This window comes from Cupressus sempervirens, chromosome 4 (genome assembly GCF_028749045.1).
Source record: "Cupressus sempervirens isolate cs-2001-9-10 chromosome 4, ASM2874904v1, whole genome shotgun sequence".
NCBI lineage: Eukaryota > Viridiplantae > Streptophyta > Pinopsida > Cupressales > Cupressaceae > Cupressus > Cupressus sempervirens.
This window is the reverse complement of record NC_143121.1, coordinates 680,787,222-680,931,400: the sequence shown is the minus strand read 5'-3', so window position 1 is coordinate 680,931,400 and position 144,179 is coordinate 680,787,222. Positions and strand designations below refer to the sequence as shown.

The window sequence follows — 144,179 nt, the reverse complement described above, 5'->3', positions numbered from 1 at the left end:
TACATATACATACATACATACATACTCATATACATACATACATACATACATGTATATATACAAAGAGATCTTTTTTAAGGTGCTAAGTGACTTGCCTCAAAATCTTGCACACAAATAATGCAAACTAGGAAAAATGGGTAGAGTCCACAAGAAATTTTAAAAAAACATATCATAGCAGTTATTTTTAGAAAGAAACAATCCATAACCTAGTTAAATGGGTCTAGTTGTTGATTAATTGAGTTGATTACAAATTTCTATAGAATTTTAATCAAATTAGAAACAATAAAATGAACAATCAATTGTTCCCAGCTAGCAGGATCAAATACAATTGATCCAGCTGCATACATATTCCATAATCTACTTACCAATAGGTGTTGCCAATGCATCTATGGTCATGCTATGTGTTGAGAAAGTTTTTTTTTTCCTAGTTAAGATCTCTCTATTTATATATAAATACATACATAGACATACACATATGTATGTAGATATACACACATATATACATATACATATGTGTGTGTATGTATATATATACATGTGTATATGTGTGTGTGTGCGTGCGTATGCATACATGCATATATGGAGATCACGACGGCACACAAACAAAATGCAATGATCACAAGGCCATGACAACAAAATCCTAGATCTCCACTAATCTCCACAATCCACAAGATCTCTTTGTGTATATATGTATACACACATACATGCATAGACACACACATGTGTGTGTATGTATGTATGTATATACATATATACATATGCATATGTATAAATATTTGTATACACACATACATATATACATACATACATATACATGTATTTATGTATATATAGAGAGATCTTTTTTAAGGTGCTTATTATATCTTAGCACAATAGAAAAATTGATCCAGTTACATAAATATTTCAAAGCCCAAATCATAAAACAATAAAACTCACTCAACCTGTGCTAAGTGACTTACCTCAAAATCTTGCACACAAATAATGAAAATTTAATGGGCAATGTGTGTGTGTGTGTGTGTGTGTGTGTAATGTATGTATGTAGAGGAAATATAATGCCCATTAACAATGAGATTAACTCTGCCCATTTTTCATAGTCTATATATATGCATACATACATATACATAAATACATATGCACATGCATATATACATACATATATACATACATATGCATCCTTTTCATGGTTTAGAGGTAATGTCATTGTGGTAGAGGCTTTTGCAAGGGAATGAGCCTCATGATTATGGCATTTACACAAAAGTAGAACTTACTTCTTCAACTCCTTACACTCAACTCTTCACTAAAGTTATTCTTCTAGTAGTGAGAATAGATGCTATAAATTCCTAGGGGCCAAGCGACTCTAAACCTATGTTACATTTTCTAGAGACATGGGAGGAGTCACTACTGGCTAAATTACTTCATAACATTATGGATGACATAGTGATGCCCAAATTAATAATAGCAATAGATACTTACTGATACAACCAACTGTATCATTAGAAATATCATATCTTCTCTTGCTACTGCAACTACCACGATCAAATGAATTGTGCTTGTTGCAAGCCTTTATCTGATTATAAATTTTCTTCCTTCTTCCTCTACTCGTAAACACAAGATCAGATAATTGTCTTTCAACAGTAGGAACCTCAACCATAGGTTTTTCTATCTTCAAATTGAAATTCTTAAAAATACTTAAGTTAACACTAGAACATTTGGGTCAAATTGTGATGGAAATTTGTGACGACAAGGTAATTTGTGGATTTTCATGTTTTTTTTAGGTGTCCTCAACATTGTTGTAATACTGACATTTGTGCCACAATTGTGATGCTCACATGAGTTTAAACAAAAAAACATGACATAAATCATTCCCCATTTGTTTTGATTGATTTTTTAGAGTTGCACGTGAAAGAGGGTGGATAGCTCTAAATGAGGGTGGAGAGCTTTAAATGTTGGTTAAGAGCTTTGAGCTTTGAATGTTGGTAAAGATTTCATTGGTGTACCCTTGTGATCACTGCATTTTGTTTATGTGCCCTTATGATCTCTGCATTTTTTTGTAGTGCCTTTTGTGAAGGTCAATGGAGATCTAGGATTTCATTGTTGTGCCCTTGTGATCACTGCATTTCATTTCCATGCCCTTGTGATCTCTACATTTTGTTGTCATGCCCTTGTGATCTTTGTGCCTTTGCTCTATGATTTTTTTGTCGTATCATCCCCCTGTGATCTTTGTGCCCTTGCTCTATGATTTTATTCAAGGGGAGAAGAGGTACCTATATAAAAAAAAAAAATTCCTTCTAAACATGTATCTCTTTATATTTCCCCCAGCAAGTGATTTGAGAATCTTCTCTTTATGTATATGTATGTGTATATACACATACACACACATATGTGTTTATGTATGTATATATATGCATATATACATATATGTGTGTGTATACATATACATACATACCTATACAAAGATCACGAGGGTACAATAATGAGATGCAGAAATCACAAAGGCACACAAACAAAATGTAGTGATCTAAGGGCTCGACAACAAAATCCTAGATCTCCACTAATCTCCACAATCCATAAGATCTCTCTGTATATATACATACATACATACATAGACACATATATATGTGTTTGTATGTATGTATATATATATATATATATGTACATACATACATTTATATGCATACATACATACATATATATGCACATATATATACATACATATATACATATATACATATATACATACATACATATACACATACATATATACATACATACATACATCTACATATGCAATTTTATCACCTTGCAAAACTGTATTTGATCCTGCTAGCTGGGAATAGTCGATTGTTCTTTTTATTGTACCCAATGTGATGACAGTTTTATAGGAATTTGTAATCAACACAGCTAATCAACAACTAGACCCCTTTAACTGGGTTATGGCTTGTTTCTTTCTAAAAATGTCTACTATGATATGTTTTTGTAAAATTTCTTGCGAACTCTACCCATTTTCCCTGGTCTGCATTATTTGGGTGTAGGATTTTGAGATAAGTCACTTAGTATGAGTTGAGTGAGTTTTATTGTTTTATTATTTGGTTGAGTGAGTTCTATTGTTTTATTATTTGGATGAGTGTTTTTTGTTGTTTTATATGTGTGTGTGTGTGTTTGTGTGTGTGTGTGTGTGTGTGTGTGTGTGTGTGTGTGTGTACACATACATATACATAAAAAGAAGCTTCTATATTCACTTGCTGAGGGAAATATAAAGAGATGTTGAAGGTGATTAGATTTCTTATAGATTTGACTATGAATGTCTTCGCTAGTTTTAGAACATAATTATTAGTAATCTCTACTCTTTATATTTGAAGTTACTGAACACCAAAGGGAAAGGCATTTATTGATTTTGATACCTCTCTTGGTTGTTCAGTTGGGTACAAGTATTATTTCAAAAGACACAGAACCAAAAAGCATGTCACAAGAGGACATGTCTCATGTCCACTTGATGCAAAGTACACAACTAGAAAGGTGTAAATGGGCTTTCCCACTCTAACTCCAAATCAACAAGTTACCAAATCCCCAACCTTCTCACAAGGTCATAACCAGTTCAAATCCTCCAAATGTTGAAGAAAACAAGACTACCAAATTCTTCAAGAACCCATGATTTAAGGATCAAATTCATCCAAATTATGCCTTCAAGATCTAATCCCCACAACTAGACCAACATGAGGAAAACAAAAAAATTGTTTGCTCCAATGGTTCCAAGGAATCAAATAGACCAAGGGCATCCACATAATAAAAAATACATCACTATTTTGATCCCCACACTCCCATAATGTATCAAACCCAAATTCACCTAGTACCCCTATTAGGCCTCCTTAAGAGGTTTTTGGTGTCTAACTTCCAAAAGTCCCAAATAAAACTTTAAAAATTAGGGTTCAAGATACCCTTTTCAAAGTTATATCCAATCCCAAAGTACCAAGACTCAATTCCACTCCAACGCTCCCTTTCCTTCACTAAGAAACGTAGTCCTAATTGGCCTTATTAGGATTGGTTTACTAAGCAACTATGGGAAAGTGGGGTCATGGAAATATACCCAACACTTAAGAATGTATATTCACCTTCCTCTAACTTCTTTGCAAACACTCATCCCTCCAACATGTCTCCTTCTCCTCTTATACTCCAAACAATATGCTCACAAGGTCAAATCCTCATAGGCACTTGACATAGGGTTGGTTAGGAAAAATAGAAAAACACATTTTCTAGTCTTGAAGCCCTTGAATCACTAAAAGGACACATCTAATTATCATTCCCCAAGAGGCCATTAAAAACCAACTATGGGAGTCGTAGCTATCGGCCCATCTTTGAAGCTTGCACAAAATTGTTGTCCTACAAACCCTCCTATGCAAAAAATGAAATAACTTGAACAAAACTCCACACAAAATGTTGAAACCAAAAGAAATGGAAAGGTAAGACAAAAATGTTCTTCAAAAAATCATTTGATCATGCCTACCAATCTATATAGTATGGAAAAAGTACAAGAAAACAGTAAAATTGCTTCAAAATTGAAAAATATCTTATTGTAACTTCTCCCAATTCATACAATCTGCCCTTTGTGACCTCACAAATGAGGTATTTATCCTTTCTAAAATCCAAACCAAAATCCACTATTTTTTGAATAGTTAGAACTCCTTTTCAACTAATTTGCATTTTTTAGCAACTTTTAAAATGTTGCAAATTAGCAATTTTGCACAAAAAGTCCAACTTTTGCAATTTTCACAATTTTTCAATTCTAGGACTTGGAAAAGGTTCCAACTTATTCAAAAACAACTAAAAACACCTAATCCTAGGCTATATTAACCAAAAACTTAAAAAGACCCAACTTTTCCCAACTAGCAACTTTGGCTTATAACTTGCCCAAAGTGACTTAGGCATACATGAAGGTATCTTTTCATTACAACCATGGATTTTTCATCCAAGACTTATTTGTCCTAGCCTGATTAGGTGAGAAACCAAAACATTCAACCAAAATCCACAATAGTGCCTTAGTGCTCTACACCACCACTCATGACATAACTATTGATATAGACAATTATTAACCTTATACTAATTAGTTTAGTCAACGGTTAACCAAACATGATTTATATTAAGTCATTGATCTGTATAAACATAAATGGATCATTTGCTCGATCCTATTATGACTTAATGTGAATGCATCCAATCACTGTCTAGATGTTATTATGTATGAGATCTTTACTCAATCATCAAGAGATAATATAATTTGTAAGTACATATTTTTGCATACTTAGTTTGGTATGAATAGTCTCAATTGAATGAAAGGATAATTTCTTGTGTGAATTCAAGACATGAATGTTAATTTAATTTATCACAAGTACTACACAAGTGTGTATGTATGCATGTAAATAATTTCACATAGTGAATTGATATACATACTATATGTACATATGCATACAATCAACATAATTAATTATCCTTAAATTTGATCAAAGATATTATATATCAACAAGAGATACATGTTTTGAAGGAAAATATATATATATATATTTACATAGGTAACTCTTCTCCCCTTGAAGAAAATCACAGAGCAAGGGCATGAAGATCACAAGGGAATGACACGATGATGAAATGCAGCAATCACAAGGGAACAACATCAAAACCCTAGATCATCACTGATCTCCACCAACATTCAAAGCTCTCCACCCTTGTTCGGAGCTCCCTAGCCTCTTTTGCACATAGCTCACCACAATCAATCAAAACAAATGGGGAATGATTAATGTCATTTTTTATTTTATTTTTATAATCCATAATCCATAATTCACAAGATCTCTCTCTCTCTATATATATACATACATATACACACAAATATATGTGTGTCTATATGTATATATTCACATATACATATGTATATATATGTATATACATACATATATATGCATGCATACATACATACATACATACATATATACGTACATATACACATTCATATATACATGCATACATATATTAATATATACATGAAAATAACAATGCACTTTCTAAGAGTTTACAATTTTTCAACAGAATTAATCTTTTACAAGAAAATGTACCCGAAGAGTTCTTAGCTCAGAAGAAAGAACATGGTGTTAAAATAGTACAGAAAGTGCTTGACATGAGAGGTCCACAAGTGAGGGTTTTGACCAATCTTGAAAACTTGAATGCTGAAATGAAAGCTATCGATGATCACCTATTCCAAAGTTACAACGCAATGTGAAGTTGATTTTAAATATGGTAGAGGTAGATATTCAAAAGTTTTATAATCAAAATTTAAGGCACGAGACAGAAGGAGAAGGAACATCTTTAGAAAGAGAAGGAGAAGGAGCAGCTTTAGAAAGAGATTGCACCGTACAAACAATAGCTAGGCAACAGAGGGTATTATGGGAGCCACTAGATAGAATCTAGGACACTGTTGTGGTAGGTACTATGAAATTGGAATCACTTACAAGTGTCTTTGAGAATTTATAGGCCAAAAATTGGGAGGACTACAAGTTGTGCAATTTGTCATGTATTGCATTTGCATTTTCTTATAAGAGTGTTTCAAGTATTGGCATAGTCTCTGTGTGATGATCCCATGTATCAATTTCTTATATCAATGTTTCAAGGTTGAGAACCACTTCAACATCCTTTGCATGGTTTAGAGGTAATTTCATTATGGTTGAGGCTTCTACAAGGTAATGAGCCTCATGATTATGGCATTTACACAGAAATAGAAATTGCTTCTTCAACTCCTTACACTTCACTGAAGTTATTCTTCTAGTAGTGAGAATAGCTACTACACATTCCTAGGAGCAAAGGGACCTGAAACTATGCTACATTTTCTGACATGGGATAAGTTACTACTTTCTTTAGTACTTCATAACATTCTGGATCATATAGTGATTTCCAAATTAACAACATCAGTAGATACTTGGGATCCTCGTAGGGAGAGTGTGATAATACATGCATGGTTACATCCTTGACATCCATTGTTCGACCATCATATGGATCCTTTATATCCAACCATTCATTATAAATTGGGGATTGTGCTTTATATCTAGCATGCAAGTGATGCATTGACATATGCAATTTTATCACCTTGGAAAATTGTATTTGATCCTGCTAGCTGGGAATAGCTAATTGTTTGTTTTATTGTACCTAATCTGATGACACTTCTATAGGAATTTGTAATCAACCTAGCTAATCAACAACTAGACCCATTTAATTGGGTTATGGAAATTTTCTTTCCAAAAATATATTCTATGTTTTTATTTTTTAATTTCTTGCAAATTATGCCCATTTTTCCTAGTTTGCATTATTTTTGTCTAGGATCTTGACGTAAGTAACTTAGCATGGGTTGAATGAGTTTTATTGTTTTATTATTTGGATTCTAGAATATTTATGGAGTTGGATCAATTGTTTTGTTCTTCCAAGATGTAATAAGCACCTCAAAAAAGGTCTCTAAGATATACATGTTTAGAAGGAAATAAAGAGATACCTATTTAGAAGGAAAAGAAAAGAACATTTGCATATCCCTTGAAGAAAATCACAAAGTAAGGGCATGGAATGGCAATAAAATTGTAAGAAAGGGCATGACACGGCAATGAAATTGTAGAGAAAGGGCATGGAGATCATAAGGACACGTCACAGAAACAAAATCGTAGAGAAAGGGCATGGCAATGGAATCACAAAGAAAGGGCATGGTAACAAAATGAAGAGATCACAAGAGCACAAAAATGAAATCATAGAGAAAGGGCATGACAACAAAATATAGAGATCAAAAGGGTATGACAATGTTCAGGGCTCTCCACCCTCATTTGGAGCTCTCCACCCTCTTTCATGCACAACTCTTCATAATCCAAACAAATGGGTAATGATTTATATCATGTCTTATTTTTTTTATTATACTCATGTGGGCATCACAATTGTGACACTAACATTGGTATTGCAATGACATCTAATGCAAGAGCATCTAGAGGTATAAGGGCAATCCTATGTCACCCAAAAAATGTACTTAGACTTAGTTTCTATTTAATGTCTTTTCATTTCTAGATACCCATTTGGGTCAAATAAAGGTTCCAACTCTCACAGTTCCACTATTAGTGTTCTGGGTTAGAGTTTTTAACCACCTTGGGATATGTGTAAATGCCAAAAAAAAGGAGTATGTAATTGAGCCATCATTTTGGTGAACTAGAAGCTATAAATTGGTTGAAAGATTTTAATTGTAATTTAGAGCATTCCATAAAAAGAATCAGGTCGAAAGGCCCCACAGTTTGAAAGTTATTGCAATTTTATGATTTTTGGAGACCTCCTAAGAATGCTTTGAAGTTAGGTTAGGGGCACTAAATGACCTCGAAAAAGGCCAAAAAATGGAGGACGAGCGAAGCTGGTCCATAGGGCTATAGAGCACTTCGAGAGCTTTTCAAAAATGTAAACGGTTTGTCAATCAGAGCTACAGTTCAAAAGTTATGCCTCCCGAAGTTCGGTTACCATTTCTGGATTCTTCTAATTTTATTCCAACTTCTAATGCGACTTCTAGAGCCTTCTATTTGGTCAGTGGATGCCAACTAGCACTTTCTAGAATGTATTCCTAATCCTTAACTCTCTGGGGTCTATTTAAGAACATTTCTGGCATTGTAAAAGGCAGTTCGAAGTGGAGTTTGAGAGGAGGTACTAAAAGGAGAAATTATCTCCAGATTTATACTATTGTAAGCCCTTAGGGCATGTCTTGAAGTCTATTTTCTCTGTACTGAATGTATTAGCTTATTTACAAAGTTAATAAAATTGTCCCTTTCCTGTTTGTGTCCATTCTGTGCTTGGGTCGTGTCCCCATCAAGTGGTATCAGAGCAGATTTTCCTGAGTGTGTAGACAAAGGGCCGACTATGAGGTAGTTTGCACCAGGACTGTGGTTGTAGGTTTGAGTTAAGAAGATGCCTCCACGAAGAGAGTGTGGAGGAAGGGCCAAAGCTATTAATCCTAAGGAGGTTAGAGCCCTCCAAAGGCAGGTACAAGCATTGCAGGAGGAGCTCCGTAGAGGAACAAATGTTGCTGCAGGCGACGAAAGTGAGGATGACAATGAAGAAGAAGAAATTGGACCAGAAGGGGAATTTGACAGGGAAGTTCTAAATTGTGAGGCCTCACCCCGACCCATCATAGCATAGTGATACATTACTCTCTCTTTTTTTATTCGCAACTCGAGATGTCGAGACATTATCTGATGCTTAGAACATATTTTATTATTTCATGTTGCGTGATGTTATTTCCAGATATATTTGATGATTGTCATTTAATGTTCATGTATATGTATGTTGATGAAATCAGTAGATGTAGGATTGAGATTTGATTTAAGATATTTCAAATGGTTAAGAATTATGAAGGGAGAAGAAACTTTATTAATGTATGTTTTAAATTATGAAAATTTCTGATACATATACGTTATATACATGTGATTTTACGGGACTACTGATGTGTGCAATGAGTGTGCAGATATTTAGTCGAGAAACCCTACAGAGGAACAAAACTGATCTCCATGTGCTAAAACTTGGAAACCCTATTGTTCGTAATTATGTTCTTTCAGTGTCGCTTGACACTCGTAAAATTTTTATGTGCTTTATTTGCTAGTTAGAGTTGTTAGAGGGACCTATTTTATTCCTAGATTTTATTTTGTCTCTAAACCTCTTTCCTAAGGCTTTTAACATGTTTTTATTCTAACCAAAGGGTATGGGTATGGGTTAGGGGTCTTTTCCAACCCCTAAGCCCCTAGCTTTGACTTTTGAGGGCACTCAAAAATCCCCTTTTTGCCTTTGTGCGAAAATTGCAAGTGGTTGTCATGAGTTATCTTACCCCACCTCCTTTTAGGGTTTAACCATGGTGTAGGTTGAGTTAGGAGTTTCTAGAGTGGCTAGTGGGTGGAAATAGTTATTGCTCCTTTTGGGTGGTTGAGTTGGAGGCTTATTTAGAGGCTTTCCTTGGTCTAGTGGTGGGGGTTACCAAATCTCTAGATTTTAGAGAAGATTTCTTGAAGCTTGAAGGAAGGAGAGATACTCTACTCAAATTGGTTCATTGCCATTACCTCTTTGTGAAGGTAGGAAACTCCCATCTCCCTTATTCAGTTTTTATGTTTTGTTTCATGTTCTTGTTACCTTGTTGTTGTTTTACTGTTGTATGGTTGTGGGTATGTTGGGAAGATTTGTAAACCTGGTTATTTTGGTTGTTTTCCTTTCTTGTTTATGTTTGCATTTTTGAGTTTCCTTGCATGGGTGTTTTGGTATTACTCACCCTAGGAGAGGGCAGAAGTGACCAATTTTGAGAGAGGTCTGTTTAGTTGGACTCCAACCTGTATAGAGTTTCTTCTCAGGATGAGAAGAGGGATAAAGGGTAGGGTATTATGGGCCCCTACCCATCAGCACAAACCTGGTATGAGTATGGCAAGCTTAAATAGAAGAACGGAAGTTCTTGGTTATTGGCCCCGATTGGGCATCTAAATTGATGTTGTGCTTGACTTCTCCAGTTGGAAGAATCCACCTCTCCCTAGTCTTGATTCATTGTGAATCCTATTGTGTAAACCACGTATGATTATGCATGCTTGATGTTCTTTTGGTTCTGCTTGGTTGTCACCCGATCAGATATTGGTTTCCTCCAGGGTTCTTGAAATGAGATTCAGAAAACATTACAAACTCCTTGATTATGATCATGAAGAAAATTGGATAAAATTGTTGTATTTGGGATTGATATCCTATGAAAGTTTTTTTTTTAAACCTTTTTGTAAATGGCAACGAAGCCAGGTTTTCTTCCTGATTCTTTCCCGGCTGAGCCTTTGAATCAGGTTGGTCAATAAAATTGGTGTTGGGTATATATTGCTTGTCATGAGATTTAGTTGTAAATCTTAATTTTAGATGGATGAATTTTAAAATTTGGATGGAATGGATGATGTTCAGTTTGGCATTATATCAAGTTGTTCATATATGTTGGAAATGGAAATTTATGTTCATTCATGTAAAAATAGTTTTATGATTATTGGATATTAATCAAACTTGCATTATTGAGTAAGTGGTTAAATCAATGTTTTAATTCTATTCCAATTTTATATATATATATATATATATATATATATATATATATATATATATATATATTCATGCATTGCTTGTAATCCTATACTTAGAAAATTTTCAAAACAAATGGCCAAGAGAGTAAGAAAACTCTCTACCTTTTGTATGACAAACCAAGTTTAAATCATTTTTACAACAGAGAATCTTTTAAAGATTCCATTTATATTCTGACTTAAAAATATATATTTAAATTAATCAGAATTATAAATAATTATATCAATGCAAAATTTAAACTTAAAACTTTGAAAACTAACCCAATATCTTCTCACCTAAATAACTTTTTGTCTTAAGTCCCCACCAATCTACCTTGGGCGTCACCCTTAAAAGCATTTTTTTTTATAAGTTTTGATTGGTGCTTAGACAAATTGTCATCATATGTGATGACGTGTCCCGTGTCCCATCCCACCTTCCTTCCTTTAGTGAGCGCTCAGCATGGGGGGGGTAGTATTAAAGTTTGTGTTTTATATTAAAGGAAACATAGCATTCAAAACTCTGACTTTATTCTTGATCCTTTGCCTTGTCTTAGCTGTGCCGCCCACCTTGCTAGGCCTTGCGTGCGTCAGTATGGGGCAGAGCACTGTCCCAAGGACAGTGCTTGGGAAGCGCTTGCCCAAGGGCTTGTAGGGTATAGAGTAGGGTGGGCTTAGGGAGGGCTTGTAGGGTATAGAGTAGGGTGGGCTTAGGGGGGAGATGTAGGGTTAGAGTACAGTGTTAGATAGAAGGTTAGTTTGTTTTTTAATTATTTTTTTTATAATTTTAGTTTGTTCATAGTATTATAGTTAGTTTAAAATGTAATATAGTTTTAAATTAAGTGTTATTAGTAGTTAGTTAAATCTATTTTGAATTGGGAGATAGTAGGGTTAGTAGGTTTGTAGGTTAGTATATTATTAAGTTTTGTTTAATTGTGGTTAGTTTGTTTAATAATGTTAGTTGTTAGATTAGTTGTAAATGTATTATTAAGTTATTGATATAATTTGCAGAAGTATAATGTAATTTGTAAATAAGTTACATTTTGATTAAAGTTATGGAATTAAGAATAGTTTGAAATTTATATATTTATTTAGTTTTTATTAAAGTCTATTTTAAAGTTAGTGAATTGTATTATTTAGTTGAGTTTAAATTTTAGTTAATTTTATTCATTATAGTTAGATTATATTAAGTTTAGTTAGTTTATATTAAATATAGTTAGATTATATTAAATTAAGTTAATTTTCAGATTTAAGATAAGTTAGTGGTTAGTTGTGGTATTGCTAACAGGATTTAACTGTGTGATTTGAGACAAATTCGTCGACCCATGTTTCATGAGTAGTAACTTAACAGGAATCCATCTCTCATGGGAATAAATGGATCACTTACCACTCATCGGATCTAGGTGATAGTGGATAGTGGTTAGTTGTTAGGATTTACTTAATTAATCTGTTTAGGTTGATATATTTCTAGTATAATGTTATAATTATGTTAGTTAACCTTAATTTAAATCGGTCTATTTTTGTTAGTATTTAAAGTTTAGATAAGAATTATTTTAGAGAATATTTAAATTTAGTTAGTAGAATTTATGAATGGTTTTGGAAATCTTATTAGCATTAATATGTAGTTAATTTAGATGTTTGTAACTATTAAGTTTAACAGGTATTATTAATGTAAAGTTTCTAAAAAAAAAATTGGTGTGTGTTTTTGCCCTCGTAGTTTGGGCATGACATAAATTAGGTAGAGGAAAGGCTTTTTAGGGCCATTACTGAGTTTGGAAAAAGACCTACAATTAATGTGGGTGTATTTTCAGGAAATCTGAAACCAAATGAGTTGATTGATTGGATCAATGAACTAGAAGAGTACTTTGAGTATGAGGATATCAAAGATCTAGATAGGGTTAAGTTTGCAAAGGCCAAAGTGAAAGGCCATGCCAAAATCTAGTGGCAAGAGGTTCAATTGGAAAGAAATAGAAGAGGAAAGGAGAAGATCACAAGGTGGGATCGTATGGTGGACAAATTGAAGAAGCAATTCATTCCTGTTGATTATGAGCTTGATTTGTTTAAAAAGATGCATGGGTTAAAGCAAGCAAGAAAATCAGACCAAGAATATACAGAGGAGTTTTACCGACTTCTAATTAGAGCAGGGCATGCAGAAGCAAATAAGGAGAAGGTTGCTCATTATATTAGTGGGTTGCGACCTAGCATCCAGGAGGAATTAAGTCTAGTAAGAATGACCAACATTGAAGAGGCATACCAATTTTCCCTACGAGTTGAAGAGAAGCTAAATAAAAGGTTTGAAGGGAGACAAAGAGGGTGTGGTTAAGGAGGAAGGGGTAGTGGTAGGTCATCTGGAGGCCGAAATGAAACCCAAAAGAAAAATGAAGATGTGGGTACTAGCAGGAACTAGAGGAATGAGGATTTAAACCACTCCCATGATCAAGACTTTGGCAATCAGAGAGGAAGAGGTAGAGGACGTGGACAAGGAAGAGGAGGCTTCCATGGTACCTATTTTCATTGCAATGAAGAAGGTCATCGTGCCTTTGAATGCCCTCAACGAAAAGGAAGGACAGATAGGAGAGCTGAGGGTCAAGCTAGGGTTGCTCATGTGGATAAGGATGGACAATCATCACATTCAGAGGATGCAGAAAGAGGAGAGACTTTAGTAAATGAAAGGGTCCTACTAAGTGGTGAGATTGAACCAGGACAAAAGAGGAGTTTATTCTATACCAAGTGCAAGTGTGAGGATAAATTTTGTGATGTGATCATTGATGGTGGTAGCACTGATAACTTGGTATCATATGAGATGGTCTCTAAGCTGAAGCTCAAGAGGGAGAAACACCCCCAACCCTATCGGATTGCTTGGGTGAAAGATGATCATAAGGTCTTGGTAAGTGAACAATGTTTAGTGAAATTCAGAATTGGGAGTTACCATGATGAAGTTCTCTGTGATGTTATTCCAATGGACGTTTGCCATCTATTGTTGGGTAGACCATGGCAGTTTGATAGGCATGTGGTACATGATGGTCATGTAAACACATACTCTCTAACAAAGGATGGAGTTCACCACAAACTAAAGCCCATGAAAAAGGAAGGCGAAAAAGTATGTAGTAGTGCTAGGATTTGTCTTCTTGAAGGAAGGAAGGTTTTGGATGGCATGAAACATCAGCGTATGTGCTATGCTTTGATTCCTAGGAAGGGTAAAGAAGGTAGTAGTGAAATACCACTTGAAGTTTCAGATTTACTAGGTGAGTTTGGAGATATCATCTCTAATAATGTTCCCGAAGGATTACCACCAGTAAGGCAAATCGGTCATCAGATAGATTTAATCCCTGGAGCTAGTATACCTAACAAGGCTGCTCATAGGATGACTCCTACTGAAACTGAGGAGCTAAATAGATAGGTTTAGGAACTATTGAGGAAGGGCTTGATTCGGGAGAGCCTGAGTCCCTGTGCAGTACCTATAGTACTAGCACCAAAGAAGGATGGAGAGTGGAGGATGTGTATAGACTCTCGAGCTATAAATAAGATAACCATCAAGTATCAGTTTCTTTTGCCAAGAATGGATGATCTTATGGACTGCTTGAGTGGAGCTTAGTACTTCACAAAGATAGATCTCAAGAATGGTTATCACCAGATACGGATACGAGAAGGAGATGAGTGGAAAACAGCCTTCAAGACCAAGGAGGGTCTTTATGAGTGGTTAGTCATGCCCTTTGGATTGACGAACGTCCCAAGCACCTTCATGCGGCTTATGAATGAGGTACTTAAGAAGTCCTTCTGAAAATTTGTTATTGTCTATTTGGATGATATTTTAATTTTCAGCAATACTTTGGAAGAACATTTATTGCATATTCGTAGTGTCCTTGAAAGGTTAAGGGAAGAGAAATTGTTAATTAATCTGAAGAAGTGTTTCTTTGTAAAAAGGCAGTTAGTCTACTTGGGGTTTGTTATATCACCTGAAAGTCTCAAAATGGATCCAGAGAAGGTAAAAGTCATCTTGGAATGGCCTACTCCAAGTCTGCTACTGAGGTAAGATCATTTCATGGTCTAGTTAGTTTTTATAGCAAGTTCATTAAGAATTTCAGTGGCATCTGCGCACCCCTGACTAACACAATAAGAGGGGATAGAAAAGAGTTCAAGTGGACTGCGGTAGCTGCTAGAAGTTTTGAATTGATGAAGAAGAAGATAACAGAACAACCTGTGTTGGCACTTCCAGATTTTAGAAAGGTGTTCCAAGTGGATTGTGATGCTAGTGGCAGCACTATTGGGGCTGTATTAAGCCAAGAAGGTAAGCCTATTGCATATTTTAGTGAGAAATTGAATGATGTGAAAAAGAAGTATTCTATTTAGGATCAAGAGTTCTATGCAATAGTTCAGGCCTTAAAGAAATGGAGGAATTATTTATTGCCAAAGGAATTTGTTTTATATACTGATCACCAAGCATTACAGTACCTAAATAGCCAAGGTAAATTGAATCAAAGGCATATGAAGTGGGTAGAGTTCTTGTACAGCTATACATTTGTGTTGAAGCATAGAAGTGGAAAATCTAACAAGGTTGCAGATGCACTAAGTAGGAGATAGTTGTTGCTTACAATAATGCAGGTTGAAGTAGTTGGGTTTGATGAACTCAAGAATCTGTACCTTGAGGATCTTGATTTTGCTGAAGCGTGGAAAGCTTGTGAAGAGCCTGTTGTTGTAATAGAACTAAGTGGTTGGACTATCTGATTCAGGATGGTATGTTATTCAAGGGCAATCAATGATGCATTCCAAGGAGATCCATGAGGGAAAATTTGATTAAGGAGAAACACAGTGGAGGGATGATAGGACATTTTGGTCAAGATAAGACCATTGCCATTCTTAGAGAACATTATTTTTGGCCTCAGATTTCACAGGATGTCAAGAAGTTTGTACAGAGTTGTCAGATTTGTCAAGTTGTTAAGGGATATAGTCACAATACTAGACTATATCAGCCATTGCATGTTCCATCAAAGCCATGGGTGGACATAAGTATGGATTTTGTTCTTGGATTTTCGAGGACACAAAGGGGTAATGACTCAATATTTGTGGTGGTTGATAGGTTCTCCAAAATGGCACATTTCATTCCATGCCACAAAACTCATGATGTTCTCCATATTGCAGACTTGTTTTTCAGAGAGGTGGTAAGACTACATGGTTTTCCAAGGAGTATAGTTTCTGATAGAGATACTAAATTTGTAGGGTATTTCTGGAGAACATCGTGGAAAAAGTTGAGAATAGACTTGAAATTTAGTTCCACACATCACCTACAGACTGACGGCCAAACAGAAGTGGTAAACAGCAGTCTAGGCAATTTGCTGAGATGTTTAGTTGGGGATAAGCCCAAGGGATGGGATTTGATTCTACCACAAGCAGAGTTTGCTTACAATAACTCTGTAAATAGGAGTACTGGTAGATCACCATTTCAAATTTTTTATGGAAGTAGCCCAAGGACTGCACCAGAATTGAGGAAGATAGAACAAGGGGAGAGGACAAGTGCTGAAGCTGAAGAATTTGCTGAACATATCAAGCATCTACATGAGGAGGTCCAAGCACACATTGTCAGGATGAATCAAGAGTATAAAGCTAGGGCTGATCAAAGGAGAAGACATAAGGAATTCCAAGTAGGGGATCTAGTCATGGTACACTTATGAAAAGAAATATTTCCAACCAGTACTTACAACAAGTTCAAAATGAAGAAATTTGGCCCCTGCAAAATTTTGAAGAAACATGACTTAGGAAATGCATATGAGGTGGAGTTGCCAGATGGTATTCACATTTCTCCTATTTTCAACATTGCAGACTTAGCAGAGTATCATGATGATGGTGTAGATGAGGAGTTGATGTTAGAGCCATGTCCAATTCCTGCTTCCAAGAAGGAGGAGATAGAAGACATTTTAGATCATCGTGTGGGCAGGAGTACCAAAAATAGGCAGTATGAAGAGTATTTTGTCAAGTGGAAAGGATGGTCGATCGAGGACTCAACTTGGATATCAGCAGATGAGGTTTCCCATTTGAGATTTCCTCTACCATTCATAAAGTGACAGGGTCACTTTTCAATCTACCCTAGGTGTGTTATGCAGGAGCATCCAGAGGTATAAGGGCAATCCTGTGTCACCCAAAAAATGTACTTAGACTTAGTTTCTGTTTCATGTGTTTTTATTTCTAGATACCCATTTGGGTCAAATAAAGGTTCCAACTCTCACAATTCCACTATTAGTGTTCTAGGTTAGAGTTTTTAACCACCTTGGGATACGTGTAAATGCCAAAAAAAAGAGTATGTAATTGAGCCATAATTTTGATGAACTAGAAGGTGTAAATTGGTTGGAAGATTGTAATTGTAATTTAGAGCATTCTAGAAAAAGAATCAGGTCAAAAGGCCCCACGGTTTGAAAGTTATTGCAATTTTTCAATTTTTGGAGACCTCCTAAGAATGCTTTGAAGTCAGGTTAGGGGCATTAAATGACCTCGAACAAGGCCAAAAAATGGGAGATGAGCAAAGCTGTCCATAGGGCTATAAAGCACTTCGAGAGCTTTTCAAAAATGTAAACGGTTCGTCAATCGGAGCTACGGCTCAAAAGTTATCCCTCCCGAAAGTTCAATTACCATTTTTGGATTCTTCTAATTTTGTTCTGACTTCTAATGTGACTTCTAGAGCCTTCTATTTGGTCGGTGGATGCCAACTAGCACTTTCTAGGATGTATTCCTAATCCTTAACCCTCCAGGGTCTATTTAAGAACATTACTGGCATTGTAAAAGGCAGTTCGAAGTGGAGTTTGAGAGGAGGTACTAAAAGGAGAAATTATCTCCAAATTTATACTATTGTAAGCCCTTAGGGCATGTTTTGAACTCTATTTTCTCTGTACTGAATGTATTAGCTTATTTACAAAGTTAATAAAATCGTCCCTTTCTTGTTTGTGTCCATTCTGTACTTGGGTCGTGTCCCCATCAACATCATGGACAATTGCAAAAAAAAATCACCACAAATTACACTATCATCGCAAATTGTCATCTCAATTTGACTCCAAATGTTGTAGTGTTAACTCATTCCTCAATAGGTCACTCTATGATCTCATATTTTCTATCTTCATGTCTTTTCTGTTCAGTTCCTTATTTGCAAGCATCAATTGATTCATCATGTCTAGCTGAGTCTTTGTAGGATTTTATCAATCAAATGATCTCTCTTCAAGTCTAATAGTCATTTGTCTTCTTCAGCCACCAATTTATCTTCTTCAACTCTCTGTTTTCTATTACTTCACATAGCCTTACTGACTAGATTTTATGTTCTCTTGTTAATCCTTTGACCTCTTCATTCATAATATTGTTCTTCTACAATAAATTTGCAATGGCTACATCACTTTCACTAGAATTTCCATCATCAATAAATATTTGTGTATCAACTTCTTTATAAAGGGTGTCATTATCTTGAATAGCCATATCATTTATCTTTCTTAGGGATTTCCTCAATTCCTCTCTTGCTACTTCAAGTTGTTGCAGTATGAGTTGGATGTCAATTACTTGATTTTCAACAACCTTTCCAAATTTGTAAGTCTCCATCTCCAAGATCTAAACTCTTAAGTTGTTAAACTTCTTTCAAGAGAACTATTATCTTATGCCAACTGTTCTAAGTCTTGTTGGGAAGCTAAGATACTGAGATGAGGCATGAATTAGGATCTATAAAACTTTTATCCTTCAAAAAAATTTGACTACATTCACCATATTAACCATCTCATATCTAGTTTATGCATAAAATAACTTGAAATGTCAAATGTTGAAATAAATCTAACTATGTATCACATCCATGAAATATAAACACATAACACAAAAGATTTTGGTAACCCAAAAACCCTCCAAGGTGAAGGTAAAACTAGGGTAGGGATAACACCCACAAATATTCACTACTGCAATAACAAAGTTAGCCTAGTAGGACTACAAATTTGATCACTTCTTATGATCTACCCTATGAGGGGTCTTCCCTATTAAAAGATTTACAAGATTGTTAGGTCTACCTTGATTAAAGGATTTAACACTTACAATAAAGTAAGGACTCTGTTAAGAGATTTACAAAGGTCTATTAAAACCACTATGTTAAGAGCTTTACCCTGATTCAATCTATCAAAAGTGATTTAGTACCTGATCCTTTGGTCTACACTTACAATTGTTGATTATGGATCTCCTCATTCCAATATTTGATCTGATCCCTTATCTAATATATCTTTACTCTATCCTACACTACTTCATTAGGTTGCTAAATTTGTTTCTTCACAACTTTTGCATGCACCCTCCAAAACCTAACTCCTTTATATAATACTTCACTTCCTTCATCTCATCTATCATATTGAAATAGGGTTTGGATCTACATATTTAAAGACATCTATAGAGTCTTCTATACATTTCCCTTTTTTTGATTTTATCTTATTGGTTTTCCTCCTTTCATAGGGACCGGTGATCCATGCCAAAATGCATAACAACCTCTATAACAAACTCTATGATCATTATATATTATTTACATGTCAGCTTGAAATGGTTTACCTCAAAGTTTGTTATCTATGTGTTACTTGATGCATACTATTTTTGATACTCGGTCGTAACTATTCTCCCTATTGTTGTTCGGCCTTAACTAACTTGGCTCCTTCTATATATCTCATCATCTATATGCTCAACATTTACTGAACTCATCTTGTATGGAAGTGCTCAGCGATCAAACACTCGTCTGACTCCTATAGAGCTTGGCATATACATGATTATTTGCAAGTCTTTACATGACTCGTCCTATATAGAGTAACTCATTCGCAATGATGACCGACTAACTATGCCTTATATATGACTAGTGCATACACAAAACAACTTAGAGATACCAACAGAGGAATGATGTGGAAAGAAACAAGAAATGTAAAGACTACAAGAATTTTGTATGTGTCTATGAAGAGGAACCTGATACTCTACCCAAGTTACAGCATAGTTACCAAGAACCAAATAAGGACACTTGAGTCACAGATTGTTATACCCAAGCACTAGACAATACAACCTGAGTAAGAAGTTGAACCTTTACCGAGTGAAGGAAATGGTGATAATCAAAGAACTAAACATGTATTGGCCAAATATGTGAGGAACAACCATTAACCTAAATAGATAATTAGAGGTAGAAGTGTAGGCGTGAAAACAAGATAAAACTTCAGAGAAGGTAGATGTTTAATAGTTGATTTTGAACCAAGAACAATAAAATTTTCATTGGATAATAAATGTTGGGTTAATGATATGAATGAGAAGACTGATAAAATTGAGAAGAACAATACCTAGACACTAGTACCGAGATCTGCTTATAAAATGTGACAAAACCAAGTAGATTTTATGAAACAGGCTAAATAAAAATGTAGTAAGGAACAAGGAAATATTGGTTTGTGAGGCTTATGCACAAGAAGAAGGAATTGACTATGGTGAATCTTTTACACCTGTGGCAAGATTGGAAGGATTAAGTACACTATTGGCATGTGTTATATACAAGAAGTTCAAAGTATATCAAATGGATGTCAACTATGTATTTTTAAATAGAATACTTGGAGAGGAAGTCTATATTGGATAGCATGAAGGATTTGTTGAACATAAAAATAAGAACATGGGATGCAAGTTGAACAAAGTATTGTATGGATTGGAACAAGGCCTTAGAACATGATATGAAAGATTATAGTCTTATTTGGATTGTTGGCAATATGGTTAAGTCAGTTTAGTATTTAGTTGATTTTGTGTTTTCATTTATGGTAACATATATTTTGGTATTTCATTGTGAGATCAGAGACAGAAAATTGTCTCTGTGTTAGATAGTTTGCATCAGCACAGAGATAGATTTTGTGAGTACAGATGACAAAGTTAGAGTTGACACATGCACAATTGAGGATAGATAGTTGACAATGTCATGATGACATGTGCTAGTGCGTAGATGTGTAAAAATAGTACAACAATAGTTATAGAGGATTTACTAGTACCAGTATTAGCAAGGCAGAACAGAGCACAACAGAAGATTGAGTATTATGGCTTGAATTATTTTGGTAACAAAATAATTACTTAACTATGTTGGGATAACATCATAGATGTTAACCTGATTTAGTAGATGCCAATTTTATAATTAGCCAAGCATGTGGAAGTATCAAAGCCAACAGGATAGATTTTTGCTAAAAGGTAAAGGTATAAGTAAATATCATAACTTGCAAAGTTGTGTGTGGTTGTAGATCATATGAAAACTTATGTGAAGATTTTTTTTTCCTATATGGAGCCTTGTATGATGCAAATTTTGATGTATGATCGGAGGAACTATGAAGTATAGCAATGAGACAATATTGTACGTATCTCTATTTTTATAAAGAAGATAAATTATATATTGCATGTTTGGGAAGTGGGCTCATCATGCATACATTGTATTTGTATCACCAACTCCTAACAGAGTTGAAGCAACTCCTAAAAGGGTTTAGGCGTTTAACAGGGCCTATTCTTCTAACAAGGACCAAGACACTATACTTAATAAAAGACTCCTAATAGGGTCAATATCCTTATTTGGATACTTTTGTTTAGTGTATCATTTTGTGGGGTACCATCCCCACCAAGGTTTTCCCTTGGCCAAGATTTCCCTAGTTAACAAAAATGGTGTTCTAAGTTCTCATTGTGTATGGTTATCTTTACTATTTAGCATTATTGGTTTACTTTCTTATGCATGGTTTAAATTAAGTAACAAAATCATGTTGTGGGAAAAAATAAATAGAATACTAATTCACACACACACACACACCCCCCCCAGTATTCCCTATTTCTAACAATTAGTATCAGAGCATAGTTACTTAGCGGAGGCCTAACAACTTGAGTAAGATCTCTATGGATATGGAAGAGTTATAGAAGAATCTTGAAGAAGCTCTTGAGAAGATTGATAGTCTAAATGATAGATATGAAGATGCTAAGGTATATATTAGACAGTTGAAAGATAAGATAGATCATCTTAGATCCAAGAAAGAGTCAGCACAACCTATCAAAGATAGTGATGAGATCTCGAGATTAAAGAAATAAAATAAAATTCTAAAGCATGAATTAGATATTACAAATCTAAAGTTGAGCCTAAAGGATGATGATAGCATGATAGATTACGATCTAAAATTTGAGATGGTAGACCCTAGAACCAATCTTGAGAAAGTCACATCTAAACTTGAAACTACTAAGTTGCAGCATGCAGAACTTGAAAAATACAATATCATTGGGAAAGGAGAATTGACACAAACTAAGCAACAACTTGAGAAGTTGTAAACTAGTAGTGAGAAACTTGATGAGAAAATGTCAATATAGAGACCTACTAATGATAAGATAGGACTTGGATATTTTCTTGATATGTCAGCTAAGAAAACTAAAACAAGAAAGTAATCAGATCCATTTGGTGAAACCCCTAAAACTTCTATGAATAATCATAATGAAGAAGAAGTACCTAAAGAAGATAAGCTACTCAATCTGAAGAATGTGTTGAGCCTAAGCAAACAGAGCAAGTTGAACCACCTAAAGAAGTGAGATATAAATTCAAAGGAAGATGTTTTACATGTAATGAAGTTGGAAACATGAAGAGAGATTGCACAAGTCATTTAAGAATGTTTTAAAAAATATTGTTATAATTGTCATGGTATTGGTCATAAAGAAGTTGATTGTAGGAAACCTAAATTTGATACTGAGAATAGGAATAGTAGAATTTTTAGAGGTACTAACCCTACAGGTAGTAATGAAAGAAGAAGATCTAGTGAAAGAACATCTAGAGAAAGAAGATCTAATGATGCAGAAAGACCTAATGGAATGAGGAACCATATTATATGTTATAAGTGTAACAACTTTGGACATATAGCCAAGAATTGCAAAGCACCAGGAAATCAGCATGAACCCAATCAAAGAAGAAGTACACCTATATGTCAGTTATGCAATAACTTTGGACACATAAAAGATTTTGTAGAGTGGACATGAGGAACTTTAATAGAAATCAAAACTTTAGAAGGAATAACAACGAGAATGTCAAAAGAAATGATAGTAGTAACAATAGTTAGAAAGATGAAATAAAAGAACATGCAAAAGAATTCAAGGAAGTATTTGTCAAAGAAAATGAGTTATCAAGCTCACATATAGTATTGGAAGAAGAATTTTTTGATGCACATGATGGAAGACTGAAGTTGGCTATTGTATGTGATTCATCCTATTTGAATTAAGCATTTCCCATAAAGACAGAGTATCAGTGGTTAGAACTAAAATCAGAGTTTGAATTAGAATTTATAAAGTTAGCAAGATGTAGAATACATAGTAAGGAGGCTATGGTTAAGTGCACATACATTTTCATAATCATAGGAAGTTTTACGAAAGAAATCAATCTTACTGGTAATCATAAACAATTTTTATGGATGAAGAAGATACACATTTAATGTGAAGTTAATTTTGAAGATATTTAAGGAATGTGAAATTGAGTAAGTGTACCATTTGATCATGTAAGGAGTTATAGAGCCTTTGAGAGAAAATTGGCAGTGAATTAAAGGCAAATTAAGAGTATTTGCAAGTGTGAAGTCCAGGAAGCCAAACAGAGAAAAACCAGGTATTTTACAATTTTTCAGTCAAATTTTCAAGCATTCAATATTAGCATAATGGAGATTCCTACAATATGCAATGTTAGTGAGAGTTCAAGGTACAAATTCAAAAGGCATCCATTTGTATCCTTAGTTGATGATCCTTTGGGATCATTTTCACAAATCTTGTCCAATGTGTTACATGTAGAAGATGTTTTGATTAAGTAAAAATAGGTTTTAAAGGACCCAAAACCTTTACAAAATAAAAAAAGTCTAGAGATAAACAAGAGATGTAAACATTAGAGAAAAGTAGCATAGGACAACATGAAACAAACCTCCAAAAAGAACAACTATGAGGTCACCCAAGATAGAGATGGAAAAGACAGCAAAAGAATAGTAAAAGAACAACAACCAACTAGCTAAGAAGTCTTTATCAGGTCAACAGCCTGATTCGCCAAAATATGCATATTATTAGCACCAGCCTTCACCTCATCCTTCTTACTGACATCCTCATTCTTCTTAGAATGAGCTCAGGTGCATTTGCTTGGTCCCTGAGTCTCTACCACCAGAGAGGAGTCCTACCCTTTGTCAATTTCATTGCTCTTCAAGAGGTTACCCACATTGTCTACCATCTGTTTGAACAGTTTTTCCAAATTGCCCAGTTTAGTATCCATTTTTGACACCTTCCCCTGAATTCCACTAATCTCTTTATCCATCACCCTTTTTTTGGCCTCGAGGAGTGGTATCATTTGCATGAGGTTTTTAACTTCTTCTACATTCCCAATAACCTCTGAAAGTTTGTCGATATGTTGGCCCAATGTATGCTCACCTCTGGCAGTTTTGGTTACTTGCTCCATTTCCTTGCCCAACAACTACATTTGTTTCTTAACGAAGCCAATCTCCTTCAAAATTGAACCAAGGTTACCATAAAGACCCTTGGATGACTCGAGCTCACCTTCAATATTATCATCCAAATCTAGAAGGTGCCCCTGTTCTCCAACATCCTCATTATTTGAGTCACCATTCTTTCTAGTTTGTAACCTTTCATCCTACCACCTTAAAGATTTTATTTTCCTTTCTAGCTAGTGAGCCAGAGGCTCATCATTAGAAGCAGGTGATACTCGATCATCTTGGAATCCCTTACTACCATTTCCTTTACCTCCACTCTTCTTATTATAGTAGTCTCTCACTAATTCCTCCATGAAGTCGCTCTCCTGATCAGAATCACCATACTCAAAAATCTTTTTCTTCATTTTAGAACTCCAACCAGAGTCCTTTTTCAAACTACCCAAACCCCCTTCAACTTCATCTTGGGTATCAGAATCATAACCCTTATCTGGGAGACTCCCATCCATATTTTAGTCTGCCCCTTTCAAACTGCCCCTTGGTTTGACAATCTTCTTAGACTTTAACACATTCATTATTAGGACCATAAGACCCTCATGGAAAACATGCTCACCATTTGGGTCTTTTTGAATAGCTTGAGTGGAAATACTAAGAGACTGCAATAAATAAAATGGAAAATTGATCCTAACATCATGCTGAAAGTGATTTGCCAACATGAAATGGTACCCATAAAACTTAGTGAATCTCATGTCTAAAGTTAGATATTCCATTATCACAAAAAGCACAATTGCCATAGTCAAGAAACATAGGCTCGGTTGAAATACGAAATACTTATTTTTACCAATTGACTTTTCTCTTGCTCTGTCTCCACAAAATCATCGATGGCCCTATCTAAGAGCTTCCTCTCTAGATAAAAATTAATCTTGTCCATGTCCAACCCTGTGGCTTTGCAATCACTTCTTCGGTAACATCCATTCGCTGGTTACCCACCATCACAAAGCCATCCTTCCAACATTTGATGAATTGGTGCATAATAGCTAGATTGTTACCTCTAAGCCTTTCCATGTACCCTGTGAAATTGCCTTGCCTTAAAATATCCCAAACCTCCATCTTGTTCCTCCACTCCAAACAGCTTGTCGGATCCACCCTTTTCCTTTTTCCTCCCATATTCACTTCACCAAATTCGCTAGTTTTCATTCTCTAAAATCCCCAAATCGCTCTGCAACTAAATGCCACACCACAAACGAAAAGAAATGGAAAAAACTACCCAAAATCCATGTGAAATGCTCGACTTTCCAAAAATCATAACCCACCACACTCTGAAAGAGTTCACCTCATAATTACAAACCACTGACACCATCATAATTAAAATATTTTTGCTTAGATCTCCATGTATCATACTTGATAAGTTGGCGGCCATCTGGAGGAAAGGACTCATAAAAATCCCAAATGATTTTATGATCACTGAAACAAGCCACATTTGCAGCCCAATCAATAGTACGGTTGGCTTCTCTAAAATTATGAGTTATAATGCATGTTTGAAAAGAATTTATAATGTTAATAGCCTTGAAGATAATATTTCCAATAGTCCACGATGGTTCAATAATTTTATTTAAACAATTAATAATGTTGAGGGAGTCACCTTCCATCCATATGTTCCTCAAATTCATACTTTTGGCATAGAGAAGACCATGAAGAGTAGAAGAGGCTTTTGCAGCATGATTAGTTTGATCCCCTATTGGAATAGTCATACATCCCACATAGTCACCATTAGAATTTCTAATAACAACTCCACATCCTGCTTTGCTCGGGTTCCCTTTCGAGGCCTTGTCAAAGTTTATCTTAAACCAATTCGTCAGAGGATAGTCCCATCTAGCATTATCCCTTGGATTAAGATCCTTAATATTCATTCCCAAACTCCTTATGTTCTAGCTATTAAGCACCCATTCTTTCCACTCATTACAAGGTTGTTGTCCAGAACCAATAATTTTAATATTTTCGGTCATAAGGACTTTAATTTTATAGAACACTTGATTAGGATTGGATTCCACACCTCTAAAGATCCTATTGTTGTGCTCCTTCCAAATGCCCCAACACAGATAAGGAGGAATGAAGTCCCACAATTTGACAATCAAAGCATTCTTAGAAGGAGCCATCCAACTAGTAAAGAACAATTGGATAGTAGCATGAAAAATCCAATCCACTTTCAGTAAGCTACAAACTTTATCCCAAAGCTTCTTGGTAAAGGGAAAATGCGACATGATATGATCCACTAATTCCCCATCATTCTTGCAAAGAACACATCGATTAACAATGATGAAACCTCTCTTCTTAAGATTATCAAGAGTCGGAATTTTATTCTACAGAAGAATCCAAAAGAAGATATTAACTTTGGGTGTCATGCCTTTCACCCAAGCCTTAGCCCATCAGGGTTCATCATCATCGTCGAAAGAATTAGCATAGGCAGAGGCAATAGAGTACATACCACAGGGGTCATTTTTCCATATCAGAACATCCTCTTCACGGTTTAAAAAGAACGCATTCAAACACTTGCCAAGCTCACCCAAGTTATAGTCCACACTATGAAGATCCACCCACATATCATCCTTCCAATAATCACCCACAAAAGTACCAAATTGATTCTTGCATTGCTCCATATACCTATTCCACCTTGGATCATCACAAAGAGGGTGGTCCAAGATCCAAATGTCTTCCCAAGAAAGAATTTTTCTACCATTTCCCACCTTCCATTTAACCCCTTTCCTTAAAATATATTTGAATTTCTGAGCATTCTTCCATATCAGAGAACCCCCTTGTTCTAAGTCACTATTAAGGAAATGATGAAAATCAAAGTGGTCCCTATTATATTTATCAACCCAAATATTCTTCCATTCCCCCTCTTCCTTGTGCCATCTCCATAAAAATTTAGCCAATAAGAATTCATTCATAGAAGAAATCCTTTGCAAGCCAAGCCCTCCCTTCCCCCGGGGCATGCAAACATTTTCCCAAGCAATTAGAGGGAGTCTTCTTTTAATCTCTGTTCCAATCCACAAGAAGTTCTTCTAAATTTTCTCAATAGCAAGAGCAAACTTTCTTGAATTTGAAAATACTCAAAGCATAAAGTGGAACACTTTGTAGGATAGACTTCAAAACAATAACCTTACCAGCCTGAATGAGGACAGAACCTTTCCAACGAGTAAGTTTCAAGTGGATTTTATCAATCAGTGAGTTCCAAAAGCTGTCAGGAGGGGCAACCAGCAAGTTTCAAGTGGATTTTATCAATCAGCGAGTTAGAAAGTGTTTTATAGTATAGAAGATGTTATAAGCTACATTAACTATAAATTTAAGAGTATTGGAGATGAAGAGATTCATAAATATTTAAACACAATTTGTAATGGAGATTTATCATTGAAACTTGAGTTCACGCATATGAGTGAGGTGAATCTAATCAAGTATATGTTCTACATGGAATTTAATAACCATGAATGGAGTAGGATTATTTTGAGTAGAGTTCATGAGGGAATGTTTTGGGTAGGTGATATGCATTTCATGATTGACAATGACCTAGTTCACAAGGTCACAAAACTAAGAAATGAGGTTCATAACCCTCTTAATGAAAAGAATGTTAAGAAGTTGGTTGAAGTTAATCCGAAGACCAAGTTTGATGGTAGAAATATGAGACTTGGCCTAGTCAAGGATACTAGAGTTAGAGTTTTGAGCAAGATAATTGGTTATAAGCTTAACCATGTTTCAAAGATAAACATTGTGCCAGAAAGATTTTTACATCCAGAATATTTGATGGTTGTTGAGAGGAAAAAGGTGAAAATGTGTGAAATAGTCAGACTACAGTTGTTGGACAACATAGAAAAACTTAAATAAATCTAAGAAAGGATTCTTTAGGTTTGAATCTTTATGGACCTACTTGTTTTTCCAAGCAACTAGACAGTTTCCTAGAATGAAAAATAGTGGTTGGGATACTGGTCAATGCACCATGAAGCTAATCACTCAGTGCTATAGACATGGAGCTAAAGGAATAAGAGATGAAGAAACTGGAAGAATGATGAGAAAAATTCAATAGAAAATGAAGCAAAGATTCAGAATTCTACCTGCTATAGTGTAGAAGTATAAAGACAAAAAAAAAAAATTATGTTAGAAACCTATACAACTTGTATAGAGGATGTAGAGCCTAGAGCGAAACTTATAGAACACATAAGTTATGAGATGAGTAAAGAACTCATAGAAAGTTATGCAAATATTAACCTTGAATCTGAGAAGAATACAGAATCTCCTCAATGGGGAACTTATGAGGATAAAAAGATGAGAGAAGTTCATATGGGACTTCATAGTAAGCAAGTTGAAAAGAATGTGGAGAAGAAAATACAAGATACTCTAAGGAATCTAGGATGACTAGATAGGAGTATAATGAGGCCATGGGTACTACCAAGAAAATGAAAGCCAATGGGCAAACCAAGATATTGGTAGCTACACCTCTTCTTGTAGCTAGACCCTCAAAAGGAATCACTGTAGCTAGACCATCACCACTAATTCCTAGTGTTATATAAACCTATTCTCAATAATGTTCTTGCATAAAATCAAAGAAAAATAGCATATATTCCAAATACTTTTGAGGAAGAAGTCTCTTTTAGTAGAAATTTGGGAACATCGTCCAAATATTTCAAGCTAGTTCGATATGGAACATTAAAAGGGGATGAAGAAATGATTAGTTGTTGGTGTCATGCTAGCTAAAAGATATTGATATGGTTCTCTTGATCGTTCCATGTGATTCGACTCATAAGAGATGGACGTCGAGATTTGTTGTTGCAAATTTATACATCTAGTCAAAATTGAGTGTTAAGACTCATGCCAAATTAATTTTGAAGAGGTGATGTCAACTGCAAGCTTTTAAATATAAGATTCTGGCCATCATTTTATACACTTGCAATCATTGAAGTTAATATTAATTCTAGTGCATATAAAGGAACTTGATTAAAATTATGTAAGAGATGAAGCATCGAGGATTAAAAAGGATAGTCAAGACAATAGGGCTCTCCTAATGAGAGGGAGTAGAGTGAGAAGAGATTTATATTCTAAGCTCAGATGGTAAGAAAGACAACTTCCATGATTGAGATTATGCATGCTTTCATGTCAGAGGGAGAAACTACAGGATTAGCTTCAATTAACTTCCTAGGATTTTAATCATATTGATTCAGAGGAAGTGGATCATATTGAATGTCTAACATTTACTAATGTCTATGGTATCTTTTGTTGTTGTTGAGGAGCATAAGGAACTACTAGACCATCATCTTTTAGAGTATCATCCAGTTGTACATAATCATTTTCTTTCTTCTAATGTTGTTGCAATAGATCTTTGTACAACACTCTCTCATTGAATATGACATCCATGTTTCTTACAATTATATGATTTTCAAAATCCCAAGGCCTATAACCAAACTCATCAATGTCATATCCAAGAAATATACATTTCTTAGATTTAGCTTTCAACTTGGTTCAGTTTTTAGAATCTATATGTGCAAACGCTTCACAACCAAAGGTTTTGAGAAAAGAATAACTCGCCTTCTTGTTAGTTCATGCTTCCTTTGGAATACCATAGCCTAAAGGAGTAGAGGGTCCTCTATTAATCAAATAGACAATGATATTGACAACCTTTTCCTATATGTTTAAGGGTGGCCCAACATGCAACCTCATACTTCTTGGACGATCCATGGTTGTCATGTTCGTGAGTTCAACCACTCCATTTTCTTGTATAGTCCTTGGAATAGTTTTCTACCTATGAATATCACTAGTGGAACAATAATCTTTAAATTCATTGCTACAATTCTCACCACCATTATCAAATGTGAGATATTTTAATCTTTTACCAATCTCATTTTCAACCAAGCATTTCTATTTCTTAAAAGTTATAAATACATCAAATTTATGTCTAAGGAAATAAACCCATATGTTTCTAGTTGCATCATAAATAAATGTAAGATAACAATGAGAGCCACCTAGGGAAGATACCTAAGCTAGTCCCCATACATCTTTATGCACAAGCTCTAATTTCTCATTTTTTTCCTTCCCACTCTTGACAAAACTTTCATTTGTTTTCCATATACACAACTTTCAGATAAATCCATATTGACACATTTTTTACCTCGTAAAACTTTCTGTAAATGAAATCATTTTGTACCTTTCCCACTCATGTGCCCAAGTCTGTGGTGTCATAATGTTGTTTCAGAATCTATAGCTATTGTTTGTTCTCCCTTCTCAACTGCAGCTATTATTTGTTCCCCCTTCTCAATTATAGCAATTGTTCTTGAACATTCATTTTTCTCTAAAACAATTACAGTAGAAGGAACAATATGATTTGTACAAAGATATAATGTGCCTACTTTCACAATTTTTTATACTACTAAGGAACCTTTTGAAACCTTCCAATTTTTCTCATTAAAAGTAATTGTACAACCCTTGTCACCTAGTTGCCCTGCTAAAATTAAACTCCTACTGAACCTTGGAACATGTCTTACCTCTTGTAGTAGCCAATGATTCCCAATCCGTGACTTAATCTTAATTTTCCCCTTTCCAACAATCTAACAGAGTGTATTATCTCCCAAATAAACTAACCCAAAATCCCCTCAACATAATCAAGAAAATAATCTCTACAGGGAGTAGCATGAAATGAAGCCCCTGAATCTAAAACCTATGAATCTTCAACATCTTTTACAAAAAGAAACAAAACATCCTCTTTAGATTTGTTAATTATCATATTTGTCTCCTTGTTCCCTTCTTGTTTGTCTCCTTCATTGTTCTTTCAAGTCCAACAATCTTTCTTCTCATGCCCTGGATTCCCACACCACCAACATTTTCTTAGTCCCCTAGATTGAGACCTTTTTCCCTTTGATTTTCCTCTTGATTTCCCATGATTTCTAGAATTATTTCCTCTCTTGTTCATTCTACCTTTTCTTTGTGCATTCAAGACACTTCCTGGTGTAGATCCACTTAAGTTTTTCTTATGAGTTTCCTCACTCAAGATCATGCCAATAACATCATCAAATTTTGGGGTATTAGCACAAAAAACATAATTACTCAGTCATTACTAAGTCATTCCAAATTTCAAGAAAAGAACACAAAATCAAGAGAGCCCTAATTTCTTCATCAAAATTGAAATTTATAGAGGATAATTCACTAGTAACCATATTAAACTCATTTAAAAGATCAGTAACATATCCATCTTTTGTCATCTTCATATTAAATAAACGCTTCATGAGAAATACCTTATTTGAAACGAGAGGCTTTTCATACAACTTTGTTAGGGTTTGAATCAACTCTTCAGTCATCTTTGCTTTAGTAATATTAAATGCCACCGATTGTGTCAGGCATAAATGAATACATCCAAGTGTCTTTCTGTCCAAAATATCCTAGTGCTCATGTGTCACAGCTACTAGTTTCTCTTATTTTCCTTGCAATGGTTGTCAGAAATCCTTCTAATAAAGATAGTCCTCCGTTTGCATTTTCCATAATTGAAAGTTATGCCCATTAAACTTCTCTACCTTCAGCTTACCCTCATCTATCATCACTCCCACTTAACTGTGAGACTCTCACTCAATCGTGAGTCCTTCCTGCTAAGTATAACTAAAAGCAACCTTAATCTGATACCACTTGTTAGGAGTAATGAGACAGAAGTGATAATTACATGCAAACATAACCAATATCAAAAAATAATAAATCACATAAAAGAGAACACAAGACATAGAGATTTAAATGGTTCACCCAATCACTGGGCTATGCCTACCAAACAATGAGTCCAATATTCTTATTATCTAGTGATTACAATCTATAATCTCTTACAGCTCAATACTGATGCAAGAAGCTATAATCTCATCATACATAATAAATCCTTAACCCTACACCATTTTATACAAGTTTTTTGCCACTTAAAAAATTAGGGCTAGAATAAGCCAACCAATAGAAAAATATAACTCCTAGCACCTTTTACAATAGTAAATTCATTTTTGGCTTCAGGGGTGCTACCACTAAACCTCGCCCTATATCACGACAATGAGCACACCTAGGGTCACTAACCCCAAGACCCTGCAAGGGGCACTGCCCTTTGACCCAGCCTAGGTTGTTCTCGCAAAGGAATGTTGCTGCTTGACCCCTAGAGCATGGGGGTGCTACCCCCAAACCCCCATAGTAAAATATGGGAGGAAACCTCACCAAATGAACTGGGGGGAAATTAACTTCCAAGTCTAATTAAGCTCCATTTAACAACAATAGCTTCTTTCTTTAGTATCATAACATCATATGGATTTATCCCAAGGCATGTTCTGTTCATTTGAGCCTTGTCCCTTGCAACACCTCCTAGTGGGTAAAAACACATATATGAGTATTTATGGGAAAGGATTCATTAAATATTTGAAATACAACCTTCAATTATGTATTGTATTCATCATTAACCACTCTTCTTTGTATCCATCAAATTGTGAAATCAAGTGGAGAAATTTTTTGAGTCCACACCCAGTACGGAGCTTCTCAATTTAGACTTCTGGAGTTGAGAAACTATTGTCAGGATTATTGATCACGTGTGTTGATTAATTGCATTTTCATATTTCACTTTCAATTAGATTATAATACCTTTGATTGGCATACACACTCATGCACCTGAATTGGAATACATTCTCAAAAGAACTTGTTGAACTATGTATGCTTCCATCCACTTTAGTTCTTGAAACTTGTGATGGGTCCCCATCTCCTATATACATGTCTTCTTTAGAGATTGCTTTAGATCAACAAGGTGTTACTAGTCTTTTAGTTTTAATTGTATGGGATGATTTTTGCAAGATGTTGCACTTTTATTTATGTAGTCACACATTGCAAATATTGAACAGTCTTAACAATATTCACTTCTTATAGTAGTTACAACACACTTGCAATCACCTTATCAATGTCTTTGGAGAGTGATCGTGAGTCTTCACAATTGTTTAGATTCATTTCACTAGATTGCATCTTGACATTCTTTTATTCAAACATGTAAACAATTCAAAAATCTTTAGAGGCAAACATAGTGAGGCTTTTAAACATTGTGACAAAAAAAAAGACAAAGGGGACTAAAAAGGCTAAAAGAGATGCACATATAAATGAAACGGGCCTTGCATTGGATATCACAGTTGACCTTTGTAAATCATGCCATGAAAGCTTTTTATTGTCTTAATCATCCTTGGACTTCAAACTATCCCTTGCAAATCTAGCTACTTACAAGTCTTTTTGGATCATTCTAGAGATGAATTGCACCAAAAAAACCATTCATCAAATCTCAACAAAGTATAAAGTCCTCAATACACCAAAGTGAAAAGCTTAATCTTATTGGCAAGCATACCCATTGTAATGTCCCCAATCAGATTGCTTGGTAATTTTAGGACAATGTTTATGTAACTCCAATTGAAATGAGTTCCTTGATACTATAATGTCCCTTTTGGAACTCACTCTTCAGTTTCTTTAAATTCTCATTTTGGGGTTTTGAGAAGATCACATGAATGATTTAAAATATACATTATTATACAAGAAAATATATCAAACTTGAATAATATATTTTTGACGCATACTTATTTCATATGCAAAAAAATAAGTATTAGTACTATAGGTGTCTTCTAATAAGTTGGCAACTTGTGATATACTATTGTTTATCCACTATTGTTTCTCTTTACCTTATTTACCATTTAATATTCACTTGATATGTCCTTATTACTTTATTACATAACCCTCTTTCTTATTTATCCATTTAATAGTCTTGACTTAGTTTGAATTATTTTGAGTTCCTTACCTTTAGAATATGCTATGTATTTTATGTTCTTAGCCTCTTATATTAATGGGTTGTTTTTGTACTCAAGCCATTTTTTTATCTCATATATATTGTTGCACTTTATCTACTTTATTATTTTGAGTTCTTATGTCCTTTATCTTATTTCTAAGCTTGTCTTGTCCTCCCATAAATGTATCTTTTAATACCCGGTGCCTTCTCTTTTTAAATATTCACCCCCCATTTATACCTCGAATGATAGAAGGGACTAATGTGATGTATAAGAGCCACGTCGGTCTGACCTTATTACTTTCCATCTAATTCAAAAGTATGACTGATTAGGTGTCATGTTTATTATTTTATTATTAAAGTAATATAATTTTACATTCTTATAAAATGGTATATAGTTTTTTTTAATTAGTTAATAGCATACATATATGCTACTAGATATAATAGATATATTTTAATCATTTATTTAAATATTTATTATGAATATTTTTATTTCAATTTCCTATTTAATGCATTTAGTTATAGATATTGTTTCTATTTCACAAATATATTGATTGGGTGCTTATTCTAATTATCATGATTTAATATTAAATTTCATTATTTAGAGGGGTATTACAGTCCTCCCTCCCAAAATTGCTTGTCCTCGAGCAATTATGATTTTCGATTTGTCAATAGATTTATTTAAGTTCAAATTTGATGTTAATATTAGTTAGATGTTATGAGTGAGTCACATTTGATTTGTTGTATGTTAATTAGAATGGTAAAAGAAAGATTGATGATTGGTTAATTAATCATTTCTTGTTCAATGAGTAGATGATCATAACAATGAATTGTATCTTGATTTATTGATTCATAATGTCAAGGTTTGTGAGTTGCCTAATTGATTATAAACATAATTTATTTGATTAATCTTCCAAGTTTCAACATCTTTTTTTGTAGTTATAATTATTCATTTAATGATCTCTTTGTAATCATTAGTGTTCATTGAATTGAAATAGATTCAAGTCCTTTTGTTTTTCTTATATGACCTCTTTAGGGTATGAAAATTTCAATGTTGTGGGGTGCTAGATACTCATCTACGAATAGGCTTCCTCAAGGTATTGGGACTACATGTTTGTACCCATCTTGGACTCTTTCCTCAAGGATTTTGGAATCATGTTTTTACCCATCTTATACTCTTTCCTCAAGGCATTTGAAACCATGTCCTCACCCATCATGGAATATTTTCTCAAGGCATTGGAACCCATGTCCTTACCTATCTTGGAATCTACCTAACTCGTGTGGATTTACTCCTCTCCCTTCTTGACAATAAAATACTTTATTCATGAACTCATATTCATCATTTATGTGATCATGTCTCCATGCTAAATTATCACCCATATTCAATAATTTGATCTTTTATTGATTGAAATTCTTATGATCATGTTTACCCAATAAGATGGCAAGATTGTGCTTTGATACCACTGTAATGTCCCCGATTAGATTGCTTGGTAATTTCAAGTCAATGTTTATGTAACTCCAATTGAAATGAGTTCATTGAATGATTTCATTTTGGAGTTTGGAGAAGATCATATGAATGATTTAAAATATACTTTTTTATACAAGAAAATATATCAAACTTGAATAATATATCTTTGACACATACTCATTTCATATGCAAAACAATATGTATTAATACTGTAAGTGTGTTCTAATAAGTTGGCAACTTATGATATACTATGTTTTATCAACTATTATTTATCTTTACCTTATTTACCATTTAATATTCACTTGAAATGTCCTTATTACTTTATTACATAACCCTCTTTCTTACTTACCCATTTAATGATCTTGACTTATTTTTAATTATTTGAGTTCCTTACCTTTAGAATATGGTATGTATTTTATTTTCTTAGCCTCTTATATTAATGGGCTATTTTTGCACTCAAGCTATCTTTTTATCTCATATATATTGCTGCACTTTATCTACTTTATTATTTTGAATTCTTATGTCCTTTATTTTATTTCTAAGCTTGTCTTATCCTCCCATAAATGTATCTTTTAATACCTGATGCCTTCTCTTTTTAAATATTCACCCCCCATTTGTACCCATTATCCTCCCATTATTGTATCTTTTAATACATGATGTCTTCTCTTTTTAGTTATTCACCCCCCATTTGTACCCCAAACTCCAAATGACATAAGGGACTAACGTGATGTATAAGAGCCATGTCGGTTTGACCAACCGATTAAGTGTCATGTTTATTATTTTATTATTAAAGTAATATAACTTTGCATTCTTATAAAATGGTATAGAATTTTTTTTTAATTAGTTAATAGCGTACATATATGCTACTAGAAATAATAGATATGTTTTAATCATTTATTTAAATATTTATATGACTATTTTTATTTCAATTTCCTATTTAATTCATTTAGTTATATATATTGTTTCTATTTCACAAATATATTGATTGGGTGCTTATTCTAATTATCATGATTTAATGTTAAATTTCATTTTTTTGAGGGGTATTACACCCATATTTTTTAAAATCTATGTGAAATATATTTATATGTATCAAATTTTAGAAATAAAATTAAAGATAGTAATTGCTATCTAGCATTGCCATTTAAACTTTGTTTTACTTATAAAGATAAATAAGTAGAATTAGAAATATCAACATAATTATCATAAAGAATTTTATTTGTAATAATTATATAACACTTAAGAGTCCCAAAAGCTATTTTCTAGACAACAAATCCGACTTCCTCGCCCATAATGAAATGGCACTACACCCATGAAATTCCACTTTCAAACTATATCATATATTTAAATTGTAGGTATAGTGAGTTAACTCGTGAATCATAATTGACATTACTAGTTTATATATTTCTAATTATACTTTGATTGCGGTTGGTTTCACTTATATAACCTTCTTTGCAAATTGGTTTGAAATGACACTCAATAGGAAGAAACCAAAAAGTATGGGCTCTCTTTTGCTTACAATAATGCAATGCTCTTCTAAGACTAGAATATGTTCAATACCACACCGCTAATTTTCTTCTAATGGATAACATTATCAATAGCTAAAGGCAGCTCTGTCAATTTGAAAAAGATATTTAGTATCTATCGTGGTATTCTTTAGACGGTGATAATATTATTATTTCAAATATACTGGAATTCTCGCATTGTATGGTTGTTCGTGATATGAGGAAAGGTTTTCAAAATTAAAGGTTAAGTTATTTAAGGGAAGGAAACTAAAATTTTAGCCTCGTGGTAATTAACGGAAGTCATAAATGTACCTTCCTAGTACAAACCTATTCTCTTGAATGGAAAAAGACAAGATAAAATAACATACACAAGAGACAGAAGACAATGGAATCATGTTGTAGAAGGTTTAATCCATGCACGTCCCAACACCTTGGCATGCAATGAACTTCTGTTTTCAATTTTGTTTTGCAATTGGTGCCAAAAGTTGTTACTTCTATGTTGCCATCTTTAAAATCCTAGAAAATTATTCAGCACAGATTTTCAAATCCCATGGTATTGAAGAAGTATGATTTGAAAGCAATCAGACCATTGACATATATGACAAAAGCCAGTCAGTGTTTTATTTAAATTTGCACCAGGTAGAAGCTTTAGTAATGCCGAGAAGCAGCAATGAAATGTTTGCTGAGTGCATGATATAGGTTTTATTTGAAAGTATCTAACAAAAAATCTTGTAAGGCACTACAAAATAACTCTTCACCTGCGGCCTTTCACAAATAGGACACTTCTTTTTGATCTTCTGTCTTTTAGCACAGTTCAAACACACATCCTTGTGGCCACAGTCCTCGTATAATGCTCGCAACACTTTAGGACCAAACTTTGTATGACATATAGCACAATCTTCAGCCTGAAAGAATCAACAGAAAACCACATGATTTATTTAATTTGACAAATTTCACTCAATAATACTTACTAAATGCAACTTTTAAGAAGAAACCCAACGTTCCAGAAAAGTTTCAAATTTCGATCAGTGCAAATTCTACCTCCAGCAACACTGCTGATATGCTAGACAATTTATTTGTTTCCTGTCTGGCATTTTCGAGTTCTTTCTCGAGCTCATTTTTCTCTTCAAGCGTTCTCTGTAGAAATTGTTGTTTTTCCTTCTGAACCTTTTCTTTGAACTGACATCATATGACAAATTGGAAATAGAAATTAGTCACTAACAGAATTAAATTTTATTGAAATTCCTAGATCTGACAGCATTAGTTACAAAACTTACCTCCAAGACTTGTTTATGGTGCTTTGCTTGCAGCTCTACTTTCTTTTCGTGTAATTTTTTCTCAAGCTGAGCATACTTCTTTTCCATTTTAGCTTGCAAGTCTTTTTCAAGTCTCTGTTCTCTCAAAACTATTTTTTGCCTAATCTCAGCTAGCTTTTGCCTGAAAAAAATGGAAAACTTAGTCTCATGAAATCATATAAAACAACAAATGATTGTTTTTCTTTCCACGAGTTTGGAAATGCATACTTTTGCTCGTTCTTTTCTTTCTCAATTCCTTCTTCCAGTTCATTTTCAGTCTTCATATATTCTTCAGTTTCCTTCTCAAAATGCATTTTATTTGCATACAGCTTAGCTCTAATTTCTGTCTCTCGCTGTTGATAACGAAGATATTTCTCTTTCATAAGCTTATCAAACTTTCTTCTGTTTTCCTCCATCTGCATTAACAATGTTATCAACCAAATGTAATTTCTATCTGACATTTTTCTTTCTTTTTTGAAAAATATCTATGCAATGAGATATACACATTATAACTTAATATTACAGTCACGTGAATAAAGTATACCCAAGACGAACCGAGGTTTCTTTGACTTTGATTTCTATTTCTCGATTAAATGCTCTCGAGTACCTGTTAATGTGTATATAATCAACTTTACCTTCCTTGAAAGAAGGTAATATGTAATAAGGGAATCTGTATTCTGAAAATTACCTTCAATTTATGACATCTTTCTGCTTCATCTTGCTGTTTCCTATAATGTTGAACTTCGTCATCTTTCTTCTTCAGTTCTTCTTCCACCCGATTAACTTCAAGCTTCTCAGACTCCAATGCTTGTTTTTTTTGTTCTCTTTCTTCCTCAAGCTCTTCAATGTCTCTGCACACTTTTTTAGTTTCCTGTATTTAATTTCAATCAGAATATTACCTCGATAAAACAAAGCAAAACCAACCAGATATTATAGCCATGTAGCTAGCTTTCCATCAGGAGCAATTTGGAAAGTTACAAAAAGAGAAAGTTGTACTGATATATATATATATATATATATAGAGAGAGAGAGAGAGAGGGTGGTCACGAAAGAAAAACATTTGGGACTGTTTGATAAAATTAATTATAAAGGGAAAATTTTATGCCAGAAAGGGGACATTTAATACAGTGTCTGGATGAAATCATTAGGCTCTTCCTTTACAAATTGTAATCTACAAAAAAAGCTGTATAGCAGATACCAGAACAGAAAACTTTAATGATTACTTTGTTTGCATTAATACAAAAATCATATATTACAAGCTTGGACAGTATCAACATCAGTGCAAATTTCTGATTTCCTGTGGATCAATTTATCAAACCACCATATGTGATAATGCATATTATTTGCAAATCAAGTTAGGCTATGGGAATCTAAGAATATCAAACAAAGAAGAAAACATGGACATGTAAATATTCACTTTAGTTCTCTGTCATACCAATTATACTCATATTCCCCCCAAAAGGATCAATCTTAAAAGTTTCAAATGTATATATGAGAAACCAACATGTACTAGAATGGAACAATATTTTCATTCTAAGCTGCCCACCCTGGTTCGGGCTCAGGTTTCGGTTCAACGGTTGGGTTCGCACATTCAAACAAAATGCTTTCTTGGGGTTGGGTTTGTTTTGCGTTCGGCCATACAAAAACATATAAAACATTAAGCCTAATATACATATTTTAATTTACAATAATATTTGTAAATTTTATAAAATATTATGATGAAATTATAAAAGAAAATCAATGTTATAATTTATAAATATCAAATTTAATATAATATAATATACATAAAATTAACATATAATAAAATATTAACAAAACTATATAATGTCCCCTTTCCAGGTCAGTCATGATTGATACCTTTAAATCAACTGTAATATTCATAATAGTCATTTCAATGGTATCAATTGTAATGTTCATAATAGTCATTTCAACTATCAAATGTTATAATTATTAGGATTTAGACATTATCCAAGTTGCCTAAACACCCTCTATGGACTCTCAAAGTTTGTAAGTCCATTTCACAAAAATTTACGGAACGCTGACCCTAACCTCTATTGGGATAAGATCCATTAGATTGCATTTATACAAGCCCTTCCTTGGTAATGCTCTATTCTTCTTAGCCAAATAGTAGGATTGATATGTAGATATATATTGTTGATTTTTCTATTATAGTTGATGTTACAATCTCATTATTGTAAATGATATTAATGTTAAGAGCAAAGCATTAATGTAATTTCATTTATTAAATTACCTTTACTCTCTTCTTAAGATTTCCCTTTATCCACTTGCATTTCCATTTAATAATTAATTAGTAATTACTAAATGTCATTTACCTCTTAGGGTTTCCCTTTTAGGTTTTTCAATCTCCTTCTATAAGGATTGATCATTTGTAAATATCTTTCATTCTTTTCAGTCTGATAATATAATCTGCATATTCTCAAAGCAAAACCCTTGCCTCTTCTTTGTCTTTTCTTATCTGTGACAAATTCTTGCAACCAAGTGTTCTTTGGGTTTTATGGATTTGTATTGCTCAAATCCTTCATGGTATCAAAGTTTGCCCTATTGTAGCTTGTTCTTATTTAGAAAAAAAGATGAATGAGAGTTTGACAAAACAGATCTGACTCTTTTTGAGTATTTTTTTGTGAAAAAAGGTGGGTCTTTGGAATTCGGAGTACTTTGAGGCCAAACAGACCTCACAGTTGGATTCTGAAGATGTCAAAACCCCTATTTTTATATAAAATTTGTCGATTTTGGACAACATTGACTGGGGAGGCAAAATAAATTGCATACTAGGGTTGTACAACCTCTAGCACACATATCGAGGCATGTGTACAATTTTTTTAACAAAATTTGAAAAACGGTGGCAAACACCGCTGAGGTTATCCTATCCACAGCGGCCACCGCTGGCGATCGGCTTCACCGCACGCGATCGCCATAACTACACAACGCCTTTGCAGGCTCTTGTCGTCATGGCCTAGCCTACCACCCGCTGCTTCTCCTCCACCCGTGCGCCACCACAAGGCCACCTCTGCCTCCCCCGCCTAGTCTGCAGTAATATGGGGGGGTGCGGGGGCTTAATTTTTAGCCCTTTTTCAATTTTTGAGGTTGTTTGAATTTTTTTCTTTGCTACAAAAGCCCTTTTGGTTTTTTTTCTCTAACTTGAGCATACGGAGGCATTTTTTGGATCCGAAAGAAGCATTGAAAAGCTGATTTAGAGACGAACATGATGGTGAAGGTATTTTTTGGATTTTTTTCCAGTTTACTACTTGTTTTTTCGCTCAAAGTCAAATGATGTCTTCTACCTTCGGGGGATGTAACTTGCTCATTTTTGTTCTGTTTTTCGATCCAAAAGAAGCATTCGAAAGCTCTTCCCAAGCACTTTCCAGATGCTCTGTCATTTCACCAGTATTTATTACCAGGTATTTGTGATACTCAACTAAGTTCTTTTTGCTCTATTCTTGTATACACATTCCTTCTGCAAGCTGGGATTCGGTTTTTTGCATTATGGGATTGTTTTTCCATTATTTTCTGTTACAATATCAGTATATCAGAAAACTTCAAAACACTTTCTTAAAACACTGGCTGAGACCTGTTCTTGTCTAATACTTCTAAACCCACATAGCTATCACACATGGAAATCTACTATGCAATGACTTCTCCTTTCAAAGGGTTTGTGGTCTTGTTTAGATACTATACAACCAATATTTCAGAGTCAATATCAAACTTTGCAGCACAGGAATAAGATGGATGAAGCCATGGGTCTGATTTCTTTGAGTGTTTTAGACAGCTTACATTTCATCTGATGAGTGTTCCACTCCTCAAGAAATGTGGGACAAGTTCAAGGACTTGTTTGGTACCATCAACAAGTTCAAAACACTTCAAATTGAGGCAGAGCTTACTTCACTTGTACAAGATGTTTTTCCCCTCTATTGAGGACTTTCTCGTGAGGTTCAAACAGTAGAGAACTTTGTTACAGGGATGCAGAAAAGGAAAAACGGATAAGGAGTGCATCTATTTGATTCTATCAAAGCTTCAATGAAACTTTCAAATTTTCTTTTCTATCTTCCATTCCACTATGGATGCTTTGGGTCCCAGATTTACCATGCCCACTTTTGAGGTTTTTTGTGATCGATTGACTAGAGAGCAATCAATGCTTACAAAGTTGGATACTATCACAGGTTCAAGGACACAACCATTAGTTGCTTAGACATTTACAGGGAAGCCAAAGCAAAAGCCAAAGCCCAAGACAGATTCAATAGGCAATGAGAGTTCCTCCAAGCCTAGTCCTATATCAGATGCTCGGAAACCCGCTCCGAAGGGTAAATCTTCTAAGTCAGGTGAGTCTTCCTCTAAGACTAAGAAGTATATAGGTGATCCTTGCAGTTTTTGTGGCAAGGAAGGACATCCAGTTTCCAAGTGTTGGAAACGTCTTTAGGCTTTAGAGAAGGCCATGCAACAACATAGTATTGCTTCTCCGAAGCCACCACCTCCTCCTTCAGGGAAAGGACATGCTCTTTTTGTACAAGCATTGTCTTCTACAGCTACTTAGATTCTTGATTCAAGTGCTTCCCACCATATGACACACTCACCTGATTTGGTTACCTCTCTTGCTCAAAGTGTTACTACACAATATGCAGTTGGTGACTTTTTACAGCTTTCAGTTTCAGATTCAAGAACTATCTCTTTAGAGGGTGGTTCACTACAATATGTTTTCTTGGTTCCGGCCATTTCTACGAACCTCCTCTGTCTTTCAGATTTGTCATTCTGGCTCTGGTAAGACAGTCGAGTTCTCACCACATGATGTGGTTATTCGAGATCTCCATGATCCTAACTTGGCTGTTGCTACTGGAAGTGTTGATCCTCAATCTCACTTATATCAATTTGATGGCTTTGAGAGCTCTGATTCTACATGTGTTTCTCTTATTGCTCATGCGGACACTATGAGCAAGCTTTGGCATGAGTTTTTTGGACATGTCAACTACAAATATCTACAACAGATGAGTACACAAGAGCTAGTGATTGGGCTACCTCAGATCTCTTGTAGTGACGGTGTTTGTCAAGGTTGTGCACTTGGCAAACATCATAGAGATCCATTTCCGGCAAGTAGATCCACACATGCTAAGGCACCATTGGAGTTGATACACAATGATCTTATGTCATTCCCCACTCCATTCTTTTCAGGTGCTCGATATGTTCTTAACTTCATAGATGACTTCTCGAGACGCACATGGATGTACTTTTTGAAGTACATGTCTGATGTTTTTGATTCATTTCAAATCTTTAAGACATTTACGGAGAAGCAGTCTAGTCTTTTGTCAGGTGTATACGCACTGACAATGGCGAGGAATATGTGAATTAGTCTTTCAGAGATTTTCGAACTGAGCATGGTTTATAGCATCAGTTCACAATTCCCCATATCCCTCAGCAAAATGGGATTGCAGAAAGAAAGAATAGGACATTACGAGAGATGGCCAATTGTATGATTCACTCTCGAGCTATGAGTTCTTCATTTTGGGCTAAGGCTAGTAATTGTGCCAACTATATTCAAAATCGGATGCCTCACAAGGCATTGAGATATTTGACTCCCGATTAGGCTTAGACTCATGTCAAGTTCGTTGTTTCTACATTCCGCATTTTTTGTAGTGAGGCTAGGGCATTTATTCCAGATGCTCAACGGAAAGCCATGGAGAAGAAGAGCCAACCACTCATCTTTGTTGGCTACTATGAGTATGTGAAGGCATACATGTTGTTTGATCCTGATTCTAGAGATGTCTTGTTTCAGCGAGACGTCCAGTTTGATGAGCATTATCCTCAGATGGAGCCTCCACACTAGCTTCTCCTTGACTACCTAGTACTTCCTCTACTCCTCCACAGGATTATTCATCCTCAGAAGATCTTGATATTGATCCACCTCCACCAATTATTTAGCGACTGCCCAAGCGAGCTCGTGCTATTGTTGATGCAACAAGACCTATAGCAAGTTATCCTTTAGATTCTCATCGCACTCGTGCTCAGACTTCTAGTACTGGACTATTGATTCATGCCATTTTAGATGATCCACAGAGTTTTTCACAGATGACAGGACACTTAGAGTGGGATAGGGCCATGGATGAAGAGTACTCTTCTTTGATGAAGAACCACACATGGGATCTTTGTCCTCTCCCGAAAGGAAGAAAGTTGGTCTGGTGTTGTTGAGTGCATCGTACCAAGTATGTTGCACATGGTTCTATTGACAAGTACAAGGCACATCTTGTTGCAAAGGGTTTTTCATAGGTTGAGAGTATTGATTACTCCAAGACCTTTGCTCCTGTTGCCAAGATGAATTCTATTTGCCTTGTACTCTCTTGCAGCTTCACAGGAATGGACAGTTTATCAGATGGACGTGAAGAGCATTTTTTTGTATGGAGACCTACATGAGGAGATCTAGATGGAGCAGCCTCATGGTTTTGTGCAGGACTCTTCTTTGGTATGCAGGCTTCAAAGGTCTTTATATGGTCTCAAACAAGCCCCTCATGCTTGGTATGAGAAGATGGATTCCTTCTTGCTTGCTTCACAGTTCACTCAATGTCATTCTGATCCTACAATTTACATTCAGCATCACAGGGCTGACTTATTGATACATGTGCTTTATGTAGATGATCTCATCATTACAAGTAGCTCATCCTCCATGATACAAAGTGTTCAACAAGCTTTGAAAGAGCAGTTTGAGATGACAGACCTTGGACTTCTGCACTATTTTTTGGGCCTACAGCTTGTTCAATCTTTGGATGGGATAGCCATAATCCAGCAAAAGTATGCTCTTGATATGCTTTAGAGATTCAGCATGCTTGATTGCAAGCCTGCTCCCACACCTTTTCAGTCGAGTGTTGTTTTATCTACCACTTGCACTACTCCTACAGTGGATTCCACTTTATACAAACAGTTTGTGGGTAGTTTGTTGTACCTGACACATACACGTCCTGATATTTCCTTTGCGGTTGGACTTTTCTCTCAATTCTCACATGATCCACATGAGAGTCATTAGCAAGGTTCCAAACTATCCTTTTAGGTACATTCGGAATACTACATGTTATGGCATTCACTACACATCAAGGGATCCTCACACTATTGGTTAGACAAGCTCAAATTGGGCTGGTGATATTGATGATCGCAAGTCTACTTCTGGAATTGTTTTCTATCTTGGTTCTGGTCCTATCACATGGTCTTGCAAGAAGTAGCATGCTCATGCATTATCATCTACAGAGGCAAAGTACAAGACAGTTGTGCTAGCTAGTCAGGAGGCTTTGTGGCTTTGTCAGTCGATGATAGAGTTTGGATTTCCTTCTAATAGTCCCACATTTCTTTGGTATGACAATCAAAGTGCTATACACATCTCACAACCCAGTTGAGCATCAACGAACCAAGCACATTGAGCTTCACACGCATTTCATCAAGCATCTAATTCAGGATGGCTCTCCAAGCTTGGAGTACATTCCCACTGCTAAGCAAGTTGCAGACATCTTCACTAAACCTTTTGCATCCCCGCGGTATCTTCAGTTGCGTTATATGCTTGGGGTGAAGGAAGTTGTCCTTGGGGGATCCCAGTGATGAGTCCTTCCTTCTTTTCTTGCTCTCTTTTTGGAGTAGGGTTTTTCCCACGTCGTTTTCCCTACTCCGTTTCATAGAGATTTATTTGTGATTGGGTACCTCATCAGGCCTTGTTGCCGGGACCCAAGTTTGTTTTCAGCATTGCACTTTCCTTGCTTTTTCATGCATTGTTGCTTATCTTAAGGGGGGTGTTAGAGTAAAGCATTAATTTCATTTCATTTATTAAATCACCTTTACTCCCGTCTTAAGATTTCCCTTTATGCACTTGCATTTCCATTTAATAATTAATCAGTAATTATTAAATGTCATTTACCTCTTAGGGTTTCCCTTTTAGGTTTTTCAATCTCCTTTTATTAGGATTTATCATTTGTAAATATCTTTCATTCTTTTCAGACTGATAATATGATTTGCATATTTTTAGAGCAAAACCCTCGCCTCTTCTTTGTCTTTTTTTCTTTGTGACAGGTTCTTGCATGCAGGTGTTCTTCAGGTTTTGTGGATTTGTATTGCTCAAATCCTTCAATTAATACTACAATAGTTCCAAGCTTATTGATATATGATCAATATTGATATATATAATTATGTATATCATACAGATATAATATATCTTAGAATAATATAAGATTATTTATTTCCTTCTCCTTTTCAAGAAATCTCATTCTATTTATATTCTCCTTTATAATCATAATCCATTTGAAAAATCACACCCCTTCATAATTACAATCCACATGAAAAGTCAAAACCTTTCATAGTTACAATCCTTTTGAAAAGTCACAACCCTTCATAATCATAAATCATAATCTTTCAAAAAGTCTCAATACTTTATTAATTACAACATTTTTGAGGAGTCACAACCATTCATAATTATGCTCCTTTCAAAGAGTCACATCCTTTCAATATCATTGATACCTTTTGAGAAAAGTCACTTCCTTATTTTCTTCACATTACTTTCCTCTTTTTGCTCCTTGATTTTCCTCTTGTTCCTTCTTTTTCTTTTTCTTTTTGAAATGAACTCTCCTCTCTTTTATATCTTTTTTTAAAAGAGTCACATCTCCTTATTACATATCTCTTGACTTTTCCTTAGATTTAGTTTACTTGTTGTATTTTATATAATAATATTTATTTATTTACTTTCTACAATATTATCTCTTGTAGTCAATTTTATTTATTTATTCATCTATTGTAATTTTATTATTTTTTATTTTTATTTATTTTTGATCTTATTTTATTGATAATAGATTATATTATTTATTAATACTAATTGCCATAAATGATTTTAGTATCATTATTTATTTAATTATGTTATCTTATTTAATTATTATTAAGATTCTATCTTAAAACGGGGACATGAAAAACTAATAGATAATATTATAGTATATAATAATATTCTAAAAACCTTAAATTGTTGTTAAAGGCAAATTGCTTGACCAGTTAGTGGCTGGGGGTAATGGATGATCTTTCACACATGCACTCTACGATGAAGATGCACAAAGAGTTGGTAATGTACTAATAATTGGCAATTAGTCTATGCTATTTCTAGACCCCACTATTAGTGTTGATTCCAGTTCCTAGCAGATCGAGCATGAGGAACCTGAAATAGTTGCCCTTGGAATAATTCTCAAAATGGGTTTTGAGTAGGTGCTCCACATTCTAGAATCAAAAGATTTATAGAAGGCAGTGTGAATTCGTTCCATTAGAGGACAAGGGATAAAATGTGTTCCATTGGTAGGTTAGAAAAAACAAATTCATGGCCAAAATACAAAAAAAGTTTCAAACTCTTCACATGTCTTCCTAGGCAATCAAGATCCGGGACACTACCTAGACCCAAGGAAACCAAGCCAAGACCCCGACTTTATTCAAACCAGACCAAGACCTGATGGGCCAAGGGGAAGGCCCCAATAACATAGCTTTCATTTTAATCACCATCGATATATAAACCAAAAAATAACCCATATTGATAATCAATCAAAGCCTAAAATAAAGAAAAAAGGAGAATCACTAATTTGTCCAACCAAACCTGCATGTTAAGGATTTTTTGACAGCACCTTGAACATTAATTTTGATCCGAAAGTAAGAAGGATCAGATAGCATTCTTCATCCAGCTCAAAGATCATGCACTTCAGGAAACATTTTCAAGTGGAACTAGAAAGCTTTTCCCTTTGAATGAAAGAATGACCAATCTCCCCTAGCTAGTACAAGAGTAAAAACTTGTTCAGCCTGACAATTGGAAGTTCTTCTGTGGCTGAAGCACACTCTTCCAGGTTGAAGAAGAAACGGACAATGGACAACTTCATCAATTCACATGAAAATCCAAACAACCAAAGGATGGAAAGAAAACGGCCATCATCCTTCGTCCACAAGATAGAGGAGGAAGGGATCATTGTTCCTTCCTTAGCATACTGACAGAAGTGACATCATTTCTTCTTCTGCATATAAAACTAGAAAGTGAGAATTGATGTATTGATCATCCTTTCCAACAAGCACAAAATTGAAAACGAGGAGAAGAAATAAGTGTCCCCTCTTACTCATGTTAAGACTTGAGATATCCAAAAATGAGATAAACAAGAACCAAAGAAAGGCCAGTCAACACTTCTCCCAACTAGATCAAGATTGTTGTCATCCCTCATCCCCTAAACATTTAAGTGTGGTGAAATTGTAATGTCCCCTTTCTAGGTCACATGAGATGAGCAGAGAATCAACCTATCACTTGACTTCATGTAGGTCAACGACATGGTTAGGGGACTAATTCTAAGGGTCGTGGATCTTTGCATGGGCTCTGTGAGCCGTTTTGGACCTTCAGACAATTGTTCCTACATTTTAGTAGTATCTCCTATTTTTTGGGGAGAACTCACAACTCATTGAATGACCATCCAGGGGATCACAGAGAAGAGCAGGATCCTTGTGAGCAGTTACAGGTCTTTGGATAAATGTTCCTATTTTTTAGGCAAGCCCTTACATTTTAGGAAAAACTGGCAGTTGGCCTGCAAGACTCAACTTATTCAATGATCACAATGCCTCAGTCAGAATTCAATTTGGAGCCCTGATTTGCAAATTATGAATTCTTCAAGAAACATTTTTATATTTTCTAAGTCCGGAATTCAATAAATTAACAAGTATTATTTTCATTTTATATCAAATAAACAATAATGTTACTTTATATTATTATAATAAAGTAACAAATTGGTGGCCCCCATTGTCCCATGATGCCCGGGACACGAGTTAAGTTGATTTCAGAAACAACTTAAATTTATTAACAAGGGAGTCTAAGGGGGTTGAGAGTGACAAAAGAAAAAAGAAAAATTTGATTAAAAAAAATGCAAAGGCAACCCCAAAAACGAATCAAGGTTTGAGGCCAATAAAGCTACATAATGGAGGCCACTTGGGGCATCACAAAATCAGTTTTACAATCAACTTTGTGAGAATTGAGCTCTGCAATTCATTTTAATAGCATAGCAACTATGAGGAATTAAACTCCTTCAAGACAGGTGAATTTCGAGGATATCCCAATTCACAGAATGGAGGGATTCAATAAGAATTCCTAATTTTGCTTCAAATCAGACTCGTTACAGCACTTTCAGAGAGTCTTTTGTAGATTGGAGAGGGTTTGGAGACCTTAGAGGGCAGTTGTACCATTATTTATAGCAGTTGTACATCTCCATAGCTGGCGGTATCACCTTGGAGGCACAGATGGTGCAAAAGTCACCAATCAACTGCAGTTAGGGTCTGAAAGTTGTGGGAAATCCATCTCTAGACACCAAAAAATGGTCCATGACTATGGCCCCCCTTTGCAATGCCTTCTATGTTGTGTGTTTGATCTTTAGCATTTACGGAGATTGTGTCATTCTTCATTGACTAACACTGAAATTTGCTTAATTAATTTCTAATATTTTTCCTTGATTTGCATCATAGCCTATTGATTTGACCTAATCAACCATGTTTGAAATCAATGAATTCTTACCAAAATCAATTCTTACCCTTGTCAATTTCATCAAAATTAACTAATTTTCCCTTCTTAGGGCTGCATAATTATTACTATACCCAAAAGCTAGTTTTCATAAATAAACATAATTTATTTATCTCTTTCACCTAAGTTTCACAATTAATTAATTGGCTAATTCATAATTTGTAGAGTTTTCTAATGTTACAAATCCCAATTTCTTATTTTCAAAGAAACGTGAATCGGAATCGGATCGGAATCGGCAAGGCCAAATCGAATCGTGAATCGGCAATGAATCGGCGATGAATCGGCAAATTTGAAAAAACCCTTTAAATTTAAAGATTTTAACAATTTAAAACTTATTTCATGCACCCTTTATTGAATATAACTTAAGCACACTATAACATCATCAAATAGAAGTTAAAACTTAACATACATAAACATGGAACATAAAATCCATCACATACGTAACTATGTTATCTAAAATGTAAATTGTAGACTAGCTGAAGTAAATAGAAATCAAATGATCATAATGATTTAAATCATAGAATGTATGTAAGATGATCCATAAGACATCAAATCATAAATTTATGTAAGAATCTAAGATGAAGATCAATGAAAGTTTGAAACATATGTCTATCAATGATTCAGTATCAATATCTGTAAACAAAATATAAAAACAAGGCTCCAGCTCAAGCCTCAGGCTCATAGTCATCATCATCCTCAACATCATCCTCAAGCTCGGCTACAGCCTCAGCCTCAGCCTCAGCCTCAGCCTCTGAGTATCCAGTTTTCCTAGTAGCAAGGCGTCTAATGTAGGTCCTAGAGGACTATCGAGCCATATCTCCCGCATATAAGATGGGCTCACGAATGTCGCTAGGGCCTGTGTCTGTGCGTGCACGTGTGCGTCTACCAATGCCTGAAGAACGTGCTCTAGCTGCCTCAGCCTCTATATCCACCTGGTCAATCCACGCACGGTCTTCCTCAGTGAAGATTGGATCTACAACCTCTATGAGCCACTCTGATTCTGGATCAATCTCCTTCAGAATGATCGGAGAGGAGTCAGTGCCCAAAATCTGTCTGATCCTAAGACGGAGGTTGTAATGAACGAAGACAAGATCATTCAACCTCTGCACTGTCAACCTGTTTCTCCTCTTCGAGTGGATGTGCTCGAACATGGACCAACTGCGCTCACATCCAGAAGCGCTGCTTGGCTGACTCAGAATACGAATGGCAATTTTTTGAAGTTTTGGGGTTGTGGCCCCAAACATTTGCCACCATCTATCTGAAATAAGGGAAAATAAAAATAATTAGTCTCATTTACAAATTACAAATTACAAGTTAACTCTAAAATTACATAATCAACTTTAAGTTTAGAATCTAGATTCATGAACATTGAATATATTATTTAATTTTTACCTGGCTGTATTGTTTCCAGAGCATCTATGGCTACCCTGCTAGAGAAAAGTGGCCCTTCTTTATTATTGAACTTATCAAGCTCAATAATTGCAGCATTGCTATCCTCATCAGTACTCAACCTCTGGATCACTGTATATAATCCGGTGAGAACCTCCTCATCCGCCTTGAAGTCAGGACGGAAACGAAATGCCGAATTCAAAAAGTAAGCTGCTGCATGGATGGGTCTGTGGAGCTAATTCTGCCATCTCCTATCAATGATGTCCCAAATAGGGGCATACTTCTCCTGCACTCCTGCATACTGAGCTCTAATGGCCTCCTTGGCCCTATCCATGCCCTCATATATGTAGCCCATAGAGGGCTTCTCTCCATCAGCAGTTCGTAGGAGAGATACAAGAGGCTCAGTGGCCTACATATAAAGTAAAACAAAAATTTCAGTCAAAACTTAAACATAGAATAATTCAATAATATAACTTAAGGTAAAACTAAATCATTAAACAGTTAGCATAGTAAACTGTAAAATATTAAATGTTAAATTGCAATAAAATTACCTTAAGGATTTCTCTAGCAAGTTTCCAAAAACCATCATCATCAAATATGCAATCCACCACATCTATCCCTGCAGTGGTCGTAGCATAGGAAGATGAAATCCACTCCCGCCCAACAAACATGCTCCTCAAATCATCCCTTGATGTCAACAAGGACTGCAAGGTGATGAAATTCGAGGCAAACCTCGTGATCCCTAGACGAGCTAACTCTTTGTCTCCTGTGTACTTCCTCATTGTGCTAAGGACAAATGAATGATTATAAATAAACTTGCATATGTTTTTTTCCCTTCCCACACATGACTTGACCCACTCAAGTTTGCCAATTTCCTCCAACATGAGGTCAAGGCAGTGTGCTGCACAAGGGGACCAAAATATGGTGGGGTGCCTCTCCATCAAAAGTTTGCCTACAACAATTTTAAGATAATTAGAAATTCAAATTTCAAACATGTTAGAACTTAAGAAACTTAGAAATTCTAAGTTAGAATTAGAAAAAGTTCAAAATTCAAATAAATTTATTTTCAAAACTTAAAAAGTTAAAAGTTTACCTGCAGCAACATAACTTGCTGCATTATCCGTCACCACTTGCACCACATGTTGTTCCCCCACCTCTGCTATAACTTCCTCAATAACCTCACATAAGTATGTGGCGTTTTTTACATGAGCAGAAGCATCAATGGATTTGAGGAACATGGTATATCCTACAAGTAACAAAACAACGAATTATAATTACTATTAGCAATCAACAAATCAAAATTTGAAATAGTCAATCACGATTCAAAATTATGTATGTAGGAAAGTAGAATGATCAATCACCTCCACAGGATACAAGAAAATTGAGGAGTGTTCTTCCCCTCCTATCTATCCAACCATCAGTCATGATGGTGCAACCCTTTTCGATCCACTCCTTTCGGTTGTCCTCAAGCTCATGCCTCATATCCTCAACCATTTCCTCCAGGAGGTATCCACTCAACTCAGCCTCAGTTGGGGCTTTAAACCCCGGACCACAAATGGTAACTGCATCTATCATGTTCTGCCAATAAGGAGTCCTGTCACAAATAGATAATGATATTGATTAGAAATTTAGATGTCAAAAACTAAAATCATAAAACAAGTAGATATAATTAAAGTTTTACTTTTACTTTTAACTTTAACTTTGAAGATAACAAAGAAAAAAGAATCAATTCCCTGGCTGCAATAAATGGAATGTTGCAAAAGTACCAGAATTTGCAAATCTCTTTTCTGGCAGCATCATGAATCTCCTTGTTCAAACCCATGCCCTCAAGCGTGGGTTGGGAGCCAGGAGTAGTGCGGGGCACAAAGTAACTATCCATTCTGCTTTTCCGCACTCTAGGCCGCAATAGGTTGGTGTTGGACTCTGTCTCAGTATGAGACCGACTACCACTAACACTCACATGAGCACTAGCACTAGGATGAAAAGGAGGCCTAGAAGAACCCTCTCCAACACAACCTACAGATGCGGAAGCTGATGCAGATGCACTTGCAGATGTAGATGCGGTTGCGGATGTGGGAGCACGGGAGCCAATACCTCTTAACCCTTCAAGTTGCATTTTCTTAGTCAACTTGTCTTGTTCAATTTTTTCTAATGCCACTAAACAAGAGCATTTTGCCTCAGCGGTTTGTTGAGTGCAAACTGTGACATCATGGCCAGGTATGCCAGCAATGTGGTATTTCAATCTATAGATACCTCCCGAATTTATTTTTTCTTTGCAAAATATACATTTTGTTTGATATTTGGTTCTCCCAGGAAACTCTTCATTATATTTCCAGCATTCATCTTTTTTACCCATTGTGGAAATTGGAAAATGAAAGCAAAGGGCTGCTGCAATAAAAAAATTCATGTAAAAAATCAAAGTTTAAAACTAATAAACAAAAACTACAAAACAACAAACCCTAGTTTGCAATTTAGTAAAAATAAAAAACATTCAAGATTTGCAAATGAACACTAAAAAAATTTAACAAAAAATGCATACTACACTAACATGTAAAAAAAAAAACCAACACTTACCTCTTGCAAATGAGTTGAGTGTTGATATTGACTCCTTAATGCTCCCAATGCAATTTATGGCCTCCCCAAATGGACTTCTGATCTCTTTGGTGCTCTTCCTTCTTGCCGGTTGGAAACCTATGGATTCTCTTTTCTCTTCTTCTCTCTCACTCTTCCTCTCTTCTACTCATACTAAGCAAATAGAAGGCTCTTTAGGGTTATAACAAAGAGGAAAGTCAACTTAGAAAGCAAATAAAACATGTGTTTTTTTTTAAAAATTGAACTTTCTATCCTTGCTGCCGCAGCCGATTTCTGGAGATTCACGATGGCGATTTTGGCGATTTTTGCCATGAATCGCCGATTTTGGCGATTCAGGCGATTCACAAGAAAAAATCGCTGCCACCGATTTCCGATTCCAAAAAAATCGGGAGCCATGAATCTTATCACGATTTCGGCGATTTCATGGCGATTTTTGGAACTATGGCGACAACTGACTTTTCGAATTTAAATATTCCCTCACTTTTTCACATGGAATTCAATCCCTTTAATTAGTTTTCACTTCATTTCTAGCCTCCATCTCTTACACCTTCCCTTCTCATTCTTCATACTAGTTTAGTCTCTCTCTTCCAAACTCCCCTTTGATTTATGCATACTAAATTGCACTTCAAATCTTGTCATAGTTCGTCATAAACTATGACATTCCCAATTGTTCTCAACTTGCCAATTGGGTAATTTGCCCTCGAATCTCTCTAAATTGGGCTTAATTTCAATCAATCCAAAAAACCACAATCTTTCAAAGCTTCTCATTATCAAGTCAAATTGCCTTCATAACTGAGCTACATCAAATCTTTTGAAAAGCAAGGTATTGGAGGATGTTGAAGGGAGTTGTTGAATCTATTTCAATCTTTTATGCTTTTCCTTCATGGATTTAATGTTAGGATAGGTTGATTTATTGTGTGCTTTTAGGGTTTGTGGTTGCTCTAGCATGCAAATGTTCTTTTTTCCTACACTACATTTGGTGAACTTGACATAAAAATGCAAGACCTAAACTCATTTTGGTGTCAATTTGATGTGTTTTATAAGAACATGAGGAGATTTGCACACTTGGGAGAAGTTTTGTGCACTCGGCTTCTATTCTGTCCACTTGGTCATCTAATTTGTGCACTTAGTCTTGATGAGTACTTGGCCCTAGATCTGCCACTTAGGCTGAGTGTTGCAGTGCTGGGAGTGTTGTTTTGTTTACAAGGTTTAGGCTTTAGTTTGTGTACTGCATGTGTTCAAATTTCAATCTAGTTGATATATATGGCTAAAATGAACCTAAAAATAGCAAATCAAGTTAAAATGGACACTCACATTTGATTTGGGCTCAAAAAAGAACTATCATCTATTTTAGGGTTTTATACAAATCTGATTCAATTAGGTGATTTGGATCAGGGGTTTTAATTGGCTTCAAATTCTCAATCAGATTAATTAAATGGCTTAAGTGAACCTTTGTATTGTCAACTACATATGATTAGAAATCTAATTAGTTCAGATTTGGGCATTTTTTAGCGAGTTGGTCTGTGACCTGCATAATTGGACCTCTCTACTACACAATTGGACCACTATACTGCTGATTTGGACACCCAAACTGCACAATTGGATTTTGCCTCTATGCACTTGGTCTATTTGTTGCAAAGTTGGTCAGGTCTGCACATTTTCTGGTTAAATACTTGCTTTGTAAAAGAATTCATCTATGTTTTCTGATGTTAGGATAGAGTTATGGTGTTATTAATCAGTCTGTGCAGAACCCTGGCAATCATTGGATAGAGACTACACGCAAAACTACTAATGGATTTGATGAACAATGTATAACGAAAACCTTTGTGTGTTTGTCATAACTCTTTGTGCTTGATTTAGTAGTTAAAAAAACCTTTTGTTTGGTGTATAAAACCAGCAACCTTGGTTTGACGTGTTTAGTGCAAATGTAAAGACCCTTAATTGTCTGCCTCAATTGCTGATAGAAATAAAGAATGCCCTCTTTTTCTTATGTATTTTGGTTTTTTCTGATTGTTTTGGATTTTTCCAATATATGAAATTTTTTTTGTTTTTGCTAATATGAATAAACAAGAAATGAAGTGCCAGGAAATAGCACCGACTCCCAAAATTTTATTTGTAATTTGATAATGACAATGATATTATTTGTATAGAAATATGATTCAATTTCCAAAAATACAAGAGAAACCTGATTTGCGAATTTGGCCTCCTCTTGCCAGTTCAATCTGCCTGTCAGTATAATCACAGATCACCACAAAATGCAGGCTGCAAGTCAAAGGATAAATCACAGCTCCCTCAGAGAGTCCCCGCTGCTACTAAACTCCCACGTGTACCCAGGAATACACCACTCAGGTCTTAGAAATAACGCAGCCACCCTTCAAATCCAGATCGCAGGTCTGATAGATGATTGGAGACCTCTATTTTATGGTTACCAACACAGGTACTGAAGAAATGCCACAGCTTATATTGATAATCTGCAGGCCCGGAAAACACTGGTGTAACTCCCAAAGCTGATCACAGGTATGATGGGTGACGGCAGCCCTCCAAATATAGATCACAGGTGTTGAGGGAATCATGTCCAGTCTTTCCAGAATGACGCCCCAGCTTCAGCATTTAGCTGTAGATTACTATATAACCAAAACATGGCCTCCCAAATGGTGTATGATGAACTGCAATGAAAATCGAATCTCCAGTCTGCAATGCAGGTTGATATCCAGCCTTCAATTGAATTACCCTCAGCCAATTTAAACCTGACATCCAGAATGTAGTCTCGGATTAATATACGAAGCCCTCAATAAATTCCTAACACAGTCACCAGCAAGATTATTCTCCTTAGCAACAGAAAATACAGTAGGATAAATGGCCAATTGTATACCTCAGCACAATTGCCAATACAATCTCCAAATTCAGAAAAAGCCCTCAGCCATGCTCAAGAAATTTGATAAAATAATCAAGGAAGCATTTTCCTCAACAATGAGAAACATATTTATAATGCCTTTGTGCAACCTATATGGACCCCTGCAGTAATTAGATTTCTAATCATATGTAGTTGACAATACATCTAATTAGTTGACAATAAATCTGGGGTTTTCTAATTAACATCATATGGACCCCTGCAGTAAAAGCATAACTTCTTCCTTTTCAAATCATTAATGGTATCCTGATCTAGTGGGGCTGCCATAGGTCGCATAATCTCAGATTTCTCCTCTCTTGGGAGCTGTCCTGTCATAAGCTGAACTAGAAGGTTTCGAAGCAAACTTGCTTCTAGGTGTAGATGCATCTAAGTTTTGTGCCTTCTTCATAGCTTCCTGTAATGAAGTCGGGTCCAATGACTTAACCCAACCTCTCACTAGCTCCGCTAGGCCCTCGATGAAGAGCATGACTCTCCTCTCCGATGTGTCGTAGACCATCACAGAAAACCTCTCGAATTCACTGATAAATGCCTCCAAGCTCGTTGTCTGACATAACTGAATCAACTCTCTAAAATAAACCTCAGGATCCTTCCTTCGAAGCGCAGTATCAGCTAATCAACAAACTCCTCATATGATGTGATCTAATCATGATGGAGGAAAACCAACCCGTGATACGACCAATCATGTGCAACTCCATCAAGGTGTAGGATTCCAAATAAGATGACATCCTCTTCAATCATAAGACACAAAGCAAGGTAGGTATTGAGCTTGTGAACCCAAGCTCTAGCAGTCACTCTACCACTCCCATCAAAATGAGCCAATGTCATCTTACTAGCCACCTGTTGTAGCTCAGACTACCTAGGCCTCTGTCTGTCAGGAACAAGCCTACTCTAGAATGCTCGTGCTTCTAAGGCAAGTACCTATCAAAGTTCAAATTTTCCTTCAAGGCTTGTGGTAGAGAAAATATTGCACCTATTTAGCAATTTCCTCATTTTGTTGTGAAGTCATCTTATAGGTGGCCTTATTTGGAAGGGTAACTTTTGGAATTAGGTCAATTTGATGATTAATATCCCTAATAGATGGTAGGGAATCAGGCATGTCCTTTGCAACCATGCCTTTATACTTTCCTAATAGTTCTTGTACCGCCTTAGGAATATTTGTCCCTAGATCCTTCTCTTTTTCCTTAAGTTTTAGGGTTAAGGATTCTTTGAGTGTACCCAAGAATTCTTTCTTCCCCACCATCATCACACTAGATCTTACTTGTTTTGGCCCCTCCTTTAATAATGACTATATTGTATAAGTCACACCATCCTTTAGAAATAAATATGCATGCCTTTCCCCATCATGATGAGCCTTCCTATCAAACTACCAAGGTCTACCAAGCAAGAGATGGCAAGCATCCATTGGAACGATGTCCCACAGAATTTTATCCTTGTACCCCCCATACTAAACTCTACCCATGCTTGTTAATTTTAAAGTATGTGTTGCCCTTTATTCAACAAACTCTGTATGGACAACTATGAGGTATCTTTTTTAACATTAACTTATTCACTTCTTCCAATGACACAATGTTGTCAATAGAACCAAAATCAATCACAACTTTAGAAACCTTACCTTGGATCTTGAAGCTTATCCTAAACAAAGTCCTTTGTTGTGGTGGCTCAGTCTTCACTGGTTCGTTGAGCAAGCTCCTCCTAATCATCAGGGTCTCTCCCACCTCTGATGCCATGTCACTTTAAAAGATGTCACACTCCTTGTCTTTGAGTCAAAGTTGCTCTTCTCTTACCACCATGAGAAGTTGAGGCTTTCTCCAGACACCTCTAAAACAAGTGCCACAATTAGGCCTAGAAGCCCAATCAGCTCGACCTAATAAGTATTCTCCCTCCCAAATTTGCCTCCAGTTAAATCTTACCAAACTAAGGCCAAATTCAAAAATTACTTTTTCGCCCTTCTATACAATACATCAAAATTAGAATCAGCTCTATTAATTTGACCACCTTTTCTTCACAACCCTCCTATTAGGCCTATAAGGCTAATTTAGACAATTTATTGCAAATGATTGCAATCAGACACTTTTCTCTTGCAAACTACATCTTTGATCACCATGGATAGACTGCATACCCTCTAACGAACATAATACAATCATTCAAACCCCTTTGCCAACTTGTCTTATCAACAAATTTCAAGTTGTTTGCATTCCTACTAGCCTGTCACATAGAGATGCCAAGCCTAGGGCTTCTTGCCATAATTAGCCACATTTGGAACACTCTAAGACCACTTCTATGTTACAAGGCATCATTGGACCTATCAAACACCAGAAGATTAGGATTTTTCGCTCAAGAATGATGGTCCAAGTTTCAAAATTTCCTCTAGACCCTAGGTTTGTAAGGATTACAAGATAGCCGAGGAAGTTTTTCTTATTAAATTCGATCCCCGTAACTTAAGAACTTCAATTCAATTGCAAAATGAAGATGAAACAAAGCACTTTCAAGATCTACTTAAATGTATTCACCAATCCAAATAGTAAATGTAGAAGATTTCACACGGATTTTTAGAGAATTTGACTCCTTTATTGCTCCAAACTCCTCTCCAATCCAACAACACCCATCCTCAGGCCATTACAGATCTATTTCAAACCTCCTACAATGGTTCCTAAACAGAATTTGAAGTTCAATGACTGTTTACAACTTTTTGCAACTGGCGTTAAAAGTTGTCAAAGTTGTCATGACAACTTTTTCGCAACTTTGCAACTTTTTACCAACTTGTCCTTAGACCTATCCTAGGACCTTAAAAACCTTGCGTTTAGCCTAGATAACATTAAAATGACTCAAGAATCATAACCTAAGCATTGTTTTAACATTTGATCTTTTTGGCCTCAAATTATATCCAAACCCCCAAAAGGTCCTAAGTGCAATTTCAATGCCAACTATGGCTTACAAGTTTGATTCCACATTACAACTTAGACTCAATTGGACTTTGGAGTCGTATTACAATACTACTACCCTACTTGGATCTTCCATGTTTTAGGTTGTCTTCATAGCTTGAGGGTGCTCCTCCACCATCAAGCTACTAAGTCAAGGCACCCTTGACCACCCTAAGACCACTTAGTTCTACTATTGTCTATATCATTGTCATGTAAGAGACTACACAATTTTTACACTCATTACCATCAAAAGGATTACAAAAATCACAACAAAAAGGTACCCCATTATAATTTTCTTGGAATTCACTATATAGTGTGTATCCATCAAAAAAATTAAAAATTTGTGCAATAGAACCAAAAATATTCACTGGTTACAATCATCTAATTCATTTCCACTTGTCTTCTTCACGCAACACTTATTGCCTTACTTTCATGGGCAACTAAGACTACACCCATCACAATCTACAACAACAACAATTCCTCCATGCCTTTGCTTGCTTGAGGTTCTTCCCATGGCACTTGTATCTCCCCTATGTAAGTGCCCTCCAAATGCTTCTACTTGATGAATGCTTACAGCCAACCAGCCCCTACTCTAGCCCCAGACCCAAGATGTGTTTTAGAAACAACACTCCCTCCATCGCAGCAATTTTGTACTTAGGCATATTTGACAAGTTCTCAGAAAAGATGAGGGGATACTAATCTATGACATAGCCACATCTTCAGACCATATGGTAGTCCCTCAACATAGGGCTACCCATACCAAACTCCACAATGTTTAGAACATCCTCCATTTATACTAAGAACTTCTAAATTAGCTTCTCAAAAAGGGTCGCTAACATCTCCTTTGGTTTGCCAATGTTGAGGACCAATGTTGGCATATCCAAGTTTGCTCTGCATTAGTGGTTTGACTTATTGCTCCCTTAATACCATTTTAACAGCAGTAAGCACCAACCAGTGCCTTCATTTAAACACACTATGCATTCCATCCTCTTTTCTCTAGAAAACCCATTTGCCTTTGTCATTAACTAGCCTTATCTAAGTGTCGTACATGAATCCAAAGAGTTATTTGATGTAGGGCGATCTACATGGGTCTTAAAATAGCTGAAGGCAATAAATCCACATGCTTCTATTGTTGTCCTCAATGACATTACCAATTTAGAGCAACCCTACAAAAGTTTCTCATTGATTCGTAGGTGCATCCTCTATGCTTTCGATGTATTGGATAATGAAGTGTACAGGCAATGTGTCGTCCTTGAATTATCTTTTATTTTGCATGTTTAATGCATTCTTTTTTAGGGTTTATGTCAAGTTAGTCACCTTATTGCCTAACTAGATGAGTTCTTCTTTGACAGCAAACAACGATTTCTAGTAACCTTCAAGTCTTTTTCTTCATATTCTTTGTTTTGTGTTTTGTTTTTTATGTTGTTTTTGCCCTAAGATTGTAGCTTTCGAAATTCTACTTGTTTAGAGCTATCCTAGGCTTCAAACGGAATTGTCTAGCTAAAGTTATTAAGGAATTAAGCTATTGAGTCAGGGCATCCTTGACCACCCTAACACCACTTAATTCTACTATTGTCAATATCATTGCCATGTAAAAGACTATACAAATTTTACCCAAGATGTGTTTTAGAAACAACACTCCCTCCATCGCAGCAATTTTGTACTTGAGCATATTTGACGAGTTCTCCAAAAAAATGAGGGGATACTAATCTATGGCACACCCACGTCTTTCGACCATATAGTAGTCCCTCAACATAGGGATACCCATACCAACCTCCACATTGTTTAGAACATCCTCCATTTATCCTGAGAACTTCCAAATTAGATTATCGCAAAGGGTTGTTGCCATCTCCTTTGCCTTGCCAATGTTGAGGATCAATGCCGACATATCCAAGTTTACTATGTATTAGTGGTTTGACTTATTGATCCCTTAATACCATTTTAACATCATGAAGCACCAACCAATGACTTTGATTAAACACACAATGCATTCCATTCTCTATCACCTCTCCAAAAAACCCATCTGCCTTTACCGCTAACTAGCTTTATCGAAGTGTCGTACATGACTCCAAAGAGTTGTGTAATGTGTGGCAATCTGCATGGGTCTTAAAATAGCTAAAGGCAATAAATCCACATGCTTTTATTGTTGTCCTCAACTTTGACGTTATCAAACTAGAGCAACCCTACGCAAGTTTCTCATGGATTCATAGGTGTATCCTCTACAGTTTCGATGTATTGGATAATCCAGTGCAAAGGTAATTTGTCATCCTTGAATTGCCCTTTATTTTGCACGTTTGATGCATTCCTTTTTAGGGTTTCCATCAATTTAATCACCTTATTGCTTAACTAGATAAGTTCTTCGTTGACAATAAACATTGATTTTTGGTAACCTTCAAAGTCTTTTTTTTTATTTTCTTAGTTTTGTGTTTTGTTTTTAATGTTATTTTTGCCCTAAGATTGTAGCTTTCAAAATTCTTCTTGTTTTGAGCTTCTTAGGCCTCAAATGGAGTATCTAACTGAAGTTATTAAGGAATTAAGTGTGATGCAGGTGGGGGTTTTCTTGCTTGACTACATATCCTTGTCCTTTAATTAAAAATCTCTTAAAGCTCGGCTTTTTATTGATAATTGCGTAAAATAAAATTGTCATTTACATGCAAATTGTGTTTGGAACCCATTTTTCTAATAAGATTTAGATATAGTTTTTAATTATTTTCTAATGTAATATAGTCATTTTTCATATCTCTCCATTAAAATTTTAAACCATAGTTGCACCTAAATTTAAAACATGACAAACTCTTTATGTAATAAAGTGGGATTTTTAGTCAACATTTCATGTCATCACATGTGCAGATCATCTTTTGAGTGGGGAGGGAAAAGAATGCAAATACATGTGTTAAAACGAGAGTTGTAAATATATGTGTTTGTCTTCCGAAAGCCCATCATTATTTTTGGTGATCTTTTTAAAAGTAAGCTTGCATATATTGAATTTATGTAAAACCAAAAACAAATTTAACCCCAAAAAGCAGGTCTTAAATTGTTTGGGGAGATTTAAATGTGTTTGCATGTGTAAATGGCTTTAAAAAATACATCTATATTAGAGGTGGATATTTTCAGTCAAAATGCATGTAAAGCTCTTTAGAAAGCACGTCGTTATGTACTTAAGGCTTATTTTCTATAAAGAACCCCATGGTGGTAATTTTAAGATAATTTTAGATAATTTGCATGAGTTTGGAATGAAAAAGCTCGTCTTAAGACACTTAAAGGCAAAGTGGCGATTATATATGCCATTGCATATGTTTTTGATGTGAAATGCATCATAAAAAGCATCCCATTACTCATTTATAGTTGTGCTTGGCTTCAAAAGGCTAGAAGTGGCAAATTTTAGAGAAGTTGCATGTGTATTGTCTCATGAAAAATGTTGGGTGGATATTTTGCAACCGACAATTTGTTCAATTCCAATCACAAATAGGTAGACCAGCAATAGCATATGAGACACAATCTCTCCTACCTTTTAAAGGAAGGCTCTCCCTTCTCACCGTTCCTTGGATCAACTCAAGGTAAGCAAGAGGTTGAGAGATTTTGTAAGGGGTGTTACCAATATTCTTTCCTCTCATCTTTCAAGAAAGAATCCATTTACCCACAGAGCCAGTAATGGGCAAGATGAAATATCTAACTACACTTATATCTAATAGTTGTAAATAGTGATACCAATACTAAACACTAACTCAAAGGCTAGTTACAAGCATACGGTTTGGCTCTAAGTCCTATTTTAATCTATTCTATAAAAATAACCTCTACCATTGGGACGCAAAGACTTCCAAAAGTACTTAATTCTAACTATTTTCTCAAATTGAGACAATAATACAAGCTATAATCAAAGCTTCTAATCTATGTATCACCACAATTGCTCATAGTCAAAGCTTCGAATCCAATTGTTTCTTAACTTGTTATTCTCTATTATTAAACATACAACAACATGAATTAAAGATAACTGACGCAAATTACAGACAAAGCTTCTAATTTGCACTATCACAATTGCCCTCAATCAAAGTTTCAGCTTCAATTGTTTCTTTGTATTCACTTTTCTTCAAAACAGTACTACACAATCAAAATTATGCTTGATTGTTTTTACAATGAGAAGAGCACTCCTTTTATAGGAAAAGAAGTGAGAGAAAGGGGGAAAAAGTGGGAGCAACTCAATCACTTGACCCGGTAAAACTACGTGAGAAGAATTATTGGATTACATGTCATAAGGACATGTAACTGCATCACATGCAATTCATCTTTTCCAACCATGAAAGATGAAATACTAAAAACTAAAAGATGGAGAAAGTTACCATCGTCTTTGAAATGTCCTCAATTTTGACTGCATTTGCATGTGCTGACTTTATGACTTTGAATTTCTCTGCAAGAGAATCCCACAAGTGTTTTGCCACAGACTTGTATGTAGCAAACATGTTCATTGTGTGCGATCCAAACTCTTCAAAAGAAAAATCAGCATTGACTCTGTCGGTGTACTCTAAGGTCATTTCTTCTCTAGAGAACAGGTTACCATTTTCAGTAAGAAACTTGCATCCCATATGCTCTAGATCATTCATGATCTCTATCTCCATCGTTAGAGAACCTTCTAAGGTTCCCTATAACTTTGTGAGAATTTTTCCCAATATCTCTTCCTTATGACCCATGAGTCCCTGATATCTATAAAACATTTCAAGGGATGAAATGACATCGCATGAAATCAGGACATCCAAGTCAACATTTTCCATTTGATCCCAAATACCCAAAATTTCTTTCAACATATTGGTTTCTTGGTTAAAGGCAATCATGTCATAGAGTCTCTCCTCAACATCTTCGATATGTTCAAGGACTTTGATCGAATGAACTCCTAAGATACTTCTTTGAACCAATCCTTTGCTGCCTCAACTCTTCAATTTACCTAGGTTGTCTAAGATGTGATGACTACAAGTTGTGAAGATTGTTGACAAATGACCACATGAAGAAGAGCAAGATCCTGCTTCACCTAATTCTTCTTTTCCCAAAGCTCGTGATGGTTTTTTGACAAATCGGTGAGTGTATCTTGGGCCTCCTGTTAACACCCCAGCCATGACTATTTATCAAGTTCAATTTTGGTGAACTTATAATCTGAGTGGTTAAGCTCCTTAGCTGGTTTGTCTACTAAAGAATCTGCAATCTCGGTATATTTAGTCTTTTTAGAATCAACAATGACTCTTGAAGCAACCTTGGCCTTTGAAGGTTTAGATTTATTCTTCTTGACAGGGAGATTATCTGGGGGCACTAAGACCTTTCTCCTTTTCATGGTGATTTTTTCCAACCATACTCATAGACTAAAGTTGCATTTTCTGAAACTAGGACAGTGGCTACAACAAACAATGATCTTGATTGTATTCTGTTGTCACTGCGCATTGGGTGTCCTTGAGATGACTCCGCCATGAACACCTCGAACCCTAAAACTAAGGTATCAAGTTGGGAAACTTGACCTTCTGTGAGAGTTGGAAAATCATCAAAAACATTTCCCAAGTTCTCACATTGCTCTATTATGAGGATAGGAGCTGCCAAAGAGATGGGGAGTGCTGACATGTTCACTTCCGATACGAAAATGGTAGGTGTGAATATAGTGGGAGAATGAATCCACATCATTGTCTACAGCATCCAAGAAAGGTTCCTCTTGAGTAGGTGGCTCTTGGTTATTTGTTGCTCTATGACCATTATCTCTCTCTCTTCTTGTTCGTCTTCTTCATCAAGTTCTTCCTTTGATTCTTCCTCCGATCTTTGAGCTTGCATGGGCGCTTCGGAAGAATCAATAGGTGATTTTGATCATTTTCCTCCTTTGATCTTAAACTTGAGAATTTTAACCAGCCCTGAAGAGGAAGAACCATCCATCTTTGTGATCTCCACCTAAGATTTTCTTCCAACAGGTCCAATACTCTCTTGAGGCCTTTGATTTTCAGCCATTTGTTAGTATTCACTAAGAGAGATTGGAATTGACTTCCTTTTATTGGCACTAGATAGGGAAAGGGCCAAGCTTATCAAACCGAGTATTATGATACTCTGGATCTAGGATCATACCATCATCTTCAATCATGATCATACCATCATCTTCAATCATGAACACCAATGAAATCTCAACCATGTTGAGGTTGATGATGTGCTGCAATGTGAGCCTATAGTAATCCATTTTTATGATGTCCATCTCCGTGTGCAAGTCAACCTACACATCCTCAATGCAATGAACATGGGTGAATCCTCTTTTGATCTTTGAATGCATCCCTAGGTAGTTGAAGTCGAACCTAGTTTTGAATTTCTTCAAGGTAATAAGTTGAAGTTCTGCTTATATAGCTTTCGCTTTATATGCTGACCTAAGTCTATATTGACCAATTACGGGGGGTTTGGCAGTGGTAATGTCATATCCTAGCTTGTGATGGCTGTGTTGATACAATTGCACCTCCATGAACTATCCGGCCAACTCCATCAAAATGATCCTATCAATAGGATATCTTGGTAAGGTATACGGTTCTCCTTGAAAATAACCAACTCTCAAATAGGTGAAAGTTGGGAATTGCAAGAAATCGCAGCTGAATCGATTTACCCTCTGTCAAGATTCATCTAACACTCTTTTGACTTACCAACTCTTTGTCCAACTGACACTTGAAATGTCCAAAGAATGCATCCTAAACCCTTCTATAATGATACTTGCACTATGTCAATGTAATCCGATCATAGTGGTTCTAGAGAGGAACTAGAGTCCGATCTCCCTTGGTGGAAAGTCTTGAAAAAGTTCCCATAGCCGCAATGATGTAGAACAAGTACGAATTCATGTAGATTGGTGTTGATGTTCCCACATGAACCAACTGTTCACTTAGTGCTATGCTTATAAGCTCCCCGAATAGATGGGTTCCTAATTATCAAAAAACATCTAAAGGATGAACTTAAACATTCAGAGTTCAAAGTTACTAGATTCCTTGAGGCCAAAGATTCTGCTAAGGAGAGTTGTCAAATCACTAACCTCTGGTTTGAAGTCGGATATGTTGGGTGGATATTTTGCAACCAATAGTTTTGGGTAAATCCAGTCACAAAATAGGTAGACCAGCCACAGCGTGTGAAACAAAGTCTCTCCTAGATTAAAGGGATGGCTCCCCCTTGGATCAACTCAAGGTAAGCAAGAAGTTGAGAGATTCTGTAAAGGGTGTTACCAAAATTCTTTCCTCTTAACTTTCAGGAATGAATCCACTTACCCGCGGAGCGAATAATGGGCAAGATGAAATCTCTAACTACACTTCTATCTAGTAGCTGGAAACCATGATACCAATAAACCAATGCCAACTCAAAGGCTAACTGAAAGCGTGCTAGTTTGACTCTAAGTCATGTTTGTCTAATTTATAAGAAAAATCGCTACAATTGGGGCACAAATACTTCCAAAAGTAAATGATCTCTATTCTATAAGAAAAACCTCTACCATTGGGGCGCAAAGGCTTCTAAAAGTACAAAAATTCTAACTATTTTTTGTGAATTTGAGATGGTAACACAAGCTACAATCAAAGCTTCTAGTTTATGTATTACCACAACCGCTCCTAGTCAAAGCTCCTGCTCCGATTACTTCTTAACTCACTATGTTCTATTATTGAACACACAATAATATCATGAATCAAAGGCAATAGGCACAAATTATGGTCAAAGCTTCTAATTTTCTCTATCACAATTGCTTCTAGTCAAAGCTTTGAATTCAATTGCTTCTTTTATTCACTTTCCTCCCAAATTCATATTACACAATCAAAGTTATGCTTGCACAAATGTGGCAAAGCGTTCTTGCATACAACAAAAGATGATTTTTACAATGAGAGAGCACTCCTTTATATAGGCAAAGTTGAGAAAAAGGAGGAAAAAGTGGGAACAACTCAACCAACTTTGACCCAGTCTAACTATCGAGAGAAATTATTGGATTACATGTCATTACACATGTAAATCGTATTACATGTAATTCCACATTTTCATGTAATATATCCTCTACAATTACAAATATGAAAGAAGAAGGAAACAATCCTAGGGATTGTTCTGAAGGGCCTTATACTTGGGGATGCTATCCCAGATGATAACAGGATCGGGAGTTCATGTATTTTGGGTCACTGCATTCACCTTGATAATCATGGCGTTACGTTTTTTGATAGCCTCTGACCCTCTTTGATGAATTGTCTGTTGTCATTTGAAATATTGATGTGATCAAACTTTTTCTCCATCAAGTTGTGAATTCTCCTTTGTAGATTGGCACATTGTGGAGTCTCTTACACTTTGAAAACCTTCTCGATGGTATCCGGATGTAAATTCTGAACAACTTTCCACCAACACTTTTAACTTCATTTTTTTGAAGCAAAGTGCTTGCCACATTCCCACATGAACTCGGGCTCTTTGACAACCATTGGGAAAATGAAGACCAAATGAATTATCGATTCTTTGATTTGAAGCACGACTTCTTTACTGGATGTCTTCATTTTTTATAGAGATTCTAGGATATCTTGACTTGCTGCAACATGAAAGTTTCAATTAGATTGAATCCATCATTGGAAGATATGGATTCTAACTCAATGAGAATATTGGCAAAATGAATCTTTGAGGAATAGTATATTTGGACTATTGATTAGATCCTCATGGAACATATGCAATGAATTGGATATAATATATAAAGTACATGCGAAAGGCTAAAATGGGACTTAGGAAGATGGATGGCATGTAGGCAATGATGGGCTTTTACGGATATACTTTAAGACATTAAAGTTGAATGCATGAGAATGCGTGCAAATGAAATATTTTGACTTTTAAAGAGTGACATTAAGTCAAAAATAGGTTCTCAAGATGTCATTGCATGAAAAATGAATTACATGTATATGTGACATGCAATTGGGAATGACAAGTGACATGTAATTGTGGGTTGAGGGTGAGATTACATGTAATCGTATGTGGAGAATCAGATGCCGTCTGTCATGACATGGAAAGTGGAATTACATGTAATTGCCTTTGAAGTGCAATTGCATATGAAGTATGGAAAGGGGAAGTAAAGTGAAACGTACTCGAGTTCTTGGGAAAGAACTTGCAATTTCTTCTAGAAGAAGAAAAGCAAAAAAGCGAAAAAACAAACAACGAAAACAAGCACAAAACAAACACATGCCTTTGGTCTTAAACTCAAACATGTCAACAAGCAAGTTGCTTCAAATTGTGAATTCGAATTTGAAGTTCGGGAAAAATCCGAAAGTATGAAAATGAGAGTTTTCATCATATTTAAAGGAAAAATGCATTTTTCATGGATGGCATATATTTGGACAAATTTGCAATAACAAGCCATAATATGTAATAGAACAGCAGGATAAGCACAAATTAAAAAAGAAGGTTGAAAATGTCCACTTACTTGAAGATGAATGAGCCAAAATAGCAAGAATTATAGACTTGAAGACTGATTCTCCTCTAAATCCAGATTTACAAACAAATATTTGACTTCTTTCATACTTGCATGTAATGGACATTTGAATAATGGTCAAATTTGATATGAGAAGACCAAAAACGTAGTCGCTAAAGGCAATAGCATGCATTAAAACTCAAAAACAACCCCTCTTGATCCAAATGTATGGGCTGAAATGCCATTTTTTGAGCTTTTTAACAAAAACGTGGCTTTTTTATGTAAAAATCTGGGCCATTTTTGCAAAAACCTTACATGTAATGGACATTCAAATAATGGTCAAGTAAGACATGAGATGGCCAAAAACGTAGTCACTAAAGGCAATAGCATGCATTAAAATTCAAAAACGACCCCTCTTGATCCAAATATATGGGCTGAAATGCCATATTTCTAGTTTTTTTAACAAAAACGTGGCTTTTTTATGCAAAAATCTGGGCCGTCTTTGCAGAAACGTGGCAAAAAAATACATGATTTTGAGTCATTTTTTACTTCTAGATGTAAAAACGACTTTCCCAAATGCTAACACATGGATCCAAATGCAAAAATGTGGCTTCAAAATGCAAAAAAGTGAATAAAAACCCCAATTTTCTGGGCGTTTTTGGCAAAAACGTAGTTCATAAAAGGCGTGAAATGAAGCTTTTTGGACATCTAAAGGCAAAAACATATTCTTCAATGATATATGTGTGTATTAAAATGCCAAAATAACTTCTATTTGAGCCAAAAAGTGATCAAAACTGCCCCAAATCTGGGCGTTTTTAGCAAAAACGTGGAGCAAAAAATGCATGTATCTGAGTTATTTTTGTCTTGCCCCAAATGCATACATATACATTAAAACTCAAAAATACCCCTCTTGTGATGAATGTCAAGCCATTATGTGGGCAGATCTAAGCATTTTTGATGAAAAATGTGTTCTTGGAGGAGGAAAACATCAAGTTTTTTGCCCTCGAGTCTTCAAAAACGGGTTTACAAGATGCATATGCATGTTTCCCAAGCAAAACGCACATTTTTGGTGTCATTACACATTTTAAAAACTTTCAGAAACAACCTCCGAGGCAAAACACACCTTTTGGTGTCATTGACATGTTTTAAAAATATGCATGCAAGGTAAAACACACCTTTTTGGTGTCTTTGCATATTTTTGCAATGTGCATATCTCACATTTTAGGTGTGATTGCATGTTTTAGCAATATGCGTTTGTATCTTTTTTATGCACTTACATGCATTTTCATTCAAAATCTCACCTTTTAGATGCAATTGCATATTTTTGATGATATATGCTTGTAGACATGTTTGCACAACTTAAGTGATGAATTAAGCACATGTCAATTTATTTTTTGATGAAATATTACTTAAATAGATCACAAAAAACATTTACACTATCATATTTAAAATATAATGTACAAATATCATTTTAAAGTAATATTTACTAGAGTTTTTGATTTAAAAATAAAAAGTTAAATCAAACTATATAGTTAATATAGTCACTTAAGTGAAAAATCAGAGAGTAACTCAACTTAAAAATATATCATTAAGTGCACTAAAGTTGCTTTAAGTGAAAATCAAAATGATAAAGTAACTTAAAAACATAACATAAAGTGAATTTATGTTTTTTCAAAAAGGAAATGTCAAATTAAAAAATATAGCATGATATTTTTAATTCATGCAATTGCATCAGAAAGGTCCACTTTTGGGCACTAAATTGGTCATATCTTTTGATTGCCAACTCCAATTAAGCCCTAAGATAGATCAAATCAAAGGGAAAACCAAAAAACTAAAAACCAACAAACACACACTCAAAAACATAGTTACGGGACTTGAAGTCACCTCTGACTCGAAAAGTCAAAATCCGACTCAGACTTGAACTTAGCGACTAGACTCGGCCAGGACTCAGAAAATCGAAAAACCCATGAAACTCAAAGATTTTTAAGGATTTAACAATTTTTTCATGCATCATTTAGTCAATTAACATCAAATACACAATAATTGAGATAAATAGAAGCTACTTAACACTCATACACAATTTGCATAGATCACATAAGTATAACAGGGAATTTCTAAAGGAAAAAAACTGAATAACAAAATATAAAGTTGAAGATTTAAGATTTAAGATTCAATCCTTAATGAATTCCTGACATACCACAACATCATTTTCAGAATTAATATACACTGAAAAAAAACACCTTTCAAAAATCTCTATCTTTTTTTAAAAAAATTTAAAAAAATTCGAGTCCTAGGCTGAAAACTCAGTAGAGTCCACATGGACTCTGCCAGGACTCAGTTGAGTTAGAGACCAATGGCCATTTGCCTTGGAAAGGTCACCTCTGGCTCGGACTCACAAAGTCTCGGAACACTACTCAAAAACGAGAAAACAAAAGAAATGGTGTAGAAGGCTTTCAAAAATCAAGCATAGACTTGACAAACAAAAAAACGAAAAAGACTTAACAAAAGCCTTCAGTAAAATAATTTATTATATCAATTGGGGTCAATCGATTGATCAATACTAACCAATTGAATAACAAATTGAACTTAGAGAAATGTGAAACTAAGTTGAAAAAGTTTCGTACTGTTACCTACATTTTGTGGTCACAAAATACAAGACAACTGGATCTATGTATTGTTCTAGGACATCTAGATTGGATCTCTTATTCTCCAGCTAGTAATCATTTGTATGCCTCTGATAATCCAGTTTAATATGATTCCACAATTGTAGAGACAATTCTTTATACAAGTCTACACATTTCGAAGTTTACAGAAGCTTAAAGATTCACTCAATAACATCAGGATCCAGGCTGATAATGACCTTGTCGTCTGCATTTTTAATTGTTTTTTACTTAGAGCTGAAATGTAGAGCACATCCCAAGACAAACACTGGTTCCAAGAGAGCCATGGGAAAAGTAGACCCCAGATAAATATTACTCCTCTTGATGTGTTTCATTTCCCAATTAGCAAGAGTCTCAAGCCTTTGTAAGAAATTATCCATGACCACATGTCCAATCTCCATATCTAATACTTGATCCAAAGGGGAGGAAACAAGTGATGTAGTGTGAGCCAGCTCCTTGTCATACTGTTTGGATTTTGATGACCCAGACATGTCTTGTGCTGCAACATGGAAATTCCAAAAGGAAAATACATCATCTGGAGGGATTGGATCCATGAAAGCGTTAGGCTTTGATTGGCAATGACAAACCTATGAAGAACAAGTTGTTCCGAGTATTGATTAGATACTCATGAAACACATGTAATGGCTGTAAAAGACTCGAAAAGCATACGTATTTGGATGAAAAGGCCAAAATTGGACTTACAAGGATCGATTGCACGTGGGAAAAGATGGGCTTACATTCATATGGCCAAGAATACAAGTTGACCGCATATGGATACAGGCAAAATGATAACTTTGGTATTCGAAAGAGAGACCTCTTACCAAAATTGGATTCTCTTGAGGTAATAACATGTGGTAAAAATGAATCATTTTTACTTGAGACACAATGTAATGGGGATCGGACATTTTTACTTGAGACACAACGTAATTGGGTTCAGAGGATGCAAGTGCATGAGTTGAGAAATGGAGTTTGGGGAGATGGATGAAGTATGGATTGACATGAATGATGGAAGCATGTATGCACTTGCATCCTTGGGAGGAGGAAATCCTCAACTATCTTCCAAAAAGAAAAGAAAACAAGCAAGCAAAGCTAAGAATAAAACAAAAGCATGCCTCTCATTGTTGACTCAAACATGACAAACTTCAAGATGTTCTTCTATATGTAATTTCATTTTTTGGAGTTTGGAGGATTTTCTAGCATTTGTAATGAGAAGATTTCAACTTATTTAAAGACAAAAATGCAAGCAATATGGGTTGCCTTTGAACAAATGGGCAAAGATGAGCCAAATAATGAAACATAATGGCAAAGCAAGCAGAAATGCAAGCAAAATCAAACCCATATACTTACTTGGAGATCAATGAGCGAAATCTGGAAGAAAATGAAGTTTCGAGAAACTTACCTTCTCCAAAATCAGGTTCTCCAAGTGCATTTGAATGAGAAAACCAAGAAGCTATGAAAAATTCAAACTTTAGACCAAAATCGTGGTCTCCAAAGGCAAATAATGCATGTGCCTAAAAGAGAAAATCTGTTGTTGCAACCTCTTTCCCTCCAATCTTTCCTTGCAAAATCGAGTCTAGAAGGCCCTAAAACATGGATGTTTTTACCTTCAAACAGAAAATCATGCTCTCCAACATTAAATGCATAAAGACATTTTGCAACATATGCATGTTGCTGGTGCAAATCGTGGTCTTGGGAGGGAACAGCATGAAAATGTTTTGAGTAAAATGTATGCCCTACATGCAAATCATAGCCTTGGCATGAATTTGCATGCTTTAAATACACAAGAAACCAAAAAAAATTTACTTTAAAGGCAAAAATGCACCCTTAATATTCGAAGACATGTGACGTTTTTGCATGAAAGATTGATTTATATGCAAATTGTAGTCTTAAAACTTAAAAGCATGGAGCATGGACACATGCATTTGTGTTTTTCATTGCAAATCACACTCTACATGAGTGACTACATGCAACATCTGGGCTGCATTTGGGAAAAAATGCCCTTAAAATGTGTTTTACATGCAAGTTTGGGGAGAAAAGAGGCAAATTGCACTCTTGGGCAGCAATAACATGTTTGCACTTGGCTGGGAGATGCAAATCGCACTCTCCAAGTCTAATGACATGTTTTAAAATTGCAAGAACAATGCAACAAGTGCAAAGTCACACTCTCCAAGGCCCATTGCATATTACACTTTAGCTAGAATGGCCTTTTCACATGCAAATCGTGGGCTTGGAGGGCCATTACATGTTTTAAAAACTTGCTTTTTATTTGCCTAAGGCGACAACTTGGCTTCCAAGTGCAAAATCACTCTCTTGAGGAAGCATTGCATGTTGAGTTTTTGCCTTTACATGCAAATCACACTCTTGGAGTGCATTTGCGTGTTACATGTTAGAAAAAAGGCATGTTGAATTGCATAACTTAAGTGATCTATTTAACACGCATCTAATTGATTATTGAGCAAATATCACTTAAAGGGGTCAAATATAATACTTACACTATATATTATATATATCATGTGTAAATATTATTCAAAAAGTAACATTTCACTTAAATGCAGTGTTCCACGGGGATGCATCCCCCTATGCTTTTAGGCTCGTACCTGTCCCGGGGACGAAACAAGGATGCGGGGACGGATTTTTGCCATCCCCAAAGCTGTCCCCTTTTTGCCAAGTTAGGAAACATCCCCGAAACGGCAATAAATTTTGGGCAGTAAACTCGGGGACGACCAGCAATACCGGGGACGGCTTTTCCATCCCCTAGCCGTCCCCGAAACTTCTAGCTGTCCCCTTTTTCCTAGCTAGTCGGGTAAAGGCAAAACAATAAATTTTGTTCTTTGTGTGGGGCTGTAGTTGCCTTAAAGACATAATAAAAATGTGCAAACCATATGTGTCCATTAAAACACTAAAACACACTAATTCTTCTACTCATTTTAAGATATGGTGTACTTGCTAAAAGGGAAAAACAAAACATAGAGCAACAGCAGTAGCAACAGTGAGGAAAGATTGCATTTAGGATTTCTATTTACTACTTACTATTTTAGTTGCACTTCTCTTTATTCCATTCTAATTTCATGCATAATACTTGAAGACTTTAGGCATTTTGATTTTACTATGTATGTATGTGATATGTTATAATGGAGGTACTTAGAATTTGTCATTTGATAATTTTTCATGTATTGATCTTCTAAAATGTCTATGGTGAATGGTTTATCACAAGGTCACTGGGAGATGGGGAGACTTCGAGGTCTTCGGCACTGGTACTGGTACCGGTATAGCAATTTTTCAAATAGGAGACGGGAGGTACTTGGAGACGGCAATTTTTTTTTTATAAATTTTTTTTAATAGTTTAAAGAGTCTAATACTAAAAGTAAATACAAAATTTGAAAATAGTAATAATGTAAGACTCAAGTAAATAATAATAGTAATGTCACATTAAAAATTAAAATAGACTCAGAGTCAAAGATTTCAAAACTCACATGATCACAATATTGTATCTCATAGAAATATTTGTTTTTCGAATATTGCATATGTTCACCATCATATCAGATTGATAATCGCTGAGACTATCATTACATATTCAAATTTTAAATTCAAAAAAGTATAGTTTGATGTTGAATTGCCGATATGCAAACAAAAATTAACACTTTGTACAATAAACAAAAAACAGAAATATATCTAGTATTAGTATGTTAATGGTACTATCATCTACTCCACAAGGTTGTGATCATCCATCTCAAGGTCTTCAACTATCATGCTCTCCAAAAAATCATCTCTCCAAAAATGTTTTAAATGATTTAATCATTTAAATTGTTGAATAAAAATAAAAATTTTAAAAGTGTTTCTAATGTTTTAAAAGTTATTAATTTATTAAATAAAATATTTTAAATGATTTAATCATTTAAATTGTCGGTGGTCTTAATTTTTGTATTAAAAACATTAAAATGAAGGCTAAAATATATAAAATTATTTAATATTATATTTTACATTTATATTTTACTAAGAGACTTCGGGGAGACTTCACTTTTTGGATTAGGAGACTTCGTCATGAAGTCTTCAACCTTTTTTGAGGTCTCTGGAGACGTGAAAAGTCTCCGAGACGCGACTTTTAGGGGGGAGACGGGTCTCCCGGTAACCATGGTTTATCAATGCTATGATATGCATACTTAGAATTTGTCACTCTATATAAAAAAAAAAACCTATGTTTTTAATCATCGTACCCTAAGGTCTTGTCCTCTAAATTTTGGCTTTGACCCATCCCCATACCAAAAACACATCCCCGTCCTGAAAACTCTGTGGAGCATAGCTTAAATGTTTTAAAATAAAACATAAAGTAAATCTCAACATTAAATTAGAACTATATAGTGATAAAGTAACTAAAGTGAAACATTTAAAAGCAACTTAACATCAAAATATAACATAAAGTTCATTATAGTCACTTAAATGATAAAGTAATTTCAAAACATAACATAAAGTGAATTATTGTTATATTTTTCAAAAAGTGCAACTCAACATTAGAATATAACATCCATATTTCAAATATGCAATTGCGCCTAGAGAGTCCACTTTTTGGGCACTTAAATGGTCATATATTTTGACTAATAAGTTTGATTAAGCCCTAAGATATACCAAATCGAAGGGAAAACCGAAAGCAATAGATTGAACGAAACAAAAAGCTAATAGAAAACTAAACAAACACTTGAAAATGCAAATAAGGACTTTGAAAGCTTCAAATATCAAGCATAGGAAGGCAAACTAAAAAAACAAAAAGGACTTGACGAAAGCCTTCAATAAAAGAATTCACTATGCAAATTGGGGTCAATTGATTGATCAATGTTGGCCAACTGAATAGCGAATTATCTCAGAGAAATGTGAAACTAAGTTGAAAAGTTTCCATACTAATACCTACATGCTGTGGTGACAAAAAGCAGGACAACAAAAAAACACGTCTCTACTCTTCTTATAGCTGCATTTTCTTTTCAAGATCTCGGCAACATTTTTCCTTCATTTGCATATCATTTGTAACATTTAAATGATGTTTAAAAACATGTTTCGTGTTGTGTCTTGATGCAAAGGCTGGAAGTGGCAATTTTCCTCTTGATCACATGCTTTCTCAAGCATTCAAACACCTATGTTCTGGCTAAAAGAGCACGTCTAGGGTACATTTTCCGCAAAAACGGGATTCAAGAGTGCAAATGCATGATCCTACCTGTTTTTTGGATTTGGAAACTCGTCCTACATAAAAAAAATCATTCTCAAATTGTTTCTCATCATCAACAAGCACGTTTTTCTACTAGGCGTCGTTTTTTTATTGGCATTGCATCTTGTATCAAACTTAAGTTTTAAGGTTTGAATGGTTCAATCTTATTCTTGGGTTTGTGCATTTTATTTTTCCATTATTGAACACTTGTCAAGCAAGTCACCTTGACTCAAATGGGCATTGATTTCAAGAGGATTGAGTCAAGATTCATGGTCTATAAAACTCCATTCTTGCAATCTTTTTCTAAATCCAAAACCCTCTTGGATTTGATTCTTATTTTGCTCAAAATTTTGAGAAGACTTCTCTATATTTTTTTGCAAGAGGAAGTGAGTATTCTTGTGCTCATTTTAGGGTCTTTCATGTACACATTTTTTTTTTCTTTTTTAAGAATGCAAATCCTTCATTTCATTTTCAGAATTGCATGTGCTTTGTTTATATGTTGATACTTCTTTCCTTCGTCTTAATTTCTCCAAGTTGTTTATGTAAGGACTTCACTTCGCTTGCATATGTAGTGAGGATTAAAAACCTCGTTCTAAGAATGAAACATTCAAAAGAAGCAAGCTATTTGTCCCATCATGTAGATGCAATCTAAAAACCCACCTTCATGCATTTCATATACCTTTTCCATACTTCTTCCATGGTTTCCACGAGACTTACAATTCTCATTGTTAGTTTCAAATTGCTTGTTGGTCAGCTTATAATGGTAATTAAAAAACCCATCTAAAGGTAGACACCATACCATATGTTTATAATCCATTTTTCCTATATTCTTTCATCCTAGAGCTTGCTGTCCTCGTATGTAATACCCTCTGGAAAACCCATTTTTAGCTTTTGTCACTATATAAAGAACTGATTTATCCCAAATCCATTTGCCTTTCCACTGTCATAAAGTTTCTCAGCCATATTCCTTGTTCATTTCATTCCAAAATCCTTCTTGTGCATAAAAAAACAACTTGCACTGGATCCATCTCATGAAGAGGTACTTAACTACTAGAATTTTCATGTAACAATTACTCAATTCCTCCTTCACATGTTAACTCATCTTGTGACAAGACTAGAGATGTTAATATTTCTCAAATGGATATGGATGACTTTCTCAAGAGAATCGATCACTGTATCAAAAGACATGTCCTATATCAAACAAAGTCACATACATACTTTTTCTCTAGTTGTCCTAGAAGTAGAGTTTGCATTTCCTTGTGCCAAGAATTTTAATCATTCATTCAGAACCACAAGAGACCAAGATGGGAACACCATCATAAGTCTTGATCTTGAGGCTATTGATAGGCTATTCAAAGTTCCACCCACTCCAATGTCACAAATATCTCAAAATAGAAGGCTTTGGAAAGGTGGAATGAGGATAGTGCACATTGCATCAAGTATATCAATGACCATTGGATGAACAACAAGAGGCCTAATCTCACAAGATGCCGAAACAGTGTTGAACTTTCTGAATTTACGGACGAAATCAATGATCCCATCACTCTAGTCAACCACATTCCAAGAATTAGGGGATCGAACACTTATTGTCAGGTCTAAACAGAAAAAGGTATTTTGGGGAGAGATGATTAGTGAGAGATGTATAAGTACATCTCTCTTATTGTCAGGTCTAAATAGAAAAAGATATTTTGGGAAAAGATGGTTACTGATATTTTATGCAAGCAACTGTATCGGATCTCTTCAAGTGGTTCATTCTATATGAATTCATATTTGGTATTCATTTCTTCTGCCTAGGGTTCTTTTCCAAGCCTTTCTACCAAGGGAGATAGAACACTTATGCCCATATGGGAGTACTATGATATGTAATTTGAGAGTCAGTCATCTGCATTACACGAGTATAGTATGCATTTTACGAGCATTATATGTGTTTGTTTGACAAGGAGCTTCCGAAGAATCATATATTGGATAAGGCTTGGAATAAAGTAAATGAGTATGGCTTCCTTTTCTTACAGTTTCCTAACCTCACCTATTTGAAAGTGGGTTATTTTCAAGGAGAACCATATACCTCACCTCAGTATCTTACCGATAAGATCATCCTAATAGAGTTGACAAGGCAACTTATGGTAGTGCAAAGATATCAGTCTACACAGCATAGGCCAGGAGTGGGTATTTCCTCACGAAATCCAATCAAGATTGGTGGGTACTATGTTGACACTACGCCTAAGACAGAGAATATGGAATTTGAACTTCAACAGATCACTTTGAAGAAGTTCATAGCAAGGATTTGTTTTTTAGGAGGAAAATGAATGATAAAGTAAGAAAATAGCTTGTGAATGTGCATCATCTTGAGAATTTGTGGATTGATTTGCGCAAAGAGGTGGACATCAGGAAGCTAGACTATTGCAGACTAACTATCAAACAGTTGATAGACTTCAACCTCACAAAGATTTCTAATGGGGTTGAAGATGATGGAGACATACTTGATCTTGAATACATCAAAAATCATCTTAAGCCTTTGCCTTCCATGCCACCTTCATGGTCAATGAAGGAGAACACATCTATTTGGGATTGTTTTCAATCTATCCTTGCAAATACCTATATTTGGTTGGGAAGAAGAAGTCTCATGTGCATTAAAATCAAATAAGGCAAAAGTTTTGACTTTGTAGGGCCAGTTGGTTTGAGATCTAAAATCAAAGGAAAGGGAAAGGATGGTACTTCTACTTTTGTAGCAGAATTTGAAGTTCCATCTATTCTAAAGATCACTGCAAAAGGTGTAAGGATGTAGGTAAAGTTCTTAGAATCAAAGATACAGAGTCACAAAGGATACATATTGATTCTACTGATGTTGAGGAGCTTGAGGAGCCTGTTCCTAAAGTACCTCATGCTACTGATGAATATGTCACAACGGCTCTCCCAGATTCTGCACCAATGTTAGATGTGTCTCCTAACTATCCACTAGACGCACACGTAAATTCATTCTCCACACTACATGTACATCCTATAGACTCATTTGTAGTTACACTTATTATGCCCATGTCATTGGTTGCTCTTGCACTTGTGTCAAAGGATCAATACAATAGCTTCGAGAATATGTTTGACACATACTCCATGTTTATTCCCTCCATGATTGTTTTGACCATGACACTATTTGATACTACAAATACACAATTAGAGCAATTCAAATACAGTAGTTTCTAGAAAATGTTTGACACATACTCCATGTCTATTCCCTCCATGACTGTTTGGACCATGACACAATTTGTTACTACAAAACACAAATAGAGCAATTCATGGTTGAAGTTACATGCAACAGCCCAACACCATTGACTATCCTAACTAAGACCCCTCCTATTGTAACTACTACAACACAATCATAGACGCGAGCAATTACCACACTTGCAATAACATCAATGGTCAATTCATCCTCTTTTACCTTACCCCCGTGGGTGAGTTCAATAACACCAAAGAGGAAGAAGGAAGCAATCCCACCTGAGGAAATTGACTTCAAACAAGTCAATAGACCTAATGCCCCTAGTGATAGTTTTGAGGGTCGTAGTTGATGCCAGTGAGATCAAGTATGCCAAGGTAGCTAACCCTTTGATGGATAAGCATGTTAAGGAAATGCAAACCACTGATTATAGGATCACCCAAGTTGAACCGGGTAAGAAAACACACCTCAATTGTCAGCAAGATGCACGAGATGTAGCAGCTTACTTCTTTCAACCAACAACTCAAATTTCTTGATGCAGACCTTGATATCTGGAAAAGCATGATAGGAGTTGACTTAAATATTCTGTGTGATTGTGGAATCATCTCTTCTGCAAAGATGTATTATGATTATTTGCATCTAATGGTCAACAAGAAATAGGTTATGCAGGGATTGGTGGTAGAGGTTAAGGCAGCAATAGATCACCTGACAACCAAGAATGCATGGTCAGTGGATATTTTCAAGAACTGACATGCAAAGTGACTGCTGAGAATGGTTAACTTGCTAAAGAAAAACATGTTTTGACAGATTCACAAGAGTTATTCATCTACAGCTTAAGGTGGATGATTTTGATTTCAGCATGATTGACACACTAACAAGCTACAAAGCTTCATTGAGTAGTCTACAGAATAAATTGACAGTGTGATAATGTTGTCTCTGAAAGTACAAGCATAGTTTGAAAGGCAATTGTTATTGCAGAGCATACAAGAGAACTGGATACAACAGTTGTACATGAGTCTCTGCAAAAGTTTGGGGATTTTGTTGACATTCTTGGAAAGCAAAATCCAAGTTTCTTAGACACACTTTCCCAAGCTTTGATAGATTAGATCAAGATTGACGGATTGCATGTAGAACATGAACACTTTGTAAATATAGGATTACATATACATGTATATAAATTTCATGCAGTCATGTCACAAGTGCTTTAGGTCTTGTGACATTGAATAAGTCAATTATAGTTCGTCTATCTTTTAATATGTCGAGGTGGTTGAGGGTTTCCCCTTCTCTCTCCTCTTTTCCTATATGAAGGAAAGAGCCCATTGTAACAGTCATCTTTTTGTTTTAGGCATGAAGGCTACGCTTGGAGATTTTGTATTTTGGAGACTTTGTGTTTCATAGTACAAATTTCAAAATTGAATATAAAAAGAAAGATTTTCCAAACTTTGTGTAGCAAATCTTGAGATTAATTGATGTATTCTTACATTGCATTAGTTAATCATTCTTGAATTTATTTATTAGCTTCTCTTGTCTAAATCATTAGAGCATTCAATTTAGTTTCTTGATGACTTAGTGCTTCAAGGAATGAGATTGTTATAGTTTAATAGTGGCTGCAATTACTAAAAGTTGAAGATGTTGACCTTCGAGTGTTTTATTTAAATTTAAGGATAGTTAGTACGAGACTTTGCGTCTTACTACTTACTCTGAGAAATTCTTAAAAATCAGATTAATTGCAAAAGACGTTTAGCTCTTGTTCCATATCTACAAAATATAATTGAAATTGGTGTCTTTAAGAGTTGTTCTTAAGTAAGCCATTGAGACACCGGTATTATCGTAGCAGTAGATACTTCTTGTTGAATTTGAAGTCGTAATTGTTCACACGTCATTCTTGAAAAAAGAGGAACTGACTAAGAGAACCACCCATTTTGTAATTTTAGTTAAGTCTTTATTGAAACCAGCTGCAATTAGAAGGGAGCCTACCCTTATTACAATAATAGATAATTGTCTATTATTAGTTAATGGCAATCTATTGTTAATATCTAGCTAGCTTTAGTTAGCTTTCACTTTTTTAGCTTTATCTGTTAGAATAGAATATTTCTATTATTTTTGGTAGTTTCCTAAGAAAACATCGCTTTATTCTTTTGTATATATATACCTCTCGGTCTCTGTTAATAACAAGCAAGTATTTACCAATTACTTCCATAATATGTTATCAAAGCCTAGACTTCAAATTTTTTCAAATTTTTTATAATTTCTTTTGAAATTATCTACTCCAAAAAAAACTTCAAAATTCTTTCTAAAGTCTTTTACGTGCTTCGTGATAACTAGTCAAGGCTAGGGTTTTAGAGACAAAGATCTATGAATTCCTCTGAAAAAGAGGCATATTATTCTTGATCGTTTTTTCTAAATATCAAAAATCTGCAAATCAATGATTTCTAGAGGCATTTTTGGTACTGTTTCCTCATCCTCTCTGTTATCTCAGCCAAAACGCCTCTGTTCTAAATAAAATCAGCCATTTTTCTGCCTACAAAACACTTTTTTTTGCAATTTTGACCATTAATAGCCGCCAGCTAGGGTTTTCTTTGAAACCCTAATTTTTGGGCTTGAAAAAAACTTGATCACAGAGTCTTGGTGGGTTTTTTGAGAACTCAACCGGGTTGTCATTCGATTTTTCTAAGTGTCTCGTTTTTTGTGACTCAATTTTTGAGCCAGCGGATCCAAAAAAAGACAACATATTCCTTCTTGGTTTTTCTAGCTCTCTTCAAGGTCACGCTCAAAATTTTTTGGGTTTTCCGAATTTTTACCTCGAAGAATGTGCCTTTACAAATTTTCACAATTTTTCATTGAAAAACGTGTCATGGCATCTTTGACAAACATTTTTCTCAAGCACAACTCCAAATTCAATGGTCGAAATTCTGGCACTTGGAAACAGCAGATTATCACAATTTTTGAATATCAGAACACCGATCAACTTGTGCTAAGTGTTATGAAGTGTCCGACTTCTCCTGGTCCTGATCAAGATACATGGGATCTGAATAATCGAGAGGTAGTGATGCTTCTCAAATTATACGTGGTTGATGATCAGCTTTCTCAGATTCCATCTAGCAAGACAATTGTGGAGATCTAGACACATCTCAAACGTCTTCATGAGACTTCTGACAAAAGCAGAGCTTTCTTTTTGAAAAACACTCTATTTTCTATTGTCATGGATAAGCGCACCTCGCTCCAAGCACACCTAAATCGGATTCAAGAAATCTGTGATCAGTCACTTGCCATCAGTCACAAGATGGAGGAAGAGGATATTGTGGTTATCACTCTTCGGAGTTTACCGAAATCCTAAGAGCATTTTATCGAGACTCTCAACATCACATCTTTTGGTGTTGATTTTAAGTTCACTGATCTATATCCATTTGAGTAAGATCAGTGGAAACAACAATTCGGTAGTAGCTCTAGTTCCACCTCACAGAGCAAGCTTTTGTTGCAAAATCCTTTCAAAAGGATAAAGGCAAGTTTCAATAGCCATCTCAGCAAAAGTCTTTTGCTCCAACATCAGATGGTTCTCAAAAGAAGACCATTCAATGCAACTACTGCCACATGTTTGGACACATGAAGGTTGAATGTCGGAAATGCTTAGCTGCACAATCTAAGCAATTAGGTTCGCAGCCCAAAGTGAACAGTGCAGAGCATACTAAGAAGGCAAAATCTGCCTTTTACGCCTTCATGGCTAAAAGACCTGCAGATCATGTGAAATCATCTACCTGGTACATTGATTCAAGTGCCTCTCGTCATTTCACTCACCGCAAAGACTGGTTTACTAACTACCAACCTTATTCAGACTGTTATTTTTGGTGGCAGAGAAGAGTACACAGTTGTCGGTAAAGGCAACATTCAGATTCAGTCTATTGGGAGACATCTCATATTCTTTGATGTGTACTACGTTCCAAGGATGGAACTAAATCTACTCTCAGTCAATCAATTGTTGTGACATTCTCCACACTTGGCAATCAGCTTCAGTTCACATCAGTGCACCATCACTAATCAGGCGACTACGTCTACTATTGCAGTGGGTCTTCAAGATCATGGTCTTTTCAGACTTACTAATTTTGGTGATTCTCAGGACTTAGCTATGGCTGCTCGGCGATCTTTTTTTTGGCACACTTTGGCATCAGCAGTATGAGCACTTAAATGTGTATTATCTCTTACAGCTTGCTCGAGATGAGCTTTTTCTTGGATTGCCAGAGATTCAAACTCAACAGCTTGGAGTTTGTGACGCATGCCAGGCTGGGAAGCAACATCGCACACTTTCACTAGTGGTGACTCATGGCGAGCTTCTCAAGTACTTCAGCTTGTACATACTGATATTTGCGGCCCTATGGCCCCTCCTGTTCATGAGTTCAAGTATTTTCTGTTGTTTGTTGATGATTTCGGTAGAAAAATGTGGGTGTATTTCCTTAAAAAGAAATCAGATGCATTTCTTGTATTTCAGAAGTTTAAACATTAAGTTGAAAAAGAGTCAAGGAAATCTATTATTACTCTTAGATTAGACAGTGGGGGAGAATTTTGTTATGATGTTTTCTCCAACTTCTTGTCTGCACATGGCATCAAACATCAATTAACCACACGCCACAACAGAATAGTGTAGTTGAACGTCGAAACAGGACAATCACTGAGATGGCTTGATCCATGCTCGAACACAGACATGCTCCGAAGCAATTTTGGGCAGAAGTAGTTAACACTGTAGTTTATCTGTTGAACCGGTCACCCACAATGGCGGTCAAAGGTGAAACTCTAGAAGAGGCTTGGTCAGGTCACAAGCCCAGAATCAGTCACCTGAAGGTTTTTGGCTCCCTTGCTTTTGTTTGGATCCCTGATGTGTCACGCACCAAGTTGGATGCCAAGAGTCAAAAACTCATGCTCGCTAGATATAGCAGTCTTCACAAAGCCTGTCACCTGATCAATGTTAGACATCTCATCTCATCTACAGTCGTGATGTAGTCTTTGATGAGCAACAAGGACCTTTCATGCATGTTTCTCCTATTCCTGATCTAGTAGACCAGCCTATGCAGGCTCTTGATTTGGGAGTTTGGCTTCCATTAGGTCCACCTTATGAGAGGGATCCAGTAGCTCCTATAGCTCCAGTTATACCCGTAATACCCATATAGACACCTCTGGCTTCTCCTATAGAATCATCACGCTTTGTATATGCTTCACCTAAGTTTGATCCAAATTCTTCTGATGAGGAACATGATCATCATGCATCTCCTGATACTCATGTTGGTCATTCTCCTATCCGGCCAAAGTGGTGGGCTAAGACACTTGTTGATCTTCGTGATGATGAGCTCATTGATGGGAGAACTGCTCGAAAAAAGAGCAAAACTACAGATTCTGTTAACTTTTCTCTCTTGGCCAACATTCACAATGTGTTTGAACCTCAGACATATTCTGAGGCTAAAGGAATTCCAGAGTGGGAACAGGCCATGCAATCTGAACACCAGTCTGCTGAAGAACAACACCTAGGTCCTGTCTAATCTTCCACCAGGGAAGAAACCCATTGGCTGCAAATGGGTTTACAAAATCAAATACAAATCGGCCAGTACTTTGGACAAGTACAAAGCTCGTTTAGTGGCGAAGGGTTTTTCTCAACATCAGGGCATGTTGATTATGAGGAGACCTTTGCTCTTACTGCAAAGATGAGCACCATCAGATTAGTCCTAGCCATGGCGGCACAGTTTGGCTTGAAGGTTTATCAGATGGACGTCAAGAGTGCTTTCCTGAACGATGATCTCCATGAAGAGGTCTACATGACATAGCCTCCTAGTTTCAAGGTTCCTGGTAAAGACCGTCAGGTTCTCAGATTGGTAAAAGCTCTCTATGGCTCAAAGCACGCCCCTCGAGCATGGTACATAAAAATTGATAAGCACCTCAGTGATCAAGGCTTCAAGACGAGTTTTTTAGACTCAAATCTGTACATCAACACTACTAATAATGACATCATCTTTTTGGTTATTTATGTGGATGATGTGATCATCACTAACATTTTGGCATCTTTGATTCAAGGAATCAAATAGAATTTATGCCAGTCTTTTGGTATGACTGACTTTGGGCCCATGCATTATTGCCTAAGTGTTGAAGTTTGGCAACAATCTTCCAATATATTCATTTCTCAGTCCAAATATGTCAAGGCCCTGTTAGACAAATTTTGTATGCGGGATTGCAAGCTTGCATCTACACCTATGGAGAAAGGTCTCAAGTTATCAACAAAGTTTGATTCTCCTTCTGTTGATGATACTACGTACAGGCAACTAGTGGGCAGCCTCCTCTACCTCTCTGCTACTAGGCCTAATATTAGCTTCGCAGTCAGCTATATTTCACGCTTTATGACAGCTCCTAACGCTGATCATTGGATGGCAGCAAAGCATGTGCTTCGTTATGTGAAGGGCACTTCAGATTATGGACTTCTGTACTCTCGAAGTTCTAATCCTAAACTCAGTGGGTTCACAGATTCAAATTGGGCAAGCTCTATTGATGATAAAACGTCAACTTTTGGATGTGTTCAATTTGGGATCCGGTGCAGTCACATGGACCAATAGTAAGCAGCAGGAAGTTTCTCTCCTCTGCAAAAGCCAAATACAGAGGGACTATTAAGGCAGGATGTGAAATTGTTTGGCTTCGTCGGATGCTTAGGGATATGCAAATGTCACCAGGAGGACCGACTACTCTATTTGTTGATAACGAAGGCATTATCAAGTTAGCATGAAATCCAGTCTTCCACGAATGAACCAAGCATGTGGATGTTCACTGTCATTACATACGACAGCTAGTTGATGATGGAATTATAGATTTGCAGTATGTTCCTACCATAGATAAGACTGCAGACTTTCTCACCAAGCCTCTTGGTCCTGATAAGTTTGTCAAATTCAGAGCACAACTTGGTGTTTTAAATAGATTAACCATTAAGGGAGGGTATTACAATAACAGATAATTGTCTATTATTAGTTAATGGTAATCTATTGTAAATATCTAGTTAGCTTTAGTTAGCTTTCGCTTTTTTAGCTTTATCTGTTAAATAAGAATATTTCTATTCTTTTTGATAGTTTCGTAAGAAAACATCACTTTATTCTTTTGTATATATAGACCTCTCGGTCTCTGTTAATAACAAGCAAGTATTTACCAATTACTTCTGTAATAGCCCTATTGTTGAGAGAAGAGATATATCTCACTATATGTTGCCTAAAATTACAATTTTGTAAGTTGTCGTCTTAGTGACTTATAAAAAAATTAGCCAACATTATCACAAACCTTCCAATGCCTCCAACACTGATACACAAACACTTTTTTTCCGAGATGACCCAATCACCAAATTTATGATGTCCTCGTTGACCTTATCACCCTACATAGTGATTGTTGTCCTACTTTCCTTAGCAAATGTGGTATTTACTTAGTGGGTTCATTTTTCTTGCTGGGAGTTTAAAACAATACCAGCTAAAGCACCTAGTGTTGGAGGAAACACGAGTTTTGGAGTGAATTTGGTGATGCTTACAAGTTGTTTGTCCATGACTAAGATCTGTAAATTGTTGTGATGTGGAGCCTAATCAGAGTTGGAGGTTTATTATGTGCAATTTTCTCCCCATATTATTTCTACAGGGGTTTGGGGGCAGCTCCCCCATGATGAGGTCAAGGGGTAGCCCCTGCAGGGTCTTTATATTGTAAAAGGTGTCGGCTGTTATTTTTCCCATTGGACGACTTATTCTAACCCTAAATTTGTGAGCGGTAAAAGCTTGTATAAAAAGGCTTTGGGTTACAGATTTCATAATGTAATGGTGATATTGTAGCTTCTTGCGGCGATATTGAGCTGTAAGGGATTGCGGATTGTAATCACTGGATAATAATAATATTGGACTTCTTATTGGTGGACGTAGCCCAAGTATTGGGTGAACCATGTTAAATCTTGGTGTCTTGTGTTCTCTTCTGTGCAATCTATTATTTTATGATATTGGTTATATTTGCATGTAATTGTTATTTCTGTCTGAGGTTAATCCTAACAAGTGGTATCAGAGCTAGAGGGTCATCGCATTTTTTTTAGCCAAACTGTTGGTTTTTTTTTAGCGATCCTCTACAGGAAGGTCTCACGATTGAGTGGGAGCGATGGCAGACGAGGGAAAACTGAGGGTTGACAAGTTTAATGGGCAGAACTTTCCATTATGGAAGATGCAAATGGAGGACTACCTTTATCAGAAGGATTTATGGAAGCCGTTGGAAGGAAAAACTAAGAACCAAGGAACTATGACAAATGAGGACCTAGAGATTTTAGACAGAAAGGCACTTGGAAGCATTTTGTTATGCTTGGCACCATCAGTGACATTTAACATTACAAAAGCGAAGACAACGAAAGAGTTGATGCAAACAATAGCGAAACTATATGGAAAGCCCTTCGTTTCAAACAAAGTATTTCTCATGAAGCATTTATTTAATATGAAGATGACAAAAGGTGGATCTGTTGCAGATCATTTAAATGAGTTTAGTACTGTTACAAGTCAATTATTTTTTGTGGGTATTAATTTTGATAAAGAAATTAGAGCTCTCTTGATTTTGTGTTCTTTGCCTGAAAGCTGGAATGGCTTGGTAATGGCTGTGAGTAATTCTATTTCTGGATCTAATACCCTAAAATTTGATGATGTGATTGGTGTTATTCTGAGTGAGGAAACTCGTCGGAAAACCTCAAGTGAATCTACATCAGGAAGTGCTTTGAACGCACAAAGTAGAGGCAGAACAACTAAGAGAGGAAATAATTCTAGAAATCGTGGGAAATCAAGAGGAAAGTCAAAGAGGTCTCAATCTAGAGGACCGAGAGATTGTTGGTACTATGGTAAACCAAGGCATAAGAAGAAAGATTGTTGGACTCCAAAGAACAATAAAGGAGATAAGCCAAAAGGGAATGAGGAGGCAAATGTGGTAAGTAACAAATCCGAAGAGGATGCTTTGCTTCTTTCTTTAGAAAGTGTTGATGATTCATGGGTTTTAGATTTTGATGCTTCATTTCATGCTACACCTCATAGAGGTTATTTTATTGATTATGTCCAAGGGGATTTTGGGATTGTTTATTGGGGATAATGAACCCTATTAAATTGTTGGAAAAAGAAAAGTTAAGATTAAGTTGCAAAATGGGAATCATTGGCTCTTACATAAGGTAAGACATGTTCCAAGGCTGAGTAGAAATTTAATTTCAGCAGGGCAACTCGGTGATGAAAGTTGTATAGTTACTTTTAATGATAAAAATTGGAAAGTTTCAAAAGGTTCCTTATAGTAGCAAAAAGTGTAAAAGTAGGCACCTTATATCTTTGTACAGGTCATATTGTTCCTACTACTTTGATTGTTTCAGAGAAAAATGAATGCTCAGGAATAGTTGCTGCAGTTGAGCACGGAGAACAAAAGTTGCTGCAGATTCTAATTCGCACAAGCTCTAATCTCTTACTTTTCTTTTCCTTCCCATTCTTCACAAAACTCACTCTCTTTTGTTTTCCATACACACAACTTTCACAGAAATCCATATTAACACATTTCAGACCTGGTAAAACTTGCTTTGAATGAAGTACTTTCATACCTTTCTCTCCTATTGTTAAAATGACTTCTATTCGTACTGTTTTAAGAATTGTGGCTACTGAAGATTTGCATTTGGAGCAGCTTAATGTTAAAACAACATTTCTTCATGGTGATTTGGATGAAGAGATATATATGGCCTAGCCACAGGGATATGAGGTCAACATTAAGGAGAACTTAGTGTGCAGATTGAAAAAAAGTTTATATGGCTTGAAGCAAGCACCTCAGCAATGGTATCTGAAATTTGTTAGCTTTATGCATAAGCATGGATATAGTAGGTGTCATTCAGATCATTGTGTTTATTTTAAGAGGTTGGATGATAAAAGCTACATTATTTTATGTTTATATGTTGATGATATGCTTGTAGTTGGGTCTAGCATGGATCATATTAAGGAGCTGAAATGTCAATTGGCACATTCATTTACTATGAAGGATTTGGAGGCAACAAAACAAATCCTTGGTATGAAGATTTGCAGAGATAGGAAGAATAGGAAATTGACATTATCTCAGTCTGATTATATTGCGAAGGTGTTGCAACATTTCTTTATGGAGAATGCTAAAGCTATCAGCACACCTTTACCTGATCATTTGAAGTTGACTAAGAAGATGTGTCCAAAGACACAATAAGAGGAGAATAAGATGTCCAAAGTACCTTATGCTTCAGCTATAGGAAGCTTGATGTATGCTATGGTATGTACAAGGCCAGATATTGCACATGCAGTGGGAGTTGTTAGCAGGTATATGAGTCATCTAGGAATTGAGCATTGGAATGCAATTAAATGGATTCTCAGATATTTGAGAGGTACATCCAATAAGTGTTTACATTTTAGAGGCTCTACTACTGATTTATAGGGCTATGTTGACTCAGATTTGGCAAGGGATATTGATACCAGGTGGAGTACTAGAAGTTATGTATTTATTGTTGGTGGAGCAGCAGTGAGCTAAGTTTCTCGGAAATAGAAGGTTAATGTTTTATCCACTACAGAGGCAGAGTATGTTGTTGCTACAGAGGTAGCCAAGGAGATGATATGGCTTCAGTTCTTCTTGGAAGAATTGGGACACCCTTAGAAGGATAATTATTTGTTTACAGATAGTCAAAGTGTCATTCATTTTGCGAAGAATTCAGCTATGAATTCAAAAACAAAACACATACAGTTGCGGTACCATTTCATTTGGTCAGTTTTGGATGATGGACAATTAACGCTGGTCAAGATATATACAGATGATAATCCCGCAAATATGTTTATCAAGGTAGTAACAAGGGAAAGTTGAACTCCACTTCAGCTTCGATTGGTCTTCTCAATTGGAAAGAATAAAAGAACAGCAAAGTCCAGGGTGGTTTGATATTCCAGTGGGAACTACAAGTTCAGTAGTGCTATGATCAGTCTCCAAGTGGGAGGTTATTGTTGTAGAGTCTGATCAGTCTCCAAGTGGGAGATTATTGTGATGTGGAGCCTAATTAGACTCGGAGGTTTATTCTGAGCAGTTTTCTCCCCACATTTTTTCTACAAGGGTTCCAAGATGGGGTCAAGGGGCAGCGCCCCAAGTGTGCTCAAATGCCCTTATATTGTAAAAGGCATCGGCTGCTATTTTTCACATTGGACAACTTATTCTAGCCCTAATTTTATAAGCGGCAAAAGTTTGTATAAAAAAGCTTAGAGTTAGGGATTTCATAATGTAATAATGATATTGTAGCTTCTTGCAACAATATTGAGCTGTAAGGGATTGCGAATTGTAATCATGGGATAATAATAATATTGGACTTCTTGTTGGTGGATGTAGCCCAAGGACTGGGTGAACCACGTTAAATCTTGGAGTCTTGTGTTCTCTTCTGTGCGATCTATTATTTTCTGATATTGGTTATATTTAAATGTAACTGTTATTTCAGTCTGAGGTTAATCCTAACACAAATCACCTACAGCAGAATAACTAATGAGTTATCTAATTGATAGCCCATCTAGAAAGGTATCTACTTGTTGTTCATTTATTTCTAAGCAGTCCTATAAACCCTTTAAAGAGTTTGGAGATGATTTTAACTTAATAGCATCTACTTAAGAGTATTGTTTGAGCCATGTAATGTCTCCGGTTGGGACTAGACTAAATTTAACTTGAAAAAAATCAATGAGGGTTTGGATTGTATGTTAATGGTAGGATCAGTCATTTATCTCATTAGATTTAAGTTCATATCCAACCATATTACTATTTCAGCTCAATCAAGGAAGGAGTACATTACCCAAGTTATCTAGACACCAACAAAGGATCCCCTCAAAGTTTACAAATCCAAGACTGTATCACAAAGGCTTACGGAACACTAACCCTCAACCCTCTCTTGGGACTAGATCCATTTGCTTGGATTTATACAAGCCCCTCCTTAGTAACACTTCAGTCTACCCTTCTTAAACTAAAATAGTATTTAAAAATAGTCTCTGTATATAGGAATATATATACTAATTATCATTGTTATATTTCTATATTTATTATATCCATATTACTTATACATATTTATCTGACCACATAATGGTCCTTTATCCTTAATAGGATTATATATATATACACACACATAACCAATTCGGATGTGAAAAATTGACACTCCAGGCTCTGCAACTAGAAATTGTCGAGTGTTATCATTCAGGAGGAAAGATTTGCCCACACACGCTAGTGATCATGATCTCAAGCCATTTTGTGCACTCAGTTGCATGGTAATTGGCGAGCTAGTATTTGTAAGCTTTGGCTACCAAGTAGTTGATGTTGTAGAGAGGGAGTCTTTATTTTATGTCTGCCTTTCTTATATATTTAATGGTTGTTGTATTATAGAATTTGAGTTCATGATATAACTTATGACCAATAACTTTTTATTATACAATTGAGCAGTATTTAGGATTTATCATTGCTTTGGTTGCATTGATTGCTATCGACTTCTATTATTGATTTGACGTTATGAATCTCCCTTTGCTAAAGGAAACAACCATAAAAGCAATATGGAGACGATGTTTCTTTCATTAAGAGGGAAATGTTGAATTTTAGAGGGAGATTTTAGCTTCAGAGGGAGGCTTCATAATTAAGAGGGAGTGCTTAAGAAATCCCCTTCATTCTCATTTATGATTGTGATGCTTGTGGTATCTGTAAAATTTGAGACATTAATGTAACCAAGTCTTGCTTTTATTATGCCTATTTCTATTCTTGTGTGCATAAATGAGATTGCAAGATCAATTATGATAATTCTTTCACTATGCGATAGTGAACATCATGTTGAGATAGTCCATGATGTCATCACATTGAGAGATTCTGTGATGGGAATTGGATGTCATATTGAGAGATACCATGATAGTGAAGTCCGTGAATAAAGGCTTAGTTGTGAGTCTTGCAAATCTTTTCATGTTGAGTGATTCCATGAATGAGTAATTTGTTATAGGTTTTCATGTTGAGAGATTCCATGAATGAGTAGTTTTTTACAGGTTTTCATGTTGAGTGATTCTATGAATGAGTAATTTGTTACAAGTTTTCATGTTAAGTGATTCCATGAATATGAGTAATTGTTACAGGATTTCATGTTGAGTGATTCCATGAATGTGATTGATTGTTACACGTGTTCATAGGATATATGGGATGATATTTTATCATTAACATTTTGGTTGCAGTCTTGTGTGATTGTTTAGCTAAAGATCTCTCTCTGGCTAAGAGGAAGTGTTAAAGATGGTAGCAACGATAGAGATCTTTATCTCTGAAAATATGAATGTTATTACCATTATTGTTACGTTCAGTAGAAAAGGAAACTTATGTTTAAATTGTAATAATAAATGTAATGAAGTGTTATTCCACATGCATTGAGGCATGGGAACTCAAAGAGTTCTTATTATATTTGTAATAAAGAGTTTTGTTTTGGGTTGGAATGTGAAGAGTCTCTCCTTAAGTTATTGTACACTTGAACTTTCATTATCGATAAAGATGAATTTGTGTTGTATGGCTGGGTTTTTCCCTTCATTCTCAAAGGGGAAGGGTTTTCCCAGAATATTTCTTGTGTCATCACGTTGAGAAAGTCCGTGAATAAAGGCTTAGCTGTGCGTCTTCCAATTCTTTTCATGTTGAGTGATTCCATGAATGAGCAATTTGTTACAGGTTTTCATGTTGAGTGATTCCATGAATGAGTAATTTGTTATAGGTTTTCATGTTGAGTGATTCCATGAATGAGTAATTTGTTACAAGTTTTCACGTTGAGTGATTCCATGAATATGAGTAATTGTTATAGGGTTTCATGTTGAGTGATTCCATGAATATGATTGATTGTTACACGTGTTCATAGGATATATGGGATGATATTTTATCATTAACATTTTGGTTGCAGTCTTGTATGATTGTTTGGCTAAAGATCTCTCTCTGGCTAAGAGGAAGTGTTGAAGATGGTAGCAGCGATAGCGATCTTCATCTCTAAAAATATGAATGTTATTACCATTATTGTTATGTTCAGCTGAAAAGGAAACTTATGTTTAAATTGTAATATTAAATGTAATGACGTGTCATTCGACATGCATTGAGGCACGGGAACTCAAAGAGTTGTTACTAGAAGAGTTGTTATTATATTTGTAATAAAGAGTTTTGTTTTGGGAATATGGAGAGACCTTCAGTTGGAATGTGAAGAGTCTCTCCTTCAATTATTTATATATTGCATTAAGCGATGGGCATTGTACACTTGAACTTTCATTATCAATAAAAATATATTTGTGTTGTGTGGCTAGGTTTTTCCCTTCATTCATGAAAGGTTTTCTCAAGATATTTCTGGTGTCTTTGTTTCAATTTTATGTCTTTCTTATTGCTGGTTCTCTTCATTGATTTCTAGGCTCTAGTTTTAATTGGTCTCCTAACGATGTAAATGAAGAAATCATGGCTCTCTCCACACCATGTTGGGTTATGGTTAGAAATGTCCCACCGTTTATTTGGAGCCTAATTCCTTGGGCACGAGACCCCATTTAAAAAGTCATCAAGATTGACAAGTCCTCCGCGCTTCTTGCATACACGGATGCTAGGGTCTTGATAGCCATCGACCCGAGTAAGGACCTTCCCAAAGATATTCATTTCTTATTCAGGGTGGTAGATTTGTTTGTCAGCTTTCTTTCCTAGGGGGCGTCAACTCTTGTTTCCTTTGCAAAAAAGATGGATATGTCATAAAGAATTGTCCCGGGCTAATTTTGGAAACCAATATGACACTAATGCAATGAAAGGAAAGAATACGTATGTGGTCAAAAATAGGAAGAAATTTCCTACATTAAATTTTGGAACCCAAAAGGTTTCGAAGGACTTCGGTATGGAATTGGATGCCCTTCAAGCTGCCTTCAAATCCCCGACCGAGAAAGACCCTTCGATCTTTGCCCAAGAACCTTTCAACATTGAAATGCTCACTCCATCCCCAAAGTCAAAGGGTTGGTCCAAGAGAGACCTAAACACGGGACTATGAATGCTCAATAGATTGTCTCGAATAAAATCAAGAAGCTTCAGGACATAAATTCATAAAAGAATCTAATTGTTTCCCAATATTACCTCCTCCAGATGAAGTAGAAGTCTTGCTTAAAGGACATGAACCTAAAAACAAAACTCCAACCCCAAATGAAGTCATCAAACTATATAGTCATAAACAAATGCTCAGGAGTGATGGGCTTGTTGCTAATATAGATTCCTATGAAGCAAATGACAAACTCAATGGTTTTGACCTAGTAGTCCTCCCAGCTGGTTCAAAACCTGTTACAGCTCCAGCCCTTGGAGACAATAGAAGGAAATTGGCCTTTGAGATTAGAATTCTGAGTGAGGATGAGAATTAGGACCAAGAAATGGAAGAGTTTAATGGAGACAGAATTGAAACCCCTGAGATAGACATGGGGATGAAAATTGAAGGCTTTGTATTTAATGCCAAAAAGAAAGGATGGAAGCCTAGGAAGAGAGTAGAGGATAAACTAGAGGAAGTGGTTGGGATGTAGAAAGAAGGGGAACAAGTTGTAATGAGAAAGAGGGGTAAACCCTCAATGTCTACCAACCATGCCAAGTCTCCTAAGATACAAAAGGTGATTTGCATAAGTGTTTTAAGAAATTTAGGTCTCCCAAAGGTAGACCGACCCTTCCACCCCAATTATAATGGCCAAATACATTTCTTAGAATGTGAGGGGATTGGAAACTCCATATAGGAAATATGTTATAAAGAGGCTACTCAAAGTACATAAGGACACTGATTTTCTAATGCTTCAAGAAATCAAGGCAACTGGTTTTCAGCTAGAAATAGCCCTAAAATGTATTTGGAAGGAAGCCAAACCCTTTTGTACCAATCATGAGAAAGGAAGAGGAGGGACTACCATCCTGGTCAGTCCCAAGTGGAAGAGCCTTGTGGTTGAATGGGGATCCTCCCCATGCAATAGAGTTGTATGGGTGATATTAGACAATCAAGGGAAGAGATTCAGAGTATGCTCAATATATGCACCTAATGATCATATGAACAGGGTCTCCCTATGGAAATGGATGTCCCTACTTCCCAATATCCCCTGGATAATAGTTGGTGACTTCATCATGGTAGAAAACCAGCAAGACAAGACAGGGGGTGCAGGTTTGAGTGGAAAGGGGATGAGAAGTTCTTTTGGGATGGAATGATGAGCAAACATTTATTGTTTGATCCATTGGCTAGAAGGAATAGTGAACACAAGGTAATATGGCATACATGGACCAACTTCCAGAAAGGGAACAACAAAATTTGTTGTAGACTAGACAAATACGATGTCAACAAAAATACATTTAGCTTCCAAGTGTCAAATGAAGGATCCGATGTAGTGGTGTACCCATTTACATTATCTGTTCACCACCCCATTACTGCCAATATCTTCTAGATTGATAGCCAAAAACCTGAGGTCCCCAAGATTGAAGGATTTGCTCTCAATACCACCCTTCTAAAAGATGTTGACCTTAATGCTACCACAATTATGGTAAGATGGTTTAACCATTGTGTGGTAAGACATCCAGATGCAATCACTAGATGGAGCACTATGATAGAAAGTTGGAGATAGAGCTTCAAGGCAGTACAAAAAAAGAAGGCCAAGGATATGAGAAGAAAGGAGATAGCACTACACAACACTTTGATAGAGGCAGAAGCAACCCTGTAGTCTAACCCACAGGATTGTTCCCGCCAATGTGACCTGGCTGAAGCTAGAGATGCTCTAAGAAGTATCCAACAAGTTAAGATACAAGGGGTCAAGACTAGAGCAAGGATCAATTGGATTAAACATGGGGACAAAGGCCCTAAGTACTTCTTTCAGATTCTTAAAACTAAGGAAGCTAAGAACAAAATTGAAATACTTAGAGAGGGTGACGATCTAATCACCGATGTGAGAGAGATTGTAAAGACCTTTGCTCAATTTAATAACAAATCGTTTACCTTGAAAGAGCAAAACTTGAATATGGAAAGTGAAAGGATCAGAATTAAGAGACTAATTCCAAAACGAGTGTCAGAGGAAGATAAAACTAGGCCAAATGCTCCCATCTCTAAAGAAGAGATTATTTAAGCTATCACTCAGATGAGTAATGATAAGGCCCCAGGACCAGATGGCATACCGGTGGAATTCTACAAGACCCACCTAGACTGGATTTGGCAAGACATGTTAATACTATATCAAGAAGAGTCTAAACGTGGATCACTAGGAGCTGCTGTCAATTCAAGGCTGATTAAACTCATACCCAAGGAAGGAGATAAGACCTTGATTAAATATTGGAGGCCCATCACACTTCTCAATGTCTCCTACAAAATACTAGCAAAAATACCGGCTCTACATCTCAAAGAGGTCCTACCATATGTTATTAATCATACACAAACTGGATTTGTCAAAGGGAGTAATATTTTGGAGAATCTAATTACCTTTTGGGAAACTATGGAGTGGGCTAAGGAATCTGGGCAACAAGCAATAATCTTCCTAATTGACTATGAGAACACATACGATAGAATAGAATGGAAGTTCATAGAGTTGATGCTAGAATTATGGGATTCCCCTTATACTTTATCAAAATGGTGCTTACCCTATTGGCAGAAGCTCATGCTACTGTTAAAGTCAATAGTCTAAGATCAGACTCATTTTGTCTCTCAAGATCTATAAGACAAGGATGCCCACTTGCCCCCTCATTTTGTAGTCGATAGGCCCATCACACTTCTCAATGTCTCCTACAAAATACTGGCAAAAATACTAGCTCTTCATCTCAAAGAGGTCCTACCATATGTTATTGATCATACACAAACTGGATTTGTCAAAGGAAGGTATATTTTGGATAATCTAAATACCTACTAGGAAACTATGGAGTGGGCTAAGGAATCTGAGAAACAAGCAAGAATGTTCCTAATTGACTATGAGAAGGTGTATGATAGAATAGAATGGAAGTTCATAGAGTTGATGCTGGAATTCTGGGATTCCCCTAATACTTTATCAAAATGGTGCTTACCCTAATGGCAGAAGCTCATGTTACTGTAGAAGTCAAGGGTCTAAGATCGAACTCATTCTATCTCTCAAGATCTATAAGACAAGGATGCCCACTTGCCCCCTCATTGTTTGTCATTGCAGTCAATAGTCTGCACTACATTCTCAGATATAACTCTCTTTCACCTAAAGTTAGAGGAATTACGTTGCCTGACAAGGAGGAAAATAGCAATGTACAATTTGCAGATGACACCTCTCTACTCACTGAACTGTCAGAGGACAATATCAACAATCTCACAACCAAACTGGATATATTCTACAAAGCCTCAGGAAGCAAAGTGTCTATTGTCAAATCTATTATGCTAGGATGGGAAGAACAACCTCCCTCATGGTATTGTAAATTTGGGTTCTCCTGGGGAGACCTTCTCATATGATTAGGTATCTAGGGATACCCTTCTCAGTTTCACCCAACCTAAACTCAATGTGGGAATGGATTAAGGAGAATATTATCAGCAAGCTTAGTAGATGGAACAATAACTACTTGTTTCTTGCTGGCAGAGTTCAAGTCTACCAAAAAATACTATCAGCATATACTATATACTACTCCTTTGCATGGCTCTTTAATCAAAATCAAATCAACTACATTAAGAAAATTATTAGGAATTTCTTGTGCTCTGATGGAAAAGGTAACCAGAAGAGACATGCAGTTAAATGTAGTTACTAACATAGTTAGAAAACTCAAACTCGACAACAACTCGCCAAGCCCCCCAACAGTTTAACTGGAAAAAAAAGGGTCATTTTTAAGAAAACTCGGAAACCCAAAAAAACCTGCTGAAATTTAATTAAAAATACATTTTTTTGCAAAATTTAATGAGAAGATGCATCTAATAAGTTAATTAAAGAGAACACAAAAGAAACAAGCCGCTAGAACACACAAATGCAACTAGCGTTGCAAAAAATCAATTTTTTTGCCCAATGCGCAGGTGGTTGTTTTTTGTTGTTCCAAGAGTTTTTCAAATAAAAAAAACTCGCCGATTAATCATCAATTAATCGACGAGTAATTGGCAATTATTTGCCTCCTGCCGAGTAAATCCTTTTTGCAAGTTTTTTGGCAAAAAACTCGTCGAGCTCAAAAACTTGGCAAGTGTTGGAAACTCATCGATTACTCGGTAATTGTTCCAACTATGGTTCCTGCACTATGAGGAAGGAAGTAGGTGGGTTGAGTCTAAAAGATTTAAGATTGCACGGAATTTCTCTTGTAGCCAAATGGATTGCCAGATCCACAAAAGGAAGTGAACCTTGGAAGGTGTTGATTAGACATGATATTGCAAGAGGAGTTCTGTGTATTGGAAAGTCATGGAAAGGGATGGACATTCATGACTTACTCTCAGGTAAATGGAAGATCAAGGTGGAAGGATCGGTGGTCTTTAAAGCCATTTGGAAAGCATGGGAAAAAGTGAGACACTGGGTGGAAGGGGCTGAAATTACTAATAGCCAAGCTAAAATGTGTAGGGAGAAATCCCCCAAGAGGAACCTAGAAAGAAAAGGAAACCCTCTTGCTCTTCTACAAGGTTGCTCAGCCAAAGCTTGGGACAAAAGTGGAATTCATTCTTTCAGTGACCTCATTATAGATGGTAACCTTTCCACTTGGGAGGACCTAGCCTCAAAGTTCAACCTTCCCTAATCTCAAAAAAAAACTTTTGTTGTGGTTAAAAATGCTTGGCTAAAAGCCAAGCTTCCCTGGAGTTGTGATAATGATATCAGTAGACTTCCCTTCCTTAGCTGGCCAAATGGCTCCAAGCTCTACGCCACCAAAGCTAAATACTTGTACAATTTTCTCTCTAACAATAATGAAGTTTTTGAGTACCTTAACACTAAATGGGCTTGCATTTTAGAACCCAAAGACCAAGCACCTGTCAGCGATCTGCCATTGGAATGTGGAACCTAAGGTTCAATTCTTTATATGGAAAGCCTTATTGCATAAACTCTTGCTAAACAATGTTGATGGTTACCCCTTCACCTATTCTTTCTACTCCATGCCTGAAACCATGTCCCACTTTTTCTCTGAATGTGACTTTGCCAAAGGGGTCTAAACTGGGTTGTTGTCCAGATTGAATCTGAACTTCTTACATTCTTTGCTATCACTAGTTACATCATCCCTGGCCTCCCCAAGCATCTTAATAAATTCTAGGACATTTTTTCTTCTTATTTGATTTGGTCTATTTGGTTAATTAGGAATGAAGATGTATTTAAAGATAGGAGTAGAATCCTTACAAAGTCTCTGAGGAGACTCATTATGCATAAAATCTGTATGCAGGTTACCATCAGCTACAAAGTAAAAGAGAAACAAGCAGTAAGGATAACCAATGCATGCTCAAAGGTGCTAAAGAATGAAGGTGTCCAATTTGAGGTGAAGGCTGAGACCAATAAACTAGGTTCATTTGAGGGTACTCTTAAGGATATGCTGGGGCAAATCAAGCCGAGGAAGGAGAAAGAGGACCTAAACAGACAAGTGGATGAAGGAGGTCAAACAAGCACCAGTGCCACTGTGAGCAGCCCCAAGACCAGCAACACCAGTTTGGGCAAAATGGTTAACATATTTGCTGAGACATGTGATGCTAAAAGTGTAATTGTGATTACCAAAAACAAGGAGTTCAATGAAGGGAGAACACCATGCATTATGATCAATGTTATCCCCCATGCACCAGCACTTCCATGGAAACAACTTATGAAGGATCCGAACACTGTGATTACAGATAAAAACATGAGGCTTAGGTGGTCCGATGGGCCTCTACCTTGGATGGTCTGGATGGAGATCTAACCTCATATGATTGAGGATTCTTTTAAGTTCCTTTTCGCTGCATTAATCATGTTTTTTTTGTTGAAATGGTCCAATGTTTAATTGTAGATCTGTATGGACCACAGATTGATTGAATACTGCTTTCCTTGTATAGACCTCTAGTATATGGTATTTGACATGTTAATGACTTTATATTATAGTTAATAGAAAAAAATCAATTCAGATGTGCTACAACCTTGCTGTTACTAGGGTCGTATAAGAGATTCAATTTCTTTCGTAATTCTTCGAGAAGAGTATTCATCATGATTCTCCTTCTTTGATCATCTGAAGATATCTGATTCTCTTCCTTTAAATTTTTGCCGTGTTCTTGTTATTCCCTTACTCTTCCTTGAAGAGTATTATTAATGTTTTGTAGCTTCTGTCGGATAACTCTTTGGATATACATGTAATTATATATGAGATATAATTCTATGTGAGATGTAAACTTATTATATGTGAGAAATATATGTATATATATACATATATATATATATAGATAACAATAATTAAGTTTATATAAATTAATTATTTGATTATTGAATAGACATGTCTATTCAATTACCTATGTTCAATATAAATGAGAGGATGTTGCATATGGAAAACATATACCTCAACAGGCAATACAAGTACATTTGCAACAATCTGAAAAACATCAACATGGTATCAGAGCCAGATGCAAATGTATATTATTTTTAGAAGGAATAGAAGATATGATAGAAGAGAAATGATTGGAGGAAAAAGTGACGTGGACCAGTAAAGGTATAGTCAGAGATGGAATAACATCACAAACGGGTCATCTAGACCAGGCAAGTTGCCTCTTTTCAATATTTGACGACTGTAGGCGCGCCCCCATTCAGATCTTGCCTTCTGCAAGGCGACATTGTAGGCCAAGAATAATTTGTCCCAAACAGAATCGGAAAAAAAAAAAGAGCGACCAATGTTGAGGATTCTAAAACTAGCCTATTTGGCGTCCTCCTTGAATTTGGCCATGGTTAAGGTGGTCTCGTGCTGCCATTCGAGCTCGTGGCTACGGCTAAAGATGCGGATGCCTTCAATTACGAGTATAATCATCACCAACCAGAAATCTACACTTTCTAATTTGATCATGAAGCCGCCAAGGAGGACAATTGTTGCCCACACGAAGGCCAAGGTTCTGAGGCCACTCGCGGCTTTTTCAAGAAGGGTCAGTCTTATGGCAAACACCATTATTTTCTTTTCCAGTGCTGCTGCTTTCATACCCGATGCCTGCCTCTGCAACCCCGTTGGACGGACTTCCAAGTTCATATAACTACCGCTTGGAGAATAAACTCTAACGTATATATCATTTGAGCCACAAAACCCTTTTGGAAGATGGTAAAGTGAGAAAACGCAAATTGGAAGCTAAAGTTCCAATATAAAGTGAACCGGACATCATTATGAAGGTCCACGTCACCATCGGTCAAGGTAAGTAAGAATAACATGCAATTAGAACTCTATTCATAAGAAATAGTTATGTTTATAAGAATATTTAGATATGTTATAACATAATCTAAGAGGAATATAATTAATACTTATAATAGAATAAAAGGTGAGTTAAATAAGGATCATTTCCTAAGTAGGGAATGGTGTTGGTTTTAATTTAAATTTTAGAACCAAGCGTATAATATGAATGCTCACTTTTTAAGAGTCACATTATGAGATATTATATAATATGTTCGTGAACATATATTATGATAAGTATATTAATAACTATGCCGAATACTGGAATAGATTTAATTCATTAGGAATTAAATATAGAATCAAAATTTTAAATGTTCTTATAATTAAATAACATTATTATTGAGAATTATTATTAAAGGAGATTTTTATTATAAGATATGTGCCTAGATCTTTTCTTCTGAGAATGTTCTTGCAGCATAAGGAGGATTAATATCAAGCTCAGAGGGAGCTTAACACTCCTCATAAGTATTAGAAGATGAGGAGCTCAGGAGATTGAGATTCAGAGGAAGCCTGACATTTTGTTATGGGCAACCTTGAAAGAGAGGGAGCGAGATAGAGGATGCAATTTGATCTACCTTCGATGATCTTGATTGTATTGACTTAGAGGGAGTAAACCATGCTGAGATTGATTCTCCAGTGATCGATACATTATAGCAGTCAATGGGACTATGATTTATGACTATTTTGGCCTACCCCCTGTGTACATCATGAGGAAGTGACAACTTCCAAATAATGTCACTTGTATTTGGGAGAAGTTGTTGTAAGGTGACGATCTTACAATCAACTTGTATTATGAGATCTAATAAATTGAGTAAATGGTGAATGTCTCATATCTCAATATTCTGGGAGGCCAATACTCTTGATATCAAATGTGGTATCTAAACATTTTGAGTAAGTGGTGAATATCATTGATATTCTGGGAGGCCAATACTCTTGATATCAAATGTGATATCAAAACATTTTGAGTAAGTGGTGAATATCATTGATATTCTGGGAGACCAATACTCTTGATATCAAATGTGATATCAAACCTTGTTTTTGAGTACTTGATGAATATCCGATGTCGATATTCTAGGAGATCAAGACTCTTGATATCAAATGTGATATCATACCCTAGTTTGAGAAATTGATGAATATCATATGTTGATATTCTGAAGATCAATGCTCTTGATATCGTATGCTATATTAAATGGTGGAAAAATTCAGAGATATCCTTAATATTACCAATGGTGTAATATTTGTCTTGTGTTTTTCCTCCCTTGCTAAGAGGGAGTGTTAATGTTTGGTAGCTTATGTCGGATAACTCTTTGGATATCCATGTAATTATATATGAGATATAATTCTATGTGAGATATAAACTTATTATATGCGAGAAATATATTTATATATATACATATATATATATATATATATAGATAACAATAATTAAGTTTATATAAATTAATTATTTGATCATTGAATAGACATGTCTATTCCATAACCTATGTTCAATATAAATGAGAGGATGTTGCATATGGAAAACATATACCTCAATAGGCAATACAAGTACATTTGCAACGATCTAAGAAACGTCAACAAGTATATTAAATATATTTATGATTTCTCAATCTTTCATCCAGTGAACGCCTGATCTAATTTATAATCTAATTGTATCATCCTTCCTTTTTCCCCCACTGAGAGTGAAAACCGTTTATATAGTGTGCAATCTAGTATAAGTATCTTTCAGTTGAAGAGACATGGCTCCTATTAATTCTCTCTATAATTCGGTTGTCAGCATGCATAAGAGACTCCCCCAATGTTTACGGCAAGCACTTCAAGCAATACTAATCTGAACTTTATTATTATTATCTCAATATTAAATCTATATTTTCAATGAACAGCGATAGTAATAATATTGCCTCTTAACTTAGAGGACAATTACCATGAAGTCACATAGTGATGTTGAATAGCTAAGATCCTAGTGCTGGTAAATACAGACCAAAGTATCTTCTTATTCCTCAAGCAATACTTTCATAGATGGAAAAATAAATTTGAATTTTCTTTAATATAATTTATGATCAATATCCCACTTTTATTCACTGCTTCGCTTATTAATTCCTATACTTAGGAATATATCTTAATCCTGATGGATAGTTGATATCTCTCTTCTATTCAAATTGGAAGTCATGTTTGGAATTGCTATTAACATCTATCACTTGATTAATTGTTATTCACTAACAAATATGCAGCAATAGTGTTTGGTCAATAATGATTGTCTTCAAGCCATGTTCTCTCCTTGATAAAGGATGTATTCCCATATACTTTCTTACTATTTATCATGGTTGATTATCTTTAAGATAAAATTGATTGTAATTCATTTATTTATTTATTTTAAATTTTTATTTATTAAATTGTATCTCACAGAAGGGTCATCACAAGCCACTAGAAGACCTTACTAAACCATTATCGGAGACTGTTCCAAATCTGCTCTCAAAATCAGATGAGAAGACTGACCTTACTTTCCTTCATGAGGTATTTATTCATTGGAAATTTGAAATGACTGAAACTATTACATAATGAAAAATAGTATTGCTGTTTTCAGTATTGGAAGTCTGAAAATGATGTTCGGCAAGATATGCCCTAAGTTTTGTGTTTTGAGATTATGTAAATCAGGTCAGATAATTGATAGGATCATTCTTGTATTTGGCAAGGGTTGTTTATCAAAATCTTCAACACAAAAAAAAACACACAGGTAAACATTTGAAAACGTCATCATATCATTCCCTTATTACATTCCTTTTTTGAGATACAATTAAAATTTGAAGCTGAGACCCTTTTCAATGTAACTTTTTTCTAGAATCGGCATATACTAGTAGATTAGTACAAGTATGTAACTGAAAAATTTGTCAGTGCAATACTTTCAAAAACAAAAACAATCTTTGCATTATTTACGTTGAAGTATAGCATCAGTCGAAGTGATATTACATTGCATATTTGTATTCATGATTTATATGAACATTGTTTTATGTCTTATATTATTGATAAGAATTTTATATATATATGTGTGTGTGTGTGTGTGTGTGTGTGTGTGTGACTTGACTTAACTAATCGGGCTCTTATAATCAAAAGAGATTATTATGTTATCGGGTTCATGAAAGTAATTGTTATACCGCCGCATGATTGTCGATTGAGAAACAAACTAAATGTTTTTGCTTATACAACGTATGATCAGTTATGTCCACGTAGGGACATGACCCTATGTGGCCAGAGTCATGTCTCTACAGGGACATGACTTTGCACATATTTAACCTAGAGCGATCGGAGGAGTTTGATATCAATCACAACGGCATATTCAGACTCAGTCATTGGTCTCTTAAAAACAAGTATATTTATCTAACAATACTCATTCATTCTCCATCACTATTCAAGATCAACAAATCTGCACCGTGCATTATTGTTCAAGTTTGAAAGATCGACATCAGAACTGCAAATTATCTGAACCTATTCAATCAGTAATAGTAGTTTGTGTCTCTATCCGAGATCCTGCTTTTACATGGTATCTGGGCCATCCTGATAGAGAAATCTGGTATCAATATTATTAAATCTCAGAAATCAGATTTTTAAATAATCTCCAATTCAAAATGGTCAATCATGCAAGGTTAGAGGATAGACTTGAAGGGGCTTCAAACTTTTCATCATGAAAAATTCGAGTTATGATCATACTACAAGAGATGGAATTAGAAGAATACATAGAATCAAATAAACCAATACCAGAAAATTATCCAAATAAAACATGGAAGAGGCACAACAACAAAGCCATGAAAATTATTATAGACTCTGTGCAGGATCATATTCTTCCACCCATATCCAATCTTAAAACTGTTTTTGAAATGTTTAACACAATATTCCAGGACTCTACGAGTCCAAGCAGGACTCTGCGAGTCCGAGGCAGAGGCAGCCTTTCTGAGGCAAATGGCCTCTGGACTCTGACTCGACTGAGTCTTGGCAAAGTCCACGTGGACTCACCGAGTATTGAACCCAGGACTCTCCAAAAAAAAAGAAATTAAATTTTTTTAAATTTAAAAAGATAGAGATTTTTGGAAGGTGTTTTTTTTCAATGTATATGAATTCTGAAAATGATGTTGTGGTATGTCAGGAATTTGTTAAGGATTGAATCTTAAATCTTAAATCTTCAACTTTATATTATGTTATTGATTTTTTCCCCTTCAAAAATTCGTTGTTATACTTATGTGATCTATGCAAAATTGTTTATGAGTGTTAAGTAGCTTCTATTTATCTCAATTATTGTGTATTTGATGTTAATTGACTAAATGATGCATGAAAAAATCATTAAATCCTTAAAAATCTTTCAATTTCATGGGTTTTTCAATTTGCCAAGTCCGGTCGCCGACTTCGAGTCCGAGTCGGATTTTGACTTTCCGAGTCAGAGGCGAGTCCGAGTCCCATAACTATGCTTTTCCACTATATAGAATACTTTCAAAATTAATAATGCACGCAGATTGCTAACATTGAAACAGGATCTACTATACGTCAAGATAAATAATGGAGAAATTGTTACGTCCTATTTCCTAAGAATCTCAGAATTGAAAGATCAACTTGCAACCATTGGAAATGAAGTAGATGACAAAGAACTTTGCGTCATAGCCCTAAAAGGACTACCTCTATCTTGGGAGACATTTATTCATGGACTAAGTTCTCAACCAAAACTTTCAAAATTTGAACTACTCAAAAATGAATGCACTCAAGAAGAGTCAAGATTAATTACGAGAGGAATCATTTCAGATCCAGAGGGAGAATTTCAAGCTCTTCAAATAAGTACCAATAATAAGGGAAAAAGAAAGGGAATTCATCAAAACAACAAGGAATTCAACAAATCATACAAGAAAAGTGATTGGTCCGAAGTACAATGCTTCGAATGTGACAAATTCGGTCACACTCGTAACATCTATCTAGAATGGGAGAAAATTCAAGCAGCCCTAACAGGAGTTAAGTATGTTAAGGATGAAAATCTTGCATTTTATGTTGTTGAACAAAGAGATAAAGTGAATAGATTTAAAAGAGAATCCCAAAGTGAGGAATCAGAGGGAGAGTGATACATTTCCAAAGTTTGAATACATAATGACACATGCAATGTTGTACTCAAATCTAAAGATAAATCAGTTATCTGTAAATTCAATTTTTCTCATCAATATAAGCATATTGAATCAAAGATATGGTACATCGAGATGTTCTCAAGTTGGTTTACATAATTACAAATGAGCAAACAGCGGATATTCTTACCAAACCTCTTGCCAATATTATATTGGAATATTTTAGAGGTAAACTTGGTCTGATCAAATTGTAAATTTGAATATTGAATTTGAGCTTTTCAATTTTATGTGTGTTTATGCTTCTAGTTGAATAGTTGCATCAGATATGTAATGAAAGATGACAATCTTTCAGAGACATATATATTCAGAAGGTAATCATTGTAAGGTGACAATCTTACAAATGATAGACCTATTATCATGATAAATTATGGTTTCGTTCCAGATATGCCAGAAGTCATTGATAACGAAAGCATTATGATTACTCTAGATATTGTTTTGGACAATTAGAGATCATAATATATGTTATGATAGTGTTCATAACATTGTGATTGTAGTTATTTGACAATTCACTATTTCAAAGTGAAAGTCAGATAATATGTTGTGTATAGATATCCTTGATACAAATATCTCATTAAAAAAATTGTCACTTCTCCCTTGCTAAGAGGGAGTATTGAAGTATAGCATCACTCGAAGTGACATACTCATTACATTGAGTATTTGTATTCATGATTTATATGAAGTTTGAACATTGTTTTATGTCTTATATTATTGATAAGAATTTTATATATATATATATGTGTGTGTGTGTGTGTATGTATGTATGTATGTATGTATGACTTAACTAATCGGACTCTTATAATCAGAAGAGACTATTATGTTATCGAGTTCTTGAATGTAATTGTTATACCACCGCATGATTGTAAATTGAGAAGCAAACTAAATGTATTTGCTTATACAACGTATGATCAGTTATGTCCATGTAGGGACATGACCCTACATGGCCTTTGGCCACGTAGAGTCATGTCTCTATGGGGACATGACTTGCACATATTTAACCTAGAGCGATCAGAGGAGTTTGATATCAATCACAACGGCATATTCAGACTCAGCCATCGGTCTCTTACAAACAAGTATATTTATCTAACAATACTCATTCATTCTCCATCGCTATTCAAGATCAAGGAATCTGCACCATGCATTACTGTTCAAGTTTGAAAGATCGACATCAGAACTGCAGATTATATATACTGTCAGATTGTAAGTAAATCTGAACCCGTTCAATTAGTAATGGTAGTTTGTGTCTCTATCAGAGATCCTGCTTTTACAATTTAACTCCTATGAATGATCAAAACTGGCTTCATTAAAACTGTTCTTTTTTGAGACAGAAGGTGGAACATGTCTAGAATTTATTTAAGTGTAGAGAAAAGTAAAATAAACTCAAACCCATTTGACTGATAAACACTATGCATATGTTCAGAGAGAAAGAAAATTATAAAGCAAAGAGGTAATAAAGAAACCTAAATTTGCATGCACATTGCTATGAGGAGAAAATCTTAAAAGTGTACATCAAATACCTGGCATCTTCGTTTCATTGGTTCCAGCACCTTTTTGACGAAGCTTTCTACTGACACTCTAGGCACATATCGTTTAAGCCGGTCTAAATCTGATGGCTCTGCAAGGTATCCATAGATTAATCGTGTTCCATCGTCACCTACAAGACCCTTTGCATTCCACCGTTCCATATCAGTTTCATTGACTGGCAAGCCCCGTGGTCTTACAGCACACCAGTCCTCTCTTCCTCTAGCAGCCCTCTGCAGACATTGACTGAGATTCTCTGCATTCATGAATCCTGTTTCATTTGCATCAAAAGTCACCACAGCACTACCACGATGACCATCTCTGTGGTTGTAGATAGCCATCACTTTCTTGTATTCAAGATCCTTTATGCTTTTCAAACAACTCTTAATCTCATTATTCTTAAGACCATCCCATTGTTTTGTAGTTTGGTTAAACCCAGTTATTATATTTTCAATTATTACAACTGGAGGCCATATAATAGAATGGTCTTCTGCCTTTGAATCAATCCAGTCTCTAATGGTTCTTCTCATATCTCTAAACTCAACCCCAGCTTTGATAGGTTCATCTGCTTCCTTTTCCTTATGCTTTGAATCTTGAAAACTCTGATTTTCACAAGTGCTCTCAGATGACTTCTTCTCTGGATGAAAGATACCTCCAACGGATTCTCCAGTTTTCCTGGCATGAAATCCATCAGTTTGTAAATGATCAACATCAGCATGACTTCTATCTTTCCAATTTTTTTGGTCTGACATTGGCTCTCTAATAATCATATCTCTCATCTCTTTTCTATCTGTATTTTTATATGTGCCTCGTATAAATCTGCTTGTATCTCTAGCATTAACTCCAACTTCAATGGGTTCAGGCATATCTACTACCATATGATTTGAGTCAAGGATTTTTTTCTTTTTTGTACTCTGCTCGTTAGAATCTCTCTTTGGAGCAGTGACATTTGTAATGGTGCTTCCATCTTTTCTGTCATTGAAACCATCTCTTTGTATATGATTAAGATCTGTGTATCTTCCTTTCCGTCTTTGTTGGTGTATTGGCTGGCTGATCATCATATCTCCTGTCTCCTTTCTATCATTTCTGTGCAGTTTCTTATGTATGTCTCTTTGTATATGATTTTGATAATCATATGGCCTTTCAGTGTTTTGTAGGGATGGCACACTGCTCTCTTGAAAACTGATATCAACATATTCTTTTCCATCTTCCCTGATGGTAGATGCATCTCTCTGCATATAGTTTTGATTGTCAGACAACTTTTCTAAAGCTTGCTGGTGTCCATCCATTCGTAATGCAAGATCAGCAATTTTATTTCCACTTTTGCCAAGACTAGTAGCACCTTCTTTGACATTATTTGGATGATCTGAGCAGTCTTCTTGATGTAATTCACCATCTTCTAACTCACATGGAGCATTTAATCCAACCTCCATTAGTCAAACCAAATGAAATATATGTCATCCAGCTCTACTGGCACAAACACGTGAACTGCAAGAATGATATTTTAAAAGTTAGAAAATCAATATGACTGGCACATGTGCTACTCTCGATAGCATCATAGTATAATACAGAAAATAGCCTAGTTGACCAAAAATATATCTAAAACAGAGAAATATTAGACGTCAAATGAAACATGTTTCAAATAGATGAGGTTTATACAGAGGCATATGAGGGCATATAAGAAAATATTATGACTTACTTTTGTAATAAGATCACTTCAGTGACTTAATTTAGACTAGTTTTTTAATTTAAGATTAATAATGATGCATCAAATCTAATAGAATGTTAGTGTGTTCTACTCCATTTTGTAATGGGTTCTTCCTCCAAGAATTTGTTTAATCGATCCTGTAAGAGATTTAGGTTTTGTGACTACTGGCAGTTGCATGAGACCTAAGAAAATTTTATATCATTCCTATGAAGTCTGACTTATCCAGGTCACCAAAAGCACAAAATATTTAAGAAAATATTTTGTGATTTAAATATGGTATACTGACACCATGGCCAACATTTATTTGCAATTATCATCTAAACTGTTGCTGTGACAAATACAATTGTTTATCTATATTTATACATCATTGTATGTATACCCAGTCTCTTCAGAGATATCTGATAACATTCCCAATATGTCTGTAATATGTATACCCATTTTTCTATTATCATCATTATACTGGGGAAAGTGCTAAGGAATCATTGCCCTGGCAGTAATATTCTGCACCTAAATAGACATCATCAATAACATTTAAGAACTTATTACCTTATTTTTAAACAGGCATATTATTTCTGACTGTTAATTTTTTATTTTATAGAAAACAATTGGTAGTCTTTGTTTCATTATTCATAGTTTTATCTCCTGTGCTTTTTAAGTTTTCAAAGTTCGTCTCCTATGCTTTTTATAATTTTGAAGTTGTGAAGCAAACAATTTGAAAGCATGGAAATTATATGCAACAGTACTGCAAGACATTATACAAAATCTCAATGAGACCCAAAAAATGTGCTCAAGCCTATGAATTAGGTCGTAATTCCCACAGGTAAACATAAAATGTTATGCCTTTGTGCTTTGCGAAAGGTTTTCCTAATACTTTGTTGATGAAAAAAGATGATTTACATTTGGAAACTTCTACAATTTGTAAAGATCCCTCATAAATAATTTGAAGTACCATCATTAGAATTAAAAAATCCGAAGTTAAATGAGTATTGTTGTGAAACTCTGACAAAGAAACCTGAAGGCAAAAAGGAGAAGAAAACTTATAAGATCTCTAGTGGAAGCTACTCTGATGGCTTTGTTAAGATCAAGTCCAACGGGGTGCGAAATGGAAATCCAGAGAAGAAAACGAAGACTTGAAGTTATCTCTAGAACTTCACCATTACACAAATAACATAACAGATGTTAAGGTTCTTATGAAAGGCCTTATATTATACTTTGTTATCATTTACGGGGTGTGGCAATTGACTATTAAAGGAAACTGATTACAAATAAATTCAAATTTTGCTATGTCAATAGATGCACCACTTTTTGTGTTATTGTTGACATCAAATATTTGGGCCAACAATGCAAAGTACACCTTGACATTGCCAAAAATTACATCTTAATGCATGGTAAAAAATTCCACGTAATTACCTGCCCCAATATTCACTTGATCCACCTTTTTGTCGAAGTTCATTCACTTCATCACTTCTTGTTTTAATTCCATGCCGAACAAAGGCAAAACTGTTTCTTTTGTTGGCAATATGCATATGTTGTATTGTGTTGTCATTAATGTCAAACTTGATTGGGCATATAGTATCCAGATATTTGAAGTATATACCGGAATGTTGAAATGATGTCCAAGTGCTTGTATGAGTTTTTGGCTGTGTGATTGTTCCAATGACAGTGACAGATAGTCTAACACTAATTTGGTTTGCATTGTTAAGCATACATATGGTCTTGCGGTTACTATATCTGGTTTATGGATATAGGGGGAAGCTATATTTTAGGTTTCAAGTGCTAATACATTCCACAATTGAAATGGTGCAGTTCTAAGTATCAGCCTGTATAGAATCTAGAGACAGAATGAGAATATCCATCTATGGAATATTTTGCATTCCTCCACCTTTGATGGTTTCATGATGTGGCATTCAGACATGTTTTCTTGATGTTAGGAGATGATATGTTGAGCATCGCAGGTGTTTTGGTGTCCCGCATGATGATTTGAGCTTATTCAGTTGGCTTACTATACTTGTGCTATTTTCCATAGCTGACCTATGTATTTTGGGATCGTGCAAATGTATGCGATGATAAAGGCGAAGTTTTGGGAGTGCTCAATTGCTCCGCTAACATGGTCTGATGCTTGACACTCGTTTATTTCCTTCTTCAAAGAGTTAAGAGATAGAGTTCTTGGCTGACAGATTGTGCACTACACATTTCATCCTTTTGTTGCAGAGGAGATATGCAGAATCAAGTCCTTTTGTATGGATGTGATATCCTACTCGAATACTCTTTTCAATTTTTTATGCCTCGCATTTAGAGCCTGCAAATTCAGAATCCGACATCAAATTCCTTGTGGTTTTTTCGAGCTCTCTTTCGGGTGTCTTCATTTTTTTGGGTCTTCCGTCAATATGCCTCGAAGTTTGTGCATTTTCAAATATTCACATTTTTTGCATCAAAAGAAATTTCATGGTATCTCTCACCAATCATGTCTTAGAAGGCAGTCAGTGATTCAACGGAAAGAACTACAACACCTGGAAGAAGAAAATGATGATGATCTTCGAGTATCGTCGCCTTGAGGCAATTGTCCTGGGAACCGACTCTTGTCCTACCACGATCAATGCTACTCAAAAAAAGTTTGATGAGCATAACCGTGAAGCTGTTATACTCACTAAACATTCAAATTACTCATGATTATTCGTTTGGCAAGACAACTACAAAGATCTAGACTACGCCAAAGGCTCTCCACGAGACATCAAACAAAAGCAGAGCTTTCTTTCTCAAGAATCAGCTAATCTCTATTATTATGGATGAGCACATGTTCTTACAGGAAAATCTTTTGATGATTAAGGACATCAAAGATCAGCTTGAGGCCATGGGTCGCACAATGGAGGAAGTGGATATGGTAGTCATTATTTTGAAAAGTCTACCAAAATACTATGAGCATTGACCTCAAATTTTCAGATTTGCACACCAAACTTCAGCAGCAGGACCGCTGGAAACAACAGTTTGGTACCATTGCTCCTTCATCCTCCTCTGAACAAGCATTTACAACTTAATCCTTTGACAAGGATAAATGCCCATCCCAATCACATCTTAGTCTTAAGATAGCTCAAAGAAGAAGCAAAGTTGGTGCAACTATTGGCGTAGATTTGGTCGTGTGATCTGAGATTGCAGGACCTGCATTGCTTCTAAACAACGGAAGTAGGAAGGGTCTCAGCCACAAGCCAACATTGCAGTACATGTAGAGCTCATTGATCAATCTGAGTATGTCTTTTACGTGTTCTAAGGGTTCACTTGCAAACTTTTGTTTTGAATTTAGATTGACCATTAACATAGGGTATTAGAGTTAATCTCTCTATTTTTGTTTCTCTTTCTTCCGTAGATTTATTTCTATCTCTAATGGTCACTCCTCTTCTATGTTTCCACATTCTCTCTCTGTTCAATATGGAAACTTTGTCCTTTTGTTTCTCTCTTCAAGATGTTTCTACATCTCTCTCTTTGTTTGTTATGGAAACATTCTTGTGTATACTTGTATATATAGATAATCAACGATCTCCATTTAATAACACACATTCAATATTTTTACCATAAAATGTTCTTCCTCCTTAATGAAGTTATATGTCACCAATTTAGTGTTGGACTAATCACCAATGTTCCCCTTTGAGATTCGTGACATGGCTTAACCGCCTCCTGTGTTCTATAAGTCTAGTAGTTGTATCGGGCATTAATAGGTCAATCTTTTGGTGCAACGGAAACCCTAGCTTGTAACAAGTGATATCAGAGCTTCGTCACAGATTTGAATCTCTTCGGGTAGCGATGGGGGGATTGTTGGACTAACCACCAACATTCCCCTTTGAGATTTGTGACATGGCTTAACCGCCTCATATGTTCTATAAGTCTATTACTTGTATCGGGCATTACTAAGTCGATCTTTTGGTGCAACGGCAACCCTAGCTTGTAACATTTAGTCCTATGGATGTAAGTAGCATCCCCATGTTTATTTCTACAGCTTACATGACTTTGCATGAAATCACTCATCATCTTGTTGCTTCTCAATACGTCTTGCAACCAAGAAACGTTAATAATAATTCATAAAATCAACCTATCATGAAGAGAAATATCCAGATCAATGCTAACAGTACACATTGTTCCTAGCGTAATAACATGAATTAATATTAACTAATAAAATTCATGATTCATATTCAAAGATATAAACATGATATAAACATAATATGCTTATCTCTTTATTGTCTAAATTTTCTCACAATTGAGCAAAGATCTTTTGCCATCACAAATTATAGTGCAAGAAAAGAGTGAAAATTAAACACCAACACATCCACCTCCAAGGCTTCTTCACCTACAGGATCTCAACCCTCAATTCTTGAATTTTTGAAATTCCCAATTTTTTAATTCTAATTCAAGATCTTCACAAGACCCGCTCTATTACCATGTTAATGTATAGAATCAAAATAGAATAGATGCAATAATCAGAAACTTTTAAAAACACAAGAATGCAATAACATCAAAGATACCTTGGGAAAACCCTCCTACTCGAGGGAAAAACCCAACCACAATCAATATATATCCTTTTCTGAATAATAATAAAAATTGAATACAAAGTTCACTAGCTTTGAGTGGAGGATGAATTCTACTCTCAAATTGTTAACACTTACAATCACACATAGAAATGGCTTATTACAATCTCTAATACAAAACTCATCAATCTCTACACACATATGATGATAACATAGAAAATAATCTCAATAGATATGTACAGCAAAACAATATAAACACAATCATTTTTCCAATTCGAATCACATTGACTTTTAAATATCTCACCTTTTGAATCACAAAACATATAACACTAATCACACAATGATAATACTTCCAAACATTATATGGCTGAGTAATGCTAAATAATTGTCTTAGATCCAAATATGTTGATCAAAAGCTAATTTTTTTATCTTTGGTTACCAAAACCACAAATTGGAAATCCAAAAGCTTGCCAATTCTCCAATAGGATTCCAAATCAATTCTAGCCAACGAACGGGAATAATTCAAATTCCCCTGCACTTTAGGCTTTGCTACACCTAGGTGGGTGAACCTTTACTTCAAACCTGATCACCTGGTTCAAAGCTCTTCTATAAAGAATTTTCCTTAGTGAGTTCTCTAGTTGGCTAAATCCTTGAACTCGATCAAAATAAAATTGAATGATGAATGCTCGAGCTGATTGAATGTTTTGTATAATATTTGTCAATAATTAATTTAGTGCTTGCAAGAAGGAAGTATATAGATTTATGACTTCAACTATAAATCCAATAACTATATTTCAATGATTTTTAAAAGACCAATGCCTCTACTTATCTGGGCCTACAACAAGAATTATTATGTACAATTCTATGAGACGATATTTATTTAAATATCACCAATTACCCCTATGCTCTACAAAAGACAAATTTTATATGCAATTCTTTGCTAGTCCAAAAGGAATTTAACTTCTCTGACTGAAAGTCCGATTAGACAGAGAAAAGGAAACATATATATCTGCCACAGTATCCTGATTGTCACACAAAGAATGCAAGAAAAATCCAATGCATAAGCTTTATCGGAATAACTCAACAATCGTCTTATTACTCATAAAGGACAAATCCAACTCGTAATTTCAATCTCTTTGCAAAATATAAACAAAAGGCTTTTTATTTATTATTAAAATAAAATGTTTGAATTTATATTACAAAGCCATGCCTTATAATTCATTTTCCTCCTTACGAACTTTGAATATCTCCTATAATGCTTCCGAATATGAATGTGTCTTGTTGTTGAATAGGTCTTCTTTTCAAATCAGCATATCTCCATTTATATTACATCTAATGGATGGCGTGACTTTTCAAAATAAAAAGTCATCTCTTTTAAAATAATTAACACCTTTCCATTTGTATTTTCTTATCACCATAATCACAACCTTTTAATAAAATCATCGGGCCTTTGATTATTAATGGTTCTTATAATTCCATCGTGGTATTATCACCATGTCTTTGCTCGAAATTAAGAATTCACCACTGGCTGTTTATGAGTTTATCGTTATTATAATGACATGAATTTTATTTGTTCATCTTTCACGACCAAGCTGGAGTTGAAGATTTTTTGTGCTGAAGATGTTGTATATGAAGCGTAGTCTGAAAAACAATCATCTTTGTCTTGTGTGATGTCAACAACCTCCCCATGTTTCCACAGGCGTTCTCTATTTCAACACTCCTGACGGTATATGGTACCACAGATTATATGCAAATAAACGATGTAGCCCTTGCTTCCATTCACACCATTAACATATCGCTTTGATGTGGGCTTTGTAATATTGTCTGGCCCTCCGTCTGGGTCATGTCCGGTATCAGATCTTTAATACAACCTTCATTACTATATTTCCCCATTTCAATCCATCTGGTGGTAAATGACCATTCCAAAAACGATGCTCAGTGGACTCATGTCTCATCATTCGTAAATAATATTGTTGTAATTTTGTTCATTGGTATTGAATATTTGTATATTGCCACTTCATCATCTGTATAAGCATTGTTCTGATCTGGACTGGCATACTATAGGCCTTTGTTGGATGCAGATATCTCGATGATTTTATACTGCTCAATGGGTGATAATAAGTCACTGATTGACTATCGCTTCAGTTCACTGATCAGTTCTTCATAACCATAGAGTTTTGATAGATCAATCTCTCTTCCTACAGCAATCCCCTTCTGGGCTTTCATTCTCATCCCACTAAACCTGAATGGATCTCCATTCTGAGCCATGCCATCTGATGTGATCAATGACCCCTATTCCAGTGATTGTCTACTTTACCTTCTTTCAGCTGTATATTCAAAATCTGAACATGAACCTCATTCCAGCAGACAGTAGTTGACTAATATGAAATATGCTATTTGTGGCAACTGTACTAGAAGAAACAGCTTCTCCTTCATTTGGTTTAGGTTACTATGAAAACTCTAGCACAATCCATGCTTCCAAGCATCAGTCTGTGAGCATTATTGATTCAGCAGCAGAACTGAAAATTACTGCAATGTCTACATCATGTAACTCAATTTGTCCAGTAACTGTTCTTCCTTCTGAAATTTATGTTTGGAATTTTTCTTGACAAAAATCCTGGCAAGGGACTCACACATCTGAATCTGTTATATATCATAGAAGCACGGATATTGTATTAAATGAAGAAGCTAGGCCAGGGCTAGGCTATCAGTTAGAGAAGGCAATATCATCTCCAGCTGAAGAATATCTGGAATTGCCTGAAGAAAAATGCAAAGGTGGGCAAACTAATGAAGCATAGCAAACATCTAAGCGTGAAAACAAGAAAAGGGTATAAATTGGAAGTAAGGGAAATGGATTAATAATTTGAAAGACAAGATCAATAGTAGAGAAAGGTGCGTAGATTGGTATTTAAATGGAGGCCCCAATTTATAAAATCAGGGCTCCATCATCTTCCATGGGGCACATATTCTGAAGTCTTCCTTAAAGACAAAAAGTGTCCATGGTGGAATACAAGGAGACAGTCGTCACCAATCATAACCAATACCAATGAATGCAGGAACTGCCAGCAGACAGATGTATACACATCAGATGTAATTACGAGCTACCTCACAATGCCAAGTCATTACATACATGGTAACATGAAGTTTGAACCTAGAGGTGAAGAAGACATTCAAAAAAGGAATAATATAAGAAAGAAAACTAATCATAATAGACCAGCTCAACCAAGGGAAGTAACATGACATCTCAGTTGGGTGATAACAATAAAAGACGTAACTGGAACACCATCGAAATATGACATAGACTATATTGTTGTGAAAACAAGAATAGGAACGCATACAAGATAGCATATCTGAACTGAGAAAACATTCACCAGAACCAATCTAATAGAGATAAAGAACACAAAACAACCAAACACACATATGAATGAGCTCTCTCACAGCTACCATAAGCATTAACAGCTTGGCTAACAGCAAGGCTAGTTGTCAATATGGTCTACACAGGCTTAAAGAATGGTTTGTATTGCTCTAGAATGGGATTCCAAGGTTTGTGATTTGGTGGACTTGGTCAAATGGTTTGTGCGGTGTTTTAGTTCAGATACCTTTTGATGGTTTGCTTCGCAAGTGAAAATTTGTTGTCCCATACACTATTTTGTTTACTCTGTTGCCTTTTGGCACACTCAACTATTTTGGGTGACTTGATTTGAATATTATGGGTCTGAATTTAAATTAAGGGAAGTGCTAAAAAAACTTAAGATGATTTATCATTTTACCATGTCCTGTAGTGCTATAGATCACGCTATTGTAATGCATTTTTATACATTACTATTGGGACCCGATTTGGAGGTAATTGCAGTGCATATGGATGGAATATATTATTTGAAGAATTTTTAAAAAGGTTTGGGTACCCTTTATCTCCTAGGGTGGACCACATTCAGCATTTTTGTTCAAAGTAGCCAACTTTGTATTTATAATGCTTATATTATTCTGGCCGACCTTGTTGATGTTTTCAATGGAAAATCTAGATATATTTTGGCAGAAAAGGATGAGATTAATCTGACTGTATGTGAGGTAATTACAAAGATTGGAGGATTCAAGTGTGGAGTCAATATTGTGCAAACAAGGTGGAACTAAGGTGAGTATTACTGAATCAGATAGGACGGTTACAACAATAAATCAAAAGATTCAATTTTTTCATGCATTAACAGAAAAATGAGTTTCTTTTGGTAATTTGTGTTTATTGCTTTATTCAGGATTATTTAAATCCTTGGTAGTGTGCCTAAACTAGTGGGGACAATGATTATAATCAGATATTTGCATTTGGTGAGTACATATTTGCATGTGGATAGCAGGGACTAGTATTGAGAATTGCCACGCAATGGGGTCACTTGGTCAGCAATAGTCATTGTTATTCTATTTTCATATGTCAATTTGGGAAGAATATCATCGGAGCTCTATTGTAATATTCGCTATGAAAGACTTTAATATCTATCAGGAAGAATCGACACGCACATTGAACATTCAAAAGGTGTATAATCATCTTACAATATTTCTAAACCAATGCATGGGAATGTGATGTCCCCTTACTCATAGGTATATGAAATAGGCCCAAAATTAGTTTTTAGTCATAAGGAATGTATTAAAAGATAATTCTCATTAGTAATACTGAGCAACGTCATTTCCCTTATGTGTCTAATTATCAAATGGATGGTAGAACTATTACTGCTCAAAGGAAGAAACAATCTACCCAAGGCTCCCTCAAAGTTCTTACCCTTATTGGGACTCAAATGCCTTACTGTGATCAAATTACTCTTCCCCCCTGTGCAAACTCCCTACCCATAACGAAATTAGACATAAGGAGTTCCTATCTTGTTTACTAATAGCATTATCTTAAGTTTCCACATAACATTAATTTTGATATGTTGTACAAAATCTTATATATATATATATATATATATATCATGTAGATATTAATATATCTTAGAATCATATAAGATTATTTGTTTCCTCCTTTTCAACAAATCCCATTTTATTTATATTCTACTTTATAATCATAATCCATTCAAAAAGTCACACCCCTTCATAATTACAATCCACATGAAAGTCACAACCCTTCACAATAATAATCCTTTCAAAAAGTCACAATTCTTTATAAGTACAATACTTTTGAAGAGTCACAACCAATCATAATTATGATCATTTCAAAGAGTCACATTTTTTCAATATCATTAATAGCTTTTGAAAGTCACTTCCTTATTTTCTTCACATTACTGTCCTCTTCCATTATTCCTTCTTTTACTCCCATCTTTTTCTCCTCCTCTTTCTTCCTTTTTGAAATAAATTCTCCTCCCTTTTATATCTTACTTTGAACAAGTCACATCTATTTATTACATATCTCTTGACTTTTCATTAGATTTAGTTGGCTTATATTTATTTTATATTATATCATTTATTTATTTATTTTCTACAATGTTATCTATTGAAGTCAATTTTTTTTTTTTATTCATCCATTGTAAATTTATCATTATTCAATTTTCTTTATCTTAAGATCTTATTTTATTTATAATAAATTATATTATTATTTATTCTTATATATTATAATAATAATACTTTATTATTACTTCTTACTTTTTATATATTATACTAATTGTAATATATGATAAAATCATCATTATTCATTTAATAATATTATCTTATTTAATTATTATTAAAATTCTATCTTAAAATGGAGACATGATAAGGCAACAATCATCAATCTTTACCATGCCTCCAAAATCATACAACAAACCCATTCTTATGTCAATCAACATGATTACCATTGCAAAGGATGTGATTATAATGAAAGAACAATAAGGATGATCAAGACTAGTGAATCACAATTAGTCAAGACTTAACTATAGACAATTGAGCATGGTGCAATATAGACAAACTAATAATTACAAACAGAAATTTAAGTGACAATAATTAAGATATATCATTTGTATGGAATGAATAAACCGATAAACTCCATCGATCTAATAAGACATTAATTAGTGAGGAACTGTGGGTAGCTTAAGTTACAAACAAGATAATAAGGCAACAAAAAGGATATTATGTGAGGACCGACGAGCACTTTATTTCTTAGATATGTGATTAGTTTTAGGTAATTAATCTTAAAGGAGACATTATGGTAGTCCATGGTCATCTATTGGAGACTAACAATAGTAAACAAGTAGCAATAATACAAGTTATATAATAAAATAATCATTTTGTCATTATTATGAGATGGGTCTCCTCACGAAGACATAACTATTGGGAGATAAGATTAACTTATTAATCTCCAACGAAAGACCAACAAGCGAGTACAAGGGACTACAACAGCCTGGCCAAGGAAAAGCCAATAGCGGGAACACCAAACAATATATAGAGGAACGAACAAAAACAACAACAAAGAGAACCAAAAAGAGGAATGGAGAAGTGAAGCCAAAATGCCCCACTAGCTGCTCTGAATAGCTGGGGAAAAGTCCAGAATCAAAGGATATGCCTTAGGGCAGAAAGAGACACCAAGTTGTCGCTGAGAACCTCTAGGGGAGAGTGGAGAGGAGGGTGTATAGAGGTCATGACAGGAAACACAACTTGGAGGGTCCCAAAAGGAGGATCAAGAGGCCACTTGGTTCCATACAACGGGAAAACTGTTGTAAAGAATGATATGATGAGTTGATCATGATATGGACCCATACCGAACACTACTGAAAAGAGTGGTCCTGGAGTCACAAAGCCTCTTGAAGATATAGGAAAAGGCACCTCTGATCAAGAGAGAGTCTCTTTGAACAAACACTAGAACCTTCCTCTGGTCTCAATGTATATGGGGCAGCAAAAATTGAAATGAGTCTTTGTCTCTAGCACACCCATATCACACAGATGGTAGATCCTATCCTCCCTCAATAGAGGATGGAGAGAATGAATACGAAATCTGTTGGAACCAACCTTAAAGGACCTAAGAGCAATCCATTTGCAGGCATCTATCTGCCAAGATAAGGACGGGTGAAAGAACACATTTGCAAGCATCCATCTGCCAAGCAAGGAAATGATCATCTACATATACATATACATTTATATACATCTACATATATATGTATGTGTGTGTGTATGGATAGGCTACACATTATTAAATATATAGTGTGTAAATTACTGCATTCAATTTAATAAATATGGATAAAATATGTATGTATTTAATATGTGTTTGCACACTAATCAAATGGAACAAATGTATATATTTGGAAGATATATAGACATACATAAACGAGGGACTTTCTATTATATATGGGTATTCAGGATTACAATAAGACCATATAATTCATATACTGTAATCAAGCCCATATTAATTAGAGAATATATCTGTAACCTGTACTTGTATGATGAAAAGTATACATATCAAACAAACATAATCCAATGACAAGAATTGACCATATGGCATGGAAGGAAAGGGCAATATGGGAGAACAGTGATGCCTCACTAGGTCACCACCTCATAAAGTATGGGCCAAAAGGGACAAGACATACTTCTCTCAAGCCTAAGGTTGAGTTAGGACATCTTATTGTAGTCTTTTCCCCAACCCGTATGGTTGAGTTATATGATAGTGAAAAGATCTTAGCCATGTGAAGGGAACAAGATAGAATGATGAAGGAGAAAGGCATAATGATTATGCTAGGTACACTAACCCAATAAGGTATAGAGCCAAGGGGGGCAGTAACCTCCCTTGGGCCTAGTGTTGTGATAAAAAGGGCACCTCATCATATCTTCTTATTCACTTCTCACTATGGTTGTGGCTCATGAAAGTTGAAATGCTACAAATGTTTTCTTGCCATATCCCTTTGCTATAGATCTGTGTATCTTTTATTTATTCACAAACTACTAAAAATTTAATTTAGTCTTGTATACATATATAGATATACTTATTTCATGGTTGCAAGATTTATATTCAAGCATAATTAAAGGGCATTTCCTACTTGGTAAGACAATGTAGAATCTCACTAGGGCACGTTTTAGAAGGGACATAACATCATTCATTAGAGGATGAGGAAGGTAATGATTCAAATGATTTGTTAATGTTTTCCATCAAGGATGAAAGCAATGATAGATCGTAAGGACGGAATACTACTCTACATGTGATAGAGGAATCCAAATTTTGGATCCTTGATTTTGGTTACTCAAATCACAAGACCAGAGATAGAAAGGTATTTGTACATCTAGTGAAATGTGATGGAGGATCAATCTCATTTGCTAACAAAGGTTGAAGACTTATATGTGGTAGGAGAACTATTTCTCTTGATGATACACATTAAGTTGCTTATGTTTTACTATGTGAAAAAAAATCAAGAATGGGTCTAGAAGGCTTGTTGCAAAAGGAATAAGAAATGGCAATGTTTACTATCTCAAGACAAACAATGTTAATAGTTTCTCTTGGAACTAAAGAATGAATGATATCTTTCACACAAAAGAATGGGACACTTGACGATCTGATTAAGATCAATTCTTCTAACATTGTGAGACGTGCCAAAAGTTACCAGACCTAGTAATACAATGTGCAGAGTATGTCAAATTGGAAAGCAAACAAAGAACAAATTCAAAAACAAAGAGTATTCAACCACAAGGCCTTTGGAGCTGATACATACTAATCTATATGGACCTAAAAGAACAAGAGCACTGAATGCTAAGAGGTACTTCATGTTGCTTTTTGATAATTACACTAGAATGAAATGTACAACAATTTTGAGAGAAAAATTTGTAGTTGTAGATAGATTAAAAAAATTCAAAGCTTATTTGAAAACCAAATGGATATTAGGATTAAGTGTTTGAGGTCTGATAAAGGAGGAGAATTCACATCTCATGAATCTAATAGCTTCTAAGAGAGATGAATTAGAAGGAAACTATCAACGCCAAGGACTCGCAGCAAGATGGAGTAGTTGAGAGGAAAAATAGGACTATTGTTGAGAAGACCGTGCCAATATTAAAAGGTGCTAATATGTCAAATGTTTACTAAAGAGATACAGTACACTTAACAAAGTACTAATTGGAGTAAATCAAACAAAGACTCCCTATGAATTGTGGTTTGAAAAGGCCCCTGTTGTCGAATATTTGGAAGCAAATGTTACATTAGGAGAAATTAAGGTAATCTTGGAAAATTTGATGCAAGATCAAATGAAGGCATTTTCTTGGGATGTTCTACTACAAGGTGTATTGGTGGTAAAATTTAAGGCTAAAGAAAGTGGTAGAAAGTGCAAATGTCAAGGTCAATAAACTATGGGATCAAAGTACTTTTGAACCAAAGATTGAATTAGAAAGATCTTATTGCCACCACCAAAAGAAAGGAATGTATAAAGAGAAAGAATCATAACAAACACTAAGCACACCTACCAGGTATGTTCAAAGAGATCATTCAGAAGAACAAATCATTGGAGACACAGATAAAGGTGCTTAGACAAGAAGAAGACTAGCTAAATACGTGTGCAATCAAACTGTTTTCTTTCAGAAATAGAACTGAAAATTATGCAAAAGTTGTTAGAGTAAAAGGTTAATTTTATTTCATTTATTAAATTACCTTTACTCCCTTCTTAAGATTTCCCTTTATGCACTTGTATTCCATTTAATAATTAGTTAGTAATTGTTAAATGCTATTTACCTCTTAGGGTTTCCCTTTTAGGTTTCCGATCTCCTTCATACGGATTGGTTGGTTGTAAATTTATTCATTCTGTTTTTGCACAAGTAAATACAATCTTCTTGTTGAGCAAACCCTTCTCTCTCTCTACCTTTCTTACTTCCTTGTAATAGGTCACTTGCATGCAGGATATCCAAGGATATGTGGATTTGTTCATTATCAAATCCTACAAAAGCTAGCAAAGATGAATGTTGGATAAAAGATATGGAAGAAGAGCTAGATCAGATTCAAAAAAAATCAAACATGGGAATAGGTACCCAAACCTGTTGACAAATATGTAATCGGAACAAAGTGGATATTCAAGAACAAGCGGAATAAATATGGACACAATATTAAAAATAACTTAATAAGGCAGTCAAGGTTATACTCAAGTTGAGAGAACAGGTTTTAATTAAACTTTTCATTTGGTAGCTAGAATGGTTTGGCTTTTGTTGCACTAAGAATTTCAAGGTTTATTAGATAGATGTTAAGTTTTCTTTTGTTTAAGGAGTACTTGAGGAAGAAATTTACATTACACAACAGGATGGTTTTGAGCTCTTTGAACACCCAAACATTGTCTGCAGACTCAAGAAAGCATTGTACAATATCAAACAAGCATTGTATGGAGTTAAACAAGCCCTAGGCTTGGTATTATTGACTAGACAAATATTTGTTGCCACAATAGTTCGACAAAGGTACCACAAATGTTACATCCCTAATTTTTGCTTAATTTAAAACTGCTCTTATAGCCGTTGAGATTTCATGTGAAGTCGGTTGATTGGCAAATTAGTTAAACATTATGGTTTCATGTAAATTTCTTGGAAAGTGAAATGGAGGTTAATCGTTATGATGTCTTATGAAAATGATTACTTGTTATAGTAACTTAATTTATAATAAGGAATATGTGGTGATCTTGATAATTCTCTTGTTGCAAGACCCAGATGAGTGGAGGGGAAAGCATTGCCAGAGAGAAAATTGTGTAAGGGGCACCAATCCACCAGTGAGGCAACAGGTATGAGATCTAATCACCTTAACTAAGGGTAATTGGCTAGGCAAGCAAGAGTATACTATGGACAACCATGATCTAACTAGGTCAATATGTGTATATCATTAAATAATAAAAGAAAAATACTAAGCATTAATTTAACTAAGAACAAAGTTGTTACCTTCATAATTTGGGATATCTCAAGAGCCTCCTACTATGTCAAGCATGTTTTAATACGACACCATGATACCTATATACTTATACATGTACATACATACATACATATACATATACATAGATATATATATACATACATATACATATACATAGATATATATATACATATGTATACATATACATATATATATATATATACATATGTATACATATACATATATATATATATACATATATATATATATATATATATATATATATATATATGTATATATCTGTGTGTGTTAGCGTAAATCAGTTAAGATGTACAAGAACTTATACGCCTACTTCAAATTTGATGTATACATAAGATATATATGTTTAGGATTTACACATGTTTGTGTGTACGCACATATATAGGTATAGATACGTACAATGATTTCCTTGTATGAATACACTAGGAGGATGAAGTAATTATTACCATCATTCTTATTGTCAATGATGGTAGATTCCCTAACAATTTCCAGTCATTTATAGCTCTGCAATTACAATCCATCTCTCAGTTGCATATTGCTTTCACAATCGCCACATATTATAGTCACAATAGCATATGGAATGCACAGTCGCTCATTGAAATCATGATTGCATTATTGAATGCATAGTCGCAGGTTGATCTGAAGATCATTCAATTTTGTACCTCAATTGCATTTTGTCTACAATTTGGTGCAGCAGCACATCTGCGACAGGAAGTCTGATGGCAACAAGAAGGCAATCTGGAATATCAGTAAAATGCAGAATTTTGCGACAGGAAATTGTAGAAAATATAAAAATTCAGAAGTTGTATAATGTTGAAAATATTTATTTATTAGAGAAATATGCATGATGGATGTGCCAAATGTAATGAGAAATCTTTTGTAACTGAAAAGGAATCCAAAGAATCATGCAACTGATAGGAATATGAAGAGTCATTTGTAACTACTCAAAATAATTATAAAAAAAACATGATCGATAGAGAGAAATCAGTTAATTCAGAGGGAAGGACAAAAATGTAAAATCTATCTCCACCCTCTGGCTATCGACAGTCATGGTGATAGTTTTGTTATATTTTTCATCTGCAATAGATTTTAGAGTTTTGTGTTATTTCATTCTTAGCAGATTTCAACATGCATTTTAGTCTTTCTTTCATTTAGAATTTGGTATCATTGGTGTCGGATTTCTCAAATTTATAATGGTTTTGCAGCAAATCGATTTCATACTGTTGATTTAATTTCGATGGGATAGTTTGATCAATTCTATGAATCGATATTAAGGAAAGATTTATTTCAGAATATGAATCGGTTATTGGTTCTACAAATGAAAGATTATTTTGTCCAAACATCAATGTGATTTATAAAGATGATGAATCGGGTATCAATGTAAATCAATTTACAGTTGGAAAATACATTTCCATAACATGCAGCAATAAAGAGACTTGGGCTGAAAGGAAACCCATTTGAAATTAGAAATTTAGGGAGCTCTTTGTTATTAATTTCTGATTTTTAGATATATATGATCAGCCGGTCAATTCCCTAAATGCAGATTTTTGAAAGGACTTTAATTTTCTCAATGGAATCATTTCTTTATTCCAATATTCACGCTAGTGCAGATTTCAGAATTTACAACACATTTATGTATTTTGGAGTTTTTTTGGAATTGGATATTTGAAGGGGAGAAATCTGATTTTTCTCTTCTATGAGCAGATTTTCCATACTTTTAATATTTTTGGGATTCCATTTGGGGAAACATGGAAATAAGATATAAGGTTTGGTGTGAAGAGATTAGAAATTAAAATGTTTAAATGAGAAGCCTTGGAACACTTTAATCACAGCAACAATATAGAGTTGCCTCTTTCTATCTACATTTTGACAGTAAATTAATTGGAGTTTGCAGATTTGGTCAAAGAGCTCATTATAAATTTTATTATGATGTAGAATAGATCCACTGTTGAGTCCCTTGAGTGTTTAATTCCTTAAGGAGAGTTCCAGTGTTGATCCCTCTGCATCACAATTCATCCCATATTGTTTCTTAGTTTGGTACCATTGCAAATATATACTTATACATGTACATATGTGTGTGTGTGTGTGTGCATAAATCAATTAAGATGTACAAGAACATATACGCCTACTTCAGATTTGGCGTATACATGAGATACATATGTTTAGAATTTACGCATGTTTGTGTGTACATACATATATAGGTATAGATACATACAATGATGTCCTTGTATTAAAACACTAGGAGGATGAAGTTATTATTATTATTCTTATTGCCAATGATGGCAAATTCCTTAACAATTTCTAGTCATTTATAGCTTTGTAATTACAATCCATCTCTCAGTTGCATATTGCTTTAGCAATCGCCTAGTACATCATAGCCACATATTATAGTCACAGTAGTATATGGAATGCATAGTCGCTCATTGAAATCATGATCGTATTATTGAATGCATAGTCGCAAGTTGATCTGAAGTTCATTCAATTTTGTACCTCAATTGCATTTTGTCTGCAACTCATCCCATATAGTTTCTTAGTTTTGTACCATTGCAAAGATCCATTTATTTTAGCCACTTATTATAGCAATGTGCATCATTGTTGGTGTGAACCTTTCATACAGTGTTGTGAGCTGATTCAGGGGCTGCACTTCATAAGATCTCTACTACACAATTGCAACCCTTGCTTCACACTTCCAGCAAGTGCTAAGGAAATCGTCCATATATTACGGAATCTTACTAGGTCATGCACTTTTTTTGAGATTCAATTCCTTGCAAATTGATATAAGAGGTTCTGAATTCATAGCTTGGAAAGGAAAGAAAAATATTGCTAAACATAGATAGAATCTAGCTCGAAAAGGAGTGTCTTTTATTTACTCAAGTTTTGGATGTGCATTCAAGCTTAAGAGTTGAAGAACTTGTTATATTCCGAATTAGATTTCTTATCAAAACTTTGTTTGTTTCAAAAAGAGATCCAATCAGTGCAAGCTTATAAAGGAGCATCTTCCGTATGCCCCTGAGATAAGAGACAACACTCTCGTGCAGAGTTAGGAAATAAATTACAAAGCACCATGAATCTTTTGTTAAGCCTTAAGCCCAAATCAGGCATAATGTAATTAGCCATGATTATAACAAGGCTTAGATAGTCGTCCCAAGAATTCATCAAGGAAGACCAGCAAGGTCAAGATGAAGGGTGTGTTCTAATAATTACTGAACCATAGGTTATCCCTATGTGATAAGAGAAATAAAATTAGTAACTAACAAGCAAGTAACGAAAATGTTTATAAACTGAGTCTATTCATGGTAGTCCAATGTATAGGTCTTGTTTCTTAAGTTGAGTGGTGGGTGATCGAGTACATAGTGCCCACACAAATCCTTGGTCAAGGTAGGTTAGTGGCACGCTTGCTACTGTGATCACTTGAGGTCAAGGTTGCTAGCTGTTGGCAGATAGGTTGATGAGAGGTATCCATAGCCTAGTTGGTTGCCTAGCCAACACTCCACCAGGATGCTCAATGGTAGGACAATGGTGTCCTGAGCCTAACCCCAAAGTAGCGAAGGCCTTTCTTAGTAGAGATTGTGTGGGGATACTTAAGGGTCCCAAGTTGGGAGGTTAAACCCTTGGCAATTCTTCTCCTCTCTTTTGGATGCCAAGGCTTGCACAACACAAGAATATGATTTGCATGCATGATAACTACTCTTTGGGTATTGTACTTTTATTGTTACTGCATTTCTAATTGATGTATGTTTAGATGGTTCTTATAGTTAAATTAGTTATTCTTTCAATGGATTACTAATCTGTCAATATGTTGTTCTTTTCATTTGAATATATAATTTGAGGTTGTAACTGTATTTCATGTGAATATGATATGATGGTCATAATAACTGTCCTTCATGTGATTCTGAAAGGAAATAATATTTTGTTAATTAAATCAATTAAATAAGAGTGGAAATTTTAGCATGTTACATATGGTATCAAAGCTCTAGGTTCGACAGTAAACCTTGGGCTCATCACTGTCTTGACTAGTATAGATATCTTCTATAAATCCATCTAAAGAAATGTCAATAGATATCCACTTAAAAATGATTAAAATTCAATTTACTAAACCCAACACTATTTATATTTCCTTTTCTTTTTTGCACTAACCTATACTTTTTATTTTAATTTCTAAAAAAAATTAATGATTTATATCTCCAAAGTTTGAAACATTATAATTTTAACAAATATTTTATGTGGTGTTTATTAAAATTATTTTTAAAAGTATATTTTGTTTATAATTAAATTGAAATTTTTGACGTGTAGATGGTTGTCAAATTTAACTTAGAAAGATAAAAGTTAACATTAACAAACTCACACCATCCTACTCCACCCTTTCTATCATTGTAAAATGCCTATCGGCATTAAAAATTGAAAATGTAGCGTCAAAAGAAATACAAGATGCACACCCGAATTACTCCTTGAAAGAAACCCTGTCATCCTACATTCTTCTATCTAATTAAGAACATGCCGAAGTATGACTACTCTCATTGTTTCATAACCAAGGATGATGAAACTTTAGCCTATCCTTAGCTCCGGATTAAGGAGAGAGTCAAATGGACTCTTGCCAAGATGGCGATTTTGAGAAACAAACTTATTGAGGCATGGAATGTCAAACAAACAAATTCACTTATTATCTATCATAAACCTTGTAAAGGGCAAGATACGCCCAAGGAAGAAAAGGGACAGAATACCCAAGAATAGGGTGTTTATTCTCCTTAAATATTTATGTTAAGCTATTTTGTTATATCCTCAGAAGAGGAAATTTTGTAAACAAGTATGGGTGTTGCAGTTCCAACAAGCAAAATATTTCTATTTTCGAATGATAATGACAACAAATGGCATTTTGTACCTAATTCTTTTAAGCAATCCATTGCATTTCCATTCTTCAAAGTAATAAGCACATGAATAAAAACATGATATTGATTAAGGAATCAACTGAATGTTTCAGGGAACAAAACTTAAACTATGGCAAGCAACAAAAACACTGTAGAAAATGAGGTGACTAGTGGAACCAATCCTCAAAACTTCATGGATCTGTTGATCCAAGTTTTGCTAGACATGGAAATAGGAATGGAAAACATGGAAAAAATAATGAATGATATTGCAGCCCAATTTGGGCAAGGTCAAGAGGAGACTCACTCCTCACTTCCTCCAAGAACTAAGCCAAAGTTATCTGCTCACAGTGAACAAGAAAACCAACCCCCCTTAACTCCATTTGAGATGCAAAAGAAACAATAGATAGTCATTGATTTGTCTACTGACATTAATAATATTAAACCCTCTAGATTTTCAAGGTTTGATTCCAATGAAGCCACAGAAGCTTGGTTAACCGAACTGGATTAGTACTTTGAGCTTAGCAATTTTTCTGAAACCTCCAATGTCGTTTGGCGAATTTGCCACCTTTCAGGAGAAGTTGCCACCTAGTAAGGAAACACCAAGATAGAACTTAATATTAAGACTATCGATGTCACATGGAACGGGTTTGTCTCTATTTTCAAGAACCGATAGCTACCCCTAACTTTTTATGATCAGAAGTTGCTAGACTTCTAGAACCTTAAACAAGGAGATCTAATAGTACAAAGGCACTGGGAGACGTTCACTCGCCTACTAAAGTATGTCCCTCAAAGTCAGGAAGATAGGAACTTAAAGGTTAGGGCATTTGTTATGGGGTTAAAAAAAAAGATGGGAGCAATAGATGTTCTTGCCCCACAAACCATGGAGGAAGCTCTTGAAAGGGCCATCCGATAGGAACATAAAGTCAAAACGGATGATTCCATCTAAGACAACAAAAGAAAAGCTAGTTGGAGCACCAACAGTTCTAACTCAAGGACACACAAAAAGAGTTTTAAAACTTTAAGCCCAACAAAACAGAATCAAGGGGAATAGCAGTAAAGAGTTTTAAAATAATTCCAACAATGGCAGTAGAAACAAGGGAAATGAGAGGAAAGGACCACTTAAGGGTTGTTCCTGTAAGAATCCGCCTCAAGCTCTTATATCATGTAAGAATTTGCCTAAGACAAGAATGAAATGCCTAAGACAAAAACGCATACGCCTACTTTAAATTTGACATATACATAAGGTACACATGTTTAGGAATTATGAATGTTTATGTCTACGTATATATAGGTAGATAGATAGGTATAGATACATACAATGATGTCCTTGTATTAAAACACTACGAGGATGAAGTTACTATTATGTATTTTTTTCCAACTTTGGCTATGGTCTTAATAATATGTCTTGAGTGGCTATATTTCTTATTTTCTTCAGTGGGCTCGTATGTCCTTTCAAAGGCCATTTTAATTTTATGTTATCGCCACATATGTCTGATGGCTCTTTGTTTCTGTAACTCATTTTGCCACCTTTCTTTCTTCTTGCTCGTAATCAAACATGCAACCAAGAGAAGCAAGTTTTATATACAATGGTTCTTATTGCCAATGATGGCAAATTCCTTAACAATTTTCAGTCGTTTATAGCTCTGCAATTACAATCCATATCTCAGTCACATATTGCTTTCACAATCAACTAGTGCATCACAGCCACATATTATAGTCACAGTAGTATATGGAATGCATTGTCGCTCATTGAAATTATGATCACATTATTGAATGTATAGTCGCAAGTTGATATGAAGATCATTCCATTTTGTACCTCGGTGTGTCGTGCTTTGGATCACGCTACATGCTTCAAAGAGTGTTTTTGAATTGACTAGAAACATGTTTTTAATGCATTTTTACGCGTTACTTTTGGGACCAGCATTGGAGAAAGCTGCAATACATATGGATGGATTATACTTGTAAGAATTTGCCTAAGGCAATAATTCAACACCAAGATCAAGAAGCTCAATAGATAGCACAAGAGAGACAAATAGTGATCAAATGAGAATCTCAATAATAGTCAAAATGATAATGGATATCAAATGAATACACACTAGAAGTGCATGTATATAAAGGCAACTAGAATGACTAAGAGTCAGCAAAGAGATAATGATTACAACTCAGCACATGTCCACCAAAGGTGGATTATCCTCCATTGAGCACAGGAGTTTGTGCCACGATGAGAGGATAAGTTTACATAGGTGTATCTCATAAAGAGATGTTGTAGACACCATGTGCTCAAATAAGTTGCTAACTCCTGTGTTGTCAACAAGACAACTCATATGACTATGCATATTCCTAATTAAACTTAAGTGTAATAATAATTAATTATTTACACTAACACCCCCTCTTAAGTACAGCTTAGGGGAATGCACTTAAGCTCACAAAGCTAAATGCAAGATGCAATGTGGGTCCCGGCTATTAAGCCATGTTAGGTACCCATGTACAAATGCAATGCTCTACAAGCAATGCTATGCAATGCAATGCAATCTCTCTAAAAATGGAGAAAGAGGGAAAACCTCATGAGAAAAACCTCCTCCAAAAAGAGAGATAAGTACAATAAAGAAGAGATGATTTATGTGACCCCCCCTGGTGAAAAATCTTGCACCCCCAAGAGATTTCGCAAATGAAGATACTTGAACTCAATGAAGGGCTTGGTGAAGATATCTGCAATTTGTTGTTTTGTAGGACAATACTGCAATGAAATGACCTGTTCATGAATCAGCTCTCTAATGTAGTGCATATGAACCTCAATGTGTTTTGTGCATTGATGTTGCACTAGATGTTTTGAGATTTCAATGGTACTTTGATTATCACAATGTATGACTGTGGGTCTAGGTATGTCAAAACCAAACTCCTTTAGAATATGTTGTAACCAAATAGCTTCTGTAGCCGCAATGATAGCTCCTTGATACTCAGCCTCAGTAGATGAAAGAGCAATAGTATTCTACTTATTACTCTGCCAACAAATGGGGCCGGAACCAAGATGAAACATGTATCCTGAAGTGCTTTTGCGAGAATCAAGATCCCTTGCATAGTCTGAGTCTGTATAACCCACTAACTGTAGTCCAGTACCAGCTGCATAGCATATCCCATATGTATGTGTACCCTGGATATAGTGTAAGATGCGTTTGGTTGCCTTCTAGTGAAGTTCACGTGGCTCTTGCATGAAGCGAGAAACCATGTCAACTGCAAAGGATATGCCAGGGCGTGTATGTGTCAAGTAGATGAGACTTCCAACCAACTGTCTATACAAAGTAGCATCAACAAGTGGAGTGGAACACTTTGCTTCTAACTTAACACCTAAAAGAAATGGAGTAGATGCAGCCTTACAGTCACTCATGCGAAATCGAGCAAGTAGATCAAGAGCATACTTGGGTTGAGATAATGTGATCCCTGATGAAGATTTTTGTATCTCAATACCAAGGAAATAATGAAGTAGACCCAAGTCTGTCATGGAAAATTTGTCCTACAAAGTAGACTTGACACGATCAATGATGGATGTTGTACTCCCTGTAATGATTAAATCATCAACATAAAGCACAAGTAGCAAGTGAGAATCATCCCAATGAAGAATGTAGACATTCAAATCTGAATGACATCTGGTGAACCCTGCTGAGAAAAGGAAAGAATCCATCTTGGCATACCAAGCTCTTGGAGCTTGTTTTAATCCATAGATAGACTTTTTCAACTTACAAACCAAAGTAGAATCCTAAATGAAACCTTGTGGCTGCTCCATATAAATCTCCTCATAAAGACCACCATTCAAGAAAGCACTCTTTACATCCATCTAATGAACAACTCATCTCTGAGCTGCAGCTATAGCTAGTGTCAAACAAATGGAGTTCATCTTAGCTACTGGTGCAAAGGTCTCAGTTTAGTCAATACCGAGAACCTGTGAAAAACCTTTGGCAACAAGTCTAGCCTTATCCACACTTCCATCCGCTGCAAACTTGGTCCGATAGATCCACTTACACTGAACCAATTTTCTTCCCTTAGGAAGAGAGACTAAGTCCCATGTGTTGTTTCCCATAATAGAATTGTATTCTTCCTCCATTCCTTTATCCCATTCTAGAATTCCTGAAGCTTCTTTGAATGATTGTGGATCGAAAGCAACTGCAATATAAGCATGAGGGAGGGAGTTGTGTTGTGATCTTGTCCTCCTAGTATCTGAAGGATTCCCTACCAATGGTCTTGTCGCATCCAATGTCTGCTGAGCCCATTTTAGTCTAGTGGAAGAAGATCTAGAATTAGAAGGGATTTCCTCAACCTCATCTATCTGTTGCCTCTATTTGGGTCGTGGACGGACATCTTCCAAGTCACTATCATCATTGTCACTCTCTTCAATGAAGGAGGAAGAAGGAGTTGAAGAAGTAAAGCTTGGACAACTTTCTTCAAAGTGTACACTCCTCTCATAGAAAATTTCATGTCTCTGGATCCATCAATTTGTAGGCTTTATGAGTCTACATAACCAACAAAGATGCAAGGTTTAATTTGAGGTTCCAATGCCTTGCATTTTTGTGGAGGTATTCGTGCTCGTGATGGACAACCAAAGACTCTAAAATGCTTTACAGTAGGTTTTCTTCCATTCCAAACTTCAAAAGGAGTTAAACCATCCAAAGCTTTACGAGGACTCCTATTATGGATGTAGTTTGCACAATTCATTGCTTCAGCCCAAAAAACTTAATCAAGAGACTTATGTAATAGCATGCAAGTGGTCATCTCCTTGAGGGTTCTATTCTTCCTTTCTACAACACCATTTTGTTGTGGAATGTATGGAACTGAATGCTAAAGATCAATTCTCTCTTGAGTACAAAAATCTATAAGTCTTGAGTTCACATACCCCCTTCCATTCTCTATTCGAAGAACCTTGATGACTTTCTCTGACTGCTTTTCTACTTGAGCCTTGAAGGTGAGAAATCATTCAAACACTTCACTCTTATGAGCCATGAAGAATATCCAAGTGTAGCGAGAGTAGTCATCAATGAAGGTGAGTGCATAGCGAAACTTTCCAAATGATGGCACTAGAAATGGGCCCGTCACATCACTATGAACTAGGTCAAGAACACTTTGTGCTCTCCAAGACTTCCCCTTGTCAAACTTTATTTCTGGATGCTTCCCAAGTGTGCAACCTAAACAAACACCATCTGAGAACTGGACATGAGGTAGACCATGAACCATGTTCTTGTTGCTAAGTTGTTGAAGATGCCTATAGTTGAGATGTCCAAATCTCTCACGCCACAATTTGCTTTCTGTATTCAAATGAATTAACAAGGCTTGTGCATTAGATTTAGGCACAAAGGAAGAAAAAGTGTAAAGCCTTGAATCATGTTTAGCTTCACCTATTGCAACCATAGAATCATCTTTGATGCTTTTCACAACAACTGAATCTGGAAGAAATTCAACCTTGTTTCCACCTCCATAGTGAGTGATTCGGTAGACTAAAAGAAGATTGGAGGTAAGATTAGGAACGTAGAGAACATCCTTGAATACTCCACTTTCCATCTCAACTTCACCTTTTCCTTCAACTTCTACTTTAGTATCATCCCCTACAAAGATGTGAGGTACCTCTGAAGGTGTCATCCAAGAAAAATCTCTCTTTGAAGCCCCCATGTGATGTGCGGCACCTGAGTCAATAATCCATTCCCCTGACTGACAATGTGTGTGTGAGTAAAGCTTTCCCTTTGCTCTTAGAATCTGAAGATGAAGACACCTTTTCCTTATAAGCATTAGGCAATGGAACATTGCGCTTCTTCATGATGTTTTTCAATTCATCAATCTACTTGTGATAACACTCATATTCATCATGACCAATTCTTTTACAATAGGCAGACTTCTTCTTTTTCTGATTATTGCCCCCCTTTTTGTTGGTATTAGGAGAAGACTTGCCTTGTTGAGTTGATTTAGGTGGTGACTTTTCTGTGTCCCCTTGTTTGTTATCTTTCCTCTTCTTCTTTTTACCCTTGCCTTTGTTTGAACTTTTACCAGTTGGATTTTTGGAGCTCTCATTGTTAGCCACCAATGCCTTAGACTTTGAAGACTTGAGAATCCCCATTGTTGTCAACTTAGCTTGTTCATTTTCTAACAACTGGGCATATTCATCAAAAGTGAGTTTCTGATAAGAAGCCCCTAAGGTTGCCTTTGAGGTGTTGAAAGTAGAGACAAATGTGGAGTAGTTTGATGGCAGCTTATTCTAAATTAGATAAATCAACCTGTCATCCTTAATGGGACTACCACAATCATCAAGTTTTGTTCTCAACTCATTCACCTTAATAATAAAATCCTAGATGGAATCAAAGTTCTTAGGATCTAGGGAGATAAGTTCATCTTCAATCTTGTAGACATCCTCCTCAGTCACTTTCCCATATAGCTTTTTAAGGGCATCCCAAATTTCCTTGGATGTACCATATTTTATGATCTGATAAAGGATCTTGTCATCAACCCCTAACCTAAGGATTCCTAGGGATTTTCTATCTGCCAATTTCCAAGCACGAATATCACTTTGAGTTACATTATCACCTGTGGATTTGGGAAGAGATCCATCGACCTATTGAGAAACTTCTTCATTCATTAATTCACACCATTTTTTAACTGACCATGTAGCATAATTATGTGGCGTTAATTTTGGAACCTTAATGTTTCCCATAATACAAGGAAAGAAAGATAACAACAAGAAGAAAGGAACACAACACCAAGAGACACCGCCCCTTTTCACTCAATCAAAGAACCCCCCCCCAAATGAATGCTTTAGACACTTTATACTTAGTGCGATTACAATAGCCACTTGCCAATTTAGGGCATAAGTGGACTTTTGATTTTGATGTTTACAACCTCCTCTTGGAGTTCAAATCTGATACTTAGCAATGTTGCTCAAATATACAACAATTTTGAAATTTGATCAAAGCAATACAATACAAAAAAGAACCTATTTCTAAAAGTGGTATTTTTGTCCACACAAGCCTATAATCTGATTGCAGATCTGGAAAGTAGACGAAAAATTATGCACTTTTAAAAAAAACAGAACCTGAATATGTGTCCAGATGATCCTATACGAAGCATTTGAAGTTGCAAAATGTAGGATTGGACAGGTACAGTCACCAAAAACTGATTTTTCTAACAAATTCGTGCATGAAAACCAAAAAATAACGGCACCACTCAAAAATTCAAGAAATTCTAGCCCAAATTAAAAAAAATTGCACATGATTTGGAGTCTGGATGACTAAGATATGGCCTCCCAAAGTTGGACTATCAAACCAAAACTGCATATGATGAGGGGTCTACCCTAATGACATCAGCAAAACACTGTGCTAAAATTGACGTCCAAACAGTTGTCTTGGCAATGTAATTTGGCCTACTTGTGACGGTCGTCAAATTCAATCTCCTCAATTTATGATGTCAGCAAAAAAATTGGTTGGTTGGCTGATGTGGATGTGGCAAATGACGTCAGCAGTGACTGGTCGCTGACATGGTGTGTCACGTATTGCTTGTTGACTAGGCTTGGAGGCCACGTGGCATCTCATTCGGCATTGCCACGTTGGAGGCTGATGTGGCGGTCGAGTCACCTGCTGCAACATGGCCGGCGGAGGACTGGTAGCACCGGGAGGTGATGGGCTGGCGGTGTGGAGGGAGCGGGAGTGGAGATCGTCGACAGTGTGGAGTGAAGGAGCGACGCCGCTGGGCAGGAACACGAGCTGTGGTGGAGATCGTTGGCGGCAGGTGTGGGAGTATTAATCCCACATTCATTGTGTTGCGCATTTGAATATGTTTAAAAAACGCAACACTCGGCAAGTAACATAACTTGCAAACCACGGTGAATGTTGATTGTCGTTGGCGCTTGATAAGCTGGTCACTATGTGTAAAATATGCCGGTGCCGGTCGCGATCTGTGACTAACCTCAAGCGGCTAGGGTTTGACCGCATGGCCTTCCTGAAATAAAATTGCTCTCCTACTGGCCAGATGGCCAAAAATTTTCTAGGAATTTTAGAAATTAAATGCAAATCCAAAAAGCAAAATGCAAATCCGAATAAAACAAGTGCGGAGAAGCAAATAAAAATGCAAATCTGAAAAATTAATTGCACAAATCTATAATGATCATACAAATTTCACAAATCGGGCCTTCGGGTTCCGATTTGCAAAAAAAATTTGCCTCAGATTTGACTATAACCTTGGGTAGGCAAATTTATAGTCAAAATTCATTGAATCGATCCTCCGTACACAATGGTAAGGTCAAATCTTGCTCAAAATGCTCTCAATTCCTGTGGATACTTCGGATCTAAATCGTGGCCCTCTGAGAGGTGAAGCAAAAATGGTCTCCAATGGCTATGTGAAGAGATCTCCTATCGCTCTGATACCATGTAAGAATTTGCCTAAGGCAATAATTCAACACAAAAATCAAGAAGCTCAGTAGATAGCACAAGAGAGACAAATAGTGATCAAATGAGAATCTCAAAAATGATCAAAATGATAATGGATATCAAATGAATACACACTAGAAGTGCTTGTATATAAAGGCAACTAGAATGACTAGGAGTCAGCAAAGAGATAATGATTACAACTCAGCACATGTCCATCAAAGGTGGATTATCCTCCATTGAGCACAGGAGTTTGTGCGATGATGAGAGGATAAGTTTACATAGGTGTATCTCATAAAGAGATGTTGTAGACACCATGTGCTCAAATAAGTTGCTAACTCCTGTGTTGTCAACAAGATAACTCATATGATTATGCATATTCCTAAGTAAACTTAAGTGTAATAATAATTAATTATTTACACTAACAATACTATTTGAAGAAGCATTTTTATGATGGATTTGGGTCATCTTTATCTCCTGGGGTGGACCATATTGAGTGTTTTTGTTCAAGGTGGCCAACGTATTGATAATGCACATATCTTTATAACCAGCCTTGTTAATGTTCTCATGGGACACACACACACACACACACACACACATATATATATATTTTTTGGTGAAAAAAAATGAGATGAGTATGAGTATATGTGATATAATAGTGAAGATTGTGTGATTCAAGTGTAGAGGCAATCTTGTGTGAACAAGGCAAAACTAAGGTGCATATTGTTGAATCAGATAGGAAGGTTACTACAACAAAGAAGGAGATTCAGTTTTTGCAATTATTGCTGGAACGGTGAGTTTCTTTTGGAAATCTAAATTTAGTGCTTTATTGAGGATTAGAAAAACCTTTGGCAACATGCCTAAACTAGTAGGGGTAGTGTGTTCCTTGGCCTCTGGCCTAAAACATTGTCATCAGATATTTACATATAGTGAGTACATTTCTCACTGTGGTTTTTCTGGTCTTGGATTTTCCACATAAATTGGTGTTCATGTGTATATGGAATCATTACTTCACTTTCAGCTAATTAGTTGGATTAACTGCCTCAGCACCTAGCAGTGTTCAACAGCAGTAATTAGCCCTTAACTGAATGAGAATGGAAAAAATATACACTGAAGAATCAGTGTGCCTGAGAGCTCTCTAATCAATCAAATGTTTGCTTACTTCAGCAAAATCCAGTCTCCATTTTAAAAATAAGAATTTGACTGAAATATCAGAAAACAAATATTTTATAGGCATGTTGAAAACATGGATGAAGTGACTACAATTTTTTCAACTTGTAAAATTAAAAAAGCATTGAGAATTGCACCACAGATCAGAGAAAATAACCAACAACCTCAAAAAATCATACCAATAATCAGAGGAAAAAATTGGCAATTGCCAACTGGGCTAAGTGGTGATCTATTAAAGATCACTGCTTCCATAAGTTGAACAACTCCTAAAATAAAAATGCAAGATATTTCTATTCTTTGTATGCCAAGAAACCCAAAAGGGAACCGTACAAACCTCAAGGAATTCCCTGGCATCATAGTAAGGAGAGCATCTAAAATTCAATACAACGCAATCCTCACTCTCCAACTATAAAGAGAAAAATTGACCAAGTAAAATGATGTCATGCAATGCAGTAGTTTGCTTCAATCCAAGGTTGATAGGAAAAAAGCTAAACTGAGCCCCAAGCTGCACATAACAAGATAATGTATATCTTGAGGTTGGATGGCCTTCTCGTCAAAGTGGAAGTAAAAATATATTAGTGTTTAAGCTTCAAGAAGAGAGGCTCACAAGGCTCAATCCACATGGATTATTTGTAGATTCCATCTTGGTTGCTCCAACTTATATCTCACTTAAAGAGATCAAGTGTTTTACTTCAAAAAACTATGTGGAGGCTTGTCAAGTGCATAATGCATGGTGGATGTGGATGTTAAATATGTACACCTAAGGATACCGGTTGAACATTTTCCTATCTTTCTAAGCCTGCATATTGTAGTCACTACCTAGAAAACAGTGTGTTAATGTGCAGAATTTGAGCTAGACTTTCCAAGAATGACGAAAAGGATCATGAAATTCTGGGTAAGACTTCACGCCTCAACAATCTAGACCGTTCCTAGATGTGAACCATGTACCATCCACAATCAAAAGTAGTGATTCAAGAACAACTCAAAAGCATGCAATAGAATCTCAGCGGGTCAAACAGCTGAACCCTATCCACAGCCAGAATTCAAGTTACCCAATAATGTAGAGCAGCGCCTGCATGTCAAAAACTAGACCTGGTCACCATCTAGGAGCACATCCCAGGCCAGAAACCTTATATGTATAAACTTGAATCAGATCACCGGTACAGAATATGTCATAAGATCAAATCCTCTCCAGAACTAGGTAACAGCGTCAAACTTAGAAAGAAAAAATTCGAAATAGAATATAACAGTCACCCTATCCACAGTTAGTCTGAGTTCTATAGGGAGGTTCAAGATCTATTTTCAAGGAGCAAGGGTATCCTGAAGTAAAAGGAAATATGCTATAAGATTAATTGGAAACTTTTTCTGAAAAATAGCAAGCCCTACATTGTAGGATTGCACATTTGAGCAGTTGAAACTGAGGCAGGGCTAGAAATTCCCCGAGTAACTTAGAAATAATTTCTGGTACTTGTAATTTATCTGAAGTTTTAGGTTATCACAAGGAAAATAATTTGAAGACAAATGATCATTTTATGTATCTATCAATCCGCCAACTCCACCAAATTTTGAACTAGAACTGTACTACTAAATTCATTAGACCGTAAATTTGAAAATATTCCTTGAAAATATAAACAGAACCGACTGAATCTTTTCGGAACCCCAAGCATGTAACAACAGCCTCACAGGCTTACAGCAATTCCACGGCTTGAAGGTGTCATGGGTTCGAATTCTGTGCCCTTTCAAATTATAGCAGTTCGCTGGATAGCCAAGTTGTATGTTCAATTCCCGACCTGTACAATATGTGTTGCATAATAGCAGAGCCAGGTTCAATGCAGAATGTTTTTGGAAGTTATAACACAAATGTTTCGTATTCTACACCGTAAATTGTACAACATTATCATGCCTAAACACAAGACACGCGGCTTCTGTGAAGAATGCGGTTTTCTTGTTGCTTATTTTAATAAAAACTTCCCAGAACTATACTTACCATTCCAAACTCAAATCCCAATTCAACATAAATTCATAGATAATCGCGCAAAATCCGAAAAGAAATATACCTGGATTCTGCAATGGACACTTTGGAGGAAGAAAACGGGAAAATCAAATGCTCCGCAACGTAATGCAGTCAAGCTCCTTGATAATTCACTTCATATTATGGACTTTTCCTACAAATCGAACAACAATTTTGCTGCTGTGCGGGTGAAATATAAACGTCATCCCTCGGCTGCTGTTAAATTTTGAAATTGTTGTGCCTATCATTCCTTTTATTTCTTCTCATTCCTACTTTAAACGGTAAAAATAAAAAAACCTCACTCGGGCGGCCCTCAGTGACAAGTCGCGCGGTGCGTCTAATCAGGATTTTTTCTTTTTCATTTTCCTTCGATCTTCTTTTTTATTAACTTTTAAAAAGCGGTGTAATAGTTTTGTTGAAAACAAGATGTTTGTCAACTATGTATGATTAGTTGATTATTATTAGTTCTTGCCAAGGAAATTATTCCATTCAAATTAAATAAATAAAATATTTCAAGGGGCCAATCAAATTTAAGAATTTATGAAATTTATTTGTTGTTATTAAATTTCTAAAAAATTTCGTAATTTTAAATTTTCAAATAATAGTATTTTTTCATATTGGCTCCTATTATTTTAAGTAGTGAAATAAATCAATTATTCAAAAGTTTAACTAGCTAAAATTAAAGGAACTCTTTAGACTTACATACATATAAATAATTTATAGTTGAATTGTACATGCATATATAGATGAGCCGTCAGTAAGTTGGTAAATGCATAAACAGATGAGCGGTAAGTGCATATCATGCACACAGACCATTCGAAGTTTTTGATTCTGCTCATAGTTATATTTCTTGTCACTTGGAAGGTTTTGAGTTAGGTATTATGCTCCCCTCTTCTTTTTTTACTTGCAGTCTCTTGTATTTTGTGTTTTTTAATTTACTACTAACCAATTGTGTTTTTTGTCTGCTCTAATCTTCACCTTTAGTGGGATTAAGAAAACTTTAGCAAATCATTTTTGGAATCTCCGTGCAAACTTGAGGTTGCTCTTTTAGGTGGATGCTCTATCCATGTGTATTTGAGCAACATTTTTTGTTTAGGTTCTGCATGAATTCGGTGGTGGACATTTATGTTTTCCGTCCTAATTATTTTTTCTTTTTTTCTTTTTTAGATTTTAGTGCTTATTTTGGCTAGGGTTTTAATGTGCAATATATCCCTTGTCTTAACAAG

The 144,179-nt window shown here is 35.5% G+C and overlaps 2 protein-coding genes across 3 annotated transcripts; both read right to left on the bottom strand.

Annotated features, from left to right (window-relative positions):
* Positions 1-37,685: 37,685 nt before the first annotated feature.
* Positions 37,686-143,319, bottom strand: LOC149563084 (uncharacterized). 2 transcript variants are annotated; one of them, XM_089826521.1, is made up of 8 exons: positions 143,000-143,218; positions 142,634-142,732; positions 109,440-110,931; positions 39,291-39,473; positions 38,831-39,018; positions 38,585-38,744; positions 38,349-38,486; positions 37,686-38,212 (listed from the first exon to the last, which is right to left on the bottom strand). In XM_089826521.1, exons 3-8 carry the CDS (start codon positions 110,874-110,876, stop codon positions 38,024-38,026), a joined length of 2,295 nt encoding a protein of 764 aa, XP_089682647.1. In that variant the 5' UTR covers positions 110,877-110,931; positions 142,634-142,732; positions 143,000-143,218; the 3' UTR covers positions 37,686-38,023. The 2 variants fall into 2 exon arrangements, with proteins under 2 accessions (XP_089682647.1, XP_089682646.1); XM_089826520.1 differs by lacking the exon at positions 142,634-142,732 and having other exon boundaries at positions 143,000-143,319.
* On the bottom strand, positions 51,652-53,160 carry LOC149563085 (uncharacterized). Its single transcript, XM_089826522.1, has 4 exons — positions 52,904-53,160; positions 52,636-52,788; positions 52,094-52,494; positions 51,652-51,951 (listed from the first exon to the last, which is right to left on the bottom strand). The coding sequence occupies exons 1-4, from the start codon at positions 53,115-53,117 to the stop codon at positions 51,778-51,780; spliced, it is 942 nt and encodes a 313-aa protein (XP_089682648.1). The 5' UTR covers positions 53,118-53,160; the 3' UTR covers positions 51,652-51,777.
* Positions 143,320-144,179: the final 860 nt, after the last annotated feature.

Excerpts from the sequence above, each read along its gene's own strand:
- LOC149563084 (XM_089826520.1), bottom strand. The coding sequence starts at position 110,876 with ATGGAGGTTGGATTAAATGCTCCATGTGAGTTAGAAGATGGTGAATTA. Across the intron at positions 39,474-109,439 it reads CAATGAAACGAAGATGCCAG|GAAACTAAAAAAGTGTGCAG; the intron begins GTATTTGATGTA and ends AATTAAATACAG. Across the intron at positions 38,213-38,348 it reads TATCAGCAGTGTTGCTGGAG|GCTGAAGATTGTGCTATATG; the intron begins GTAGAATTTGCA and ends TGATTCTTTCAG.
- LOC149563085 (XM_089826522.1), bottom strand. The coding sequence starts at position 53,117 with ATGATAGATGCAGTTACCATTTGTGGTCCGGGGTTTAAAGCCCCAACT. Across the intron at positions 52,495-52,635 it reads AGCAAGTTATGTTGCTGCAG|GCAAACTTTTGATGGAGAGG; the intron begins GTAAACTTTTAA and ends AAATTGTTGTAG. Across the intron at positions 51,952-52,093 it reads TTGCTAGAGAAATCCTTAAG|GCCACTGAGCCTCTTGTATC; the intron begins GTAATTTTATTG and ends CTTTATATGTAG.